Genomic DNA, 144179 nt, shown 5'->3' with positions numbered 1-144179 from the left:
TCAAAGAATGCGCTTATCCATAAAGTTGCGCGATAAAAAAAAGATATCGACAAGCATAGGTCGGCAAAAAATGTGGAGCTCACTCACATTCACTCATGAAATATAGTTTGTCCTTAGAGCTCACTCGGACTCATACTCACCAAAACTTCCCTCTACCGGACTCACTCGGACTCAGGCTCATTAAAATTTCTCTCAGACTCAGGGTTCGATCTGAGTCGACAAGTACAAACGAATACACTGAAACCTGCCATAGTTATATTTCGTTGCTTCACTAGTGATTACTATAATCTATTGTGTAATTACCTTACTTAACCTTTTTTATGGAAACATGTTTCTCAACTATGACATCGCCTAGCTGTCTCAGTGCAGCATTTACCTTAATCCCAGCCATTGCTTTAATATCCGCAATGGAAAGAAATAAAGAAATGAAGAAATGAATGAATAAAATACATACGAAAGGCAGCATGGACGCAACAAGAATTCAAAACGATTAAGTATGGACTGTGTAAGCGATCTCCACGTGCATCATAGCGCAAACGTAATTTCCAAACGAGTTTCGAAAATGCCAGACAACTGCGCCTTTATGGGTTGCACAAAACGGTACTTACGTAACCCCCCGTATCACATGAGAATAGCGACTAATCATAATCCTATATTCATATAAGTGCAGTTGAGTAGACTCCGCATACGTTCTTGCTCCGAGTCGGAGAGAGATCCTCCTTTGAAACAAAAGAAAAAGGAGAAATAAATATGAGAAACAATTTCTGTAATTCTAACCAGGGCCATGCGATATGCACTCAGCGTTGATCCAATTTCGAAAAAACTAATTTCTTTGACCTATGAGACCTCTCATTCCATTTTGTTGTATGCGTATTTACTTACGTCTGAAAAGGAATAACATGATATTCAGTGCGACGTAAAACCATGTAGCGGGAGACCAAAAAGAAGGTGATTCTTTCGGTGTTATATCTGGGTTGTGGCGCAGCCGACAGCACCACTAAAACGGCGCGGGAGATAGGACAGGCGCACTGGAGGCATATATTAAGCTTTCACTCAAGCACGGTTTGGATGGGGATTTTTGACTTGTGCGAGTGGAATGGGGGAAGCAAGAAGTGGAAGGTGTCCGTAGCGGCATGAAACTGATGGATCATATCTCTGGGGCAGCCAGAGATATTTCATTTCTCCTTGCATGTGCAGCGAGCGGTGGGCTGTGTTTTTGCTTTACGCTGGAGACCTCGCGTATAAAGAAGCCCAGACTTCGGATTAGATGGCCGTGCGCACTTACATTAGCCTTCAAGCATTAAGGGATCGCTCTGAAGCGAAACACTATGTGGAGCGAATAGTGAAGTGCGCTTCTGGTATTGAAGAGAAGACCTCTTACAAAAAGAGGTCGAGAGTATTATAACACTGAAATGGAGCAGCAACAAAGAGTGATGTAAAACTCTGCTCCGAAGTTCTCGTACTATGCTGGCAGACCAGACTGGATGATCTCGATTTTGATAGCTGCTGCTGGGGCCTCCTTAATGTTTAATTGAACATTTCAATGCAGATTTTGGTCTGCCTTATTTAATATTTGAGACATGCATTTAATTCCATTAAATAACACCTGGGTTATGAAACTCTAGGTTGAATTCGAAAACAACAGAATTCTCAGTGAGCAAACTCTCCAAGAAAGACTGAGATATGAGAATATCAAGTTGAAGTTTGTGAGGCCAATCAGACACATGCAAGCGCTGACATTTCGGAGATGGCTCTCGAAAAGACAAGCTCACTTTCATCCACAGATATTTAATATTCTCCACGAGATGTCTCGTCTAGCAAGCATATTTCGATGCAATGTAGAATACGTTTCCATGGAGATTACTTAGACTACTTCAAAGAGTATTTAAAAAGTATATTTTTGGTGCATGCGCATAATGCAGTTGACAACGGACGTCCAGGAAAGGGTGGAGGTCATGATTTACAAGCAGCTGCTCGCATTAAAATTTTTCTGTCTGTCTGTCTGTCTGTCTGTCTTTCTGTCTGTCTGTCTGTCTGTCTGTCTGTCTGTCTGTCTGTCTGTCTGTCTGTCTGTCTGTCTGTCTGTCTGTCTGTCTGTCTGTCTGTCTGTCTCATTTATCTTGTATGTAATGAGATTCATGGTACTTAAACAGACAGCAGTATGGCACAGCCTGCACCTAAGTATATAGTGCTAAGTTCAAGCCGATAAGTGTGATACTAGACTATCATGCATACGTATTTTTAAGGGGTGTAGACAAGATGTTACCGTCCAAATGATAAACTCTATTTCCTAATTGTGACCACTATGTCCTACTACACGACTTATCTACCCATGCGGTTCCCCGGGAACTAGGTCATCTGCGCCACGATCGTAGATCTTGTACAGCGAAATTCATTGGCATCGCCCTACATTTGCATAGGCCCCTTTCATTCGAACCGAAGCAAACATTCGTCTATTCCAATATCCACAATTCTCGAATTAAACTGAAGTGCAGCGCAAAGAACATTTAAATAGCGTTCGTAATATGAACTTTTGTGCACTCATTTCTTCGCACACTCACCACAGCCCTACTTCAAGGCTCGTCGCCGCTGCCCCTTTATCATCTCCGCAACAAGAGCACTCTGAAGTGCAAATTAGTTTCGTGATCCAGCTCGGCGAATACAATACTAAAAGTGTATGGAGAGCCTGTTTTCCGAGTGAGCAGAACAGAATTGCTAATCTCAGCCTAAATTGCGTCAAGAATAATGCTCTCATGCAAATGATGGCGTAACAAGATGTGATAAAGTGGAAACAATGCACATTTTTAAAAATCCCATGCTCATTAGCACTTCAAAGAACCTGAGCGTGAATTTTTTACCGGTATGGCCTTCCTGTAATGCCTCAAGCTATCTAGGCACCCATTATCACCTCAACTAACGTGTCCTTTGATAGTATTTTTCTCAAGTTGATAGCTTCGTGAACTCAGCTATAGTTGCCGCCAGCTCACTGGTGAAAAGAGGTTCGATCTCTTAGAAGGTAAGCTGTTATGTGCTCACAATAGCCTATTTAGGAAGCGTCGATCGCTGTCCGCCGCCGCCGCCGCCGGTGTCCGTCACAGCTATCACGCACTCTCAGTAAAATACAATGGTTCGAGGTGGATTCTATTTTTTTATTGCGACGTAGACTTGACTTTAAGGCATAATACTTTGTACATATGTATTAGATGTGAGTCGTAAGACCGGTGTTGTGTATGAAGTGAACCCGTTTCTTGTGGAATCTGTTATATCTCCAGCGGCCACAGCTGGTCGTACGTGTCAATGTAGCGAAGGCCGGCTTGCAGTAGTAGACGAGAGAGTTACGATTGCAACCCTTGACATGCCCATACAAGATGGTACGAATCTGCGGAGTCGAACGTAGGCTTTCTGTGTGGCAAGCAAGTGCTCTACCATAGAACCACGCCAGTGCTTGACTCTTTTTCAGGAAAGAACTCGATACAAGCGTTATGTATGGCGATAAGACGCGTTAACAGCTGTAATATTGCGTGACTGGAAAGTAGAAGCACACCCAGGCGTCTGACCATGATAATTGCGTAACGAGCGGGTAGTTTAAAGTTTCCCATCCATTGAAAGGGGCTTAGACATGATTCGTCATCCTCGCCATCTTCCACCAGGCTCACGAAGCGTCACTGCGACCAATGGTCAAGCGCGAAACGCACTGAAAGCATCGCACGGAGAAAACTGATATTCTGGGCTTTTACAGCGAAAGATGTGAGACAACAACAGCTGATTTTGGTGGCGTAGTTGCCCGCCGCCGCCGGTGTCCGTAACAGCTATTGCGCACAATGAGCGAAAAAAAAAAACGGGGTTCGAGCGGGATTTGAACGCAGGCACTCTGCGTTGCAGTCGAGTATTCCCCTACAGAGCCACGCCTGTGCTTGAAACTTCTTCGCAAAAAGACACTATACAGGCGTCATGTCGGGCCATGAATAACGTTAACAGACGTAATATAGCGTGGTAGAAGAGTAAAATAATAAGCAGGCGTCACACAATGCGAATTTCGTAACGAGTGGGTGATTTAAAGCTTCCCACCCATTACAAAAGGCTCAGTCATAACTCTTCGTCGTTATCAGCCACAGCATCGGCAAAGTGCACATAATTCCTTAGAGACGCGTAGTGCGTACCTCGCTTCTGCGCAGAAGGATGAATGATGGTATAGTGGATAGATCCCTATTTCGCAAAATTATGATAATTTACAACAGCCTCTAAAAGGGAAGCTCGTCCAGATTCCGCTTTGACTGTGCTGCGAGTTCCACGCAGGACTGGCGTTCTTTAAATGCGAAGCATTTCTTAGCGAACTTCTGCGACCTTGAACGTATCTATCTATCTATCTATCTATCTATCTATCTATCTATCTATCTATCTATCTATCTATCTATCTATCTATCTATCTATCTATCTATCTATCTATCTATCTATCTATCTATCTATCTATCTATCTATCTATCTATCTATCTATCTATCTATCTATCTATCTATCTATCTATCTATCTATCTATCTATCTATCTATCTATCTATCTATCTATCTATCTATCTATCTATCTATCTATCTATCTATCTAGCCGCCTACGACTTTGTGCTCTCCTGGCCTTTTCGTTAATGGGATGTATACCAAAATTGGTACGACATGACATGACTGTAACGAACCTAAATGACAGGTCATAACATGAAAATCATGACATGCACATGCTTTACATGCAATGGTCCTGGTGTTCTTGCGGCCGCTACATTAATTTGATACGTACCAAAATTGGTATGTCATGACAAGAGTGTATGCGAACATAACTGACAGGTCCTAACGGGCAAATCACGACACGCATACATGTTCACGGGGAACACACGGCCATTAAATTAAATGTATATATGCTAAAACAGGTATGACAAGACATTTCTGTATGACGAACATAACTGGCAGGTGGTAACAGGAAATCATGACATGCATGTCATGTGCGGCATGACTTACATGCCACGCTCATGGTGCGCTCGCGGCCGTTTGCTAGACTGATATACACCAGCATTGGTATTGTGTGACACGACTGTATGAACATAAATAACAGGGGTAACATATTAATAATGATATGCATGTCATACATGGCATGACTTACATGCCACGCTCATAGTGCGCTCGCGGCCTTTCGCTAGCTTGACATATACCAAATTTGGCATTGCGTGACATAACTGTATGAATAACATAATGAGAGATGGTAACATGAAAATAATGAGATGCATGTCCTGTACGACATGATTTACATGACACTGTCTTGGTGCGCTTCCGGTCATTTTGTTAACTAGATATATACCGAAATTGGTATGGCATGACATAAGTTCGTCACAAACATAAACGACAGGTCATGCATTGTGTATACCAGAACATACGCTTCATTATTATGGTATATACCAAATAATGCATGCATGCATGGTAAACATGCGATATATAGAGAACTAGATGTCATGACACGGACATTTGCCTCAAAGACAAACAAGGCGATGTATGCAGATCTTTGCTGGCTGCTTCCCGTTACATCGATTCCCACAGTGTGTGGAATCTGCCGGATTTTTTCTTCTGTATCTCAAGAGAGGAATAAAGATTTCATTTCATCTCATTTTGAAACAGCGACATTATTACGAGGAACTCTGTAGTGAGGGACTCCGGAATGCACGGCACGCAGCCCTTTTTACATTTCGTTCCCACCAAACGCAGCCGCCGCTGCCGGAATTTCGAATCGAGCGCCGGAGAGGGCATGCAATATTCATATTCGTTGTGGCTCATCCCAGGCATATTAGTTATTCACGGAGTTCCGCGCAGTAATTCACCGGGGTCAGCAAGCCATTCATTTGACTATGTATTCCATCTTTGATCGTTTTGGCATACATTATAGAATAGAATATTTTAATCAAAATAGCAGAGGTATAAACAGAAAGTTATGGAAAATAAGTCACAAGATACCTAGCTCAAGAACGGTTTCAGACTCGTCGTTTCTGACTGTTCATATATATATGCAGTTGTGGCATGACAGAGTTAGGTTTAGGAGTTTTAACAGTGAAGCAGTTTAGCAAATCGTTCCTCGTTCACCCCATACCAAAAAACTATCATCCTCATAAACGGCTATGCGCCACAGAAATTGGGTAAGCCCCACTAATCACCACGGGTGCAATAAAACTGAAGAAGAAAACTATTGTCATCAAACGGGTATGTGGCACTGTGTGACCTATCAGAAAGCTATCACAATCATACGGGTATGTGCCACAGAAATGGTGTAAATTGCACTGCACACAACTTCCACTGAAAAGGAAAAAGGCAACAGTTATCCCAAGAAATGGCTGCGAAGCGAAGGCGGCGAGCCGAAGACCCCGAGTACGTACAAGGAGAAAATGCTAGGTGACAGGAAAGGAAACAGTGGCTGCGAGAAGACCCCGATGCGATGGAGGGCCTACGCCAATGACGATGTGCCCGTTCATCTATGAGAGGTGCGAACGATTGGTTTCAGCGCGAGGTTCTGTCTCTGGAGTTTGGACATCCATGTCGTGTATGTGATTGTCTTGGGTTTAACTCGAACCTCTCTGCGCTGAGAATCAACGTAGAAACCTAGCATCAACTAGCTAAGGCCTAGAAACAAACTAGAAGCAACCGGATTAGTCTCCAGAATCGTCCAGTTTCTCTGTTTCAAGCCTTGGCTTTCAGGCCTTAGCTAGGTGATAAGGGTTCTTTCAATTCTAGGTTGCTTCTCGGTCGTTGCTAGGCTTTGTCGAGGTGATGCTAGGTAGTTTCTACGTTGATTCTCAGCGCAGAGAGGTTCGAGTTAAACCACAGACAGTCACAGTCACGACACGGATGTCCAAACTCCAGAAACAGAATCTCGCGCCGAAACCAAGCATTCGCAGCTCTCATAGATCTACCGGCATGTCGTCGTTGGCGTAAGCCTTTTATCGCTTCGAGGTCTTCTCGCAGCCGTCATTCCCTTCGTGTTCCCTCGTGTTGTGCTAACTCTTGCCTTTTTCCTTTTTAGTGGACCAGTGGTGAGTAGACTTACCCAATTTCTGTGGCACATACTAAATTATGATGATTTATTATAGTTTTCTAATGTTCCGCACAAATTTCTGTGGCACATACTAAATTATGATGATTTATTGTAGTTTTCTAATGTTCCGTACAAATTTCTGTGGCACATATAGTAAATTATGATGATTTATTGTAGTTTTCTAATGTTCCGCACAAATTTCTGTGGCACATACTAAATTATGATGATTTATTGTAGTTTTCTAATGTTCCGCACAAATTTCTGTGGCACATAATAAATTATGATGATTTATTGTAGTTTTCTAATGTTCCGCACAAATTTCTGTGGACATAATAATGATGATTTATTGTAGTTTTCTAATATTCCGCACAAATTTCTGTGGCACATACTAAATTATGATGATTTATTATAGTTTTCTAATGTTCCGCACAAATTTCTGTGGCACATACTAAATTATGATGATGTATTGTAGTTTTCGAATGTTCGGCACAAATTTCTGTGGCACATAATAAATTATGATGACTTATTATAGTTTTCTAATGTTCCGCACAAATTTCTGTGGCACATACTAAATTATGATGATTTATTGTAGTTTTCTAATGTTCCGCACAAATTTCTGTGGCACATAATAAATTATGATGATTTATTGTAGTTTTCTAATGTTCCGCACAAATTTCTGTGGCACATACTAAATTATGATGATTTATTATAGTTTTCTAATCTTCCGCACAAATTTCTGTGGCACATACTAAATTATGATGATTTATTGTAGTTTTCTAATGTTCCGCACAAATTTCTGTGGCACATACTAAATTATGATGATTTATTATAGTTTTCTAATCTTCCGCACAAATTTCTGTGGCACATAATAAATTATGATGATTTATTGTAGTTTTCTAATGTTCCGCACAAATTTCTGTGGCACATACTAAATTATGATGATTTATTGTAGTTTTCTAATGTTCCGCACAAATTTCTGTGGCACATACCCGTTTGTTCGGCTAACTGTTGCCCTCTTCCTTTTTAGTGGACCAGTGGTGAGTAGTGGTGCATACCAAATTCCTGTGGCACATAACTGATAGGCCACACAGGGCACACCACACAGGATAGGCAGCTCAAATTACGGCTGCCCTAAAGAGCTTCGCTATTAAAAAAGAAAGCACTGTGACTACGTAATTCCTTCTTTGAATCTTCCGTCTTGCCGTAAAAAAAAAGGAGACCCACTGAGCACTTAGTCCCCCTTTTTTTTTACTTTTGTTTCGCCTTAATCATCAAAGCAGCCATCGCACTTTTTTTAATTAAACATAAAGCTCCATTGACTACTTCATTGCTTCTTTAAAGCGTTCGCTTTTTTCTTAATGAAGAAGTCAGGGTGACCACACTTCATATTTCTTCTTTGAAACATTGCTTTATTACGACAAAGGAAGAACTCATCGACAACTTTCATTCTTGCCGCCACTTCATCTCCGTACGCAAAATTCTCCCCGAACTCCCTCTTCAAAAAATTGAATTCTGCTGCTTTGTGCGCGGAAACTACGATGTGATTGATTACGAGGCACGGAGTGGAGGCGTGGAGGCGGACTCGGAAATTATTTTTGACCACCTGTGGTTCTTTAATGTGCATCTAAATTCAAGTAAAGAAGTGTTCTTGCATTTCGTTCCCATCTTGAACTCTGTCTTCGAAGATTTAGAATTTATCATCGCTCGCAGCCGAAACAATTTCACACAGTCATAAGGCAAGCCGCATAGGCATGCGCAGGATTCACCATTAGGAGGATGGGAGGGGGGAGGCAAATTTTACCGCAGCCCCCCCCCCCCCCCCCCGTCGTTGGTCGAGTCCGAGAGAAAACGACCTCGGCAATGGATGAATGGATGGATGGAAACATTATCAGGCAAACCTTGCACTCAGCCGCGCAAGGCTTGAACGAGCGAAACACGGCGATTCTGAAGACTCATGTGGTTGCTTGTAGGTTGTTTCTACGCATTAGCTAGGCGATGGCAGGTTGTTTCTAGGTTGCTTCTGGGCCATAGCTAGGCTTTAGCTAGGTGATACTAGGTTATTTCTACGTTGATTTTCAGCGCAGAGAGGTTCGAGTTGCACCACAGACAGAGAGACGACACGGACGTCCAAACTCCAGTGCGGGATGTCACCTCTAAGCTGCCTGCAATGAAGCAACTTGACGTATTCACTGAATCTTTAGGGGCTATCCAGGAACTCAAGAAAGCTCACAAGGCGATGGAAATCTGCGAGGCGATACATAAGATGAACCGTAATACAGCCACTTGCGTCAGGGTACACTGGATTCAAGGCCATGCTGCGGACCCTCACAATATTGCTGCTGACCAACAGGCACACTGCCCTCCTAATACAGACATCCCATCTATTCACCTTCCACCGTAAAGTTTCCTAAAATTAACTAGAAGGGACTCTGGCGCTGCGATCGTTCAGCCACCATGGGAATGATGGGTAGTACACGGATTTGCCTAATCTTCGTGCTTACGGCTTCGAACGCACTTACGGCTTTGTTTATTGCTGTGTTCCGGCGTTCGTTTCAGATAAAATAGACCGTTGTGAACTCCGTGAACATATTTGAATTGGCGAATTGGCGAGTGGTGAAGTGGAACTGCTGACGTTTGCTGAACTTCGTTTTGCGACAAAGCGGATGCAGGTGACGCGGAGCCAAGCGGAGCCAAAAGAACGAAGTTTAGACAAATCCGTGTACTACTCATCATCCCCATGCTGGCTCAAGCGCCATGCGTTGCAGCTCCCATAGACACTAGCGCCAGTGTTCCCTCTAGTAAGTGTTGTAGGAAACTCTATGTCTTCCACCTTAACCCGAGACACTCCGTGGCCGTAAAAATGTTCTTCGGCAGGATACACGCGCTCTTATCCCACCGTGTGTCATCTCTCTCCCCCTTCAGCTTACTATAGAACGGAAGAAGTCGTGCTTAGGAGGCTTCGGGCAGGGGTGGCCCGTACCCGGCTGTTATCTCGACATGTAACTGTACGCATTTACCAGTGGGTGCTACATGCCCGTACTGCTCTGTTCCGGTGATGCAAGCAGATGCCTACCATCTTATATGGACATGCCAAGGGTTACAGTCGGAACGCGCCCGTCATCTCCTGCAAGCTGGCCTTCGCTACAGTGACACAAGCAGTGTATTCATCGGGTATGACCGATGAATACATGACAACATTTTCCACAATACACTTCTTCACTTCATACGTCACCGGCCTAACGGCGCACATTTAATACAAAATATACACAACAAATATTATGCCTTAAGGGCAAGTCCCTGTCGCAAAAACAAGAAAAAACTCCGGAGACAGAGCCTCGCGCTGAAACGAAGCGTCCGCACCTCTCATAGATCTATGGGCACGTCGTCGTCCACGTAGGCCTTCCATCGCTTCAGGGTCTTCTCACAACCACCGGTGCCTTTCCCGTTCTCGTATTCTCTCGTTGTACGTACTCGGCGTCTTCAGCTCAGCGCCGTCGCTTCGCAGTCATTTGTTGGTATAGCTGTTGCCTTCTTACTTTTCAGTTGAAGTTGCGTGTAGTGGGATTTATCCAATTTCTGCGGCGCATACCCGTTTTTGATGATAATAATGTTTTGGTAAGGGGTGAACAAGGAATGATCTGCTAAACAGCTTGGCTGTTAAGTTTTTATAATAGTCCCTCAGAACGCGCTCTAGCACGTTGCACAATAGGAGCAGATGGGGGAGGAGGGCGTCGCCCCCCCCCCCCCCGCTCCTTTCGTGCGCACGCCCATGGCAACCCGCACGGCACTCCAAAGGTTCACTAAAGGCTTTGACGTCCCGACATAGGAAACCTGAGCCCGGACCGGTAATCTGCCAGACAATCAATAAAGTTTTTTCCATCCATTCAACAAGCTATGAATTTGTACGGGTTGCGGCTCTGGTGAAATTTCTTTTTGCTACATGCTGCTTGATATATCCTGTACTTTTGTCTGCCATTAGTTTTTTTATTTTCGGCACCTTTCTTAATGTTGTTCGCTAAGTTTTGACATTTTTGCTGATTACTTCATTTCTCGGTGTACGCCCATATCTCCTTGCGGATGTGTCCATTGTCAAGACGAAGACGAAGCTTTTGGACAGGGAAGCCGGCCACTGTGCGCATTCTGTGGTGAGCTGGAAACAATTGATCATTTCTTTCTGACCTGCAGGCGATATACTACAGCACGAAAAACCCATTTGGAAAGGCCTTTACGGGCTATTGGAATGAATTTATCTGTGCCTGTGCTTTTGTCTTTTGGAGCCTCTATTTCTGGGTTCTCCAATGCGAAGGTTTGCGTGGCTGTGAGGGATTACCTCAATGAAACCAATCGGCTAACTAGATAATCTATATTACTATTCTTCTGTGTCAACTCATGTATATAGTTAAAATATTCGGGCATTGATTTATTTTATTTCATTATTGTTATTTCTTTATTTATTTTTCATATTTGATCAAGTGTCAAAATTTCCTATCAAATTTATAATTTTTCTATTTTGTAACCTCCCCTCTAAAGAATTATAACATTTATAAAACCACTCAAGTCTTGGCCAATCCCCCACAGTGGGTGTGAGCCAAAGTTGCAGGTGAACAAGAACAAGAACAAGAACAAGAAGCCGGCCTTCGTAAGCTGCCTTATCTTTCTCACTAATTTGCAACTTTTGAGCCCCGCATTATTTCGCGTTTTACTAAAATACTTCTAGGTTGTGACGAACGGCAATTTTGACACAGATAAAACAATGCTGTCGCGGGCCTTTTCTTACGAATTATCAATGCGGCCGTGCACTGTGCTCACTCCATTTGTTCGGCGAATCGGATCGAGAGAAAAATTACGCTCTTTCTGACTTTTCTTCGCGACCTGTACAATTCAACTGTAATACTTCCTCAGCTCCTTGTACCTATGTCTGTGGCGTTGGGAGCGGCCATTCCTCACCCACATAACGTGTACGTGTGGACTCAGGTCACCCTAAATTAACTCACCATTATTAGGAAGCAAACCAAATTAGAGGCAGCGGGAAATCTGGCTTGCGAGCAAGATTCGGGAGAGACGGGTTGCTCTGCTCGATCAGGCCCAGCGACCCGCACAGGCCAGTGGGGCCCTGGACTTGGGGACCCACCCACTCTTGCCCTAATACCGTAAAGTGAACTAAGATTTCTACTACTACTACTACTGCTACTACTTGGTGAAACTAACTCGCGACTTCCTCCATAGTCGACACAACGTGCATATTTATTGTTTCGTCAATTAACACGCAGTTTCCACAAGGGTATAACGAGGCTTTCACCAAGTGGACGCTGACGTGACACTGTTCTACCAGCACGCAGAAGCAACGAACCATGACCGGAGAAATGTACGTGTTTTTTTTTTCCTTTATAAAATATCCCCATCAGGAAAAATTATGATCGACTGTCTGCAAACGTGTCAAATTCACCCAACATAGCTCTAAACACTCGACATTACATTCCAATAAAGAAAATGAAGTAATATGTTGTTTTTTGCGAGTCCTTGTAGTTAATTAGCGTGTAATTAAATATTTTATAAGTCTACAGTCAGTCATACTTCATTTTTACATAAAAAGAATCGAATTGTAGGCTCCAAATGCATGTGGAATTTGTTCTTGGTCGTATTCATTTGGAGAAAAGAAAGATATTACATTTGACGTTGGTCTTGCAACGTGGGACGTCGACCGAAGCGTCGAACATCGCAGTGCCTTCACCAAAGCGGTCGGCTGCAGTTATGCGCAGCACACTGAGGTCAAGAAAGACACGGTGCAGAACGTTCAACTCATACTGCGCGATGCATCTCGCTCTGTCTTTGTCACTAGTCCAAAGAATTGCCAAAAACACACCATCTCCCGCTAAAGGGGACCATGAGGCGATGCGAAGCAGTGTTTCGGCATGTCGAGCCCGTGTTTCAGAGGGGGAAGGGGAGAGGGATAATGGGGAGTGAAAGTGGAAAGGGGAGGGGAGAGGGTGAGGAGAGGGGGTGGAGAGGGAAGTGGAGAGAGGAGTAGAGAGGGGAGTGGAGAGGAAATATGAAAGTGGAGAGGGTGGGGGAGGGGAAGTGAAGATGGGGAAATGGAGAGGGGAAAGGGAGAGAAGTGGAAAGGGGAAAGGGGAGTTGAGAGGGGAAGTGGAGAGGGGACAGGGGGAAAGGAGGTGTGGGGAGAGGGTTCACGCAGGCGCAGTAAGAGTGGTCACGCCGCACACCCCCACCACGGGATTGAACTCCGCCATAAGATGCTTCACATCTTAAAAAAGTAGCGTCCACGCATGTGGACGTTGATCCTGAAGTAGATAAGTGGATAAGTTCGGATAAGTGTAAAAATTCGATTCGGCCTTCGAAGGAAATTTCCATTATTCGCATTATTTATTGAATACATGATTCGAACATTGTAAGCCTTCAACGACGGGCGATGAAACGAAATATATACTGGAGCAAATGTTCAACTAATAAACCTCGAGAAGTAACGTAATGGTGCAAGTTATGTGTCCACTGTGGAGTCAAACATTTTCGGCTGAACCACCTCCGCTCGCACTCACCGGAAAGTACTGATGTTGAGAAAGAACTTGGTATTTTTTCATAACGCTTTGTTTTTCTTTTTTTACTATTCCTGACTTACACTATAATGACAGAGGCTTGCTAACGCGGTCGCTATACTATGATGTTAACGTCATTTGTATTCTACTGGTAATAGCGGCTGCAGTTTGTTCGAGAACTGTGGGAAGCGTAGTCGTTGTTCACTTTGATTCGCTTCTCACACTATTCGATTCGCAGTCCAGTCGGTTACGCATCCCGATCCGTGGTTGCGGAAAAGGTTTTGGCGACTATTGTGCTGATTACACCATCCGCAACGTTCATCTATAGACAGTTCTGCATACGCCACTAGTACAACCGTTGCAGACATCCTGCGTGTACTCAGACAATATTTGTCGACAGGAAGCACGTTAGGGACAACCCGCAATCCTTTTTTTTTTCTCATCGTAAGTGGCACTAAGCATGGGAGATAGCACGAGCATTCAGGACGCTGGGCACCGCAAAATAAAACCAGGCTTTAGTAAAGACGAGACATACGCCCCTGAAAGGCAACCCAAGTGACGCTATCTCATCTGCGATTGATATTGAGAAAATGCGGACGCGAGGAATGATGATGCGCGAGAGTGACGCTTAAGGCTTTAAGCTAAACAGGTATAATTTAGCAAGCCTTCCACAGGCAGCAAGAAAAAAAAATGACAGTAATGAGCGCATCTATTCCCCCACATGGGATGTGCGTCAATTTGAGCGGCAGCATTTCTTGCGTGCAATACAGAATATGCAACCGAAAACTGTTTCATCCGCTCGATAGGCTGTTGTGCGGCGCTGCTATTACGGTTGAAAACTTTATCGCTACTGCCTAGTACGGTATCTTGTAACCTGTCTTTTCTTCATTGTTTTATTTGCGGCATTCTCGAACGAATACAAAAAATTACACCATCTCCCGCTAAAAGGGACCATAAGGCGATGCGAAGCAGCTTTTCGGCATGTCGAGCCCGCGTTTCATCCGTACCAGTTTTCCACCGACGTTGCCGTTTGCGCTGGGCTCCCCCAGGAGAGGGGGAGTTAGGGAGAGGAGGAATGGAGAGGGAGAGTGGGAGTGGAGAGGGAGAGTGGGCGTGGAGAGGGGGAGTGGGATTGGAGGGGGAGAGGGGGAGTGGAGAGCAGGTGTGGGGAGAGGAGGTGTGTGGATAGGGTTTGCGCATGCGCAGTAAGGGTGGTCACGCCGCACACCATCACCGGTTTGAACTCCGCCATAAGCTGCTTCGCATTTAAAAAAAAGGCGGATAGTGCAAATACAGCCAAGTCTTAGATACCGTCGCAGTTCTGTGTCACGTCTACTAAGGGAATTGCATTCGCGTTGTCTGGTTCCTCTGATTATGAAGGCCAAGAAGATCCCTAAGGGTCCACGCCGAAGAGAGTGCCAGGGATGTCGCGAGGAAGGCACACGACGTCGCCAACACCGTGCAGCAGATGTCCTCAACGTCTCTCCTGTCCCGCTCTAAGTAAGGACACATCGGGTCAAACCATTACTGTGAATTGTTCAGTCTAAAAAAGATTCAGTGGTACTCTGCAGTAGCTGCGTTTACATACATGCATGCCACAATAGCGCATCGCACTTTCTAGTGCGTCAGTGTAAAATAACTCACAAGGCCCCTTTTGTATTCGCCTAAGACGACTCCAAGGCGAAAGTTATATTCTTTTCCTTCTCAGTCGATTTATTGATCCCATCACCCCTCTGAAAGCTTTCTGTACAACAATCGTTGTTTTTGCACTGCCTCGAGGATCGGAGATATTGGAAGCTTTCTGCAACTCACCTGGTTTTGCACTGTCTCAGTGATCGGCCAACCTGTAAAAAAAAGCGACTATGTGATGTGAAACTCAATCGTGTGTTGTCATAATAACGTCATGATGACTCATCTCAAAAAGGTGCGCTAAATGAACACATATACAGCACAGAATGAAGAAGCACAGGATGCTCGACGTCGTTTGTCCTGCATTTGTTCGTTCTGAGCTGTGTCTGTGTTCACTATAGCACGCCTTTTTAGACGAATGAACACCAACTAGCCCACCTTACAGCTCTTCTCAACGTCATGATGACGCCACAAATTTTTGCGATCTTTGATGTCATGGTGGCATCATGTGGTGACGTCATCACATGATTTTTTGCATCACTCGCGTTACGCCAACGCCGCCGACGGTCAAATCTCGCGTTTGATGAAGCATCTAAGGCTTTCGCCTTAATTTTACGCAGCAACGTGTATATGTTTCCAACACACTGTCGTCTGAGACAAACAGGAACCCGTTTACGGCTCATGATTGGCACCGATGATTCGGGGAGGGCACAGGCGCGTCCAGCCACCTAAGCTTTTCCCTTTCCTATGTGCGACGTGCCAGCGTTTCAATGCACCGCGCAAGTCGGTATTACCCGTCTCGATCAACGCTCTCCTGGTGCACTGATACGATTCGCCTTCCTAACGAACTACTGCTGCATACGCGTATGCGACACGCCAGAAATACGACACGATGCGTCACTTGTCGTTTAATAGTATACGTTGCTGGGCTAGTTGGTTCATAATCTTCAAAATTGGCTAGCGCGAAATCGACGACGACTACGAAGGAACACAGATGTACAGGACAGGCGCTACTCGCAACTTAGTTGCGAGTAGCGCCCGTCCTGTACACATCTGTGTACCTTCGTAGTCCTTGTCGATGTCGCGCTAGCCAATTTTGAAGGTCACTTGTCGTTTTCACGTAAAAGAGGCTAGTGTTCATTTAATTTCTTTCTACATCACCCCGATTGAAAACTAAAAAATGCGGGAAATTTGCACTAAGTGGCGCAAGGCTTGGCACATCGAAGCCGGTTGATTCTCAGCTCGTCGTGCTGCAGCACGAGAATCACAACGCCGGCGGCGATTGGATCCAGCGTGCTTGGCCAAAGAAGCGGCAGCCAAGAAATGGCGACGGACGGATCCGGAATACGCGCAAAGCTTGCCACTCTGAATTTGTTGAAATCGCTCTCCCCGAGCCACGGTGTAATTTTAACTGCGGCGGTTACTATGGCGACGGCTCGGCGGCGTCAGCTTGGCTACTTTTAGCAGAGAAGACGAAGGGGTTTTTGTTAACGGACGTCTTACTGCCAGCTCTAACAGCTTCGGTGTTAAAAAAGGTTTTGGGATGTAGACGAGCATTTTCGGAAGCGTATATTTTCGGATTTACGCAGGGCGAACGTCCTGCAGTTGGAAGCCAAGAGCTTGCAGAACCTGCTGGACAAAAAGTCGTACCAGTCGGCCCAAGACGACGTTAAGGCCCGGCAGCTTCTGAGGGACATCACTACGCTTCGTGACAATCTAGAGGTGAGGAACGCGCGTAGAGCCGCCGCCGCCGCCGGCGAAGAGGAGGACAGGGCCCCGGATGCGGACCAGTGGCAGCCTCACCAAGCCGCCTCATTCGATGACGCTGGTTCCCGAGAGTGAGCATTCTTCTGTGCAACCACGTTTTGCATTGTTATTAAGGTGACAGTCTTACATATATCTCATGAGTCGGGAGAATTTGCGAGATTTGGCGAGACCGGGCGACACTTCGCGAGATCTCGTCAGCGTCGAACAAGAACGATACGAAAAATTCAAAGCCAGTACCACCCCAAGTGAAAGCTGTACGAACTGCGGAGCATTGATTCGTCTGTGTTTCCCTTGTGATTATATTGTATTAATCTGCTCTTTCCTTTTTTTCGTGTGATTATCTTATTTGTTTTGCGATTATCTATTTTCTGTTCTATGGTCTCCTTTCTACCGTTTTTCTACTGTTTGCTGAATCGAGCATGGTGCGTCTACCACCCAGCGCTGGCGTTTCGCTATCGCTTCGCTGGTTCGGACGAGATAGGCGTTGCTCGGACAGGCGAATTAGCCCTTCGCGGACGCTAGCGTTCAAGGGCAGGCAAGCGCCTGCTTTCTAAACCTGCAGCCTGCTCGGTTGATGCGTATGAAACGTGACGCCAACGCAAGACATGAGACGACGACAGGGAGATCGCTTCAACTGCTCCGCATTTAAAAGTATCGCGTAATAACATGACGTCACGATGACGCTTGACGAGGTTGCAGATCTTCAGAATTTGTGACGTCATCACGTGACGTCATGTGACGACGTCATCAAACGATATCGACGCTTGGCAGAAGGTGAGCCGATCCCGGAGGTACACCTCCGGATGCACATCACGGGCCGATCCCGGTGTTGCACCTAACGTGGCGTTGCATTGCATCGGAGATCGGCCCACCTTTGGCCAAACAACGACGTCATGTGATGTCAGAAACTTCGCCAATCCGAGATGTCGAAACAAGCGGTTCCCTCTCCACACGCCGCTAGCTCGGAAAAGGTCCCGTGGGTTTTTGTACTACTTTATCGCCTGCCGTATTTTGCTCAAGGTCAACGCGCAGCCACTGCCTCAAGGCTTTAACCTTAATAATGCGAAACTATAGTTTCACCCTCGCCCTTCTGTTCAACGAGTTGATAAAGGGCGAAGAGAGTCGCGCCCTGCTACACCGCGCCAGTATCTACTCGCAAAACAACGGTCCGGCCGTGCCGACGCTGGACGCCGACATCGCGGTCATCGTCGCAAAGAGTGTAGAACAGAAAGCGAACGGCGCCGTGTCGACGCCTCGCCGGTGGGAGAATTGTAACAACGCTTAAGATAGCATACGCTAGCGGGCCGCTCTGCTGGAAATGCCCGGGGCACTTCGGGACGAACGTAATTTGGCTTAGATATTGCCGCAGGTCCACCCAGGAAGCTCAGATTTCGCTTTCTTTGTGCTCCGAGCCGAACACACGACGCGCTGGGGACCTTGCGAACTTATGGCGAAATTCCAAATTGAGCCGCCTTAGAGCTTTCAGTCGTTAAGAGACGGTCCTACCGACACTGTGAACCGAATACAGTAACTGACAAGGCGGCGCATTCAGCGATTCATTTCGCGTGTGTCCTCAGTACACGGAAGACCGAATGCTGGTAGATGCACTTGCCTGACTCGAGAGTCAACCGCTGTCAGATATACATTAAATATATTGGTTTTAGACCCATATATTCTGGCTTCATTTGACTTAGGCTTGTGTAAGGGCTCGATACATGCCGTGTACACGCAACAGGAAAAGTTTGCGGTACGTGAAATTTTCGAAAAAGCGATAATCCCGCTTTTTCTGGGAACGTATAGCCTTCAATAGTGTAAGCCGTATACAGTTTAGATTACAAGCATTCTGCACTAACAGAGAAAAAATTCGCATCTCCAGTGGCCTCCACGTCCTGTAAACTTTTGCTGCCGGGTGTACGTCCTTAAGTCGCCTCTTTCTTGCGTTGTCATTGCCACCCCCTTTTCCGCCAGCGCATATTAGCTGCTGGTTTTACAGGAACGCATCTGAGAGACGTAGTACCTCATTTCCCGAAGAAAACAAGCGCACAACAAAACGTATACAAGAAAGAGAGAGAACACACACAGCGCTGCATTGTGTCTTCCCTCTTTTTCATGTCTACGTTTCTTTGGGCAGTTTTTCTTCAGGAAATGAATACGCACCAACTAGACCAACTTGCCATTTTGTTACGTAGTACCCCTCTGTCATTCTGGTCCTTGTCTGTGCAAATTTGTGCAAGCGTTATGTCTTCCAGGAGTCCCATGGCGTCCAGGGAAGCCATCGGCCATCCCAGTGCGGCCCGTGTTCTCGCGACGACGGGGGAAAATCCCGCCAGTTACACGTCGGCCGACACTTACCGGGACGCCGCCTGGGGTCGTCGACGCCTTGCGACAGCGCTACAGCCACGGCGGATCCCAGCGACGTCCAGAATGTCAGGGAACACCGCGGCGCCGAGGGCAAGCCCGAAGTCGTCCAAGAACACGAGTCCAACGCCGGCGCGCCGAGGTCGAACCAGCCCGACCTCGTCCAAACGCGCCATTCCAAACGCGCAGTGCAGGCAGCCGAGCCCGGTGACGTCGGCGTTAAAGGTCAAGACGGTTCCAGAAAAGCGCACCGCGGCGCTCCCCAGTTATCCGAGAATGCCGCCGTCACCGCCGTCACGGCAGTCCCCCACATCGCCTGCGTCGGCCGCGTCGCCAGCGACGCTAGCGACGGCCAAGACCGCCCACCAACAGCATCCTCCCCATCAGACCGGGCTGACGCCTTCGATGGTTCGCGAAAAGGAGGAAGTCGACAAGCTCATCAAGCATTTGCTGAAGTCGGTGGATGTGGACGCGTAAGGAGCCCTGAAGCCCGTTTGCGTAGTAGGCGCAGTACAGTCGTCAGCATGCTTAACACGAACGCTCCGCAGCGTGGCATGGACTGGTTTGACTGATGCCAGCCACGAAGTGATGGACGCTGTTGCCGAGATAATACCTCGGTATGCTTGGATAGTGTGTCGGCATGTATTGGCAAAATCTCGGCAACAGAACCCAAAGCTACGCGGCGCAGGCGTCGATCAAACACTTTCAGGCCACGCTGCAGAGCGTTCGTATAAGCGTGCTGACGGCTGCTTGTTCGTGAACAATATGAGAGGGAACACCAAATTCGTGTTTAATCACTCTGTAATGTAGCTTAACAACAAGCTATGTTTGGCTTGTCGGTGAATAGCTACTTGAAAGATGCAGCACAAGGTTACGGAAGAAAAGTAAAAAAAAGAACGTATGGCAGCTCCCTCACTGTGAAACGTGATGAAGTGCGTAGCACGGGCACCCAGCGATTCCCGTTCGTAGAGTTCCCACTGCTCCGTTTACCAAAGCGTCGATGACGTCAATGTTTGAGGCAAGCATGTGGGGTTTTCCTTGCACGAGTAGACTCTTGTTCGGAAAATTCGCAAACTCGGTGTGCGACATGTGCTCTATTTTTTGCTGCGCTTTATCGTCTTCCTGCTCGTTACGGCAGTTGAGATACGCGCCGTCTCCAGCGAGTTCCGTCAGGTTGTTTCTCGCATCAGGTGTAGCGACGCCGCGCCGGCGAAGCGCAGGGAAGAGGGACATCCGCTCGATTGGCGAGGCCGTGGTGCCCTCTCTTGCGCGGCGCCGGAGTCAACCGTATGTTTCCGAATCGTTTTAACAATTTCAAGTTAATTATTGCGATGTCTTCTTGGTTATTTCTGTTTACTATATTATTTTAGAGCTTGTTTGTTCATTTTATACCTGGTTTTGAGCATTGCTAGCCTTGTTTTAGTCCTGTATTGAGCGCTTTACTGTGAGTGTGGTCACACCACATAAGATCCACGGATGAACGACAAGCCAGCACCCTAATGTGCTCCGCACTTAAAAGAACGGACAGAAACAACGCCAGCCTATCAACCTAGCGCGGCAAGAAAGACAGGTCTCTTTTTTTGTTTTCGTTCGTAACCTTTGGCTACGTGTTTCAAGTACCGTGTAATGTCTCGATATGAATGTGACGTATTGAATTGCAAGAGATATGCTTTTTCGCGTGAGCATACGAGCAATTCTGCGCTTGCCAACTGCAATTAGCAGCTGCGACGTTTAAAATGTAATTTTATTGTACCCTCTACTACTGCTCACGGTTGTATACTATCGGTGTCAAATGAAACGCCAACAGCGGCACGCTTGAGAAATGATATAGTGCATGCCGTCCAGTCATCTCCATTGACAGCACGCCGCATGCCATAGAGTTAATATACTGACTGAGTCAATGCATTAACTCTATGCAGCGTGCACTCCTGTTTGGCAGCACTGCGCATGTCTTCGAAGGAAAAAAATAGTGAAAATTGATAACGTCATGTCGAGCTGGTGCTATAGTTTGGCATGCATACGAATTTGCGTGCAGTGAATTAACTTTCTTACGACTGTTATACTCTGTGTTTCAAGAAATGTATCCGATAATCCTCAAAAATGAGGGGAACAAAATATTTGCTCGCTGGCTTCACAATTGCTTTTTCTGTAGCGGCAGACATCTTAAAATTACTTGCGACATTAATTACGGCAGCAATTATATAAATCAAAATAATTAACATTTTTATTAGTGAATACATGCGGTTGGGTCAAACGTGAACTTTGACATTTCGAAAAAGCTAGGTCTGGTAATTATTGCGGAGTAATGAAATTCGACCAAATTCGCCGGCGAAACCGAAACCGAAGCGCAGATGAGCGTAACTAGCAGACGACCAGAATGACGTCACTGTTCGCGTCAACGTTTGCAGTGATGTTAGTTGTTACATCGTGGTTTAGCGCTAAAAAAAGAGACACATGTGAGACACATGTCTGTAAAAAAAGACAGACACATGTCTCTCACATGTGTCTGTCTTTTTTTAGCGCTAAACCACGATGTTAAGTACCCACCAACTCGCCCAACAACAAGTTCTTAAGTATAGTTCTGCATTTGTTAACGCATGTGCGCCATGCGTTCCATAATAGAAAGCAGAGACCGCACACCCACGAAGCGAAGTCGATCGATGGTTGATGTAACGGTTCTCGCTTATTAATTCTGGACGTCGCGGAAGGGAGTGGAAGTCGCACTCTTTCGCGTTTCTGGTTCGGTTTCGCTGGCGAAATTGGTCAGATTTCATCACTCTGCTAAAATTACCAGCGTCCGCTTTTTGAAAATCTCGAAGCGGCAATGAGCTCATCGCAGGAAGGGCTCCAATTCTCCCATGTGGCCCGACCGCCTGTCTCTAACCATTGAAAAGTAAATAGATTTTCTTCAATTCCTGCCGTAATTGATGTCTCTAGTCCTGTTAAGATGTGTGCCACCACAGAAAAAAAAAAGTAATTATGAAAGCAGCGAACCAACATTTCATTTCACTTATTTTTTTAGGGTTTTAGGACACATTTCTTGAAACACCCTGCATAGTTTTGAAACACCCTGTATGCGATTTTACCATGGCAACCATCTTCTGACGTAAGTTTTCCCTTTCATGTAACTTCTTACGCACTGCGGGCAACCGCAGAGCTGGTGTGATATTACTGAAAGCCCGCTGCGTAATATGCCGCCTGCACATCAAATCCCGGCGTCTTATGATCTCGAACTATATTTTCCCAGGGTAGAAGCAACTCCCGTACAGCCAGTCCTCACCGATGCCTTCGTAGCGACCGCCCTCGCGTCTGAAACAAGGTACGCACCACCGACATTTCATCGACCACAAAACCTCACTTGCCACATGTAAAACACTTGCCGTTGCCCAATGTCATTTTGCTGACATGTTTTCTCAGAGATGTGGCAGAAGCGAATCGCAAAATCCATTGTGTGTACGACCGTGTCATTAGTTTCTACTATGAAACTTCGCTCCTCCCAATGAAGAGCCCGGCGCACGCCAATGCATTTAAGAAATCCATTGGTATTGATAGCTTGCACGTGACGTCATGGACGCACAACATGGCTCCAACATGGCGCCTTAGGTGACGTCAAGGCAGTATAATCACGCGGCGATTAACCTGCTTCAGCGTCATAACGACGTCGCTGGAATGTTATTGGGCCTCTGTGCACGAGTAACGAAGAAACCAGCATGCGATGTACTGATAACACTAGCGTGACATACATCACCATGTTGTCTCCACGTTGGTGCTCCAACGTGGCTGTTTTAGTGACGTAACTGCAAGCCATCTATACCCCTGCACACATACGAAGACACGCTCTTGTTAACGGCGTTCAATATGTGGAGCGAAACTTCACCATCCTTATACTGCAAAATGCGATAGCAGTAGGCAGCTGAAGTATTGGCGTGATAAGGGCAGCAAGCCGACATAACGAAATGACGTTGTGTTTTATATTGAAGTGAGTAGGTTTATTTCGCCTCGACGTTTAACACGATTGAACCATTGACACTGATGACAAAGCAGATCAAGTACAAGAAAGGTGAAAAAAATAAGGGCCTTGGATGCCATCAATCCTTAACCTGTGTCCAAGGATATTCCTGCCCCGTGTCCTCGTATATCCACTCATCTTATACGCTAATAATGATAATAAGCGTTACTGTTTTACGTCCCAAACCACGATATGATTATGAGAGACGCCTAATGGAGGGCTCCCGAAATTGCGTCCCCCTGGGTTCCTTTAACGTTCACCTAAATCGAAGCCCACGGGCCTCTAGCATTTTGCCTCCATCGAAAAGTGTCAGCCGCGGCCGGGAATCAATTCCACAAAGTTCGGGTCAGCATTCAAGACCATCTTATGCGCTGACGCGTAGTGTCCAATACAGGGACGTTCTGTAGAACGCGAGACTTAATTAGCGCGCTAATCACTGACATTTAAAGTCGGCTAGCCTGCAGCCTTCGTTCATCACGCTTGAAATGAAGGTGTTCAAAAAGTGGTTGCAAGGTTACTCACACAGCGCGTGTCGGCGGGAACCCATGGCTTCCAAGGTCGGGAACGTATGGGAACTTATCCCCGTCCGTTTTCTGAGGCTGTCTTAACTCGCCACTTTCTTAGCCGCTACTTCAAAAGCCCCCTGAACAACCTCTGAAAATACAAACACCTAGCCCGTTATTCTCCACTGGCGTTTCCCGTCTTTTCGGCACAGTTCCTGACGCCGGCACTCTGTTCACGTGACGTCATGAGGAAATAAGATCTCGAATTGGTCCATATACGAGTGATATCAGTTGCTAATTGTCTCCTACCCTGCTTTGCCATGCAGTCACACGCCAGTTCTGCGTTATCTCGCGTGAATATATCGTGCGCGATCAACGGATTTTATTTCGTTCGGTATGCGTTTTCGACCGCGCAAGCGGAGGTAACAGCGTGTAGCCGAAGAGCGCGGCATCTTGAGAAGCTCAGCGCTCAGTACTGACATCGTCCACGTGTTTTATGAAGAAATAAATAGTGAGGAGGAGATAGCGCTTGTAGGAAGGGTACTGAAGGCAACAAAGGAACCACCCTCTGGTCTTTGAACTCGAGAGTGGTTTAGGGGCGCTTTAGTGTTTCTGCAGAATAAAATTTCGACAACCGTAGTTTATCACCGGAGCCTGACTTCTTTGTTACACAGGCAGCCTAAACCGCGGTTATGCTAACCGCGGTTACGTTAACCGCGGTTCGCTGATGTTACACGGCACACGAAACCGCGGTTATGCCGCTAAGCGCGGTTTTGAGAAACCGAGCTTGGCAACCTCGGTTAGGCAGATAACCGAGAAAATGGCGGCGCCCAGCACCGATGAGTTACAGTCAAGGAGGTTATATACTATTTCTTCTGGAGTGGAGGTGGCGCCCCCGTAAGTGAAGCCGGTCGCCGCCATATTGCAAAAGGAAAAACTCGGAAGCAGACGACGGAGTGCGCTCCGTTGCCCCGCCGTCGCAGTTGTCTTTGGGGACGGTGGCATGCTTTTGTAAAGCAGTTAAACATTTTACGAGGCCATGGCGACTTCGTGCGTCGCTTATGGCTGCACAAATCGCAATAAGAAGACGCCTGGGATCACTTTTCACGTGTAAGTGTCCTCACTTAGTTCGCTGACGATTGTCTGTTTTTCGTGCATGCTGTTAAACTGGAAACAATTTGAAAGGTGCGCATACATGTAATACATGCGTGCAGTTGTAGCGAAGAAAATTTTACGCTTTAAATGTTCGCTGACACGACGTTGTACGTGATTTTTAAGTGTATACACGAAGTGGGTGCAGTCTAGCTGGACGTACCGAGCAATATTGGTACGAGTAGGAAGTCAGAACGCCCTTAGAATTCCGAGCTTTCTGGTGTTTTCTTGCAAGTCAAGACTGACGGCGTGCATGCATATTTATCCGGTGCATGGATATCGAATTTGATGGATGTTTATCGAGGAATTGGCAAACGCAACATTCCATGACGTGATTATCCGTGTTACATGTTTCCAAAAGACTGCGCGCAGCGTTCTACCTGGGAACGTGCCGGTCGAAGAAGTGGTTAGAGAGCTAAGGACGGTTACCAGCTCGACCAGCTCTGACCACCTCTGCTCCATGTAAAACAATTTTATCTCTAAAATAAGGTGCCGCCCGTTTCATGGCCGATACCCCGCGGTGGGTTGCGCCAGGTTGCCAAGGAACAACCAACCAACCAACCAACCACCTCTGCTCTATTCACTTCGCAGAATGCTGCTTCGACAGAACGGGGCAGACGGCCTGGCACCTACAATTTGTACCTACAATTTTTCCTGCTTTCCCAGCGCATCTACAAAAGCCTGTTAGTTTCTACCTCTTTGACGTAGCTTCAACACAAATAGTTACGAAAAGAAAAAATTGCGGCAAAAGCAAGATGTAACTCTTTTGAAATCCGACCAAACCGAAATCGAAACACCGAAGGACGCGGCTGCTTTAGTTTTTTATGCGTCTAGTCTGAGAGGGCGATAGCTACCTCGTTTCGAGGCTGTGCGCGCTGCGCTTGCCGTGATGGCACACGTCGCCCACGTAGGTTAATGCTTGCGAATCCTCCTTCTGGCCAAATGTTCGCGTGATTGATGTGTGCTTATGTAAAGAGAATAAGTGCGTTCCACGTTAGCTTGTGGTTACCCCTTGAACACTGACGCCGTTACAACACAAAAACCCAGTTCCTAGTAACACATATGTAATTACAGCGCGCTCGATATACGAAGCACCCCTTTGACAACAGATTAGTCTGCAGCTGACATAATAGTATGACATAATTTGTTTCATAAACGAGAAGAGGCAACTGTTCGTGGGTTTAAAGCAGTTTCCATCTCATTTTTTGATTGTGGGACTGCAAACCAACGCGCGCGCCGCGCGTATTCCATTGCCGTCTATGGCGGTCGCGCCGCGTTTTTCCTCTAGCTACATGGCCGCCGGCGGCTTCACTTGCTCCCGTTGGCGGCGGCCGGGACTGCCACTCCAGAGGTTCTATAGAACCTCCTTGGTTACAGTACAGTTACGGTCCCTAGAATATACTGGCTAGTCTGCCGTCTCCGCGCCGTCCCCATGCAAGGCCGCGTCCGCGCAACGGATGCTTGCGCAGGGGGCGCTGTGGTCCATCGGAGCGCCTGCACGGTGCATGTCGCGCAGGAGGAATCGGTGGAGTATCGCGCCTTGCCTTTTATTTTGCGCTCCCGCATGAACTCCACGTTTTCGTTCTGTTCGTGTGGGCAGAGGCTGGAACATCTTGAACCGACCAAACGTTGCATTCAACGTCGTCTCTTGTCTGGACACTGCCGTGATCACACTAAGATCAGTGGTGGATCCAGACACTCATTTAAGAGCGCGCAGTTGCTGGAAGCAACACCAAAGGGCCAAAAATTGGCTTTCATTTTTTTTTCTTAAGAAGTTACTGTTATCACAAGACTGTCATCATTATATATATGCTGTTAAATTGTCTTTACGAAGGTACCAAACATTTCTAAGATCAGTATTTAATAAGCAAACAATTCTGAGAGTAAGAACGTTACTTCAGATATATTTAGTGTGCTAAAGTCTCGTAATCATAAAGGTTGGTTCTCGATGTGTTACGGAGACAATAAACGCAATGCAGTTCTCAGAATGGGTGAGTATATTAATTACAGATATGTTGGAGGAGATTTTTTTTTAACGATAAGCTAAGTTCATGCGATTTCGCTCAAAGTGTTATTAGATCTATTTACTGTCCTACAATATATATATATATAGACAAAACTTTATTTTTGTCCAAGCTTGCTGCGGTCCAGGGAGGCGGCAGCCGGGAGACTATATAGATATAGTGCCTAGAATATACTGTATACATTCTAGGCACTATAATATATCTCTACAATGAAGCCACAAATAAGTTGCGCCTCCAACAGGCTGAGACATTTACAGCAGAAGCTTGGCACATCAGAACCATGTGTATCAGCCGAAGAACAGACATATGGTATCTTTAAATTTCCATGAGTACCTTGCCACAAGGTTCGAAATTATAAAATGAAAGGAGTGTTGGCTTTCATAATGTGCGTTGTATTTGGTTTTTGGCTCCTCCACTGAAAATATATAGCAGGGGCGTAGCCAGAAATTTTTTTCGGGGGGGGGGGGGGGGTTCAGCCATACTTTATGTATGTTCGTGCGTGCGTTTGTATGTGTGCGTGTATATATGCGCAAGCAAAATTGAAAAATTTCGGGGGGGGGGGGGGGTTGAATTCCCCCAACCCCCCCCCCCCCTTGGCTACGCCCCTGATATATAGGTTCGTTCTTCAATGACACTGTTGCACGCCGAAATGAGCGGGAAATATGATCGAAGCGCAGCACAAGAACACATTCGCGGCACAATACTCATTCGCGGCACAAGAAATACTCAACCAGATGTGTCGTTCAATGTCAGTTTGTGGACTGCTCGCCCACCGCACATGTTTCGCGCTGCTTATTTATTTCGTTTGCTTTTTTTTTTGAGGTATAGGGATAGCTGACCGTTCTCTCGCATCGTAGTACAAGGTATTCGAAATCGGTTACATTTCCAAAACAGAGAACACACATGACAGACTCGCGCTGCTTTTCGCCTTTCGGCTATTCACGTTTAGGTTGTTCTTACATGCCCTCGTGAAAGTATCAAAATAAAAACACTATTTTTTATACCCTTTAGACCACCGAAAAAGAGCCTAAAGTGTCCCTCCAACAAGCGACGATCGAGGATTCGTCACTGTACAATGGCTTCACGTGAGAAAAGAAACAGATGGTTTCATTCCTTCCAGGCTGTCAAAGTGTGACGCTAAAGGTGATGCCAAGCATCACGAATGCTCATATCCATTCCAATGCATTTGAAAAATTAAGGATGGCACCCTTTTGAACTTTTCGGCGATGAATTAAGTCATTGGGAGTTTATTTTTGTGTTCCGACAAAGTCGAGAAAGCTTGTGGCCCCGTGGAGCCAATTCTCAAAGCTTTATTAAAAATATGAACAGGTTAATTAGAATAATGACCTCCCGAACGCCAAAAAAAAAGCCCTCTACCCAAATTCACCTAACTGTGCGCTTCTGAAAGAATTTCTGGGTTATTTAAAAGAATGTATTAATAATATTAATAATAGCTGGGGTTTAACGTCCCAAAACCACGATATGATTATGAGAGACGCCGTAGTGGAGGGCTCCGGAACTTTCGACCACCTGGGGTTCTTTAACGTGCACATAATATTTAAAAGAATGGGAGACACATATGCCACCAACACAATTGGCGGTTTCCTTTCATCGAGCACAGCAGAAGGGCTCCGTGTCACAATTGAGAGCACAGTGCAGCTGCTCGAATTCCTCAGGTCTGCTGGTTTTAGATATTTGATGACCTCAAATTTGAGCCACGACAAGCTGGCAAATATATTTGGAATTTTTCGGCAGTCTTCTGGCACAAATGATCATCACACTGCTGCTCAGTTTTTGATTACTGTAAATGCCCTTGCATTTTACAACCTCGCAAGACCACCAAAGTCGGGGAACTGTTCGCCGCAAGTCATCAGCTATCTTTTATCTGGGAATGACATAAAGTCACACACGCCTGCCACAATTGACGTCGTTGACAGCCTCATTGATGATGGAGACTTCAGTGGCGCGGAGACTGCACTAGCGTCAGGCACAGACCACAGTGCATACGTGGAAAAAAAAAAGCCACGATATGCTGACTTACTACATTGCTGGTTATGTGGCGCGTAAGACACTATAAAGAAGACACAGTGCCAGACTTGTGCAACATGTCTCGCATCAGACAGAAACACAGCTACGGGGAGTGATCAGGCCTCCCTATTCACAGCGCACTTTGATAACGGAGGCCTGATATACCCCTTCGGACCTCTCAAAGCAGCTATTGCAAAACTTGAAAATAGCTTTACCACTTATTTCAGCGTGTAAGCTGCATGAAAAGAGCATTGTGGATTTCAGCGCTTTCTTGAAAAAAAAAAAAAACAGATTTGCCTCATCTGGGATGTGAAGAACATTTAAATTTTTTCATCACAAAAAGCCTCCATGAAGTTCTGCATTTTACTTAGATTCCGCTTCTTCACGAAATCACTGAACTGCGAAAGAGAAGTAAAGCGGCAAAGAATTAAGCTGCTAAAGACGAGAAGATGCAATTAAATGACGCTGACGAAACCCATGTCAAGGAACCAATAAAGATTAAAAATTCTGATGCTCTCAATTCTGTCTCGTGAAGTGATAAGCAGGACGGATGCACTGAGGGATGGTGGTCATCACTGGGAAACTTGTGTGACGCCAGACTTCGTGCTCTTCTGCAACTTTAACTAGCGCTAAGGTATTCCTTGCTTATTTGTACTCAATATCACGTTCTGTAATAAAAGCAAACACCGCAGGCCTTCGACGTGAAAAGGTAAGCAAACGCGAGAGCGCGGTTGTAAACGGCTCCGCCAGCCCACCCGTAAGCGAGAGTCGCGGGCGGGGCGTCTGCTCAAGGAACTCCGATTGCGCGCAGCGCCACCGCCGCAGGCATCCCCGAGAGGACGCGGCGGAGAGCGGAGACGGCAGACTAGCCAGTATATTCTAGGGACCGTAGTACAGTGGCTAGAATACTAGAAGTGTGATCACCGCCAAGCGGTTGCAATGGGAGGTAGTGAAGCCGCCTTACGATGTTTCCGCTAGGTGGCGCGCGCTGTCGTATACACGTCAGGCTCTCAGGCTGAACACGTTGTTCAACGCTGCAACTCGCCGGTCAAACGTGATTCTTTTGCATGTTTACGCTGTTCTTTCGTGCTGCATTTGCTGGTCGGACAGCCTTGTCATGTTTACGTTATGTCTTTTGCGGGGTGCGTGCCACGAGCAGACGTCAGAGCCACTGTTTTGTGCCTAGATGCTCAACTGGGTAGAAATCGTGCAAGCAGAAGCATTCATTGCTTGGAGTCCCGAAAGACGACCATTTGTTCCAGCAGTGGCAGCGTAATATACCAAGAGCAGACAAGCCTTTGGAAAAGAATGCTGTCGTTCCAATCGCCAAGATCCAATCGAAAAGCTATTCGGCATAATTCGTCAGTTATCCGGGTGCAATGATCATCCCACATCGACCCAGTTCCTTACTGCCGTGAATTCCCTTAGCTTTTACAATTTGGTAAAAGCAGCAGGCACGGACAACTGTGCAGGTGACATACGTCATTAGTTGGAACTGATGAAGTGGCCATCCATGTCTACAATTTACTGGACACTGGAAACCTGGACGAATGTTCAAGTCTACTACAGGCATCGACTCTCCTTTCTGACCATGTGTATCCTATGCAAGTCAGTGACGGAAGACTGGTGTACTATTTGGCCGGCTATGTGGCACGGAGGAAAGTTACGGCAACGAAATGCCGGGACTGTTTTGAGCAGCTGCTCACATCCCTGGAGAACGCAGATAAGGATCTTGCGTCATTCACAGCGTTCTGTGATGTTGGAGGGCTTTTGTACCTGTCACCGGAACTGTTTTCATTTGTGGAGGCACTGGAGGACACATTCACATTGTGGTTCAGTTATAATAAGCTCCAAAGGGACACTATAGTTGAACTTCCTAACTCGATGCAGACCGTACCATCCGTAGGGTGCGACTTGCACAAGCAAGACCTGACGAGCAACATATAATGAAGTTTTTTGTTCTCACACGGCTTCACTTCTTCACGAAACCTCTAAACAAACAGAAAAGTTCTGCAAGAGGAAGATAAAAGCACCTCAAGCTTCGAAGAGCGATGTTATGTGCATCACCCTGTAGTGTGCTAGCTTTCTTCCTATAGTTTGATGCCTCCCACTTTAAATAAAATGTGTGAGAAGAGTGAAATGCTCTCCGATTTTCTGAGCAGTTGTTAATTGAAATATATTTCCAGTGTGAATACGCAAGAATAATTAAATCCTTAAGAACTATCTCATGCAAAACGTTAAGTATACTGTATAACAACATGAAGAAAATGAATATCAATGTCATAGTAGCATTTTTTCGTGCTTCTTGAGGTTGCGTATAACCTTGTGAAATGGCAATCCCCTCAAAATGTTAATCGGTTACATTTCTCAGCATCGAGGAATGATCACAAGCTTAGCTGGCCGCGATGTTTGCGAATGTAAAGCTTATTCACTTATGATACTGTGCGTACGGTCATACCATACGGTGATAATGTTTGATAATATCTGCCGCGAATTTCATTTTTTATGAGACACTTACGCCCAGCAATATAGTATAGTAAATTTACGGCACAAACAAAACCATATCCGCCACAAATCAGCCTTGACATGGCAGCTTCGCTGCAGCGAGCCGAGCGAGCGACGTGTAAGTAGAGTCACTACGTGGATGGATGGATGCTATGAGCGTCCCCTTTATAACGGGGCGGTGACATGTCTGCCACCAGGCTCGAAGGATAAAAAAGAAAAAAAAAGAAAAAAAACTTCCTTGTTTCATGTTGTCCTAATGCCTTATCTACATTGATTAAATCTATGTTATTATAACAAAAAATATAAATTCACAGTCCATCTCTCTGCCTCTTAAGGCAGAATAACCTTTTTTCCCCCAATTATTTATTTTTGTACTTTATCTCTAGTTTTCTGCCACCAATACTCTAACCGTCTCTTACTTATTTCTATCGCGGGCGTGTTCAGCTTTCCATTGTTGTCCCTAAAACCCAAGGCTTCATGTAGACTCGTGCCCACACGTATACCTGGGTGAATATCGCCACATTCAATCAGTACATGTTCCATCGTTTCCTTAGTTCCCCCGCAGCATGTACATAGTTCTTCTTCGTTACTGAATCTCGCTTTATAACTACGCGTTCTCAGGCAGCCCGACCTTGCTTCAAACAGTAAAGCGCTTCCCCTTGAATTATCATAAAACCTTTCCCTCCTTATTTCGTTTTTTCCTTTTCGGTAGTTACTCAGAGCCGGCTTCTTTTCCATCGCTGTCATCCAATAAGTCTTCTCCGCCTCTCTGACCTTCCGCTTAATGCTCCTTGTTGTAAGTAGGGTGCCTTGATGCCCGCGCGCTCCGCTGAGGGTGAGGACAGGCGCGTCGTCTGCTACGACGGCCGCCATTGCGAATCCCGCCGCCGCTCGGCAGCATGCGAAACGCGCTACACAAAGCGCTTGCGGTGCGCGGATACGTCCCGAAATAAGTGCACGCTAGTGAGCTTTCTCTTTTTCTTTTATTTTTTGATGCAGCTTTTATTGCTGTTTTTGCCTAAATGCTTATTAAGAAGCATGTAATTCATGTAAGCTGACGGCCTGTGCATGTATGCGCTAGAGGTAGACGTAGACTCCGTTATGTTGAAAACCAATTCTCTTCCTTACGCCGGAAACGACAGTCTAAAGCCTTACTTAATTTTCTCGTAAGCTCTGCATTCCAAATACACAAACAATCGTTTAAAGTATTTGTATACATGTCAGCAGCAGCAGCAGTATATGTATCTGAACACACACAATTTAGTGTTGCGAAGCTACCTAAGCGCGATTAAGGTGGCTCATTTTGCTAAGTTTGCAAACAATTTACTCGTTTATTATAAATGGCAGCATACATATTGTACACAGAATAAAGGGCCGAGGGGAAGTATGGTGCGATTATCCTGCTAAAATGAAAGGAAAGCTTCTTTATCATTATTGTTTCTTGCTCACAATCTGTAGCCGCTACTGTATCGGCACTCGAGTTGCACCTTGAGTCCTTATCAAAACGATGAATACGTTGTTGAGTAGTATGCCGTAAAACTTTGCATGCGCGCAGTATCAGCGCGTTTTTCCTTCTTGTATCTGCAGTTTCTTTTTTTTTGTATTTGCAGGTTTTCTCGCATGCCCAATTGCATGCACATAATATTGAGTGTTTCCAATACTGTATTACACTTTGTGCGGCAGATGCACGGCGTCGGTTATTTGTCTCTTTTATTAATAATAATATCTGGGGTTTTACTTGCCAGAACCATGATATGATTATGAGGCACACCGCAGTGGAGGGCTCCATGAATTTTGACCATCTGGTGTTCTTTAACCTGCACTGACATCGCACAGTACACGGGCCTCTAGCATTTCGCCTCGACCTAAATTCGACCACCGCGGCCGGGATCGAACCCGTGACTTTCGGGTCAGCAGCCGAGCTCCGTCACCACCATACCCCCGTGGCGGACGTATTTTTAAAGCGAAAGCCTTAAATGCCTCATCAAACGCGAAATTTGACCGTCGGCGTCCAGCTTCTACGGCGTCAGCATACCACGACGTTGAAGACGAGGGACGAAAAAATCGTCACGTGATGTCGTCACCATATGACGTCATCATGGCTTCACAAATTTTGGCGTGGCGTCATATGATACCGTTATCACATGACATCGTAGCTTGGTCAAAAGTGGGCAGATCACGGAGGCAGTGCAAAACGAGGTGAGGTGCCTCCGATCTTGGAGGCAATGTAAAACCGCGCTTTGTGCGCAAAAAACTGAGAAGAAGAAGATGGCTTTCGCTTTCGAGCCGTCTTAAGCGAACGCATAAGGGAGCCTGTGAGTTTTTATTTCATTAACTGGTTTTCCATGACGTACTCACTCTACAACTTTGTTTCTCGTATTTTTTACTGACATAGCGTGTCTACTGTACACAATGCTTCCCCGTCTTGTTGTTTTCATGCGTCTTCTTTGTATAGACGATTCGCTAGAACTGTTTGTATGCGCATTCCTGTATGAGCGTTAAGGGCTTACATTATTAATAAATAAATTATGCCTGCTGAAAGAAATAAGATACTGAATGTGTGTGTGTGTGTTTGCGTGTGTTTGTGCGTTAATATCCAGTGTACAGGCCATTTATTTGTGCGCATTAATGCTGCGTTGACAGAAGCAATTACAGAAATAAAACGCAAATTACACAATAAAACACAACTGCCACTAGTCGATTCACAGTGATCGTAAATGATTAAAAAACAGAAACTGCTTAATTATTTAAGACAGGACGAAAATGCAACCTTGAAACACAGAAACAGGGAAGGATAAAAAAACATTTAACTGGACACATACATACATGGGCATCAGACCAGCACAGAAGGCGTACTTGAAACACGGAAAGGAATATAAAAAACAAGAGCCCGCCGTGATTTTTACTATGCTGCTTGACTGGTGACCCGAAGGTTACGGGATCGAATCCCGGCCGCAGCGGCCCCATTTCGATGGAGGTGAAGTGACAGAGGCCCGCGTACTTAGATTTAGGCGCACGTTAAAGAACAACAGATGGTCAAAATTTCGGGAGCCTTTTAGTATATACGGCGCCTCTCATAATCATATCGGGGTTTTTGGGACGTAAATTCTCACAAATAATTATTAGCAGGAAAAAAGAAGGATCTGATCTGCAGACAAACACGCACAATATATTCCATGATACATTTCAAATCACAAAAATAGCGAAAGCAAAAATCAAAGGCAGATACAGGACCAACCAAGTGCAGTAAAGAATGTCTGGGAAGAAAAATGCAGGATTCATGCACACGTGAACCAAAGCATTTTAAGCATGTAGCTGATATCAGTGTGTCAATTTATTACGCAAGGTTAACACCGGCAGGTTATCCTTGCATGTGCATTCGAAATACCGGCCGGAAACTTACGCTGCAAGTGCATAATGTGTTCTTCGGATGCCGCTTGTCCCGTTTGATTTTTACTGTCCAAAGAAACCTCGTATCTTCTAAAACGATACAGCTCCCAGCGTTTCTGGAATGATTGCTGCACTGCGGCACGCAACACCCGGCCATGGTGACGGTAGCGAGCGCCAGGGGCGTAGCCAGAAATTTTTTTCGGGGGGGGGGGGGTTCACCCATACTTTATGTATGTTCGTGCGTGCGTTTGTATGCGTGCGTGCATATATGCGCAAGCAAAATTGAAAAATTTCGGGGGGGGGGGGGTGAACCCCCCCAACCCCCCCCCTTGGCTACGCCCCTGGCGAGCGCATAAAACTGGAGGGAAACGAGCACCGACCTAAAAAGAGCACGCGCGCCACGCACAAGCGACCGGGCGGGGGATTCAAAATGGCGGCCACGCTGCCGCCAAGGCCGAGGAGGCGGCACCTGCCCTTTCAAAGGCTGACACCACTCTAAGCGGGGGCGCGCGCATCGAGGCACTCTAGTTGTAAGCTACAACCAGCGCCACCTAGACAGCGCCGGTCGAGGCATCGGTGGAGAGCGTCAGCGCAGGCGGCGCGGTCTTCACACTTCCCTATTCTAGCCACTGTAGTTACAGTGCATGCCGGCGAGCGCGCGTGAAAAACGATGGAACTGGACGACACGGACCACGGAAAGCCTGATAAGGTTGTGGGAAAATCATTTGCGTGATCTGCGGAGCACGTCACGCAATGCAAAGGTGTACGCGGCAATTAAAGCCGAGTTAAACGCCGAACTTCCGCCTGACGCATTGTTCCAAAGTTGTAATAGGCACACAAAAACAAAACTATCTCAAGCGATGAGGCTTTAGCGTAAAAGATGCATATATTCACATAATTATACGTTTAAAGAACATTATGCAAGAAATAAGTGGCATATTTGTAAATAGAACGTCGCTCTGTTGATTAGTGCGTCAGTTCTACGCCAGATGGCGTTAGCCACCTTAACCGAGGATGCTTTCGCGCTGTGTAACATCGGCGAACCGTGGTTGGCGCTAACCGCGGTTCAACGCGGTCAACCGTGGTTGGTCGTAACCGCGCTTGCTTTGCCTGTGTAACATGGGTATTAGAATCTACTTTCAAGGCTCCTTTCATCGACGACCAGCGCTGCAGCAAAGAGGCACTATACGGCCATTGAAGACTCCGAATAAGATATGATGATAGTGTGCCATGAGGTGCCCACGAGTACAGTACGGCATCTACAATTATTTTAGATCGGGAGCTCAGACCATCGCTTGATAACACGTGGCGTGTCCAATTCAGCTTTGTCGGTAGCACATGTGGAATCAACGGTGCGCATGCGCTCCTACATTCTGGTGCGCATGCGCACCGGGCAGATAGGCGCCGTTCGCAAGATGTGCGGTGAAATTGCTATGTAACGCAAAAATGAAGGCATAATTTTTGGGGTTTTACGTCCCAAAGCCACGATATGATTATGACAGACACCGTGGTAGAGGGCTCCGGAAATTTTGACCTCTCGAGGTTCTTTTACGTGCACCTATGTAAGAACACGGGCCACTAGCATTTTGCCTCCATCGCAAAAATGAAAGCACGTATACTATTGTGAGCAATACGAAAGGGAACACGCGAGCGCGTGGCGAATAGCCTCAAACCCGACGCAGGTCGATTCGCGGCGGAAGCTGTCGCAAACAAAGTGTAAAGGGCGCCGCGGTCCCGCTAAATGTAAGGCGGGTATGGCAAGCAATGCGCGGCGGTGTGCTGTCTACAGCTCTGCGCAATATGCCGCCTTTCCATTGACGTCAGTGTGTGCATGACATAAAATCAAGATACAGCTAAATATGATTTTAAAAAACGGCACGGCTCTTCGCTGCGCGTGAGTGCTACAACAGGCGCTGCGATATCAGGCTGTTGTTTATGTCATATATTTCGCGCATCGTAAAAGCAGACGCGTGGTGATAGTGACAACAGTTCGCGGGAAAGCATCCCTCTTTCCACTTTATTTTTGACAGCATCGGTCGAATTGGGGTTTGAGGCTATTCGCCACGCGCTTGCGTGTTCCCTTTTAATTGCTCACGATAGTACGTCTCACAAGAAACTGTTTCCTCCGCCTGCTAGTAACCTTCCACTGAAACTTTCTACAGTTGATAGCAGCGCCAGAACACATATTCTAGCGGACGGCGGGAAGACAATTGGGGGGGGGGGGGGGGCACGCTGCGCGCATTAATCGTCAAATCTCAGACTGCTTAAGAGAAGAGTTTGCAATGCCTGAAACCTTCCGAGTGCCCATGCTTCGCATGACTTGGACGCTTTAAGGGTACAAACAAATGTGTGTGAACATTGTTAAACGACAAAGCTCGTATTGTAATCTGGTGTAGTGACTGCACGAGCTATGAAGCACCCCCGATACGTTGGCCCGCGGAATATCATCTCATTTTTTTCGCTTCCATAGTGTCTGAAGTCAGTGACGCTGGCATGATAAAATGAAAACATCGTGGCGCTAAATTCTCCGCGCAAAGTGCCTTCGCAGGCTGTCTGTCTTGGAACCGCAGTTCACACGCAAAGTTTCGGAGCTGGTTGACCATAGCAACGAGCCCTCGAAAAACTATAATGACTGCGACGCCGTTGTAGTGTGCCGACCCTTCTGTTTCAAAGAAAGCACTGTCAAAAAAGGTAGAGAGGCTACTATCTCGGGCATATCGAGATCAACCATACACTCTAAGCAAAAAAAATTATCTGTTATTCTTCTTAGCGTGTCCGGCTTTACCATATGTATAAATAACTCTCTTGAAAACTCGCTTTTGGAGAATCGCTTCACGCACGCCTTTCGAAGAGGGCATAATGATATTCAAAAGAGAGTTTAAATGTATCTTAAAAGAGAGTTACATATGTAGCCAGTCAGGACTCACCAGGAAGGGTAACAAGTAATGTTACGTTTCTAAAAACGTTGGTTTCTTACAATGTATTATCAAGCTTTGTATGGCGGTATTTTAAGCGAATGGCTTAGGTCGTAGCAGCCCTCTTGGCCAATCAAAACCGACAAGATGACGAATTCGACAGTGCCAGAAGGGAAACCAAGCACTGCTAGCAGCCGTCTACTGCTCCTGTCTCTCATCTTTTGTGCATTACGCAATCGCATTAGGCCCCCAAAACTGGGGCTTTGTGTTGCTGTAGATGGCGCCACGTGACGGTCATGATTCTGTCGCGATCTTAAATGATTTGTCTATGCAGGTCGGCGGTGGACAGCGATAATTTTTACACGACACTTTGCAGGAGTGCCCGCAAAGATCCGTAAGAATCTTCCTTACTGTTGGAAATCGAAGAATAAGGGGAATCGGAGGGTATCTACCTTTTGTTAGTTCCAGCCAACGTTTTTACAATCTTTTTAAAAACGTTGGTTCCAGCGATATGAAGAAAACAGTCAGTGATGTCAGCAATATCATAGAAAAAATTTGCCGTCACTCTTCAATGAAACACAGAAATATTTTAAAGAAAAAAAATTTTATAATGGACAAATTAATTACATGCATTTGGTTTGCGCCCAACAGACATCATCCGTGTTATACGATCCGTATTCGGGCATGCCAAGCGCAACACGGACAGTGAGAATACCGAGACATATAAAGCACTTATGTCCCAGTCTTATCCTGCATATATGTTACCGCACCAAGTAACTTGAATTCAGGCCCCAGAAGACGAACCGTGTTTTGCCATTTCAGTTACCGCGGCGGTCATAGATGACTTGCTCATGATGTCACACACGCAGCCTCCTTCCATACTGGTGCTCCAGTATGGCGGCTATAGGATGATGTCAGCGTACCATATTCAATGCCACGGAACGCTGCTGGCATGCGTGCGAGACCTTACGGCATAACAACCACGTACTTAAATGTCACCGAGGCGCAATCTGAACGCCGCTGGCGTGCGTACGTACGAGAACTTGCAGCAGAAACAACGCGCCACAACGGATGCAAATTCCCGACATTCCTGGTCCTCCAGCATGGCGGCTCAGATGACGTCAGTGCATGCTATATAATGAATTAACGTTTCTATATATCGTTTAATTTTTGAGAATATGGTAGGGACACGTTATCAGAGTTAAACCTCAGCCATTATTTTTTTACAGGAACAAGTTCTGCGTGAGGACGTGCTGTTCGCTCCTGCTCCTGGGCTTGGCTGTGTTTTTCGTTGCCTTGACAGTCATGTACGGAAGTGAGTTGCTGTTCAAGTTTTCAATTCCATGCATGTGCATCGCCAAACGAATCACGCGAGCCTATAGAGAAAAGAAGCGGCATGTCTTTCTGCCACACTGGTTAAGGCATTTCTCACGCGGCGATGTTCCGCCTTTTTAAACGTGCTGCGTACACCATACAGTCGTGAGCTATATGAAAGGGAACACCGAAATTACCTGCGATGGTGACGTACACCTTTATATTGACTTCTCCTCTGAAACGAGGCTGCCACAAATAGGCGTGTAGCCTGTTGTTATTAGTCAGATGTCATTTGATCAATCTAGGGTTTTCCACGCTAGTTATCTCTTCATATTAGTTCTTTTTTTGTTACCACGAGCTTCTATTTCCATAAATGTACTGTGGCCTAACCTGCAACTAATTTGGTTCCAGTAATCAATTCCTTGCTTTTTTTATCAAACACTCCAAACGTGTGTAGCACATCTCCAAACCTCACCATTAATACTTACACTATCTGGTTTTGACTCCCAGCAGTTAGAGTACACACAGCAACTCTCAAATGGGCCTTGCAACACTTTTTTCAGTATGGTCAGAAAACACTACCGATTGGTAGTCGAGGCACCTGAAAACACGCGGGCCCAACATTATAGCGAAGCACGTACGCGACCTGTAATTTAAAATTCCCATATCAGCTAGAAATCGTTCCCTCTTCTCTCGACAAATGATTCCATAAACGAAAATAACCGTGCCGTAAACCCAAAGTTCACGGCCATTGGCTGATTTGAGCATCGTGAGCTGCATAGTTACCGTGGCCGCCGCGTGATGCCACCACGTGCCCGCGCTCGCGATCACACTGAAAGTAAGCCGCGCGTTCGAAGAAAAAAAAAAGAGTGCTCAAGGTCATGACGCGCGCTCACGAAGGGACACATCTTCTTGGCCCCTTGTTATCCCCCTTCCCGGCGTAGCTTTCAGGGCGCTCGCTAGTAAGAAAGGAGAGAGAAAGCGCTTGAAGCGTGCGACAAATCCCTGTAACTCCGCTCGTACTTGATGGATTCCAAAAAATTTTGCACCAGTCGATTCGTAAGGCAATAAGCTCTTTGAATGAAACCATCCGACGATTACTTAGAAAAGTGTTGCAGAGCCCCTTTAAGGTTACACAGCAACTATTAAATGCTTAAGACCTGCACGGCCGTACAGACGTGCCCGATCCTTACCTCGTCCAGAACTACAGCCACAAGTCTTCATAATAATGATGCAGTTATCTACTAAAATAATTGACCCCGTCACTTAAAAGCATTCCAAGGAACTATGGGTATCCCACCCGCAAATCCTTTTGGGAGGGTTATAATCAGTGCTTATGGCCTGACTATCCCCTTAAGGTGCACCCCCCCCCCCCCTGATCCACTCGCTGAGCTTATATCCGACACTTAGATGGCGGGGGGGGGGGGGGGGTATGCATGTGAATATGTATTGTTGATCACCAGGCAAGGGGCAGGGGGGTGCTGTCATATCTCGGTGGAAGGGCCCGGTGGCCCTTGTTTGAATAGCTTTAGCCGTTATTCTTACATGCATGCACGTACGTATCTACGAAGGAGGTAAAACTAGGCCCCATTTATTGCAGCCCTTTATGAAGCATGTCACTTTGCTGAAGATAGTTATATTTTCCCTCACTGCCAACGCAGGTCGGGTGCTCGCACGTTACGGTGTCGGCGGGTCGCACAAGCTAGTGGTGCAAAACCAGAACAACACACATGCCGAGTTTCCGCATATCGACGGCGATCATAGAAGTGGCAACGAAGATGACGGCTCGCACGTTTCTGTGCAGGACCTCTCAGGCCTCGGCAAGTCAACACTCCTTTGTCGACTATGGTTTGCATGTCTGCATTGTGCACTGACACCCCTCGGGCACGTCACATACATTCTTCGTACGTCTGTGATGTTACCAAAGTGAATGCTGCCCTCAACTAATGGTAGGCTTGTACCTTTGTGCTTAATTACTGCGCAGTCAACATTTTAAACTAGAGCTAGCGAGCTGACACTGCTCAACACTCAAGGTGAATTCATTCAGTCGTACCTCAAGGGTCCCACAGAGATTTTACATGAGCGCTGAAAAAGACAGCGGTTCACATTTACCATTAGTAATAGTCCTTTACAGCTGTGTTGAGCTGAGTGCAAGTTAGCATGGCGATGTGGTTGGTAAGGTTGTTCCTGTCTTGTGCCGTATGCAGAAAAAGTTTCGAAAGGTCTTTGTACAAGTGCGCTTAAGCCACATGATTTAAAATGGCAATGCGTCTTGCATATGAGCATGACGTCCAAAACTGCCCTGCCGATGTCGGAGGCCGCAGTATACCAAGCACTAGTTTAAGGATCAATTCGTGATTACATGCCAGTTTTGAACCTCCTCCCAGTGATCCCAGTAGGGAACATCACTAGCGTAGCCCCAGGGTGGGTTTGAAGGGTTCAAACTTCCCAATTTTTTCAGTTTTGCATGTGTATATATACATGCACACATACAAATGCACGCACGAACATAAAGTATGGTTGAATCCCTCCCCCCCGCGCGCGCGAAAAAAAATTCCTGGGAACGTATTGCTACCTTAGTACTTCAGAGGGCTCATGCCGCGCCCTCTGGTCTCAGATCTGACCGCCTTTTTCACGATGCCACGGCGCATGCGCCCTTTCCCTAGCGGAAAAGTCGCGAAACGCCTCTTGATCTCGGAGGCTTTCGTTCTGGCGATGCCGGTTGTACCAGCCCCAACCAAAACCCTACCTAAACGGCAGAGGGCAGCGCAGGAAAATGAAAAAGGAAGGCGGACTGTTCATAGGTAGTGCCAATGCATACGCTGGCAGGGGCGGATCCAGGCGCTTGCTTTGGGGGGGGGGCGGTTGGTTGTTGGGGGGGGGGGGGGAGGGGGGGGGGGGGCGTTGCCCAACTTTAAAACTTCACGTTAGTAACCAAATGCTCATTATTTTTGTTCTCAGTTGCATTGCTCAGTGCCATTTCATTATCTAAAATTTCGCATATTTCCGCTAAACATTGGGGAACACGTATCAGTGTTGTTGGTAAGAGGAGGGTGAAAGAGGGAACGGCAGGCCACCTGCTCGATAAATGAGTATTCCCACAACGGCGAGCTCTAGTATTCCTTGAACGTAGTTTCGGAGTAAGCCTCCCTTTGTTACCCCGCCCCCTCCTCCCCATTGCCTTTTTTTCTGGCCGGTCGTGTTGCCAGAAAATGCCCTTTCTATCTCCGCAGCCTAAGGACGGTCAAACGGAGCTTTCGGAGTCGCGCTCGATTATACCCCGCGCACGTGCTCTCGGAGGCTTGCTCGGTACTTCGGCGAATATAATTCACAGCACCACTGCCTGCCTTCCTCCTTTTTTTTTTTTTTGGACCAGCCGCTGAAGGTTGACTAAAAGGTAACTTGTTCTGCACGCTTTGTGGGACCACGGCCGGGCTAGACTGCACGTGCGCGCTCAAGCGCGCACGTGCAGTCTAGCCCGGCCGTGGTGGGACGAAAGATGCCAGTTTGAATGACACAGAACAGACTCCTGTCTCTGAGAAAAAGATGGGAGAATTTGAAGACCCCTCGCTTTGCTGAAGAGCTGATGGCCCTGGGAGTGGGGAGGAAACTTTAGCTCGCTTCCATAAAGGCAGCAGTTGCTTTAGCAAAATAGTTGAGGCTTGTGCTCGTCGGTGCCTATTTGAAAGATGCAGGACGCAGAAGAAATCTTTTCTAGAAAGCCTGTTTCGCTCTTAACAAAAGCGCTGGGCTGTGTGAGGGGTGCTTCCCTAGTCTCGGATTGGGATGGACACAGCGACCACCTGAAAAAATTCTACGTTCTGAAAAATGGCCTTCGGTGAGGTGAAAAGCGGGGGGGGGGGGGTTGGGTTGGCTTATAGTTTTGGGGGAGCGATCGCCCAATCGCCCCCCCCCCCCCCTGGATCCGCCACTGTACGCTGGGGCTCTGTCAAATCTGTGAAGCATGAAGTGAACAATGAAAAATGCCTCCCCGAGATCGGGTGGTATGTGGTCGAATCTCGGAGGGACAGTGCACAGCATGTCTCGGGGACTGGAACTCAGCAAAATGTTAAAACCGCCGCACTGCAATCACAGAAGAAATGGAAGGCAAGCACTGGAACTGACAAAACAGTAACGCAGCTGCGAGTGCTGGAGGATGCAGTCCAGATACACTGCACGAGTGCCTAACAAGACAGCGTAAATTGACTCGCCCTTCATGTAAATATATGAAGGCTGCGCTCATTCATGCATGCACACCCGTGTTCTCTTCAACATTGTATCAGACTGTACACTTACAGTGTAGGGCGAAGTTATCACCAAATGGTTATTCCACCTCGTAAATTACGGGGTATTCTAATAAATCACTATCAAAAAGGCTAGCGAAGCAGTACTGAATAGGCAATATAGTACTATGAACGTGTGGCAAGCTTGAACAATAGATTACCATCCACTTCCTTGCAGCAAAAGGCTGCAAGGGAATAAACAAAACTCCCTTTGTAGCATTGTGCTATAAAGAGTACTTTTGGTCACAACACTGACAAAAAATAGAGTATTTCGGGAGTATTTCTGCCACGCAACTATAATCGTCGTCGGGCTTGCTCGCGTTTCCTTTCTTGAAAGCCTGGCTCTCACCACTTGCCTATCAGGACTGCTATGTCGCGCTGATAGCGCGCACACCTTTCGTGACCGAGAAGTGCCGCGACCGCGTTGATAACGCCAGAAAACTTGGTATGCGAAGTAGTTGACGATTATAATCGTGTGGCAGAAATAATCTTCAAATACTCCATTTTTTCATAGTGTAATTGATAAGGACTCCCTTTTTAGCATTTCACGTGTCAGTTTTTCCCTGCTGGAGACTTTTCCTCAAACCCAAGTGGTTTTAAGCGAAAAGCTTTGCAGAGAACAAAGATGTGGGATATATTTACCATTGGAATGAATTACGCCATAAAATCTTGGTAACATTCTTACACCTTGTTTTATCTCCTGTTTTCTATTGTGCAGGTGTCCACGAAGGCACTAATGAGACTGCCGAGGCACCGTACGATGTAATACTGGACATATCGTGAATGGTTACCCACCGCACAAATGTTCAGACGCATTACTCTTACAAACGTGTAAAATGTATACTACAGCCTTACTCTTCGTGAGTGATGGCGCTTGGAATAAAGCGTATTCTGTTCAAACGAGGGCCTTAGCATCACGCTTTTTATGTGATGTGGTGAAAATCGCTTCTGATATGTGTAAATAAACAACGTGTGCATGCAACAGTCACTGCGGTTGTTGCCACAAGACTAGGGAGACCACACTTGCACGTGTGACAATACAAAGACAAAAAAAAAGTTGCAGTTTCAGCCAAACCGTGAAGCATTGAGAGTAAGAGCACAGTATCAACCTAGATACCCAAGTAAGGTTTGTATATGTCTGCATTAAACGTGCATTTGCTTGGTATTTAACAGCAGCGCAAAAGATGGGACCATGAAAGAGAAGACACAACGCCGCGTCATACGTCTTCTTTTTTTTGGTCCCGTCTTTTCCGCTGTTGTTCGAATACCATGCAATTCAACCAACTCGCCCAGTCTACTTCAGTGCAATGCGTATATTCTACAATGATACTCTCAAAATGAATTTGCCGACAAACATCACTCAGACATTCAGCAAGAGACAGAAGACTCCCATGTGACCGAAAGGTTTTTCCTTTTTGAAATATTCTAGCAATTCACTGTTTTCAATGAAATAAATCAGCTCGATTTTTCTTTAAAACATTGGCGATGGTAGACAAGATGGCTGGGACATTTGGCGTGGAATGACGCAGCCGCACATAGATTAGTATTGCGCCACCTGTAATGCACGTGAATTGCGTAAAGGGTGGGCATACAGATGTCTGTGTTAAATTCGTCGACCAACACAAGCAGCATCGAGAGGCCTTCTGTAAATCAATGTATCATGTAGGTATGTGCCACGTAGGCGTGTGTAGGATGTGCTACGTCGGTGCAAATGGTGCATGATTTTGCACCAGGTGTTGAAGCATAGAAACCGTGACATGTGCGTGCAATAAAGCTGCCCACCATTGCAGCTCAGCCTTGACTGCAGCACTTACACTGGCCTTCTATTAAGCCAGTGATCACATGTGCAGCTATGTAGGTGCAAATGTTGCAGTTGCGTTCTTTTGCGCTATGCCACAACTCATTGTCATCATAAGTGGCCTTCAACTGTGCAAGGATTCACACATGCAGCTATGCAACTGCAAACGTTGCAGGTTCACCTCGTCACACCAAGCTTGGCCATTGTCCCCTTTTGCCTATATCATGTCTGCAACGTGAACTGTGCGATTGTGTGAGTGCGATGAAGCACAGGCTATTATCAGCAGCCCGGTCACAGCTTTCTACAGCCTGGCTACCACAAGCACTTTCATAGCGTCCGACAGCAATGAACACTGTCACAATTCTTAGTTGCCATGATCTTGCGCACAGAACTCTCGAAGCAGGAGCACGCATCTGTGGCCACAGCACGTGTTGTTTTCAGCAGCCCTCTGCGCATGTGCCAGACGGTTGGTTGGAAACGCATGCTGTTGCAGGTGGTTGTGTAGAGCGTCCCATTTTCGCCCACTTCACCACCGCAACATAACCGTTTTTGGCTGGCGTGGCGCTATGCTCTGAAACACTGAAGTAGGCGCCGTTGGGCATTCTTAAACGGTATGCGATGGCCTCTCAGAAGGCCGTTCATCCAAGTTAAACCGAGTCTGTGATGCATGTTTAACGCTGTCCTGGTAATATTTCACTGAAACTTTGTTCTGGAGAACGTGCACGTAAAGCAGTGCTCCCGGCACAATGAATTGAAAACCAACTGCTACACTGTCAAAGACAACACATTGCGAGGCAGTTCCATTTTTATTACAAGAGATGAAGGCCGTGAAACGAAAAAAAAAAAAAAGAATCCCGCAACTGAAACAAAACAAATGTTCACAAAAACAAACTTCTTCGGCTCATCATTAAGTTACATGTGGTGCAGAAAAAAAAAAAAAAAAAAAAAAAAAAAAAAAAACGAGAACACCGCTTAAGCTTTTGCTCAGTGGCTCCTGTCGGGGTGACGTTCGCGGGGTGCTGCCTTGATGATGTTGTCGACTCGCAGGATCATCTCGGCAGCTTCGGCTGCACTGAGCAGGACCTGTCTTTTCACAACGAAGGCCTCTGTCACGCCAAGCTTGGCCATGTCGTCCACCTTTGCCTCTGTCATGTCTGCAAAGTCATCGTTAAAATTTGTTCAGTGCTATAGTTTTGCACGCCGAAACCACAATATGGTTGTGAAGCATGCCGTAGCGGGGCACTAGTTGATTCTGACGACCTGGTGTTCATTACCCCGTTGTGGTCAGTTGTTGACAATGCAACACGGCCGCAGAGGTCCACCATCGGGCACAGCTTGACTAGTACTTTTGTGGTTGATTCAGACGCGCGTTTCCTCACTGGAATATGCGCCGTTTCATAAACGCTGGATGCGCTTCTGATGCACCCGAGCTGTGATCTCGTTTTTTTTTTTTTTTCGAATTTATGAACGCTGCGCAACTTTCGATATTGCTTCGCCACGATCAAAGTTCCAAAACGCGGCGAAGAGTGTAGGCCCAATTCACTCCCGGCGGCTGTGGCGCGCTTCGTCTAGCTCACTTGGCGCCGTGCCAGTAAGCCACTGCAACGTGCAGTCTTTTTTGAGGATGATCAAAAACGCCTGCTCCAATTTCTAGCCAGCTTGCGCAGGTTGGAACTTTACGGACGTAAATCGACGAGAACAACAGTTATACTACGGCGACATCAACTTGCCACTTTGCATGCGCTGCAGCAGACAGTGCGGGAGGCCCGACGAATCGGAAGGCGTTATTTAGTCTCGTGGGCTCACTGTGCCAATAGGCTCACGTGGAGGGACCTTTTTTTGGCGCGGATTTTCTACGTGAATTCTGAGTGGACGGAAACAAGGGCGGTGGGATATTCAAGAAAAAGCGCAGCTCTTTCGAATGCGACCAAGATAGCTGCCGTAGGGAACGTAGAACGGCAACAGCGCAGCGCTGAATAAGCCCGTTTTTTTACGCGTTCATCGCTAAAAATTTCGCTCGCTGATGGCACATAAAATGCTGTCACGGCTAAAATACTGATCTAAGACGCATGAAAATTGACGAGGTTATGCATCAGTAGCAGCAGAATCCAAATAAAACATTTTCAAAAATTCTTTTTTTTTCTGATTTTCAGTCTCAAAGACCCGCTTCCCCTCTTAACAAGAGTTCCATTTACTGAGAGATGAACTTGGTTGCAGGATTACAAAACCAATCATATTACAGGCAAGTGATCCTTTTAAGAGATTTAAATTCCTCGCACTGTTTTTGGGGCAGCAATACTCTCCGTTTACTTCATTATCAAAGATAATTTGTTACATTGAGGTTGTACTTATAACATGTTGCTGGGCTGGTTGGTGCATTGCATTAAAGGAATATGTATCAAGCCAAAAAGGGACGAACATGGGAAATGGTGAAGACAGAAAAGCTTCCCGTCTTCTTCACCATTTCCCGTGTTCATCCTTTCTTTGGTTGTATATATATTTCCTTAATGCTCTTGTATTTTGCCCCCATTGACCTTACATGTACAGGAAAGGGTCTTACTGATGCCAGCCGTCTTCTTGCCCTCCGAGTGAGCTGCCCGCAGCTCTGAGACTAGCTGGGCACTATCAAAGCCAGCATTGTCGGCGATGATCGTCGGGATCTGAAAATAAGCCGTAATTTCGACGACATTGGTACACTTTGAGCCACTGCAAATGTTTGTATCAGAAGGAGTGACAGGGTTTCAAACCAATACTACAGCAGAATTACCTGGAAATACGAGCGCACACTAATGAAGGGCTATAAAAAGACAGACAGGTGCATGTCCTTGTCCTTTCATATTCCTCGTTTAGTTATGCGCTCGTATTTGCAAACAACATCAATCACCAATATGCCCAGTAAGCCATTTTGTCAAGAATTTCGATATTTAGAAATTTCCTAATTTCAGCTGATCGACAATTTGAAGTGCGCAGCTGGTCATGGCAAAGCTTTATGTATCCAAATAAGAAAGAACTGCCATAAATTTGAGAAAAACTAAAATAAAGAAGAAGAACTCCCATGCATAAATTTGAACTCTAAGAACTGCCCAGCGGTTAATAATAATAACATATGGGGTTTTACGTGCTAAAACAATATGATTATGAGGCACGCCATAGTGGAGGGCTCCAGAATTATCGACCATATGGTGTTAACGTGCACTGACATCGCACAGTACACGAGCCCCTAGCATTTCGCCTCCATTTAAATGCAGCCACCGTGACCGGGATCGAACCCGTAACCTTCGAGTCAGCAGTGAGCATCGTAACCACTGTTCCACCAAAGCGGACAACTGCCCAGCGGTTACTTCAAAATTTCAGCTTCTTGCTCTTACAGACCACCTTTCAGAAGAAAGTTCAATTACGTTAGCTCACATCTAACGTTGTCTCAAAACACTTCGATAACGTCACCGTCAACGCAAGGCGCCCATGACTGCCCACACTTGCCCATGACCGGTTCAACTAGAGGAGGAGACGTAATACCTACCTCTTGAAAATGATTTTAGCACAGAGTAGCTGAAAACACGGACAGATGACGGGACAAGGCACTTGTCTCTGTGTAGTTAGTCTATTGTGCGCTAAATGTTTTCAAGATGCAAATCGGCCAACTAGCACTCTGCTTCACAATCTCCCCTAATCTCCTCCAGCATTGCTGTGTGCTCACCTTGCTATAAGCTGCATACAGCACAGTGGTCTCAAAGGACTCCCGACAAAAACATTCGAGTGACACAATTTGACTGTTACACTGCATTACTGGGAACACATTAGCGTCACAATTACAATAATCAACTACAAATGCAGCCTAGAACGTGTGTATTAAAGTTCATGCAAGTGCCGAATCGGGAAGTGAGGTACCTAGCGATGTAGTTACGCGGGTACTGCTTGTAAACAACACTCAAGCGCTTTCTGCTCTCCCTGTTTTCCAGGTGCAGACAGTGGCATCCAGCAATGCATCACAAGGCCTACAATAGAATGTGGTACTTGACAGGTCATCAGGAACTAGATTCAAAGAGGCTCTCCTTAGTTCAAAACTGTTTTATTTGACCAAGGTTCCATTCTTGGAATTTCTAATACAGTAAAAGCTCGTTAATTCGGATTTCTAGGGACCGGAAAAAATGTCCGAATTAACCGAATGTCCGAATTATCGAATGGTCGAAATAAACAATAAATGCACGAGTTTTTTCAACATACCTTTACTTAACAAAGTAATCGCGGATGCGTGTCTGTTTTCGAGCAGAAATTCGCGCGGACACAATTTTTCTGAGCCTTTCAAGGTGCTCGGCAGCTCGCATGATGTCTGCAGTACCGCAAAAGTTTCACCCGTCATCCACGCTTTTCGGTTGGCACGGTAATCCACGGGAAGATTGTTGATGTTCTTAAAGCAGCGTGGCTTTTGAACCTTTCCGATAACGAGAAGCGGCAAGCGCTCTGTTCCCGTCACGTTGGCGGATAAAAGTACGGTTACTCGTTCCTTGCTTCTTGCCGCCGATTGAAGGATCCCCTTTCATCACTCTTCATCACTTCTTGTCGGGAGAGCCCGTTATTCAGAGCACGCAAAATTTCTACTTTGGTGGTGAAGTCCTTGGCCTCGTACTTGGGCCGCTTCGCCGGCGTTGCCATTGGCGGAGAGTGCGGTCGCACGAGAAGTCAGCACAAAAGCACCAGCAACGATCAAGCTAAAGGAGCTGTACTGAAACGTTCCTCGATAAATCGCGATCAACGATGCAGCACACCAACGGGAACAAAGCAACAAAACCCGCACGCGAAAAAAAGACGTTCAAACAGTCTCAATCGAAGCCAAGTCGATAATTGATGTCCATGGCGATGCTGCGTTTGAGCTTCACTTTTGTTCCGAATTGTTCTTTTTTCGTTTTCGAGCCTCGCCAGCGGCCCGAAAGTCGCCGAATTATCCGATTTGCGGTCAAATCTGTCCGAAATAACGAGCGCCCAGTCTAATAGAGTGATGCGTATATTTACAGGGACCAGATGACGTGTCCGAATTAACCGATTTTCCGAATTAACGAGAGTCCAATTAACGAGCTTTTACTGTAACAATGCTCAAATGTATGGAGGAGTCTTCGAAGGCCAATACAATCGTGACAATAGAATTTCTGAAAATGACATTTACGGGGAATCTATGGCTATTTTTGCGCTGATATGCAACGTTTCTTGATTCAATGTTCGCTGTTTTTATTCAGGTTTCACTGCATCAGACTAGATGAAACATTTAGTCAAAACACCGCTTTTCGCCACTCTCCTTGCTTGCTGCAGCAATATATTTGGGCATAAGACAACTAGAGGTACAATTTAGCATGAAGGTACATAAGCAGAAAAGGCAACGTGAATACTTTTTACTTTTAAATGTTCCTCATTATATGTATGCTAACACTGAGCTTCATTGTGTTGTAAGTTAACAAATTACAGTTCAATTTCAAATTTGCTTGCAGCACTTTATTGCTGATGCATTCTAGCTTGCGTCCACGAGATAATAACAATGTTATGCTAAATAGATATATTTATATTGTTTCATTGAACTACAAAATGTATTTACTTGTCATATTTAAACCATACACTCAAACCTCACTATAACAAAGTCACATCTGCCCCGAAAATAACTTCATTGTATCCCAAAATTCGTTATAAACGTTTACTTGTAACACTATATCTATGACTAGCCTATTCTTCATTTACTTCGTTATAACCAATATTTCGTTTATCCGTGTTCGTTATATCAAGGTGTAATTCGATATTCAATATCAGCTCAAGAAACTGAAGAAATCTGAATTTTATCAAACTAAGGCAAGATATAGATAAAAGTTACCATCAACCTCCACCTCCTCTCTTAAATTAAAAGGCACACTTTGGAAAAAGCAGCATACCTTTCTGAGCGCCCTGGCGAATGCCTCCATGGCGAGCGACTCCTTGCCAGCAGTGGACTCGGCCAGCTTGCACACCGCGGCCGACATGAGCATCTCAGAGCTGCCGCCTCCAAACACCACTCGCTTGTCCTTCACAACCTGCGGCACGAGAATGGAATGGCAATATTTCTGGCCAAATACTGGTACACATCTTCAGCTTAAAATGTACTGATGGGCTAGTTGGTGAGCCATGATTCTCGAATAGGCAGCGCAAAGGCAACGAACACGGACACAAAAAAAGACGCAAACACAAGCGCTGTACTGCAACTGGTGATTTATTGTCGAAAGACCCGGCTTATGTATGTGAACCCGCGCATGCGCCCTCACAGCAGTGGATACGATGATGACCGAGGAAACCGCACAAATAAAGGCACAACAAAAAAATCAACAGAAAAAACGTGGTTCTGATAAAAAAATTTTTTTGCCACACAGTATGTGGTTACATACAAAGATATCGGCGCGCTTTTTCAGAGAACGCAACCGAGGGGCAACTGATACACTTATCTTTCCATTTGTCAATTTCTATGGCCTCGATTACCTCTCTGGTTTCCTTCTTACGTTCCTTGCGCACAATCTCCGTACCTGTTAAAGTGGGAGCACAGCCACAATCCCTACAATGGAAGGCCAAATGCCCAGAATCTTTTGCTGCAAAGTGGCGGTTGTGTTCCGTTAGCCGTGTGTTTATGCACCTGCCCGTCTGACCAATGTACACCTTGTTACAGGTCAGAGGGATCTTATAGATCACCTCTTCTGTGCATGCGACGTAGGGGTTGCGGTGCTTGATTTCACACGATTGCGTGTGCGTCTTAGCGTCATTGACCTTTTTGCACAGGCCCGACAATCGCACTGGTGCCGAGAACACAACGTCGACACCGGCTTTCCGGCCTATCTTTCGCAGATCTGTAACAAGGTGTACATTGGTCAGACGGGCAGGTGCATAAACACACGGCTAACGGAACACAACCGCCACTTTGCAGCAAAAGATTCTGGGCATTGTAGGGATTGTGGCTGTGCTCCCACTTTAACAGGTACGGAGATTGTGCGCAAGGAACGTAAGAAGGAAACCAGAGAGGTAATCGAGGCCATAGAAATTGACAAATGGAAAGATAAATGTATCAGTTGCCCCTCGGTTGCGTTCTCTGAAAAAGCGCGCCGATATCTTTGTATGTAACCACATACTGTGTGGCAAAAAAATTTTTTTATCAGAACCACGTTTTTTCTGTTGATTTTTTTGTTGTGCCTTTATTTGTGCGGTTTCCTCGGTCATCATCGTATCCACTGCTGTGAGGGCGCATGCGCGGGTTCACATACATAAGCCGGGTCTTTCGACAATAAATCACCAGTTGCAGTACAGCGCTTGTGTTTGCGTCTTTTTTTTGTGTCCGTGTTCGTTGCCTTTGCGCTGCCTATTCGAGAATCACATCTTCAGAATCAGGCAGAGAGGCAACCCGCATTCGCCTAAGACAACTCGAAGGCGAATACATTTGCAGTGGCTATTCGCCATGCGCTTTATACAGTAGAACCTCGTTGATACGTTCCCGCCTAGTACGATTTCCCGGCTACTACGCTCGAAATCGCGAAAGTTAAAAATAACCCAGTACAGCTGTGTGTAATACGTTACGGTTAATACGTTCCCAGAAAATACTATTCCACAGCAACGTTCAGCGCCGCGGAAAACTGCGGTCATATGACACATTTTGTACTCAGAAGCTCCCAATCAGGTGTGCAAAAAGGGCCCTCTCATGTACTTGTGAAGCGCGAAGTGGCAGACACCCGCCGAAGCAGCAACGGCAGCTTCTCTGCAGTGCCTTTCCCCCCCTCTGCGCTTTCAATGCTTTGCTCAATTGTCGCCGATCAGTCAGCCACGATTCGGTACAAGACCTACGGAGACGCACATGCCGCTGCCGCTGCACAACACGCCGTGACACATGACCATAGCAACGCCGCCATTGTGCCCAGTGAACATGGCTGATAATTTCCCCCACACTTTTCTCCTGGAGCGCGTTCGTTTTCGGGTTGCTCCGCACGGCACAATTCCAGTCGGCGTTCGTTTTTCGGGTCGTCAGAAGCTGCCAGAAAAAATTTGTTTCTGGTTATCAGACGCCAAAATGAGACGATGACGCCATCTTTGTGAGGACTCAACGGATCGCAATGTGGGTGCTTGGGGACTTCACCTTCGGTTGCCATTACGACGGGCATTATGTTTTAAAGCCCGTTCCGCCGTGCAAGACGGTGCGATTACGAGTGGCGGCGAACATACCACCGCATGTCTCAAGTTAAGACAGACCGCAAACTGATCAGCGTGAGTGTGCGACGTAGTATGTGATAGCCGAGAGCAGCTGTCGCTTTCGGGGACGCTTATCACTTTCGCGAGATTTCGCATATCGTGTTGTACCGCGATTGTTACGTGCACTGCGAAGAGTTGAGCTTGTTAAGCCTTTAGCGGGGCGGCAGTTCTTTTCGTGGACTAGGCGAGTCGCGCGTGATATTGCGAACGTACGTGATTGTATCCCAAATGCATATGCTCGAGAATATCACTTCTGCTCTTCGGCAAACCTAGCCCCATATTTCCAAGCGGCAATGCAGAAAGAACCGACGCTCATGCGGCGCAAAGTTTCGTCTGCCGACACGGCGGTAGCGTTTCTTTACGTTTACGCTGGTTTTGTCCCCGAGTTCGATTTTCAACACACATGACCACGTTATTTCCGGTCAGGACCGGAAGTAGCTGGCTGACCTCTGGCTGCCAGCGAGATGTCAGGAGTTAGAAAATCGAAGAGTCCCTCCATGTTTTTTGAGAAATAGGTGTCTTTGCCCTTGCACCTCAATATGGGCTTGTCAGCCTCAATTTTTACTGGCTTCGGATCGTACGTTTATTTTCCGCATTTTTTTTTTTGGGAACGTATCAACAAGGCTCTACTGTACCACGCAACCACCGCTTTCGATATCTCTTTGTCCCGCTAACACCGCAAAAGCAAAGTACTAAACGCGCAGCACACGCACCTCGAGCCAGAAGGCATGCAGGTGGATATGAGCCTTTCTGTATCAAATGTCGGCTGTTTACTGAAGGTCACATTCGCATAGGACATCTAAGGCTTTTGCTTTGCACCTGAATGTACTGTTACCAGATCAAAAAACAAAAAAATTGGGGGACCCTTAAGCTTCGCCTTTAAGAGTTGAACGCAATAGCGAAATCCGGCCCCTAGTACGCACTTCAACCACTAAGTGCATACTTATTAATGTGTATTGTTACACACACGCACACACAGAAACAAACACGCACGCACGCGAATGGTACATACAGGTTTTTGATCTAAAGCAAGAGTCGCATGGCCTCCAAGATATACGCCGCGCGCTTGCCATCTCGGAGGCCATGAAGAGTCTCACAATGACTCACAGATGGCAGCACATTATCTAGCGTTTATTGTTTGCTTGATCAACGCCTCCTCTGGAAAGCTGGCGTTGGCTTCACATGTTTTCCGCTAGATGGACATAGTTGTCCATTTTTAGAGCTGTTTGAAAGTTCGTGTGTGCTTTTAGCGGTGATGGCTGCACTATCCCGGCCTTTTTCGACGTAGTTTGATGGCCTCCCAAATGCGCCTACAAATCGCCGAATGGGCTCGTTTCCGTCATGACATCTGTCGAACAAAATGCGTTAAGGAGACTCCTTCCACTACATGGCATTTATGTAGTGTTTTTTTCCGAAGCAGCTGCAGTGACATCGTGGCTTTGTAGTAGGATACCTGCTTGCCACGCGAACGGCCCGGGTTCGATCCTCAATGGGAAACCAACGGTGCCGACACCGACGCCGACGGCGGAATTTCAGGGACACGAGCTCTCTAACGCTATCGCATTAACAAAAACAAAGCTGAAATGCCACTATCTCGACGAAGATCCGAACATGGGAGCATCACAGTCCGGGCTGTACGACACCCACAAGAAGATTACCGTATTTACTCGAATCTAACGAGGTCAATTTTTGCAGGTTCAAAATAAAATTTCCCTGAATGTATTGTTGCCAGATTAAAAAGAAACGACATGCTGCTTTACTGACGAACATCTCACCCTGGCAGTGTTACAGTCTGTGATGAACAACTTTCACAAGAAGATTACCGTATTTACACAAATCTAATGCACGCACAAATTTAAAGTGCACCTGATTTTCGTGGATTATAAATGCACCTGCATGTATTGCTACCAGATAAAAAAAAATGACATGCTGCCATGTCGACAAAGATCTGACCCTGGGAGTGTTACAGCCTGTGCTGTATGACTCCCACCAGATATTTACCCTATTCACTTAAATCTAATGCACCCTTGAATCTAATGCACACCCAATTTACGGGGTTTGAAAATAAAAATGCACTTGAACGTATTGTTACCATATTAAAACTTACAGGGCGCTATGTTGCCGATTAGAAAAAAAGAAAGAGACGAGCACAATTCACACAACTGCCAAATGGGCACGCTGGTACAGTAAAAGCTCGTTAATTCGACTCTCGTTAATTCAGAAAATCGGTCAATTTGGACACGTCATCTGGTCCCTGTAAATACAGTGAAATCTCGGTATAATGAACTTCAGGGGACCGCAGAAAAATGTTCGTTATTCTGAAAGGTCGTTATAGTGAAAGCCTAAAAATTTATCATAATAGAATTTCAGTAACGCAAACGTCCTACCTTTGCAACGGTACGTCCTTGAACTCGTTTCTCACAACAATGCACACGTGAACGTCAGACAAGGCACGTTTATTTGAAATAGTCTGTGATCGTTTTTTGAAGGGTGCAGCACAAACTGCGTCACGAACGATTCTAGACCATCCCCATTTTTATGCGCCGCTTCGGTCGCTGTTCCGCTTCTTTCTGTGAATATGCGTAGTTTCCTGAAGTAGTCCAACGCATCTGTGATCAACACGACACATCGTCGTTTATGTCATCGCTGCAATCCTTTAAGGCCCAACTGCATGCACGCAAGTTTTGAGCGACGGCCGACAGGATTTGCTGTCGCGGAGGGCCATCCATCGCCGTCGCTTGTCGCGTCGCAGGTTTCTGGAAAGCCAGAAAACATCACTTGTCGCCCGGAAGTGAGCATGACGATATCCGGCAACATGGCAGCATCTCAGACCCTTGCTTTGGTTGAAATTTGCTCGTGATGCTTCCAATCGGCGCGTACTTCAAGGAATACAATTTATAGACTACCTTCTTTACAGCCCCATCTCACGCGGAGAGTGAGGCAGCGGCCGTATCTTGTCGTTAATTTTGATCGACGGTTCGTTTTGATGTTTCGGTGGTAGCTTGCTGCATTGGTGGTAGCTTGCTGCAATGTCAACATCGTCATCGTGTGAGGTAGCCCTTCTCCCTGCGAAGCAACGATGTGAGGCGCTGCGGCTTTTCTTAAACGTTCTATGACAGCAAGAGGAAACGTTGTCGAGATGCGCATCGTGGACTAACCCCAACATAACGCAGTTTGCAAAGTGCAACGTAGCGTAGGCAGCGTACGCTTCCGGGCGCCCCATGGGATCACAGCAGATACTACTGTCGCGGTTAAACATAAGATTGCGAAAAAAGATAGTCCCGAAACACTTTTATGGCATCCTTATCTCAAACAAGACAATAATAAATTTGGCATGTTGTCATTCATCTACAGTCGACGTCTGATTTCCCGGACCCTCAAGGGACTGCGAAAACGCCAGGAAAATCGGGCAGTCCGGAAAAACGAATGCACGTGAAAACGCACCTTTTTGGTAGGTATTTTTCGCTGACGGAGAGGGTCACGGCCGGAGTACAAGATTCCCATTGCAATTCAGCCAATGCATCGTTTAGGTGGCTCTGAAAAGAGCCGTTTATATATAAAAAAAGTACGACGTGGCCGGCACTACCTCATAGGTCAGCACTTGGGCGCAAAGAAGTCGCTTATTTTCTTTTGCACGGTCCGCTTGCCCGCGATTATGTCTGCCTCAATTTCAGTCAACGTCATGTTGCCGCTGTACACCAATGACAGTGTCATCAGTGCTCGCGTCAATCCGAGCTCGTTGGCTGTGAGGAGCTGGCTCTTCGTTCTCGGTGTGGGAGTCATCGGAATCCTCCGTAACTTGATGAATGATTTCGTCATCGGTCAACTCCGCACATAGCTCGAGGTCTTTGTCAGCGTCGGCGAAGCCCTCAAGGGTTATCTCGGCTGGAATCGACACGCCGCCAGCGCGCAGATCGTCGAAGGCAACGTCCGCGGATGGCAGTTCGTCATCGTGAGCCTACGAGGTGGCTTTGTGCGCTTCGAAGGCGCGGACGAAGACGAAGGAGCAGTCGGTGCCATTGCTGTAAACGGCGAATCCGCTCGACGAAAAGCGCAGCACGAAACAGCTAGGAACTCGGTGGATGCCGAAGGTCGGGAAACGTGATCACTGAAGGTAGCGCGCAGCAGCAAACGATTAACTGCAGACACGACCGCAGAGCTGGCACAGCTGACAAAACAACACGTGAACGAACACAGTGAGGTTTGGCTTGGCTAAGCTACGGCTGGCAACGGATTGACACGTGCGGTTTCGAGGTTACGGCAGCCGCGGCGCGATGCCGCGGTGCTGCTGGCCACACCTGCGATGCGAGTATGGTGGGTTCAAGGATATGAAAACAACCAAAATGGCGGCGTCGGTGTTGACTTTGGGTCGGCGGTTAACAGTAAAAAGTCCGGGAAATCAGATGGCGAAGGCTATAAGCGTCCGGAATTTCGGACTTTTTAATACATTGACTCTACGGGGAACTTGACGGTGCCACAGATGAGTCCGGGAAATCAGGCATGTCCGGAATTTCGGGCGTCCGGGAAATCGGATGTCGACTGTACTCTGTAATTCTTTTTCGTAATCTGCCTGCGTGCACGTAATAGTTTTCAATCGAGCAACCGTGACACTTTGTCGCGAACATGTGGGTGCCGTCGCGACAGCGCGACGGAGCCCGTTTGTCACAGTCGCCTTCACTCGAATGTCGCGTGCAATGCATGCGGTTGGGCCTTTACAAAACCTGATGCGCTGTCATCTCCGCAACAGAGGGGAAAAAAAAAAATTCTTCGCCCGCATCTTTCTCCTCCCGCACCATCTCAGGTTTTTGCGGGAGGGCGTCCGCTCTTCGCGCTGCGTCGTCTGCTACCTTACAGCTCCGACTGCCATGACCGATACACTGAAATCTAAGAATCCTCGCATTTCGGGATATAAGTTCGTAGTACTGAGGTGTTGTTAAGATTACACGAGAATTAAATAACGATCGTTATTCTGAAATGTTCGTTATTCTGAAGTTCGTAGTAGTGAAACATTTTTACATTGAAGCTATAAGCAGTCCGGCACGGGATTTCTTAAAACTTCGTTAATTTGAAATGTTAGTTATGTGGTGTTCGTTGTAACGAGGTTTGACTGTATACGCATCACTCTACGGGACCGGGCGCTCGTTATTTTGGACAGATTTGACCGCAAATCGGATAATTCGGTGATTTTCAGGCCGCTGGCGAGGCTCGAAAACAAAAAAAGAACAATTCGGAACAAAAGTGAAGCTCAAACGCAGCATCGCCATGGACATCAATTATCGACTTGGCTTGACTTGTGACTGGTTGAACGCCTTTTCTTCGTGTGTGGGTATGGCGGTGCCATTTTGTTGCTTTGTTCTCGTTGGTGTGTTGCATCATTGAACACCGTTTCATCGAGGAACGACTCAGTACGGCTCCTTTAGCTTGATCGTTGCTGGCGCTTTTGTGCTGACTTCTCGTGTGAACGCACTCTCCGCTGATGGCAACGCCGGCGAAGCGGCCCAAGTACGAGGCCAAGGACTTCACCACCAAAGTAAAAATTTTGCGTGCCCTGAGAAATGGGCTCTCCCGACAAGAAGTTGCTCCTGTGCCATGATGTCAGCAAACAATACGACGTGAGTCTTCTGAGCGCAGTTAGCATTCATGCGTATGTGTGGCAGAACACGCCTGCGCACGCCATTGCCAACTGTTTCAGGCACAGTGGCTTTGTTGTACCCGACTCCAGCAATGCCGCAGTGGTCGAAGTGTTGCTGGACGACGGTGTCGATGACTGGCAGGATTTCGGAAGTGTTATGCCTGACGCAGTGACACTCGACGATTATATCAGCATTGATGATGGCATTGCCACTGCCGGCTCTCTGACTGATGAGCAAATCGTGAAGGAAGTGATGCATGGCGACGAATCCGAGAACGAAGAGCCTGAAGAAGAGCAGCCACACCATGAGCTACATGGCCCCCTCGTACTGTGAAGGAAGTCCTCATCGTCTTTGAAGAGTTTTGTTTTGGCACTGCAGAGAGCATGCGAGCTGCTGAGCACCTTGAAGGGCTCAGAGAAATTGCGTCCGCGCGAATTTCTGCTCGAAAACAGACAAGCATCCGCAATTACTTTGTAAAGTAAAGGCATGATGAAAAAACTCTTGCATTTATTGTGTTTATTTCGAACATTCAATAATTCGGACATTCCGTTAATTCGAACATTTTTTCCGGTCCCTAGAAATTCGAATTAGCGAGCTTTTACTGTATTGGGTTTATAATGAAAAAAAGGCAACCTTTTTTCAGAGAAAATGTCTTGAAAAATCCCCATAACATCACAGATCGCCTAAATTTGTCATGCCATCATGACTTAGCCACATGATATTGCCGCTTGGTCAAAGGTGGGCTAATCCCAGACCTAGTCTGGGATTAGCCCACCTTTGACCTATGTGAGGTGCGGAAAGCTTCAGGGTAGGTCGAAGGAACAGTGCAAGCGACTGAGACCATCGTGGTAATTTAATGTCTCTCCCACACTGCGGCTTGTTATGTCTTGCAGGAAGTCAGCTTCCCAATTATATAACTTTTTGTATTACAAAGTACAGTCAAACCTCGTTAATAGTATATCCCAGTCTTAAATGTACTAACGGTTCAAACGTAGTTGCGACGAATCCCCGACCGAGTGTCACGGAGCCTAAATGCATTCGCTGACCGCTTAAGCTGTAGCGCTTCGTCCTCCGCCTACCGGTTAGTGCGTACCGCGATAACTTTTTGTGCCATAAAAGTTTAGTGCACCGCTGAACTTACCGACGCCACAATGTGGTGCAATAGGTATTCTGTCTTTTCGAGAAGTGTGGAGATCGGTCGATAGATTATTCCAACTTCTGCGCAACTGCAGCAATGCTTTTGCAGGTAAGCATCGGGAAAGAATCAAGTCGAGGTGGTGGCCACCGACGAACGTGCCGTATGGCTTTATCGCCGACTACCTTATCACAACTGCGCTCGTCTGGCGTAGTGCTACTTTAAGCCTACTGCACGCTTTTAATAGGCGGCAATCTGAACGTGATGAGCCGCCGATCGCTACCGCCTCTTTGTGCGGAATCGTGTTCAAGCGCGCAACGCTTTGCAAAAACGAAAGCAGCTCACTGTTGCGGAATTGAGCGTTGCAGGTCCCGGGTGCAGAGAAACTTCGCTGCTTTGATGCTGTCATGCTAAACGCATGCGTACGGCACAACAAGCGTAGCACTACTGTAACCATACTGCATGCTTTTATCAGGCGACAATCCAAACGTGCCTCCATCCGCTGCCAGGACCGCTAGAGTATCTTGAAGTGCGCATCAATTGCAGGAAGTTAACCCAACAAGATACTCGCTACATCTGTGCACACTCTGGAGCGGAGTGGGTACGAAGAACACTCTTATGGAAAATGCGCACGTACGGTGTAGCACGCAGCCCGAGAGTGACAGCGGGAGCTGAGTAGGGGACACGCTGCACATAACTGGCAACGTGATCGGCTCCACGCAGCTGTACCGCATTTCAATGAAAGTGCATCACTTTTCGTTTAGTAGCATATGAAGGTACAGACGCGTATACATGTACTGCGCAAAGTCGATACTGTCCGCCCTATCACTACGTCAGTTGCTGCATATCCCGGATCCTGAAATAGTTTCGAAATGCTCCTTGGTGTCGCCACCGCACGCTATCAGACGGTCGTGCAAGAGTGCCAGACTCTTTTCGAGCCTTGGCAAAAAGAAAGAAAAGGCTTTGTGGTGGGCACTTTTGGCAATATTTGCTGTGGCATTGTAGTATTTATTCTTTCGTTGGCGGCAATGGCGCATGTCAGGAGATGCAAACATTACCGTTTAGTGCGTAGTTATGCCGAGTTCCCGGCAGGTACATATTAACAAGGTTTCGCCGTATGGAGCAGGCTTTCAGCTTCAAGTGTTACCGGCAATGTAACATGCTGCTGAACTTCTTAAATTTATTTGTACAATTTTGTTTTAGTCAACATGCTTAGTCATCACTCGCGTTTTCTTCGGCTTCTCGATGTCTTCTTGTGGTTCTGCTAGATACAGATAAGCGAGGCCAAGTACCTGAGAAAGCACACAGAGGGCGTCGTGCAGCGACCGCTCGGCCTCGTCCAGGATCTGCTGGGTGGCGCCACGCAGCACCACGGTGCAGGCTTCGCCCAGGGGTACGCCCGAGAACTTGAGAAGCTTGTCCTCGCCAATCATCACCTCCTCGATGAGGTCGCACGTGCCCAGGCGCACCAGCTCGGGAGTGTTGAACGTGGACACAATCTCACCGCCTGCGCGAAAGCGCCACTATGGGTGTCATTGCGATGTGCGGCGAAATACGCAGCAGTGACCGAGCTTAGGTGCAACAGGACCCTGAAAACGTTAAGAGATTAGATTATTGTGTGAATACAGTCAACAACAGGACATTTTGTTATTATCTGTGTCATGCTGTTCCCGTAAGTAAATGAACTTATCAACCACCTGATGAATATTTCACAACAGCTATATGCATTACCTGACCGAGTACATTCTAGAAATAGATACAGTAGACCCTTGTTAAACAAAACCTGAAGGGACCAGGAAAATGTGTTCCATTTAACAGGAGTTCCGTTTACTGAGAAATGAACAGGGGTGCAGATTCCAAGTACGAAGCCAATATTAGATGCAGTTGTTCCATTTAAGCAGCAGTTCTCTTTAAAAGATTTCCATTTACCGAGTGTCTACAGTGTACAACAAGTTTCTTAAGACGTTCCAAGGCAAGAAACTTAGAAAATATTCTACAGCACTCACATCATTTCATGGTTTAGTCTAGGCCCTGAATTTCGACCGTCAACCGCTCACCTGTGACAAGGGCAAGGCGCTCAATGCCATCGAAGTCAGCATGCTCGATGGCCATGACTCCGGCGTCAGCAAACAGCTGCTCCGGGTAGTTGTAGATGAGCTGGCGGTTGATGAACACGTTGATGTTGTGCTTCAGGATTTGCTCCACCTGCCGACAAAAAAAAAAAAACATGCACTGTCTTTGACCAAGGACTGATGATACAAACAGAGTTCACGAGTTTGAAGCAACGACTCTACCAAGACCTTGCTCAATGACTAGGCCCGTGCGAATACTTGAGTGCTTCAAGTATTCCAACAAATATTACAGAATTAATTCGCTTTGACATGAATTTAATTTTCCTAAATTTCAAAGTACTCAAAACAAACAAGATATATTTGACGGCATGAATACATCGTTTCACTGTAGCATTTAGGTGCTATGTCACGAAACCACCTATTCAGGGGAAATGCACACTGTCACAGTCACACTTTAATGGTGAACACATCACCTGCACACTAATTTTTTTTTTAATTTAAAAGCGAGTTTTATGGGCTCATATGGGCTAAGTATGGCAAATTTTTTAAAGACATAACGTACCTCAACACTTATAACTTGCAACTACTAATCAAATCCGCCTATCTGAATTCGCCTCGAAATGATTAGATAATTACCATGCACTGCAACTTCAAACAAGAAAAGTGACATTCGCTTAAGCCTCCTATAAATGCAACACTGATGCCCAAGCATTTTGCATTCCCATCTCCATACATATTTGAAGGTATGGTCATAACCACTGGTAAAGCATCCATCAAAAGTTTAGCTTTAATGTGCAATGGTTTCATGTTTGTGGTAACGTGGAAGTGCCGACAAAAGTGATAAAAATTAGGACAATCAATGTGATTCACATGACACTAATGCATTATTAGCACAAGTGTTTCTCCATCCCGTTCCCCTGCGTGTCCCCGTTTTGCACATCCACAGGACGTCCTACGTGCCGGAACATCGCCTCTGCTTGCCACTAGTGATGCCTCGCTTTCATTATTTGCACTAAAATAATGCCCCATGTGGATTACAGCCAACTAGATAGGGATGGGCGAATAGTAAATTTGAGGTTCGATGCAAATAGTGATTTCGTTGAGTAGAATATATTACATATGATCAGAAAAATTAGAACTTTTGTTATGAATCAGCTAGCGTGCACAATATTTCTAAGGATTAGAACTAACTGTGTGCAAATGTCACTTTTTGGTTTGAATGTGCAGCAGCGTTGAATAGCAGCAGGATCTGAATAGTAGTAGAGGGCAAGTTGTAAGTGGCAAATTATACAGTCGATCCCGGACATATCGAACTCGGGTAAATCGAATTATTGGCTATATCGAACAGTTGAGAAATCCCTTTGAATTTCCCATGCAAAAGTATGGGGCTGGTGTGCACGTATATCGAACTCCCGCGCAGCAAAACATCCGCTATATCGAACGCTGCCCCACGCCGAAGCCCAAAAAGTGCATTTTTACTAACAACTATTGATCATTTTTCGGCCGCGTTCTTATAAGTTCCAATCCCTCGTCGCGCGCAGGTGACGAAATTGCGTTGCTCTAGTTCGTTGCGCAGCGCATGTCAGTTCACCGGTATATTTGACGCGCGGTACGCAGGTTTTAACGCATGGGCTAGTGTTTTTCAAAGAGGCTGATTGCCGAGGGCACCAAAATGAGAATTCGAAGTGACTTCGCCGTCTTGTTGTAATGTTTGCATTCCCTTCCTTGTCTCCTCGCGCACGATGGCATGCGGGCCCGCAAAGCATGGCCTTCGAGATCCGCAACCTCGTGACGTATTTTTAGTGTTTTCGGTTTTAAAACGCTGATCTCAGAGGCTACACTTTTTTTCACATTTCTCGCCAAAGTAGCAGCTGCCTTCTGCAAAGCCACAAGTGCCATTGGTATCGCCAACATGTCAACGGTGGAGAAATGTTTCTTCGTGCAGCGGTGCAGCGTTGTCTCTTGCAGAATGTGTACTGTCTGTATTTCACGCTTTGTTCTTGATAAATCGTCGTTCGGGAATCGAAGTAAACATTGTCCCGCTAGGAGCGATAAAAATGATGACCGGTGCTTGAAACGACGTCAAGCACCGTCGTACGACTTCGGGCGCGTCATGACCGCCGACTACGGCGTAAATTTTGCGACTTAGCGTTTCCGGGCGCCGTATCGGACGGGAGTACAGCGAGTGACTTCATCGATGCCGAGATCATAGCTGACGTTGCCGGTGCTGCGGAAATGGACCCGTGCGGTTTGAAGATGCCAGCCGCCACTGCCACCGCTAAACCCTTTACGGTGCTACAGAGCTCGCATCAGCGTTCAGCGTCGATCACCGCTGTTGTGGCGGAAGGTGCTGAATTTACTTATTTGGAAAGCATATATATAATTTTGACGATGACTTCATGAATTCACGGCGCGCAAGAAGCAAGACAAGTTGACGAATTTTATTCATGCGAAATAAAGTGCGCTAACTAGCAAAAGAAGTTCTCGCCTTGTTCTTTAGTATATGTGAGCAAATCGTCATGTTCGCGCTTTTTACGATTTCAGAAAACTGTGTCGAGGCCTGCAGTGCTTTAATTAAAGCTTTAAATACGCATATTTCGTATTTCGAATTATCGATATATCGAACTATTTCGCGATCCCCTTCGAGTTCGATATATCCGGGATCGACTGTATTATAATTTAAAATTTGCTATACTTAGCACATGTAGTCCATAAAACATGCTCTTAAATTTCAAAAAAAGAAAAAAATTAATGCAAGTGCAGGCAGTTTGTAGCTTTAAAGGGGTGGTGCCATCACATTTCGAGGCTATAACAAGCCTGTTGTGGGTTTCCTCTGTATGCAAGGACATTCCACACGAAGGGTTGGACACAGGAAACGTTTAGAATATATTTTAATTCACTTCCAAAGTGTACCTAAATGCCCATTCTCCCGATTGAAACCCATCGCTAGCGTGCCAACTCTGACGTAGATCTGTAGGAAGGGCAACGAAAGTTGTAGTGACGTCACACCAGATCTGCTGTAGTGACGTGAGTGACCTCCGGACCACCGCCACCTCCGCAACGTACGTACCGGCTGTAGTGAACTAGAACATATTCTAGTTCACTATAGTACCGGCAAAACATCGGTTGCTACATCACTCGCCGAGTTTCGATCGCTTCCTGGCTAAGTGCGTCACAGCCTTGTGTGGTCACGTGACCAAGCCTCCTACACTTCTACCTCACTGCCCAACCTCGGCGCCCAGAAACCGAAACCGAAAGTTGTCCACATCAAAAGGCGATATTATATTATTTAGCGAGAATACATGAATATTAGTTCGTGCATCATGCTTCCTGGAGCTATAGGAAACGCTTACAGCAAAGAACGCGCAAGCCACAAATTTGGTGGTACCACCAATTTAACTTCGAACTGTGGCTTCACGGCAGTACAGCTTTCCCCAAGAGAGGCGGTTTAACGGCATAGTGGCATCACAATGCAACGAAATCACCTGTACAGGGGAATTACATGTGGCAAAATATACATCCATTCGATCGAAATTTCAGAAATTTCAAATTTATATCGAAGTGAATTTGACTACTGTAATATTCGTTCAAATATTTGCCCATCCTTACAACTCATGTAACAGCAAGTTTATCGAAGCACACCAAATGTTAGAAGAAATGGATGCGAAAGTCCTCACCTTCTCCTTCATCTTGACCTTCTCGGCCAGCTCCATGTCGGCGATGGCCGCCAGCGACTCGACCCGCACGCGGCTGCCAAACACCTTGACCTTGTCGGCATCCATGGGGGTGTTGGCAATGAGGATGCGGGCCTTCTCCACTCTCTTTGGCTGGTGCACGCCGGGCTTCTTATCCAGCAGGAAGCCTACACGAAAGGGCACGGACGACCCACACGTGGTCACTCACTATGTTCAGCGGACCACCTTTAAGAGCCCCTAGACCACCATGAGGTCAAAATTTAGTTGTAACGTTGCAGTTGTGCACATGTTTTCAACAAACACGTAGCCACGAGAATTTTTCGAAACGGTGCTGTAATAATGGAGTTAGAAGCGTTTCACCATCCATAAGTGGCCCCCGCTCTTTTCTTCGCTACGCTCCATTCGTTGGCTAATCTCTACCTGGCCGAGTGCTCTTCTTCACCGGGCAGAGCAGCAAACGCGCGTACCTGCGAGCAGACACGTTCCTTTTGCAGATTGACTAACAGGTTCTTCTTGTGGATGACATCACCAGACATGAATAGTGACGTCATGGCTGACGCTGGGGATACCGAAAGGCCCGGAGAGGGCAAGGGTTTATTTCTTGGAATTTGTGGTGCGCCCGTGGCTTGTAGCGCTGCCACGTTTAGCATTGCTGGTCTAACTGGTGATGTTATTTATTTTCTTATAATGTCCGTTCACCAAATTATAATTCTCGATGATCAGAAGTAGTATGCAGCAAAAACATTTCACTCATATCTGTGTCTAATTTGCATTCAAAGTTTGTTGAAAAACATCAGATTAGCATCACCGGAGAGACCGGCTCTCTCGCAGACTTGCCACATACACGTTTTTGTGTTTGACAAAGCCAACTTGCCGAAATGCGCTGTAAGAAATATGCCTTTAGAAAACTAATTAGATTTAGGATCTGCAGAAAAAACTGAATAAGTTTGTTACCCAATTAATAATGAAAAAAACATGGCTGATCCCTCTGTCATTGGAATTGATATAAGACGAAAGTGAAACGTCTCTTCACAGACGTACTAGTTGACTGTTTGTTGCGCATTGTTTCACCTTAAGGGCGAATGAATGAATGCTATAGCAACAAATTGTAATGTAACACGAAGAACAGCAAGCAGCTCGACACTTGCAACGTGCTGCTCAAGCAGAAAGGATGAACGGAACGAACATATACAGGATGAGCATGAACTGTCACAGTTGTAACTTAATTGTTTGTGAGCAGTACACTTCTTCCGCAAAAGCGGCCGCTGCAGTGAGCGAAGTGACCTTCGTGCTCTCTGTAACTTCAACACAAACTTGTGGTGAGAGCACAAGACGTACGAACCACCGCCACCACGAGATGAGCGCGCGCGCACAAGCGACCATGCCCTGCAGAGGAGCGCGCTCTTCGCGCCATCTCACCAGTGATAACGAAAACACGCTGATGTATCACCGATTTCTGAGTGCCGCCACCGGAAAATGGTGTATATAAATAGCTCACCGTTAGTATGGCGAAAAATGTGCCGTATGCGGCCGAGTTGTTTTGCGTCACATGCTGCGGAGCTCAAATATGAATGGAAGGCAAAAAAGTAACATTAATTATTTTGTACGGTGAAAATATGCGCAACTATGTTGAAAGCACACATTTACTTTCTCCAGGGTAAAATACAGCTGAACCCCGCCCCCCCCCACGCCACTTCAACGAAATTTCCGCTACAACGAAAAAGTCTTCGTTCCCTGTCACCATTCGATAGGAGTCGATGCAGAAATATGCTTGCCACAACGAACACTTTTTTTTGTGCGCCATTCCGCTTCAATGAAATTTGCTGATTCAATTCCATGCTCAAAATCTTAAGGGGGGAGACATGGTACCTTGGGCTATCTTGTTGCTTTTCTGACCAGATTCAATTAAAAAGCCGATTGGAAGTGGTCCCTAGACTTTCTATATGCTTCACCTCATCAAACCCCCATATTGCGGCAAAGCTGCCTTTCAAGCTCCGCTACGGTCGAAAATGTATTAACTCAAGAAAACGCTGGTTCCAACATGGAGATGAAAGATGTGGCAGAGCTGGGGGCTCAATTAATGCTGTTTTGGACCTGAAATTTGGGCAGGAAGTCCGACAAATCGGAAGCCGAAGCTTTTCAGCATCCAAAATTTCAGATGTCTACGAGGCAGATTTGGAACTCCGGACTTGAAGGGAGCACACCCTTGTCCGCCACATCAGTTGGGCTTCCACAGAAGTTAAAAGAGGAGCAGAGGCTGAGGAAATGGCATCTTTGCCTATCACGTGTAAAGTGTTGTCGGCAACACTTTGGTTGCACCAAATCATGTACATAAATGCAATTTGGCCTCTACATTGCCTCATTCTTAATAAGACAACTATGAAACACCACCCCGCCAGCGCTTCATCAACATAGCAAAAAGAAACACTTTCATGTTGCTATCTCAAAAGAATATGTTTAGGAATCCTCTCTAACTTATTTTTTCTGCAATTTCGTTTCGAAGTATTTGAGAAACATTCTAGAAATATTCGAGAAATAGTATTAGAAAAATATTCGATTCGCGCTCACACTTCAATATTCGAATTCGCTTCGCACCCAAAATTTTGTTATTTGCGCAGCTCTAATTACAAGCAGACCTTGCAACTCTGGGAAGAGGCATGAAAGAAGCACCAGGCTTCAAACAAGGACTTCTGTAACAAACTTATAATCGCTTCTGAGGTAGAGCAGTGTGGAATGCGTTTGTTTTTATTACTTAGCAGCCCCTTTTCCCAATTTTAACAGCATGTTTGCATCATATGTTTCCCAGCAACTGCGTTTTTTTATGTCCCATGAAGAACATATTGGAGAGCTCTACTGTATACGATGATCGCGTGCAAGGTATATGAAACACTAAAATGGTGTGTGTCGAACGTTGGCAGCAGATAAGCATTCGGTTGCTCACCCTCGGCCAGGAAGGAGTCTGTGAGGCTGCTGCCCAGCTTCTTGATGATCTGGATGGCATCCAGGTTGCCAGAGCCCTTCAGCCGCATGACGGCATCTACGGCCAGCTTGGCAAAGAACTCCTTGTGCTGCGCCAGGATCTTGGAGCCCAGCGTTGTGCGCGCAATGTTCAACACGTCCTCCCGGAAACGTGCCTCATCAGCACTGTGAGCAAGAATAACAGTTCACATCAAAGCACTGCAGTAAGAGAACTTTCGTATCTAAATGATTGTAAGTCAACTTGAATGTAAGCAACCCCCCTCTATCACAAGGAAATAACAGAAGAAAAAAAAAGCAAGTGAGTATAGTTTTACAATGGAAATTTATTGCTGTGAGACAATTTGCATGCGAAGCAACAGAAAAATTGGGAGGAAACGCCGCTCAACGCAATTTAATGAAAAATCGCATTGCACAGTGTCTGTATAACATTTGACATGTGTCACATCCTGGGCCAAAAGTGTTGGCCCAACATGTGATACACCTGTCAAACTGTACGTTCAGTTAAAGCAGCACGTGCAGTTAAAAAACATATTAGGTCAACAAGCCGCATCTCAGAGGTAATGTGTTGGGAGGACAATGACGCTTCACAAGCGTTCACTTACCAAGGCAAGCTACGAGATGTAATACTTTCTCCTAGTTTATCTCTTCCTCCGTGATGTAAAACACATCACTCCCTGCACTCAAGTGGCTTGGATTCAAATTCAACTTTGGCTAGCTACCTAGCTCACGGTGGCCATTGCGATGCAGCTGTGTGTTAAAGGGGCCCTGAACAGTCCAACCAGCACTTAACAAGCATGCACGCTTTCCTTGATCTACACATGGTTACAGCCAGTGTAGCTAGCGTAATGTGTGCCTGCGAGGATAGAAGGATAGATGTCGCTTGCAATGTAGGATGCATGCTTGGGCGTTTCGACTTAGTTTCGTTTTCAAAATACGAAAACACCATGTTTGGCGCAGAATAGCAAAAATGTAGCAGGATGTGTCTTTTGGAGCAGTTTGGTGGAATCGCCGCAGCTAACACATCAGTGAGTTTGGTTGAGGCAGTTTATCGGGAGATTTATGGCTGCACTTATACGATCGGGAGAACAGGTCAGAAATTGGAGTCTCCTAGGCAAATTCGGAAAGTTGGCAGGCAAGCACAAGCACTGTTGCATCTAGACTAGGGGTGTGCGAATATTCAAAATTTCAAATAAGAATTGAATACTTTCCTTAATCAAGAATATCCGATTTGAGGAATGCCTATTCGGATTTTCCCGAATGTTCGTCCATGACCGAATACAGTAGAATCTCGGTGATACGAATCTCAAGGTAGAGCGAAAATATTCGTATCCCCCGAAATTTCGTATCACCAAAAAGCTAGCAATATGCATTTTCAAACCACAATATGTGCACAAAACATTTATTTACATTGAAAGAACTTGCTTGATGTCTTTCTGAGACACATGCAAACGGACCAATAAGGGACGATGCCAATGGCGCAGATGCCGCGAATGCGCGTGTCAAAGCTTCGCATGAGGCCGACTCAAAACGAAGTGCCAAAGTCCGCTCCATCATAGTCATAAGTGAACAACAGAAACGCTGAAACGCTTCGTGCCTTTTTACGACTTTACTGTCTGTAATCTACCGCTGCGTTAGCCGGGTACTTTCGGAGCTGCGTAGTCGCTATCGATGACTGCGTCGATAGGGATAGTGGTTTCATGCGCAACAGCTACCATAAACGGTATTTTCATTTACAATCCATGTGCGCTGTCTGCACACATGCCTTCAGGACTGAGTCAGAGAACATCGAACTGCATCGTTTGCAATAAGCAGCATCGCTTTGACTAAGTGAGCGTTGGACGCGTGTGCACTTTCGGAGTTTCGTTGTTGCCATACATGATTGTGTTCACAGGCGACCGCGGATTCATGCACTGCGGTTGTGGCAAATGATAACCACAGTTCCGACTGTGTGTGCGCTGGCGGCGCACATACTTCCGTGCTCCATCGTCGCTCGACAGTTTCGGTACCACAGTTCGTATCACCTATCATGACGTGGAAAAGTGTTCGGAACATCCAAATTTCGGCCCTTTGGACCCAATGGAATTCGGCCAGTGAATTTTACGAATCTGTATCAGACTGAAATTCGTATCAGCTGGGTTCGTATCCCCGAGATTATACCGTATGCGGCTAAAATTCGGGAAAATTCGGATACAGTTGCCAACCATTTATTCACACTCGAGGGAGAACCGTCGAAAAGTCTGAATAATCGAGAGTGCGAAAAAAAGTCAGTTTCACCGCAACGGCGAAGCAATGAATGCGATAGCAACAAATTGTAGTGTTATACGAAGTGAGGCTGGCAGCTAACTGTTTTGTACCCAATCTCGCGTAACTACAAAACGCTGGTGTAAGAGAATACGGCCGCTCCAGGGAGAGATGCTCTGTCCGCATAGTCACTTCGCAACACGTAGAAGGATATATGAGCCGCCCGCTGGAATGGCTGTCGAGATAGTGTGCATCAGCGATCGCGCCCTTGATTCAAGGTTCAAAGTTGCTGCTCGCGCATCACCATCATATATACCGTACTTACTCGATTCTACCGCACCCTCGATTGTAACGCGCACCTATTTCCGCGCACCAAAAAAAAAAAAGTAATACATCGATCGTAACGCGCACCCATTTTTTCGTGAGAGAAAAGAACAAAAAAGTCCGTAGGAGTCAAACTTCGCACATTCATAAGAACAAGTACAGTGCAGACCACTTATAACGTAACCGCATATAGTGCAGGACCGGTTATAATGCGGTCTTTTTCGACTCCCGTTTACCCTCCCATAGAACCGCATGTATACGCATACCGCTTATTGTGCAGTCCCCCAAGATGAAATACCGTTTATAATGCGGTTGCGGGAAAATATTTCTGACAAACGCGGTAACGAGTGCGGTTCTCAAAGGAGGTACGCCGCTGGGGAGGGAGTGACGAGGTCGTTACGAAGGGCGAGGGCACGCACAGTGAACGAACGAGGGGCGGAGGGAGGAAAAAGACCGCGGCAGCGCTGTGCGGGCTCGCCGAGTGGGCAAGGATGGTGGTTGCCTAGGCGACGGAGTAGCCTTTGCACCGGCGGCGGCAAGGCTCCGCGGCCGCTTGCCGGCAGCGCGTTCCGCGTGGAATGTACGATCGCGTACTCATCAAGTGCGCTTTAAAGTAAGTTTCCTGTCGGGAAAAGTGTCGTCGTTATCACACTTGCTACAGATATCGCGTTTGCTACCTCGTCCGCAAATTGAAAAGTTTTGCGGCTTCATGACGCGAGCTTTTGCCTTTTCTGCCAGTGCGCGGACTTAAACGAGCTTGGCGGCTTTTGTCGCTGTTGATCTCCCGGCCGCGAACACAAACTTCGTATCACGCGCGCTGTTCTTGGGTTAGTGCTTGAGTGCGATCTTTTCGACGTCCGATCTTCATGTTGTCTTAGACAAACTTCCCGCGACAACATGCTGAACCGCAGGCTAGGCCTAATCAGCGTTGGTTGCTTTTCGGTAGCGGTCGCGGGCGATAAAAGTTGCGGTTTGGTGCGGAATCAACGAAACTTTTTGCGATGGCTGCACTTGAAGGGAAGGGAATCATATCGTTAATGAAAACGAGGACATGGTTGGCACATGCAACTCTCGAATGGTGGTTCCGGATTCGATTGCAATGTCTTGGACATCGCGTGCGCGCCCGTGAAATCGAACGATCGGTACCGCTCAGCACGTGAAATTTCGGTCGCGATTCGACATGGTTTCTGTGTAATGCGCATACCTCGAGGTGGCCTGAAACGTAGTCGGCGAATTTCCGCGATGGCACAATGTTTTGTTTGCTTTTTTCCCCCGTGTTCATTTCGTTGGCAATGCGGGTCTTTGGCGGTTAATTTTTGAACATTCGGAGATTTAAGTGGTTGTAAGCGCCCCAAATCGCATAGGTCGATTATCGGACACGCGAGGCTACATGCTCAACACGTTTTGCGCAAGTGCAGCCTTTGAAGAAGGTTGTTTTGGTTATAGTGCGGTACCGCTTATAGTGCGGATATTCGCGACTCCGGCGACTTACGTTATAAGCGGTCTATACTTTGGGTTTTAAAGAGCTAAAGTTTCAAAAAAGTGAAACACAAAGTCAAAAAGCGGGCCTTGCCGCTAAAACTGTCACCACTACGGCGGCGATACGTGTCGCGTAATGGATCAGTCCTCGTCGCTGTCGGAAAACTCCTTGTCGCTTCAGAAAACCGGCCCTGCCTTGGTCCACTGAAACCTTTTCGTGAAGCTTTGCTGTAAAAAATCTCCTGCTTCTATTTCACCACTCTCGCACGCATGTTGCGGGAACTCAGAACGACCGCGATGTGGCCCGATTTCCGCCTGTCTCAGCACATGTAATAACTATTCTTTTAAATGCTGCAACGTGGTGCACTCGTCGAGTATTTGGAGTCGGCACTTCCATGCCATCGATGCGAAAGCAGAAAGGGATGGCAATCTCCTCAGAACACGTACGAACTGAAACAATAATGACAGAAATGGCCAAGGCGCGTAGCAGGCAGCCATTTTGAAATGTCGATGGCAATATGATAACCGAGTTTCTTTTTTTTTCGGCACTCGATTCTAACGCGCATGCGATTTTTGGACTCGTTTTACTGGAAAAAAGGTGCGCGTTAGATTCGAGTAAATACGGTAGATGTGACAACGTTGTTATATATGCATTACATACACAATGTTTATTATTTACGGTTGGATGCACTATATACATTTTGATGAAGTATATATACATTTGGATGAACTATAAACATTATATATCCACAAGAGATGTTGTTTTGCCAAGGTCAAGAAGGGCGTCCCTCGAGGAGTTCAGGGACTGGTTTCCCTTTAAAGGGGTACTGATACCTTTTTTTGAAGGCGAGTTTACTCTGCCATACCAACCTCCTGCATGCAGAGACGGCTCTGAGTAAGTGTGAAGCTCAGCAAATGCTGATAAGATATTTTAATTTGATATTAAAGTCAATTTTTCCATGGCGCACCTGCTGACATCGACACTAGCTTGACATCAGGCTACAGTACTAATTCCGGTGACTTCATGCAGCAGTCTGGCTAGTTGTGGTGACGTCAGGTACCAAAACTTCCAAGATGGCCGCTTGTGCGTCATCAAAACTTCCAAAATGGCCGCTTGTACGTCACCAACGGAGCCACGGCGCGGAGCGGCCGTGGAAACGTCACTATATGTTGTGCGAGCACGTGACGAGAAGCTCATATCGTGTTGTGACGTCAGGGTACAGTAGGGACCGAAACTAGCTTTTAAAAACATACTGTAATTACTTTTCCAGGGCGCAGTCGCGCTTAGCACTACCTTTTCTAGACTCTTGGGGGCTTGATCTTTCATTTGACGCAAAAAAACGACAACTGAAAATATTCGTGTCAGTACCCCTTTAAAGGGGGACACTGCTCTTAAAAAATTTTGCTTTATTTCTTGACCGATTTTGATGAAACTTGACTTTATGTATATTTATGTGCTGATTTCAAATATCCAATTACTTTTCTGGTATAGTGTGTAGTTTTTAAAATACAAAATATTTCACGTGCCTATTGGGGAGCAAGATTATTTCTAAGCTGAGTGCATTACAAAGTAAATCAGCATATCACAATAATCTCCTATCGGAACTGTGTGCAGTGCAACAAAAATGGATGTTCTAACCAATGCGAACAAAAGTTATGGTATGTTGAACATTTGCGAGTGAGTCAATTTTAAGCAGGAATTTCACTCGTGAATGTTGAACATACCATAACTTTTGTTCTAATGGTGTTAGAACATCCATTTTTGTTGCACTGCACACAGTTCTGATTGCAGATTATCGTGATATGCTGACTTATTTTGTAACTAACTGAGTTTAGAAAAAATCTTGCTCCCCAAGACACATGAAATATTTTGTATTTTAAAAACTATTCATCATACTAGAAAAGTAATTACATATTTGAAATTAGCACACAAATATACATAAACTCAGGAAGTTCCATCAAAATTGATCAAGAAATAAAAAACTTTTTTTCAAGTGCCATGTCCCCTCTTAAAGGACCCCTGACAGCAAAATTTTTGTTGGTGACTTTTTTACTGTAATTTGTAGCTTCGGGTCTGGTAATCTCTAAGTTAAATCGTAAATGCTCTAGCGTATCGTATAACTAATTCTAGCGTAGTTAATTGCGACCATTTTAGCGTCACTTCAAAACGCCCGCCTAAAAACCACAAGAAACTAGCGACCCGTGCGGGGAGCGTCAAAGACCACGTGCACTCAAGCTGTGGTGCCGTAGAAAGCGCGGTTTTCAAATCGGGGCCCCGCGCGCGGTAGAGATTGAAAGTATGTGGGTGCCTCGGTATGGGTTAAACCTGTATTGTGCACGTGCGCCCCGCAAACCTTCTGTGACGTCCACAATACTCGCTTTACTCGTGGAACGTCACGCGGGGCCTCTATCTACGTCATACCAGGATGTCGCAAGGTGCAGCCAACTCAAGTGAGCACTCATGCTTACTTTAAGACCAAATTAAGATATCTTAAAGGCAACGTTCGTCGCTAATAATCGGTCAGATGTGCCCCCATATACAGGAAAGTCAAACAACACAAGCATTTGGAGGTTTCAATTTTGGTGCCAGGGGTCCTTTAAAGATGATTGCTTTATGATGAATGAACTATACAGGGTGTCCCAGCTATCACGCAGCACGATTTAAAAAAAGAGGAACGGCGTTACGCGAATCAAACCTACAGCATATTGTTCCTAGTACACTAGAGTAGCCACTGCTATTTTTTTTGTTAATGAGGTTTAATTAATTAGTCATAATTATATTTCCAACTCGACAAGTAGTCGCCTAATTGTCAAAATGTCAATGAGGCGTATGTAGGCATGTTCAAATGGCATCTAACTGCGCTACTTTCAACAACGTGCTAATTGCGCGCTCATTTTTTCGGGCTGTACAAGAAGGGCGTCCCTCGATGAGCGTGGGGACTCATTTCCCTTTAAAGATGATTGCTTTACGATCAGTAAAGTATGTTGCCAAGGGATCATCGATGATGGGACGCAATGGAAAGTTCGAGAAGGCAACATCGATACAGGTGCCCCTGATGGTTGTGGGGTGTTTGCAATCGTACGATATGCATCGGAGAGCGTAACGTGACATCATGTGTTGGCTGGTTATTGGCAACGCGAGATCTTCCCAACCATGCTGCTGCCGTTCAGGCTAAGGAGCGGCAGCGAAGAGTGTTCACTTAATGAGCTCCCAGCGAAGAGAAAGGAAGCGAGCCAAACGAGAGACGCGGCCCTCGAGCAGTCACCTAACTAGCGCTTGCTTCGAGCGTGGTGTGTGCCGCCTTGAGCGGTGGCGCACCATCTAGTGAGCATTCTTGAAATCACTGGAGAGACCGCAGCTGCGCCGAGCGTGGTGTGTGCCGCCGGCGGACACGCAAGGCATGGACAAGGTGCGAGCATAAGAAGCTTGGCGAGCAAGCTCCTAAAATGGAACAGCACACTGAGGGGCGTCCGTATTTTCAGTTGTGAGGTTACATTACTTCAATGGGCTGAGTGGCGATGCTGTGAAGGTGTCTGCATTTTCAGCGGCCGAATAAATGGCCGGTGACTGTATTCAAACAAGTAATGTCTGATAAGTGTTTAGAATTAGTATTTTTGCAGTAAAACGTCGCTAATACTTGCAGACTTTCAGCAAGCATTACAGTAGAACCCCACTGATACGTTTTTGAAGGGACCGTAGGAAATAAACGTAAGAGACGGGAAACGCAAGAGCCGAAAAACAGGAAAAACAACAAAATATTTAGTGGTACAGAATTTTATTTAAATGCTTACGAGCAGCACGAAAATTGGCGCGCTCAGCCACGATCCAGTCGACGGATAGAAACGCGGAGCTGGGGACGGCCTCATCCACAGAAATGTGATCAACGTATGTGATTTTTTTAACACCAACAGCTGTAGGCATGACAGAACTAAGCACACGCAATCACGACCAGCGCAGCGAGTCCGACCGCGAACGACCATGCGAGCTCCAACCAGCTCGAACTCCTCCCGTCCTCCGACAAATAACGATGATGATGAGTCTACGCCAACGATGGCAGAAGTGAATGCCAATCTCGAAGGCTTTGCTTTCGCAAGCAATTACGTCACAGACGCCATGTTTGTGCAATACAAATCTTAAAGGCTATGCTTTTGTCAATAGTAAATGCCAATCTCGAAGGCCTTGCTTTCGCGAGCAATTACGTCACAGACGCCATCTTTGCAATACGAATCTCAAAGGCGATGCTTTTGTTTGCATCAATCGAAAGATCCTGTTGCTTGCACCTCTCATGCGGTTAATGTTACGGTCAAACCAGGCCAAGCGGCGTGAAAATGCACCAATGACCGCTCTCTTCGGTAGTCACTCGGTCGGTTCCGAGCGCACTTCGCGACATATCATACGGGAACGGTCCGACAGTTACGACGTAACAGCAGGGTTCCCAATACATTGTATCCTATGGGAGCTATGCCGGGACCGGCGGAAAACGACGTAACAGCCGGGAAAACGCAGCAGTGAGGAACGTAACAGCGGGGTTCTACTGTACATTGCATTCTGCCACCTCCTTTCTTAGAGAGAGGGCCTTTCCCACTTTGCGAAGTGTTGTTACCGCACATAAAGAATGCTTACCCTGTGAAGATGTCAAGCAGTTAATCTTTCTACAAGATTATCACCTTCAGTAACCTGCAGCCTAAGGAAATGCAGTTTCACTAACTTATTTCAAAAGAGTAATAAATGCTGATGTGACTTCCTGTTTTGCAACTCCTTCATTCGATATTTGAAAGCAGCTTTTTGTGCCCCTTATTCGTATTCAATTCATATTCAAAAATTTCAACATTCACACAGGCCTAATCTAGGCTCCTTCAAAGTGTTGCTGCTGCAGTTAGGAGCACAGTCTGCAACTTCACGCTCAGCCGTACAACACCACAGACAACTAACCGCCATGGCAGTGAGACCTGAAAAGGAGAAATCAAATGTGCCACGCCCACGCACCTGTGGTCCTCGGCGAAGGACTCCAGGGCCTGTCGGGCCACCGCGGTGGCCTGGCGCCAGCCCGCGATGATGGTCTGCGGGTGGATCTTCATGCTGACCAGCTGTTCGGCCTCCTTGAGCAGCTCGGCTGCCAGCACCGTCACGGAGGTTGTCCCGTCGCCCACCTCGTCGTCTTGCACCTTTGAGATGTCTGTGAAAAGCAAGCGACAAGGAAGCAAAGTGAAATTGCGTCACGAGCCGTCACGCTCGTGACTTATTTCTGTGTCACGAGCGTGACGAAAAAAAGAAGCTAATTCCGCCCCTCTTCCTCAGGCAGCTAAAGACAAGACACTATCAACCTTCCCTACAACATTTGTGGCATCACAGGCCATTTGTATTATTATTAAGGGGAGATGCTACTCGAAAAAGGTTTTTTTTTATTTCTTGACCTAGATCTTTGAAATTTTAGATATCAGTAGAGCTTGCATTGCTGATTTCAAAACTGTAATTATTTTTCTGATAGCTATAGTAGTTCCAGAGTTACTACAACTTTGATAAGAAAATATAGGGTTTTTTGTGCACACTTTTAAGGTTATTAAAAATTTTCGCACAGAATCCCAATATGGCTCATTTTGCTGCAAATGAGCAGTACAATACTGAAAAGTACCTCAAATGAGAGATATACTTGCTACCTTTTTTAAAAAAAATCAAGAGTGCCAAACGTATACTTTACAGCTCCCCTATCAGCATATCAAGTAATGAAACAAAAAATCTGTTACATATATTGCAACTTTATATAGATATCTGTATTCTAGAGTGGCTGATAAAGCTCTGTGCAAAATTTCATTAAGATAGGACTATTTTAAGTGCATGAAAGTTTGTGCACAACATGCGAAAATTGCCTCAAAATGGAAATTGAGAAAAACGCATTTGAAAGTTATAAATACATGTATTCTTCAATGTACAGTGCGACTTGCATGAAACTTTTTGAGAGCATAGAACAATTCACCCTTTAAACAGCCAGAGCACTTAAAAACGTCCAGCTCCATATGTTCTTCCTTCTCGCCGCTTGAGAATGTCCGATGCCTATCGCACGCGCGGCCACCACTACTTTCACATTCACGGCGAAGCTGTCACGCGAGCTGCCGCTTCGATAGCTCCGGTCTTCACTGGCACCGATGGGATGTCCTTCTGGCACAACACGCCGTGAACTATGCGCGGCGGAAAGCACTGACGCTGGGCATTCACTGTTATCGCAGTACAGCTCGAGAAACGCAGAGAGGCCCTTGCGTTTGCTTGCGGCGTCGCGGACTACGAGTCCAGTAGTGCGGCACGTTGGACAAACGGCACCGCTTACCATCGCTGTCAGAGCACCGATGTCGCAGATTACACCGCTCACAGACCCACCACCACTCATCGTCCTCTCATTTTCGAACTGTCCTATCTTTCTTTCGGATGCGCTGACGAACTTGATTGCGGCGTCGATCTCGTCGAAGTTCCCGCAAGCCCCCGTATCCACGCTGTCTTGATTAGGCCTAGCGGCCGGTGACTCGCATTCTTCTACGGTTGCTTTGCGCTTCGGCCTACGACGACGTGCTCGGTACTGGTTCTTGCTTCCGAATTTCCGAGCTCGAAAGTCGCGTTTCTTCGAGTGATCCATTGCGGACTACGAAAAACACACAAACGCACGGCAAGCGCTGATCGTCGCAAGCGCGCCGCCAGCGGGGCCGATCAGATGTAGCCAATGGCGGCCTCGGTAGCGTACCACGTGACCCCGGAGCGGCTGCAACTTGGCTGAAAACCGACTTCGAAACCGCTGTTTTTTTTATTTTCCTGCCAAAATACGAAACTAGGGGGACGCTTGTACACTAGGAGAAGGCTTGATCTACGTCACCGAACAAACCGCAATGGCGGCCGACGTCGAGTTCCCGAGAGGCGGGTTTTCAAAAATAGCCGTTGTATGCGCGAGTTTGTGATTTAGAGAGCTGCCTTGGTTGAAGCAGATCGATTTTTCACCGATTTCTCGTTCGAATTTAGCCTTGATATTTGGGGAAATGAGAGTTGAATGACCAAAAATAATTTTAGAAGGAATATCTCAAAAGTGAAAATTTCCGAAAAAATCGCTATTTTTCGACCCGCATCTCCCCTTAACCTGATTTGTTTCGTTCCTTTTCATACGAGATGTAATCTCAGTATAATTCGATATCGCAGTTAGGAGCACTGTCTGCAACTTCATGTTCAGCCGTACAATGCCACAGACAATTAGCAGCCATGGCAGTGTGCCATGAAAAGGAGAAATGAAATGTGCCACAACCACGCACCTTTTTACCTCTTAGCAAGTTCATTTAACCTAATTTGTTTTCTTTTTAATTAGTACAGGAGGTCAACTTGCAGCCTAGAGTTTTGGGACCTCCTTCTGTATATTATGTTGCTACGTAACATTTCCTGATTGAATGAATAAAATTCCTCTTCTGGTGAATGTGTGGGGACTGTTACCACTTCCATTTCACCCCTACCAACCCATTATACAGTTGAAAATTTTGAACTCAAGAGGTCTTGTTTTTATTGAAACTGTGCGTGAATTTGCAACGTCTTTCCCTCGGGGAGGGCCATGGTAGCCAGAGACCATCTACATCATACCTGCCAAGTTTGGAGAAACGGAATCCGGGAGATTTACTCAACGGGAGGGGGGGGGGGTATAAAGTACAGTAAAACCTCGTTAATTCGAAGGCCTCGGGACCGAGAAAAATATCCCAATTAAGCGGGATTCCCAATTATCCGGAACAACGCGAAATCAAAGAAATCAGCCAGAAAACGTGATGTACGGAAGTCACACCTTTATTGTGGCAAGTCAGCCTACTTGGAGAAAAATTCCTCCATGCGTGACTGACGCGTTCGGTAGTTTCCAGCACTGAAAGTCATATTTTCCAGCCTGTCAATGAGGCGCAGCATCTCAGCCTCGCCGCCGTTGCACTCGACGAAGCTGCGCACAACACTCAAGGCATCGATGACATCCGCCAAAGGGGGTGCTCGGGAGGGCTCGTCATCGCTGTCATCATTAGAGGCCTAATCGGTGGATCTCGCAGCTATCTCGCTGTCGATGTCGGCGTAACACGTCTGCACTGTGCACTCGACATTTGCGTACTCGGAGAATCCGATTGGAGTGCACTCCTCGTCCGCGTGCAAAGCCTCATATCGAGCGCAGAGAGTCTCCCCTTCTTCATCAAACGGGCAAGTGACAGCGGTGACAGCAAACTCAGCGGAGGTTGCCTCTTCTTTCACAAAACCGGCGTGCTCAAAACACCGTCGAATAACGGTGGCCTCCACCTGCCTCCATGCGTGAACAATGAGGCAAATACCACCGAGGAGGTCAATGTTATACTCCTTTCCGTTGTCATAGCAAAGGAGCATTCGCTTCAACAGATTGTAGCGATATATTTTCCTGGTATGGTGTATGACGCCCTGGTCCATCGGCTGCGATAGCGACGTCGTGTTCGGGGGTAGAAAGACCAGCCTGATTGCCTGCAGGTTCTGAATGTCGCCGTGAGCTGGGCAATTATCGACGACGAACAAAACGCTGTGCCCTGCGGCCGCAAACTTGCGGTCAAGGTGCCGCACGTATTCTTCAAAGAGTGCAGCCGTCATCCAAGCTTTCTTGTTGTTTTTATAGATCAGGTCATCCTTGGATGGCAGTCGTGCATTTTTGAAACAACGAGGCTTTTCTGTCTTCCCAATAACAAGCAGTGGCAGCTTGTGCTCACCGCACATGCTTGCACCAAACAAAACAGTGATTCTATCTTTGTTCTGTTTCCGCCCCTTAATGTCTGCCTCCTTCAAACCGAACGTCTTCGTAGGCAACATTTTGTAGAACAGAGCAGCTTCATCAAGGTTGTAAACATCTGCTGCTTCGTACTTGGCGAGTAGTGGAGCCAAGGTGTGCTGCTTCCAGCCGTCGACAACAGACTGATCCGCGCTGCCACTCTCGCCACAAACAGTCACGAATGTCAGGTTGTTGCGCTCCTTAAATCGGCAAAACCATCCATTGCTGCATTTAAACTCAGAATGTCCAAGTTGCAGCGCCAGCTGGTTGGCCTTCTCACGCAATATGGTCCCATTCACAGGAAGGTGTGCTGCGTTGGCTTTCTGCAGCCAGTCGATCAGAGCTGCTTCAACGTCGGCGTACGTAGGCGGGCTTACTCGTGTACGCTTTGACGAGTGCGTCTTGCTGTAAGCATCGAGAATTTTCTCCTATTCTTGATGATGTTGCACAGCATTGACAGAGGCACGTGGTGCTTTTCGGCGAGAGCCGTTTTCGACGCCGTCGACTTGCTGGCCTCTTCAATTAAGCACACCTTTTCGTGCAGGGACAAGCTCTTGTACTTCGGCATCTTCCTTCCAAGCACACCTCAATCAACTAATTCACAGGGAAGACACTCAAGCGGAGACAGGAGACAAATGGAGCAGTCGCACCGAATCGCACAATGCTCGCCAGCCGACATCCAAATGGCACAAAGACTCCACAAAACATTCACTTCGCTAGAGTGGCTAACATCGCTGTTGAGATGATGATGATCATGATCGCAACCGCACGCATCGCCGCCTGGCAATTGCTAAAACATGGCGTCTACGACGTATTTCCGGTAAAAAAAAACATGGCCTTCGCGATCCGTACATCAAAAAAAAAAAATGCATGTTTTAGTTACAGCCTCCGAGATTCGCAACACCCTTTGCATATCTTGGAAGTCGCGGCCAAGTGTGCCAATTAACCGGGAAGTCACAGACTGGCCGCACCAATTATCCGGTTAAATTTAAATGTAAAAATTTGGGACCGCGCAAATAATACAAATTATCCGGGATTCCCAATTAACCGAGTACAAATTACCGAGGTTTTACTGTATGCCGACCGCGGGGGGGGGGGGGGGGGGGGGGGGGGGGGTACTGCGACAGCAATTATACGAACATTAGGCAGTTTTAGAATAGCGTGCGCAAAGCTTTGCCTTGTTGGCTTCTCGCGCAATTGCGCATGCGTCGTGCGCTAACCGCTTGCGGGCTCCCGTTAAGTGACGGAAATAGCGGGCCGCAAACGCTAACTTAGCGTACGCTATTCTAAAACTGCCCACTGCGGGATTTTGCGGTCGCCGCTGATCTGTACAGAGTCCAAACCGATAACATCGCTTACGCATCGTCTGTTTCACGTGCGAGTAAAAGCGCGCTAGCGCTAGGGACGAACGACGAACGCGGTGGAAGCAGAGATGAAACGACCGGGCCGTCACCGTCGCGCGAAGGGCACATGCGATAACATCGCTCCGTGTGCGAGGCCTGTCGTCGCTTGCTTACCAGTTATTTCGTCGGGCAAGGGACCATAAGGGGTGCCGTTGAGACGGGGACGGTCGCGAGCGCTGGCGAACGTGCTATCTCGACAGACATCGGTAACGGCTACCCTTTTAAGTGTTGGGCTCTCCACTTAAAGCAGTAGTGACACAAAATTCTGAAGGCGAGATAACTTGTGGGATAGATTTGTGTGTATAAAAACGCATCATCTACGAAATATTAACGGCTGATATAACCTATAAAACATTTAGGATCAATTTTTAAATTGCGTGTTGTGCATCTGTACGCGGAACGTACCACCTCGCGTCACGACATCAAACAACAGCTACCTGCATCACGAGCTTGTGTTGGCGCCATAATTCTTGCGAGCGCTCTCTCCTAGCGAAAACAGAGCGCACCTTTTTTTATGTACTTATATGTACGCATCACAGGCAAGACGCGGCTGCAGCGCTATGACACGTTTGCGTTGGCAGCACTGCGGCACAAAGTGCACAGCTATTTCATGCGCAATGAAACTGAGTTGAACCTTTCTACCATCGTTAAAAAAAAAAGAAGAAGAATCCTTTCGTCCTTTCTACTACATGGCCAGACAAAGCACTGGACGCACGGGGCAAAACTGAATTTCCGGAAGATTTTCCTATGACCCGTACAACCGGGAGAAACGTTCAAAATCCGGGAGTCTCCCGGGTAATCCGGGAGACTTGGCAGGTATGCTACATTATCTTAAAAATGCTGGCTGCAATTCTTCGATCATTTCTTCATTATTATGCTAACCCCATTTAAGCAACATAATGAACATGGTGTACAGTAAAAGCTCGTTAATTTGGATTTCACGGGACCGGAAAAAATGTCCGAATTAACCGAATGCCGAATTAACGAATGAACAGGAAAAACAACATTAAAATCAAGTTGGAGAAGCATACCTTTATTTGCTGAAGTATTTTGTAATGGTCGTCTGCGTTTTCACGCAGATTCTGGCTTACATTACAATTTTTCTTAACTTTTCCAAATGGCCAACAGCACGCAAACTGTCGGAAGTGCTCAGGCAAACGCCCTCTAATATCAAAAGCGCCTCCGAGACTTCCCGTGAGGTGCGATGAGGTCGCGACATCATTAATAATTTCTTGATCGGGCAGGAGACCAGTCGTGGCGACACAATCATCAATCGCGATGTAGTCCTGAAGGGTCATATCTGTGGGAAGGACAGCATCGAAGGTCGGGCAGTCACCGTCGGTTGACTCGGCTGACACCTCGTCGATGCCACCGTCGGCTACTGCCGCATGCTCGGGCCTCACATGTAAATACGGTCACAACGGGAAAAAGCAAGAACTCCGCAAGAAGAGACGGTGCCGACACAACACAAGGGAAAATGGCGTCGGAGGCGCAGTGGAGCGAAGAAAGAAGACGCCGACGTTCGGTGACGCCGCGATCGCCCCCACTAGTTGATAACGATGGCGATGTCACTCAAGTTTCGGTTTCGCCCCAGTGGTGCCAGCGCTGCTTTACCACACATTTGTGTAGCGGCAGCCGTCAGAATTTGTCCGAATTAAGCGGTGCGGAGCCCAATTCTGACGAATTAACGAAGGTTTGGTCCCATAGATTAACATGCACTTTGGCCGGGACCAATAGAGCCGTCCGAATTATCCGAATTAACGGGTGTCGAATTAACGAGCTTTTACTGTATAAGGCAATAAAGCGAAGTGATATGCTTAGGAGGATGTGGTCTGATGGACGCATTCTTGCGCATGCAAGCTAAGCCAGTCCTGGCCCGCATGTTGACACTTCATCATTTAACTTTCTGTGCCCTGTGCCCACAAGCGCCCACTGTAATTTAAATGGAGTTGGACTTACCAACGAGGATCTTGGCAGCAGGGTTGTCAACGCCCACTGCCTTGAGAATGGTGGCACCATCATTGGTCACCTCAACCTTTCCCTCCTGGCGACCCTGGCACATCAGGATCTTGTCCTGGACAACAGGAAGGACACGATGAGTACATACTATACAGGATGGTTTTCCAAAAAACTGCCAAAAATTCTTAAGTTAGGGTTTCAGATGAAAAAAGAAAATTTTGTCAAATGTTGAAATCACACTAATTAGTAGCTAATCAGCTTCACTGCATAATTTATTCACAGCACATGTTACGAGTGACGAATTGCTGCCAGTGAGATCGCAAGGCATCTACACTTGGAATGCAATTTGGACAGTGGTGTGGATTTGAAGCCATGCACCATCAAAGTTAAAGAGCATGTCTCCCAGAAGTAGCATGGCATCTGTCATGTCAAAGCCAGTGTAATTCAGAACTGAACTTTGCTACAGTGCACAGTGCAGCTAGGCAAAAGCATGAGATTTGTTACAAGTCATATATACAATATTTTTTACACAAAAGACACTATTTCAAACATTCGAAGTGTATTGCACTGCATGAACTATGGCGCAAAGAGTACACATTTCGCAGTCGAATGAGTTCCTGTTCCGGCAAACACATTAGGTAGCGAATGGCAGTAAGGCAAATTACATCAAATTTAAGGCGTTAGCAGGTTAATGCCATTTTCTACGCCCATTTTGCACAGGTACCAGTTTGCAGGCACTGACAAATGTGGCCATACTGTTAGCTTAGCTCAACAAAAAAAAATTATGGATTGGTCCAATAATGCAGGTCTACGGCAGCCTCATAGAATTCAAAGGCCACGTCCATAACATCACCAGAACACTTCCTGCAACTATAATATTGCCGATTCATCTAAATTCAACATGACTGTCTCACCATGCCCTTTGGTCCCAGTGTGCTCTTCATGAGGTCGCCGATCGCGATCGCACCCACGAATGACGAGAGCCGAGCGGTCTCCGCCTTCTCCTCTTCGGCTTCGCCTTTGAGGATCCGAACGGCGTTCAAGCTGCCCATCTGTGCCATGGCTAGTCTACAAAAGCAAAAAATCGTCAAATGAGAAAAGGAAATTGCATTAGCTTATACTCTGCTTGCAAGACTGTTGAAGACACTCAAACAGGTGCTTTTTGTCGTTTTTTGCCTTTCTTAACTCCTTTTCAATGAATACCAGCCCTCAGTAGACTCAAGCCAGAGTCGATTGCATTAGAATATAAGATTGAGCGAGTTGGTAGGGGGTCATACTTGTAAATGTGTGTGCTTCACAATGTCTGGACAATAGACAAAAGTAGATGGAACAGGCATCTGTCCGGTCTGCTTCTTTCGTCTATCATCCAAACATCGTGAAGCACACACACAAGTATCAAGGCAGAGTACTTGTCATTCACCAGCTATGAAAGGGTCAGGAGTCAAAGCTCATCAGAAGGGTATGGTCACAGGAGTTTCGCTTTGGGTGTTTCTCAGTTAATCTTTGTTTAACTTGCGTTACTTTCTGTGGAATAGCTACTGATATATAAGAATAATGCTTTTAGAATCAAGTCCATTACTATTTGTACACCTTTTCAATACTAGATGAAACACACTACATTTTGCTCACAAGCACTACACAGAAATGCGTCACAGAAATGTGTAACTCGCCCCGTATGCTGGTAAATACGTTCAGATCTGTGATGGCCCTAACAAAAATCTCCAGCATGCCGTGCAACATGAAAGTACAAGACACGCCTTAGTGCTGAATCTAACTAAATGACACACACCTATCCTGCATGCTTGACGCACTGTTATTTGGTGGCAAATGTGTGCAATGAGAACAGTGAAAAATGATGACATCACATTTCCTGCTGCGCAGAGAACGCTGCAGGAACTACACAATGTGATAGCCACTCAGGTTCAGCGTGGAGACAAGCTCATTGGTTGACTGATTGATTAGCGGTGTGAACATCCCAAGAGCAACGCCCGCATTAACACAGCACACTGTAGCGGAATGTTCCGTAATAACTTTGGTCACCAGGTTTTCCTTAACATATAACGTGAGCGTGTTTAGCGTTACGCTTTGAATGGAATCGAACCCGCGACGTAGCATCACATGGCGAATGCACGACTCCTTTATTAGGCCAATCAGCGAAGTCAGCGATACCGAGACGAGGCAAAAATAAGTGATCGGTTTAACAACAGCAAAGCGATTAGCAACAAGTTACAGCAATAAAATGTTCACTAACGAAGTGCCATACCTGCTGATACGCAGCTAGCGAGTTCCTAATCTCTTTCTCACAAGGGTGTCACTTTTGAAGCTCACGTTGTGGGTGTACCGACACAATCTGAAACTGTTTCCGTTACTTTCGCTACACGAAGGCTTGTAGTGAGGTTCGAAAACGCAAATGTCGAACATGAATGCCTGAAAAACTTCCGAACATTGACAGAACGGCCATGAAAACCATGCCCATAAAAGGAATCGCCGCTACCTTTCGGGACGGGTCAAACCGCCCACGAAGAAGTTACAACGCCGCGCTGTCGTTCTGCTGTTGGTGTTACAATTGGAAGCATTGCAACAGTTACATTTACTGGCACGGAAATTGTAGACCACGTACGCAAAACTTGCGACAGTTTAGCGTTAGCGAAAGTTCTGGAAGAACTGACACACTAGCATGAATCAAGTTCGCACACCGGCTTACCACTACGATCGCGATGCACGCAACTCAATTCACGCTTAAGCAGTTAGGAATGCGTTAGAATCGAAATGTCAAAATCTAAACTAATCGCCACGGACACGCGAATTAGCGCTAACTGTTAGGTGAAACACAGGGCGTTCACGTCGATTCAGACCTGAGAGAATCACACGTGCTTCGTTCAGAACAAAAGCTACCGTCGCCATCCATGACGACACCGCGAGAAGTTTCGGGATGGAGTATTCGAAACACGCAGTTTACGCCGATTTCGCGGCTCGATACTTCGTTTTCTTCGTTTATGAAAAAGAAGAAGAAAAACTTACCGGCGATTAGGGTAACAGAGCACGTTAATTCAACGAGGGAAGCACCACCACAAAGCGCACGCTCACTCGCCAATGACAGCCGTCTCAGTTTCGTACTCTTGTTATGACAATACCCTTTCTTAACTATAAATTTATTAACTTGAAATCAAAAAGTAGAATACATTTATTGCGCTTTTTGCCAAAAAGTGATTTACATGACGTATAATTTAATTTGCGTACGAAACTGCGGCTAAGAGCTTATTTTTTAGATCTTGCCGATATAAACAAACATGGCGTCTGCTTCAGCGGATGCGCGAACGGCGGAACGGAGAAAACAGGTAATATACCGCTTTTTTTCCCATCATCGAGGTTTTTTAACGTACCGATAAGGGTCCCTACTTCGTGACTGCAGTTCGGATCGCGTCTCGACCACTTTTCGTACGTCTAACGACGTCCCAGCAGTTTGGGTTTCAGCCGCCGTACGGTAGATAGCTTCGTGATGTCATCGGCCCCGCGATCACATGTCTCCACCGAAGAAAAAAAAGTTTATTTGCGTCTTTCCGCCAAGATGTTTCTTTCTGCAGACCGCGAAAAAATACCCCGTTCGGCGCGTGAACTTCGATCATTTTTTGAACGACCTCGTTGATCCCATTTGCTGAGCGGTGTGCGTCACCGTTTCCGCTGCGGCGTCGTACTACTCAAATTGGTCGCATACACCTACGCTATTATAGAAACGCATGCGTCACTCCGCGACTGTCAGTGGTGACTGCGACGCAACACTTTTATGGACATGATCTTCATCCCCTTCATCTTTCCGATCGGCGGCTGTACGTCGGTACGTCGCTTGTGGCCCTACGCCGAGCGGACCCGGATTACGCGATATGACGTCTACCACTTCCCGCAAAACGCGGTACGTTATGAGTTTAACGCTTGGAGTAAGACACGGGAATACCGATCATGTGTGTTGTGTATAACGCGTGTGGCTATGAGCCAAGAGAAACAGCCGGTAGTGTCAGCTGTTTCGTTTCGTCCTAAAGAGTCTTGACGCAGTAATCGAGACAAGTTATTACTGTAGCCGTCTTGATGACCATTGTTGCGAGCGCATTGGCTTTCTTTTTGTCTTGTTTTAGACGCCGCCCCGTAGTTTTCACGACGGTTTGCGTAACTCGCCCCGTCTGATCCCCTCTCGACGCCTGCGCTGATCGTTTGTTCTAGAAAACTGTTTTTCTTTTTCGTTTTTTTTTTTTTTACTGTCTCGCCGCGCTGTTGTCAACGCGAGCAAAGAGTGTGCGCCTTTCTTTCGAAGGACGCGAAGCCAGTTGCGACGTGTGTGTGCGCTGCGGTGGCGCGCAAATTTGCCACGGCTATCGCGCAAGACAATCAGGGCGTCGCTGCATTGGCAATGACAAATCGTCGATGAAGGCCTCACTCGCTCGTACTGTCGTTGGGCCAATTAATAAGCCGTCGACTGAGCGGCAATTCGTGCCTCGTAGCTCGTTCTTGCGTTTTCAACAAGTTCTCGTTGTGGTGTAAATCATTTAATCGCGCCCTACATATACACAGCCTCGTTAATCGTTCAATCGTTTCGCTATATCCGGGACTTCGAAATATCCCGTTATGCGGCGAAAAGCCACGCGGTACGCTCTCCGCGGCCTGCGCAGAAGTCCAAACACACGCCGTCTGCGCAGGTCCGATTTATCGAAAGTTTTTAATACGTAACTGATGGGCGGCTAGTTGTTCAGCCATGATAATCGGTAGTTTTTGCGCAGTGGTGGCGAACGCAAAGCTTTGCGTTTGCCACCACTGCGCATGTGTCGTACGCTAGCCTCTTGCGTACCCGCGTTAAGTGACGTTGAAAGCGTACGTACACGCGACGAGCGCTATATTTGCGTACCCTATTCTAAAACTGCCTATTGATGAAGCAGCGCTTAAGGAACAATCACGGGCACAAAAAAATGACGCAAACACCGGCGCTTGTGTTTGCGTCGTTTTTACGTGTGCGTAATTGTGGATGGTGTCCTTCGCGCGCTGCTTCATCGTTATCGAAAGTTGTTGAATAAAGTGTATGTCTTAGGGTTTCGTCATCAGTTTCGAGTGGAGCTTATGCGCGGGTATGTGCGGTACGTGCGCGGCAGCTGCGTGGGAAGCGAGATAACAGAGCAGGAAAGGAAAACAACGAAGCAAAAAAAAAAAAAAAAACGCTGTCTGTGCGCGTGCTGTCATTCATCGAGCAACCCTCTTCTGCACCGCCCGCGCGTAGCACTAAACTCGCGCCTCATCCTAGGTCACGTGAATGGTCACGTGCCCGCCACGCGCGTGTCAGAGCTCTTTTATTTCGGTTTCGCGGTCTCTTATCGGTGTCGGCCACGAGACGCGTCTCTTGTATCGTTGATGTCCCCGTGAAACCTTGCACTCCGTTCCGGCCGCCGAGATAGCGCACCCCGGTACACACGCGGATTTTGGGTGTGCACGTGTGTGTGTTGCCGGAGACGACCCTGTTTGCGAACTGCGCGTTTTCTATGTATAATGCCAGTGCGTATGTGATAAGTGGCGAGGTCGTCGAATTCACGTGCAGGCGAGCGTTATCGCTGGCAACTCGTGTCCAAGGGGGAGGTGTCAGTCGGCTTACGCCGCTGTAAATATTTGAACAAGGGTGTACCTCTCAAGCGATGACTCGAGTATTTTTGCAGAGAAGCGTAACGGAGCTATAGAAAACGTTTTGATCCTGGACTCTAACGAACATTGCAACGGCCGAGAGATGAAGCAAAGTTTATGTTAATTCAGTTGGTGAAAAATTGCAGGTTATTTGCATTTAAAAAAATATTTTACATGTGTTACGTCAGTGCCACCAGGTTCAGCATGTTCATAGCAAAATTAGTCTGAAATTAAAGTATCTCATGTATTTTCAAGCCTCCACACTTGCCCTGCGTCAATTTTTGTTTTTGTGGGAGAGGTATGCGGTACAGTTTCTGTGCCTTAAAAATGTGCAGTGTACTTACGTTATATCGAAATCACTTCTCTCCAAAGTTTGTTGCGATTCCAGCTCAGCACACGCATTTCGAACGGGGTTATCTTAAAAATGTGCAGTGTACTTTCGTTATATCGAAATCACTTCTCTCCGAAGTTTGTTGCTATTCCAAGCTCAGCACACACATTTCGGACGGGGTTATCTCGGATACATTTTCAGTTCCTGCCATTCTTGTGTGGGTAGCATTTGCCGGTAGTGACTTTAGTGCATGTAGTCATATTCCTATTTTCTGAAGTTAATAATAATAATAATAATATCCGGGATTTAACGTCCCAAAACCACGATATTATTATGAGAGACGCCATAGTGGAGGGCTTCGGAAATTTCGACCACCTGGGGTTCTTTAACGTTCACCTAAACCTAAGTACACGGGCCTCAAACATTTTCGCCTCCATCGAAAATGTAGCCGCCGCGGCCAGGATGTATATCACTATATATACACAAAAAAATGGCAGGAAAACGGAAGATGGAAGCTTGCGACGAAAAAATCTGTAAACATGGGGTGGGTGCTCCAGCCGACGTTTCGACAAGTGGACTTGGGTTCCAGCCTTGAGAAAGACAAGTCCACTTGTCAAAACGTCGGCTTGAGCACCCACCCTTTTTTAATGGATTTTTTTATATATACACAACTGGCATATGCACTCTAAATACAGATAAAGGGTCTAAAGAGTATTAAGGGTCTCTTTTTGTCCCACAGCAATAATCGTCATCTGGCTTGCTTGCGTTTCCTTTCTTGAACGCTTCGCCACTTTCCTGTCAAGAATGCTATGTCATACTGATAACACGCATGCTGTTCGTGACCAGATCATGCGTAATGTTTGTGACCGATGCAGTGTGTAGAACAGATCATCAATGATCCTTTGAAACTAAGAAACACATTAACGGGAACTAAACACAGCCACGTAATCCATGCTTCGGCACTTGGTATAGAAAAATTGCGTGCGACGTTTATGGCTAGGCGATATTGTAGCGGATATCAAAAGGACGAAGTGGTGTTGGAACGAGCCATGCAGTGTGTAGAACAGATAATTTATGAGCCTTTGGAGCTACAGAACATATTAGCAGGAACAAAACACAGTGATGTTATCTATGCCTGTGTGCTTGACGGAAAAAGATTGCACATGGCGTTTTGTTGACATTTACGTCTAGACGATATTGTTGTAGATATTAAGAGAACTAAATTAGTACTGAGCAAGCCGCACAGGGCATTGGACAAACAATTGATAAGCCTGTGGAGCTACAGACCATATTAGCGGAAGCAAAACACTGCAGTGTTATCCATGCCAAAGCAGTTGACATAGAAGGGTTGCGTATAACATTCTATCTATATTTACGGCTAGGTGACGCTGTCGTGGATACTAAGAGAACGAGCTGAGATTGGGTGAGCTGTGCAGTTTTTGGAACAGGCAATCAATCCATCCGTTGAGAGTTGCAACATGAGTTACTGAGAAAATGAAAACATGCCTATACCATTGCACTTGGAATGGAAAGACTACACATGAAAGTTTAGTGATGCTTGACCTTAACTCACAGAGAACCTAGCGAAGATGTTTATTTAGTATTTATTTACAAATACTTCACAGGCTTCACCGAGGCATTGTGTAAGAGGGGTCAGATACAAAAGTAAGAATAACGTAGGTTAATATAAAAGAAGGCAAGCACACAAAAGAACAAAGTAGGCTAACATAAAAAAAGCGGCAACTACAGCCAGTAAGATTATGCGACTTACTAACGTCAAAGCTTCATACTTGTGATGATATAGATGGTGACACAACAAAAATGCCATGCTATTTGTTTACATTACAGTTCGTAGCTGAGGTATGTTCTCTAGAAACTATTTGGACAAACTGGGAGATCATGAGGCTCCAAAAAAGGTTTGAAATGCTCAAGGATAGAGTGTCTGTTTTCCCCCTCTGTCTATAAAACAAAGATTGTTAGAATATGCAGTTGGCAATGGTTTTAAGTGATTCTGTCTCCTAGATGAGTTTTGACAGGTGATAGTCATGGCAGCTTCGTTCCATATCTAAGACAGGTCTTGTAAACAGTATTTAAATGAAGAGTACAAAGCATCTGTGTGAAGTTTTGAGACATCTGTTAATTTGCTCTATCCTCGCAAATGAAAGAAGACCTGCCAAATTTATGATCTATAGAAGAATGCTTCTCAAACAAACTCTACACCAAGAAATTTGCCAGGTTCTGAGTATTACAGCTTATCAAAACGTGCTTTTATCATTATATGGTGCACTTGAAAAAATTCAGCCCTCGTTCCATGACTACAGAATCGATTGTTACCTAACAGAGCGAGAAAAGCGGGACGAAAATCACTTGAAAGCGATGTTTCAGTAACGTGCCCACCACCAAGCTATTCTAAGCTGTTTTGAGTTAACCAAAAACATTTTAAAATCTATTTTCATTCATAGATTTTTCTTTCTTGTTCAGAGTAGATTGTGAATAATGATGAGCCTAGAAAGGAGAAAAGAGCATTGTTTCTATTGCAGCTTGGCCGCTCTCCAAGTATACGTCAGTGGCAACGGGTGACGCAGTTGGGACGCAGGAACTGGAAATTTGCCTGCGCAGCTAGACAATGAGAAGCGTTCACAGTTGTGTGAGCAGATTCAAAGCGCGTCTGGGTGAACCTCGATATGCTGGATGGACTGCCCGATGTTCATATCATTTTAGGCATTTATGTAGGTGGTTATCTACCAACAAAAGAAAACGTTTCCTAATGGAACCATTGCGAAACACGGTATGTGTTGTTTGCCGGGATATAATTGCTCTTATTTTGATGTTGGGAAGAAATCAATTCGTTCTTCGCGAAGAGAATATGCTAACCATTGTACTTAGTGACACAAGGTTGGCTCATGACTATATTTGTGGAAGTCACTGGGCTGCATCAAGCTTTCTTTCTTTTCATACTAATTTGAGCCAGTAGAACTTACGACATACACTTCATAGTAATTTAAACATGTTATATAGAGTGTGTGGCTACCAGCACTTTCTGTGTCTCCTATATATGCATCCTTGTGATATTGATGCAGTACGTTATGGTATACAGTGAAGACAAGAGTCTTCATGACACATTGTGACTACATTTGGTCACCTAGTAACTTCCCAGTGCTGACTGGTGATGCAACAAGTGCCAGCTTTCAAGCTCTTCAATCGCTGAGCTGTGCACTTACTTGAAGCACTGTGCATGACTTGTATGTTTTACTGAATGAAGGAAAATGGATCGAGGGGCTCTTTTTTGTTAGACACAAGTTACACAACAGAACAAAGCCAGCGCATAATGAGCGCAAGGGAAGCATAAGGTGTGTTACTTGTAGTGTCAAATGAAGTTAGTAATTACAAGATTAAGGGAAAGCGGATTAAAGTGGACAAAAATAAGAGCTCACAGTCAGTGGCGGACCAAACCCGTAGCCTTCGCGTTACACCTGTGATCGCACGCATAATCATTCCCATGATTGATTGGTCTACATTTTATGCACACTGTAGAAAAAGATGAAGTTGAATAAACACGACCAGCCAGTGAAGGCGGAAAAGAAGACGTTGGAACACCTTCATGTTTACGCCATGGTTTCTGGCTGAGTATCTTGATATCTTAGCATCTACACGCACTAAGTCTTATGTTACGGCCAGTTTGTGTGGTAACTTCAGGGTGGTGTTGCCACCTGCATTCTCTTTTCGTGCATTTTCTTGCTTACCAAGTGCCTTCTCGCAACAACAGATGCACTTTTGGCATTGTGGAAATGTAATTTACTAATACAAGAAAAAATGTTTTTCTCCTTTGTGTCCCTTTAAAATGTAACTTTTAAATTGTCTGTTGTAGCTCCTGGTTGGTGAGCTTCCCGGTGACTTCCTACGTGTGGACACGACGCCCGCCACTGGCACGCAAAGCCAGATCTCGGTCGATGAGCAGACGGCCATCGCGCTGCAGCAGCAGCTGTCGGGAGCAGCGTTCACCACTGCCCAGGCTGTCGGACGACTCAGCATCTCTGTCATACAGGTGAGGCCGCTGCAGGGAGTAGTAGACCTTTTGGAGTAGTCACAGTGAGTAAGCTATGCTTGCCAAGGATGCTGTGTAGACAGGTGATATGTGATGCTTAATCACGGAAAGGCCAGTTGGAAAAAAGAGTGCTAGTATACAATATGTAATGCCAATGCAATGGTGTGATCAATGATGATCGGTAGTGTGATGATTGGTAGGTGTAGTGGCTGCTTAGGGGCCTGAATTCCTGCACACTAAACATGCATGAAATAGATATAAATTATAATGAATATAAGAGCAGTATTACGAAGGAACCATATACTAAGAAGGAGCAGTGATAACAATCACTACGTCTTCAGTAATACCCTTGAAAGCAAAGGCCTTGATGTGCAGTTGTACAGTACTCGGGGACTGAAACACGAAAATCTAGGGCTAAGTAAGGCATATACTTAAGTTTCCAGTGCCTACAGTTCATGTCATATCAACATAATTTTGAGTCAAATACTTACCTCAAAGCCAGATTGGCAGCAACATGATGCAGTTATCATGGGCATTTCATAGCAGTTGTTATACTAAAGAAAACGATGTCACGTTTCAATCCGTGAGTTATTGTGCACATCAAGATAGCATCCACAAATTCAAAGCACTGATCAAAATAATGATGATGTCAGCACTGTTTCGCAGGCAGCACTTCTGAGTCTTACGATGAGTTCTGAGCCTGAGCTCTTGCATTGTTCCTGCAGGCAAAGCTGGTGAAGAACTATGGAGTCACACGGATGGACCCTTACGTGCGGATCCGCATTGGCCACAATGTGTACGAGACGCACACAGACTACAATGGTGCCAAGAACCCTCACTGGAACAAGTTGTTTCACTGGTAAGCCCTTTTAAAACAACAGCTGGTGTTTCGGTTTGGTTTGGGGGCATCAGCCAAAGTGCAGGAAATTGTGACCAATCGAAAAGTGTGTGTTTACTTACTAGCACATGTGAACATGTTAATGTGGATTTAAGGACCCTGTGATTTTATGCCTTTTGAGTACTCGCTTCAACTGAACTTCTTTTCCTGTGCATTTCTTCCTTTATTTACACATAGTAAAAACAAGCTTTTTTCAGGGCAGGCATTGAATCAGGAAGGCTGCTTTAAGAAGTATAGTTGCCCTAGTAGCATACATTGTTGCCATAACGTTGAAGCAACATTAAAGGGCCCCTAAGCCCCTTCTGATAATTTGCTCGAGTTCAGAGTGCCGTCACGATCAACGATGCCAAATGCGGCAGCGCTACGAACTGCGGACACATAGCAAATTCCAAGAAACAATCCCTTGTCCTCTCAGGGCCTTTCGGTATCCCCAGCGTTGGCCGTGACATCACCATTTGTGTCTGGTCATGTCATCCACCAAAAGAACTTGTTTGTCTGCTCACAGATACACGCGCTTGCCGCTCTTCCTCCACGTGTGCGGGGAGGAGCACTCAGCCAGGAGGAGAGACGAGCCGATGAATTGAGTGTAGCAAAGGAAAGAGTGAAGCGAGCAAGGGCCGCTTTGGATGATCAAATGCATATAACTCCACTATTACGACACAGTTTCGAGACGTTCTCACTGCTACATGTTTGTTGAAGTCTCATGCACAACTGCAGCTCCAGAACTAAATTTCTACCTCTGGGTGGTTTACAGGCCCTTTAAGGCAACATTCATGACATTGTGGCAACGTTGCGCCAGCAAGTGGCGGTACAAGAGACATAGGCTCGATATATTGTAGCTGAAAGGGATCGTAGAGTAGTATGATATATTTGTAATTTGCTATTAGAGCTTTAGATAGTGTGGTTCACTGCTTCCTTATTTTATTAGTACACTTCAGAACATTACCTGACCGTGTTGAAGTTAAGAAAACTAAAGCAAGTCTGTCATTGTGGAGTATGAAGAAGACATCAGTTGTGTGAGGTATTCTTATTTTGAGGGCATACATCTTGCTAATTTTTTCTGTACGGCATGTGATTCCCTTTGGTTATGTTCATTGCCTTTCTTGACAGCATCTGCCTAAACTGCACAGTTTCATCAGTGGAAATATTTCCATTGACGTGAGGTACAATCACAGTACTGTTAGCAAAAGCACACTTGCAGGGAGGAAACGGATCCAGTGTTTGGTGTAATGTTGGTGAATGTTTTTTTTTTTTTATAAATGTTGCGCAGTTTTACGCTTTTGCATGTAGTTTTAAACGGGATGTTGCAGTTCTTCTATATAAACAATGATTTGATATACCCACATTTAATATTCTACAGGTCTGACTGTATTAATTGCAAAAATCGTGCGGTAATGATTAAACCTGTTAAGTAGCTAGGAGGCGGTGGTTTGGCGATTGCACTGACATAAAGGTATAGAAGAAGGTCTTCATGCACGTTTTGGTGATCTGATAAATATGAAACTTGCAGAATACAGAGCAGAAAACTAGCTTTTGGTGACATTAGAAGAACGTAAGCAAAACAGCGTGCCAGTTCTTGTCGACATTTGCAAAGATCTCACATTTTCTTCGGTCGTGAAGGTCACGTGTGCTTTGACTTCTGAGTAGAAGATCGAAGGGCAAAAAAGGATCGTCAGGGTATAAAAATGCTGGTTGAGATGACTACGCGTTTCAGAGAAATACACGATTATTTATTTAAGAGAAATACACAAGGCTAACAGATTATAGATGTCTCGTGATGCTTGCGAGTAATCTGTTGCTCACTTTAAACAGCAACTGATGATAACCTGTGTTGTGGAGTGAGAGTTGCTGCACTCTTCTGAGCTTGTGCACGAAGTTGAAAAATGTTATCATCTCTTGCAGCTTCCTCTCACCGGGCGTTACGGCATTCCTTGTAGAAATTTACGATGAGGTAAGCATACAGTGGTTTTATTTCAAACACTTTTTCTAGCAATGCTAATTACATGTGCACTATTTCTCTTATTATGAGCTTCTTATTAAGTGCACTCAAACCTTATTATAACAAAGTTACATCTTACATGAAAATAACTTCGTTATATTAGAAAATTCGTTATAAATGTATATTCCTAACACTGTACATATTGCAAGACTATTCTTCATTTACTTCGTTATAACCGATATTTCGTTATATCTGTGTTCGTTATATCGAGGTACCAGTGTAGTCGTCAGGGGCTTGTGTTAAAGCAGTCTTCATTTCTTTCTTTGACGAATAGCTGGCAGCCTATTGATTAAAGTAAAAAATAATTGTGACGAGGAAGTTTTTATCATGCAACATGGCCACTATCACCACTGATTTCTGTGACGTAGCCTATGAGGTGCTCTAAGCCTGATGCCAGCATTGGATTTGACCCCAATTTTGAAGAAATAATGCAATTTGTCGTTTGTTCCATGTTCAGCAAAGGATGCTTGATTTACCTGTGTTGGCAGTTATCTCTTGAAGCAACAAATGATGACAATTTTGTGCCAAGAGTGGCTGTGCATGGAAGCAATAGACTCTTCGGCCATGTTCCTGCTTGGGTGATTTAGTTCAAAGCTTTTTTGGCAGTTTTTAAGTTGCTTTCTTAGAGTGGAATGGTACTGTTATTGATGCAGACATGTTGTTGCCGTGAGGTTGGCGATGACAGCATATCGAGACCTATGATCGGTATACTACCTAGGAGTTGATTGGAACATAGCAGAAAAACAACGCATTCAAGTTGTTGCTTCTAGAGCTGTTGAACAATTTGTAAAGGACCCACTTTCATGTGCCACTTTTATCAAACATTTAGAGTGCTTTGTAGATTTGCATCAGCCATGGTACATGCACCGTTTTGTATCTGTGTGACACATTCATTTTTATCGCGACAACCTTAATGAAAATCTTATGCTTGCCGCAGCTTTGTTCATGCTCGGGCTCTGCTAGGTAAAAATTTTTGTTTTTCCGTATCATTCATCAAAGCAGGTCACATTTAAGAATGCCAGGCACATACACAAATAATAAAATCTTAAATGCCCATCTTGCTGGAGAAATGAAATGCTGCGTTGATGTGAAGCTCATCTCCTTTTTGTTGGTTGCTGAAATTCCTTATAATCTAGGAAAATTACAGTGTCACTTAAATGTTTATGAATTGATGAGACAAATAAATGTTCCATAATTTCAGTGAGAGCAAAGCAGTTGTAAAAGGGAGGTCTTTTTCCAGTGTCATCGTAAAGCGCAGGTTGCTGTCCTTTTGAGTGAGCGTTGAGAACACTGCAATAAACTGATTAATCTCAGCATATGTGTTTTGGTTGTGCAGTGTGCGTTCACGGTGAACGAAAAGATAGCTTGGGCACATGTGGTCATCCCCGAGGCAGTCTTCTCCGGCCAGACTGTCGACATTTGGCACCCACTGTCAGGTCGCCAAGGTGAATCCAAGGAAGGCAACATTAACCTCGTCCTCTCCTATCAGGTGCGTGTAACAATAAGAGCTTTCATGTGTGGTTTTGTTCCGCCATCTTGTAATAAAACTTTGGGTGGAACGAAACAAAAGAACATTTTTCACATTTAAGTGCTTGAAGCTGATACACTCAAACCTCATTATAACAAAGTCACATCTGCCATGAAAATAACTTCGTTATATCTGAAAATTCGTTATAAACAGTTATATGTAATAATGTATCTGTGACAAGACTATTATTCATTTACTTCGTTATAACCGATAATTCGTTATATCTGTGTTCGTTATATCGAAGTTTGAATGTTGCATGGTCATGGCAGAAGCTTTGAAGCCCTGAGGTGCACCGTTTGTCATGCACCCCATGATGTATAGGACTGCATTGTCGTGCTGTCACATTCACTGTAAGATCGCCACGCACTCTGTCACACAGTTGTGTGCCCTGTGTAATATGCACTGTACACTATCACATCACAAAGCATGTTGTTACAGTTTTCACATACCGTATTTACTCGATTCTACCGCGCCCTCGATTGTAACGCGCACCCGTTTTCCGCGACCAAAAAAAAAAAGTAATACATCGATTGTAACGCGCACCCATTTTTCGTGAGAGAAAAGAACAAAAAAAGTCAGTAGGAGTCAAACTTCGCCCATTTAGAAGAACAAGTATTTGGGTTTTAAAGAACTGAAGTTTCAAAAAAGTAAAACACAAAGTCAAAAAGCGGGCCTTGCCGCTAAAACTGTCACCACTACGGCGGCGATACGAGTCGCGTAATGGATCAGTCCTCGTCGCTGTCGGACAACTCCTTGTCGCTGTCAACACTCATCGATTTCGGGAAACCGGTCCTGCTTTGGTCCACTGAAACCTTTTCGTGAAGCTTTGCTGTAAAAAATCTTCTGCTTCTGTTTGCGCCAGTCTCGCACGCACGTTTCGGGAACTCCGAACTATATCCGAACGACCACGATGCGGCCCGATTTCCGTCCGTCTCTCTGCACATGTAATTACTATTCTTTTAAATGCGGCATCGTGGTACACTCGTCGAGTATTTGGAGTCGGCACTTCGATGCCGTCGATGCGAACGCAGAACGGGATGACAATCTCCTCGGCACACGTACGAACTGAAAAAATGGCAGAACTCGTCAGAAATGGCCAAGGCGCGTAGGAGGTGGCCATTTTGAAATGTCGATGGCAATACGATAACCGAGTTTTTTTTTTTTTTCGGTACTCGATTCTAACGCGCATGCGATTTTTGGACTCGTTTTTCCGGAAAAAAGGTGCGCGTTAGATTCGAGTAAATACGGTACACTCACACATTTATGTACACAGTCACACCATGTCCAGTGATGTCGCATGTGCTTTCATACAGCCATACAGCCATGCACACAACGTTGTGCATTGTCACATGTGCTTTCGTACAGCAAAACACTGTCACACCATGTCATGCTTTGTCACATGTGCTTTCGCATAGTGAAGCACTGTCACACCATCAAGCATATTGTCAGAGTTTTCACATGCACTGTCACACGGTGGTGTGCAAAGTAACAGCTTGTCGTGCATTGTCCCATGTGCTTTGACTCAGCCGTGCATTGTCACACCATCAAGCACATTGCCACAGTTTTCATATACATGTCACACACTTATGTAGACAGTCACACTGTCCAGTACATGGCCATGTATGCCTTCATGCAGCCAGGTACTGTCACTAGTGATGCAGAACTATCGATGGTACTATCGATACTATCGATAGCTGACTCACTATCGAACTATCGATGGTGAAAAATACTATCGATAGCGCTACCGATAGTAAAAAATTCGATGGTACTATCGATAGTATAAAATCAACAGCGCGGACTCACTGCAGAATAAACTCGCTTCCCCGCACGCGTGGTACATAGTGCAGCCGGAGGAGCAGGCTGAAGGGCAAGAAAGTTGACATGACTGTGTTCTTCGCCAGAGTGCTTTACTGACACATGATCATAAAGTCAAACTGTTCAGCTTTAGCGGAAAGGAAGCCTTCACATGTGGTGGGACTGCGCGGCTTCAAATTGACATTGCATTTTATGATTTCAAAATAAAAAAATATCAAGAAGGTTATTGTAAGGTGTAACTGGTTGCTTTCGGATACGAATTTATTGATGAATATTTTCCGCCATTTTCACGGCGGAAATAATTATTCATCTGCCAAAAAATGCTCATAAATTAAGCGATGCTGATAGTAGGCTATCGCAACTATTTTGGCAATATAGCCGGCCAGCAACCGCATCATTATTCACACCACTATCGATAGTATTGTCACGTGGTTGTGATGGTGAAAAATACTGCAGCAAGACTGGGAAATAAGGAAATCTTTATTTGGGCGAACTTGTGCCCAGAAAATCAAAACTCAAAATACAAGCGATACATGCTGCGCACTGATAGCGGCGGGAGCAGTTGTCAGCCGTTGAGTAATCTGATCATCGATTGAACGCGTTGTCCTTTATACATCAGTCGTCAAACCTTCCAGCGCTATCGGTGGTGCTCGCGTAAGCTCTTGAATAAACTTGACTATTCGCGTCCGGCGCGTAATCTTAACAGAATGATCTTAAGCAATTGTGAAACTTCTCAAAGATTACGAAGTGGTCTGCGTCAAACGTTGCTAACAGTCTTTGTGGGTGAAACCCGAATACGTCAAAACAAAGCAATGAACACGCGTGGCAGTAATATCGCTATAGTAATATTAACGATGGTACTACCGATTGCACTATCGATAGTTTGTTTACACTATCGATAGTTTCAAAGAAACTATCGATACTATCAATTTACCGATAGTTCTGCATCACTAACTGTCACACCCACAAGCACATTGTCACATGTCCTGTCGCACTGCATGCACCGTCACACTATCTTCATCATATACAGTAGAAGCTCGTTATAACGAAGCGGGATATAACGAACTAATGGATATAACGAAGCAATCGTAATTCCCCTTGAAATTCCCATAGACGCCCATGTATTTAAAACCTCGTTTTAACGAAGCTAAAATTTCCTCGCAATGGATATAACGAACCTTTTTTTCCCCCACCGAGCATTTACTGATCATTTTGGTAGCCGGCAAGTCAATGTCTTATAGCGCGCGACGGTTTACGTCCCATCACGGATGCGGCAATTCAAAACTCGCGCCTCGCGCTGCCGAGGAGCCGCCTGCCAACACGTGCGAGGGTGCGCGTCTGCCTGCCTCCATGCTGCCTCCTCTTTCTACTGAAACTCGTGGACCCACCCGCGCACGTCACCCGGCCTCCCCTTGTTGTTGCTTGTCGTTCGCTGCGTGTGCATCAGAACAGCGTCTCTCTCGGTTCCCGCCGCTAGACAGGAGATGGACGACGGAACGGCAAACGAAAGCGCAAAATGATTACAATCGAGCAGAAGGTGGCTATGTTGAAAGCCGTTGAGTCCGGCGTCAAGAAAAAAGTTGCCCAAGATTTCGGCGTAGCGTTGAGCACGGTACCGCAAGCGTGTAATCGACCGAATTCTACTCAATATGAGCATGAAGCGCGAGACTACAATCGACCTCTACTGCCTCTACATGGCGATCGAGATGCTACAGGCTGCTTAGATGTCTGTAACAGCAAGCACGATCGCCAACAGCTTCCGGCATGCCTCATTTGGCGTAAACAGCGGCGGCGACAGCGAAGATATCTGTGCTGCCGCCAATGAGGGTGCCGTGGGTGACCGAGACCTGGCGTCGTGGGACGTTCTCCTTGACGCCGGAGTTGTGCTCGACTGCGACACCTTCTGCACGTACATGTACGTCAGTGCCGATGCTGACGCGGTGACAACCGAAGAGCTCACAGAGGCTGAAATTGTGCGCGCGGTGACAGGGGTGGTGAATGACGACTGTGACGAATGTGTCGACGACAGCCCGGAGTTGGCGAACCCATTGTTCCGACGTCCGCACAAACGCTGGATGCGACAGACCTGCTGCGCCGCTTCTTCGGCGCTCACGATAACGGCGCGGACGGACTCGACATAGCGGCAGCGGCCGAAAAAGCCGTCATCCGCCTGAGGAAGACACGGCAGAGGTCTATTAAGGACTTTTTTTCTGCTAAGTGAGTCGCCAGCTGGCGTGCCGAGTTTGGCGTGAATAAAGTAGGAATTCTTTGCAGTTTTTTCTTTTACTAGTTTTTCTCCGTGCGGACGGCGTTTTTCGTTTGCGTGGCGGGCTGCTGTGAGATTCGGTGGTGAGTACATCCTCTAATTGTCGGTAGAAATGAATATTGGCTATAACGAACTAATGGTTATAACGAAATAATTACGACTCCCCCTTCAACTTCGTTATAACGAGGTTTTACTGTACTGTACTTTCTCACCTATGACCCGCCTCGGCATATTAACTGCACCCCCAATTACAATTTGTCGAAAAAAAATGGTAAAAAGATGCCCACGTATTGCAGTGAAGCCACCTTGGGCACCAATTCTCGTATAAACCACACCCCGAATTTAGCGCCAGATTTCCTGTAATTTTTACGCGGGTAAATGCGAGAAAATATGGTGCACTATTGTACTTCCATGCACACTGGAAATGTCAAAAGGAAAATGATCCCCATAAGTTTATTTATTCTGATTTGTCTTTTCTCCAGGCTTGATATAACCAGCTTTGTAGTGAAATTAGTATCACTTCTTCAGTGCCTATGTCGAAAATTTGGCGCGAAAGTAAATAAAGTGTGTTAGGGTACACGTGTCTAAGGGCAACTTGTATTTTTAATGCTTAGCAGTTTCTTGCTTCATTTTCCGAACATGAAGCTCACTTAAAACTCTTGGAAAACGTATAGCGTGTTTAGCTTAGAGTTGGATGCCTTGCAAATGACTCCTACGTTCGCACTGTCTCCATGTTGTATGCATTGTGTTTATAGCTCATAGTATCTTTGCTGCTTTTCTTGCCTTTCAGCGTTATGGTGGATGTCCTCTTGTAAGTTTTTCAATAGCGATTTGGGACACTGTATTTGATATGACACGTTAAAGTCTCCATGACAGGGCATTGCATGTTGAAGGCCTGACACCATTTGGTGATCTCATCTCTGTAATAAATAACAATCACTGACAGGGCAGTCATGTGAAAAAGGGCAGTTTCTCAGCGGAAATGTAGATTGAAAATACGCGATTAAAATTGGGAAAAAGGGCTGCGAAATAAATAGGTGCATTGCACACAGCTCCACCTCAAAAGAATTTATTCATCAGTTTATGGCTTGAAGATGTTCTTAAGGGGAGACGTGGGTCTTAAAAAATGGTTTTTTAAAAGTTGGGTGAATGGCATGAAATTTAATACACTTATTCAACTTTTTTCTGCAGATTCAAAACCTCTAAGTAGATTTTTAATAGCTGCATTAGAACAAAAGATAGGCAATTTCTAACACATATTTAAGCATATTTCTTACGGGGATTTTTGGCAACTCTGCTTTTTCAAACACAAAAACAAAGTATGTGGCAAGATTGCCAGGAAGCTGGTCTAGCCGGTGATGCTATTTATTTTCTTATAATGTTGTTCACCAAATTATAATTCTCGATTATCAGAAATAGTATGCAGCAAAAAAAATTTCACTCACATTTACGTCTATTTATTTTGCATTCAAAGTTTGTTGAAGACAATCGGATTAGCATCACCGGCTAAACCAGCTCTCTGGCAGCCTTGCCACATACTTTGTTTCTGTGTTTGACAAAGCAAAGTTGCCAAAAATTCCCGTAAGAAATATGCTTTTAGAGATTGCACATCTTTTGTACTAATGTAGCTACCAAAAATCTAATTAGAGATTTGGAATCTGCAGAAAAAATGGGATAAGTTTGTTAAATTTTGTTCAGTTCACCCAGCTAATAAAAGAAATAAAAAAAGGACCCACGTCTCCCCTTAATGGAAGTCTTGTGTATCATGCCTCTGTTATAGCCAGACCCTTTTCGAGCACTTGGATGGTCTTGTGGAGGTGCACATCGCCAAACTCATTCATGTAACGCCTCAGCACATCTGATGCAGTGACTAGGGGTGTGCAAATATTTGAAATTTCGAATATTTTTCCTATAGTGTTTGCTATTCGATTCGATTCGTACTGGAATTTTACTCTTCGAACTTCCCAAAAACAAATACAGTCAACGTCTGACTGAAAGTGCCGCCTTCAGATTTTCAATATGCTTCACCTCATCGCACCCCGGCATTGTGGCAAAGCTGCCTTTTAAGCTCCGCTACGGTCGCAAGTGTATTAACTCGAGAAAACGCTGGTTCCAACATGGAGATGGAAGGTGTGGCAGAGATGGGGGCTCAATTAATGCTGTTTTGGACCTGAAATTTGGGCAGGAAGTCCAAAAAATTGGACGCCGAAGCTTTTTAGCATCCAAAATTTCAGGTGTTACCGTATTTACTCGATTCTACCGCGCCCTCGATTGTAACGCGCACCCGTTTTCCGCGACCAAAAAAAAAAAGTAATACAGCGATTGTAACGCGCACCCATTTTTCGTGAGAGAAAAGAACAAAAAAAGTCCGTAGGAGTCAAACTTCGCACATTCAGAAGAACAAGTATTTGGGTTTTAAAGAACTGAAGGTTCAAAAAAGTAAAACACAGTCAAAAAGCGGGCCTTGCCGCTAAAACTGTCACCACTACGGCGGCGATACGAGTCGCGTAATGGATCAGTCCTCGTCGCTGTCCGACGACTCCTTGTCTCTGTCAACACTCTTCGATTTCGGGAAACCGGCCCTGCTTTGGTCCACTGAGACCTTTTCGTGAAGCTTTGCTGTAAAAAATCTTCTGCTTCTGTTTGCGCCAGTCTCGCACGCACGTTTCGGGAACTCCGAACTATATCCGAACGACCGCGATGCGGCCCGATTTCCGTCCGTCTCTCTGCACATGTAATAACTATTCTTTTAAATGCGGCATCGTGGTATACTCGTCGAGTATTTGGAGTCGCCACTTCCATGCCGTCGATGTGAACGCAGAACGGGATGACAATCTCCTCGGCACACGTACGAACTGAAAAAATGGCAGAAATGGCCAAGGCGCGTAGGAGGCGGCCATTTTGAAATGTCGATGGCAATACGATAACCGAGTTTCTTTTTTTTTTTCGGTACTCGATTCTAACGCGCATGCGATTTTTGGACTCGTTTTTCCGGAAAAAAGGTGCGCGTTAGATTCGAGTAAATACGGTATTATATATCGACGTCTACAAGGCAGATTTGGAACTCCGGACTTGAAGGGAGCACACCCTTGTCTGCCACATCACTTGGGCTTCCACAGAGGTTCAGAGGAGGAGAGGCTGAGGAAATGGCATCTTTGCCTACCACATGTAAAGTGTTGTTGGCAACACTTTGGTTGCACCAAGTCATGTACATAAATACAATTCGGCCTATGCATTGCGCTTCAACCTAGCGAAAAGCATATTACCTGGGGCATGTTTGCTATGTCAAATCCCCAAGAGTATATCAGACTGCACTGTTATCCCCATGAGGTCTGATATATCTCGGTTTGACTCTAACTTTGCACGTCCTGCAACAGTGCCGTTTGGCATGTCAATATCATTCTGAAAATGGGGCTTGTCTGGGTAGTCACGTCTCAGTGGGTCCATTTTTTTTTTTTTTGTGTCCCACTTTTTCAGGCAATTCCTCCAGGTTCCCTTGCCGCGCCGCCTGTGGTTCTGGTCAACACACCCTACATGATGCCGGGTGTGGTGCAGTACCCTGCCGCTGCTGGTATGTGGTGCAGACCTGTAAACTTTCAAGCTGTTCAAAGAAAAGAAACGAATAGTGAAATTTAAATATAAAAGTGTTCTTGAATTGCTTTGAAAACAAAACATGTCACAAAGCGTGTAATCAGGAATAGAAAAACCGACACAAATATACTTTCAATGTAAGCATTTATTTGTCAAATGCTGATATTGGTAAGAAATCTTTTTAACCTAGCTCGTTACATGAAATAATTTATGTCATTGTTTCGTGTATCAAAGTTTAAATGGAACCTAAGGGGAGCACGAATATGCATTCCATTCAGTAGGAGTTTCACTTGCTGTGTGATATATGTAGAGGTATGCCACTCATATACTGAACCAACCAAATTAGATGCTGTTGTGCCATATAAACGATTTCTATTTAGCAAATTTCTGTATTACTTTTTACTCTAAATGAGTTTAGCCCAAGCGAAATTTCATTGCGGTTGGTCGATAACAAATTTTTTTTTTAACGTGCGAGTACCAGCTTTATGTTTCTTGTCATTGTTTCAGGCTACGTGTATCCTCCATACACCGTCCCCGTCGCACGACCCGGTATGGTGGCGGCTGGCCCCGGCTTCAATCCGGCTCTGCAGCCAGCGGCTCAGCAGCAGCCGGCACCTGTCCCGATCACCGAAGACGACGTGAAGCAGGCGAGTAATAAAAAGCGCTTTCCCACTGGGGCTCTTCGATTTTCCACTTCTGGCTACCCGCGGGCTCCCAGAGCCAGCCAGAGCGCGCTCGTTTTTCTCGGGTTGCTCCGACCCCCCCGCGGTGCACTTCCGGTTGGCGTTCGTTTTTCTCGGGTTGGACGGTTCTGGCGACCCGCGGGGAGCCCGAGGGTCGCCAGAACCTTCCAGGACAATTTAGTCGTGGAAGCTCTCTGGAAGGTTTCGGGCTAGCAGATGCCGAAAAGAGACGATACGCGCTCACCGCCATCTTTGTGAGGACTCGACGGATTGCAATGCGGGCGCTTGCAGACTACACCTTTGCTTGTCCTACGCTCGGGCCACTCGGCGCCGTTCCGCCATGCGAGATGGCGCGATTACGAGTGGCTGCGAGCATTTGGAGCTAATATGTTTATTGCTTTTCTTATGTGTCCCGTGAAGTTTCCTTCCGTGAACAACGCGGCGAACTGTCGCGTTCTAACCATTCTAACTGCGTCGTGCACATGTACCAAAAGTTATGTACACGTTCGTACAAACACATGGAGACCCCTTTCGAGTTTATTTTTTCGTAGTAGTATTCGATTGTGGTGTCATGTGTGCTTTATGTCCATTTAGCTGAGACGATTGTGATCGATATATTTCGCTCCGTCGTATGTTTGCGTGCTTGAACCCCGTCAGGACTTAACTATTTTAACTAGGTCTTCGATGTTGATAAAATGCACAGATCGAATAAAAGCGATCGCGACGTTGTTTTTTGTGTGATGCTCGTTGGTCGCAAACGGCGTGCGAGCGTACTTCGATCTGTGGGCCAGTACATGAGGTATGGTATAATGTTATGCTACGACGCGTCGATGTGAAGAAACGAAGATGAATTCAGAAATGTATACATCCTTTTATTGCTTATTTCATCGTCGGCTCCGTCTTTTTCCACCTCTTAGTAATAATTCCATGCAGTATGTACGCGGTTATCACCTAGTAGCTCAAATAAAAGCTGAGCTAGTACATGAGATTTTAGGAGTGCCAATTAGGACTGGAAAAGAGACTCAGGCAACATCTGCCAAAACGAGTCCAAGACGCGTCACACGGAAGTTTATTTTAGATATAACACGCACTCGTGGTACCCATACCGCCGCACGTCTCAAGTTATGACAAAACGCAAGCTGGTCAACGCGTGTGTGCGATGTAGTACGCGATAGATCCTCGAGCTCTATTGGGGACACGATCACTTTCGCGAGATTTTCGCGTCGTGTTGTGCAGCGACTGTTACACGTACTAAGCAGACGTGAGCTGGTTAAGCCGTTAGCGGCGCGGCAGCTCACCTTGCATCGCTTTCGTGGTGCCGTGCGCCAGCTGGCTGTTTTGTTCGCGGACGGGGCGAGTTGCGCACGATTTTGCGAACGTACGTGATCGTATCCCAAATCCGTATGCTCGAGAATGTCACTTCAGCTCTTCAGCAAACCTAGCCACATATTTTCAAGCGGGCAATGCAGAAAAACCAACGCGCACGCGGCGCAAAGTTTCGTTTGTTGCCACGGCGGTAACGTTTGTTTACGTTTAGGCTGGCTGTCCCAGCGTTTGATTTTGTAATCTTGGGACAGCTTCGGGTTGTCTCGGGCTTCCCACACACGCGACCAAGACGCTGTTTCCTGTCCCGACCGGAACTAGCTGGCTGACCCTCTGGCTATCTCTGGCTGCCAGAAAGCTGCCAGAAGTCCGAAAATCGAAGAGCCCCACTGACACCCTTATTATCAGCCAAGCTTGCCATGTTTAGCAGAGTTTTATTTTGTCGTCCATCTAACATCTCATACTCTTAAAAAATTGTTTACATCTGTCGTGGTGCATTTTGTGCCTGAGCAATAATCACAAGTCCTGTGTGCACTTTCTTTCTGGAAAAACTCGGCGGCTGCTGCTGCTTTTCTCTCGAGGGTGCTGCATCATGCGTGTTGACGATGCACATGCCATTTGTGATACGGCATATACCGTATTTACTCGATTCTAAGCATCCCCTTTTTTTCACGATCGCGATATTAAATGTTAGGGGGGGTGCTTAGATTCGAAAAATCGAAAAATGACCGCACAGCCCCACCCCCTTTTGCGACAACATATCAACGAGGCTGACGCGAGAAATCTTATTTTAATTCAAAAACAATGAAAAGAAAAATAGGTTCACACAGTGAACCCACCACTTGTGTGTCAGGTCAGTCACTACAGTCGACTCCCAATAATTCGAAGTCGCTTAATTGGAATTGTCGGTTAATTGGAAGTGGAGTGGGGGTCCCGTCAGTTTTGCATGCAGTTCAACAGGAAGAAATTCTCGGTAATTGGAAGCTAGAGGTCTGAAATTTCGGTTAATTCGAATTTATTTTCAATCGAATTCCCGGAGGAAATCGTAATGTTTGTTAAATTTCCTATTTTTGAAGTGCTAAACAACAATGCGTGTGCGACCGGTACCCAAGGGCATCGCAATTGACCACAGCGCCGCAGCTCAAAGCGTCAGCTGATGGCATCGCAGTTGCATGCAGCGCCCCAGATCACGAAGCGGCTGCTCCGGCGGTTCCGGTTCCTGGCCTCATTGTTGATTTCGTTACGGTCGTGTGCGGACTCAGCGTTTCCACGTGCGTCGAAGCTCCACGTGCATTTTAGGTGCAGTCGCGACTATGGCAACTCGCGGGCCTTATCGGACGCTTGACTTGGCGACGAAAGTCAAAATTTTGAAAGAAGTTGAACAAGGAGGCACCGCCAAGCAAGATATTGCACAGAAATACGGCATCAAGCCTAATAGCCTGTCTAACATCCTGAAGAACAAGCGCTCGGTACTGGACGCATTCGAAAATGACCAGTTCAAGATGTCTCGCAAGAGAATGCGCACCGGCGCCCACCCGGAGTTAGAGCAAGCGCTGCTCATCTGGATTCGGGAGGCTCGAAGCAACAGACTTCCTCTCAGCGGCGATATCGTTGCAGCGAAAGCGTCATCGCTTGCGATTATGCTAGGCATCGAGAACTTTGCTTCGTCCGATGGGTGGCTCACACGCTTTAAGCAACGCCACGACATGGTGTTTAAGGGGAGATGCGGGTCGAAAAACGCGAGTTTTCTAAAAAATTATCGATTTTTTGTTTTCAGCTGTTTTGTTAAGATTAGTACCTCTACTGTTCTGAAAAAAAAAAAAAAATCAATGTCGAGACTCAACTGGAAATGCTTTAAAATTGCGTCTAAAGAGCACAAGGTGGCTGTCAAAAGGCCGAAAGTGTGTCATCTTCGAGCACCTTGCCGCTGATAATGCGCCGCCGCTCGCCATTGTCGACCGCATGAGGCGAAGAGCCGAGCCTCACTCTTCAAATGACGGTTTCCCGCGCTGCTGCAGCACAAGAAATAATAAAGAGAAGCACGCTTTTGCCGCCTTTTTCGAGCGCCGCGACTGGCTTTAAATCACGTGGTACGGATCGGGAGCCGCCATTGGCCGCTGCACGCCCGTGTGTGCTGTGAAGCCTACTTGCAGGATCCGTGTCTTGTCGAGCAGCGCAGCTGAACAACGCTTTTCTCGAGTGCTTATCCGTTATGGATGAAGAAAGCCGTAGGAAGCGCGGTCACCGGCCTGTGAAGTTTCACGCGGCGCACAAATTTCGAGGACGCCGGCGCAAATCAAAGCCGAACACTCAAACCACGAAAAGATCGTCTGCTGCCGCAAGGCGTAGTGGCAGTGACGCCGATGCATCCGACGAGTTTGCTGCAGCATTCGAATATGTGAGTGCCTCCCAGAAAAAGATCGGACTCTTCGAAGACGAAGAAAAATCACAGAGCGACGAGTCTTCATTGATTGCTGATATGACAGCACTGAACGTGTTGGTTTAGTCGAGGGCACTCCAGTTTTGAACGTGTTCTGGAAGAGCTTGGCGTGCTACCGCCTCATGATCTGGTTGCTCTTGGCTCATCACGGGACAGCACACGCCAGAAAAAAATGTCTCAAAAACTAACAGGAGAAGCAAGGGCTCGTCGGTGTGCGCTGAAGAAAAAATCTCTTGTCGAGGAGTCAGCTCGAAAGAGCCGTGAGGGCCAAACCTATGGTGCTGGCGCATTTTAATGGCAGTGGCCACTGCAAGGAGGATTGTTCTTTCTTGTGTACAAATTTCGTCGCATTCAATGACACCTTTGATAAATAAACATGCAATTTTGACTTTAAAACTCGTTTTTCTCAAAACACAAATTTTGCCATTTTTGTCAATGTGCCCCTCCTTTTTCGGGTACTTCTGGTGCTCAGATCTGCATGAAATTTTTCCCAGATTTTTTCCAATGTACGAGAAATGCAATTATCTTGTTTAAGTTTCAATATTCTTATTATATAATAAAAAAAGGTTATGTAAACTTTTACTAGGGTAGGAGAAATATGAACTTCCCACATTAAAATTTTTCACGTCTAGTACATATTTTGTATGGACTTCCTAATTAGTTATTTGCATTCCACACTTTATTTGAAACATTATGAACTATCAATTGTAAAAAATTATTGAAGTTTAGGTCTGAAAAGAGGGGGGGCAAAAGGCTTAAGTTTTTCACTTTGTCATGTTGCAGAACTAAAAGTATGCAACTTGCAAGAAAACTAATTATATATTTGAAATCAGCATAAAAAGTTCTATAAGCAGCTCAAGTTTCATTGCTCTAGGGTGAATATTAAAGAAAAAGTGTCTTCGAGTAGCATCTCCCCTTAAAAGCGTGAATGGGGAAAGGGCTGCCATCAACGCTGCAACATGTGCTACGTGGAGGGAAAATCAGCTTCGCAAATACTTGGGAGAATATCGCCCGGAGGATATCTTCAATGCCAACGAGACAGCACTTTTTTACAGAATGTTGCCCGAGAAGACGCTGACCTTTAAGGACGATGACTGTGTTGGAGGGAAGCGTAGCAAAGAAAGAGTGTCGGTGCTGATAGCGGCGAACATGACGGGCACTGAGCGATGTCGCCTGCTCGTGATAAGCAAAGCTGCTAAGCCTAGATGTTTCAAGGGCGTGAAAACGCTGCCTGTCGACTACGCGTTTAACAGGAAAGCGTGGATGACCGCAGACCTATTCAAGGATTGGCTGACAAAATTGGATGATTGGATCGCAAGTTCGCGTTATCTAAACGCAATGTATTGCTCCTTGTGGACCAATGCAGTGCACACATGAATGTGCCGCCCTTGAGTGCAATACGTGTTGCCTACCTGCCAGCAAACACTACATCGGTGTTACAACCAATGGACCAGGGGATCATCAAAAACGTGAAAGTACTGTACAGGAAGCATCTTCTTGAGTGGATGCTGTTGTGTATGGACAATGCAAGTCAGTATGAGGTGAGCCTTCTCATTGCTATCCATATGCTGGCGCGAGCGTGGGGTCGCGTAAAGGATGAAACCATTGCGAACTGCTTTAGGGCGTGCGGCTTCATTCCAAGTGGTGCAGATGATGACGCGTCTTGTACAGTGGGGGAAGAAGACACAAGTGAGCTTGACGTCGACGGTCTCCTGCCAGCTCTCGGCGACGCCCCTGTCGAGGAGTACGTTGCCACTGACAGTTCGGTAGAAACGTGCGGTGCGCTGTCGGACGCCGAGATCGTGGAGATGGTTCGGCCCCGCGAGCCTAGTCACGAAACTGAGGTTGACGACAACGACGCCGCAAGTGAGCCACTACCGCGGGCTGCTGATGTAGCCGCAGGCCTTGCCCTCGCGCAGCGGTTTTTCGCTGCTGAGAGCAACGCTGAGGAAGCACTCAGGCACATATACAGCCTGCAGGACTTGCTTTCTGCTGCAAGATTCAGCAAACAGAAGCAAACGGCAATCACAGATTTTTTCTCATAAACTGCTTTGAAATAAATGTATTTTTCGTTCATTGTGGTTAATTGGAATTCCGCTTAATTTGAAGTTTTTCGCAGTCCTCGTGAACTTCGTATTAACGAGAGTGGACCGTATCACTGCCGCTCGAGTCCGTTGCACCGCTCGAGTCCATCACACCATTCGACCCGTCACTCTCTGTGTCCCACAGCAGATCGTCTTCGGTGCCGTCCAGGTTGTTCGTGATGCAACGTTTCTTGAACGACTTTGCGACAACGTCGACTTTGATTCATTTCCACGCGTCCGAAATCCATGTTGCCACGGTGGACGGGGACGCTTTCTGCAACTTTCCCGTCGGCGTTTTTTTTCGGTCGGGGTTCCAAACCCACTCTTCGTACTCCTGTCAAAGGTGGGCCTTGAACGGTTTGTTCAGGCTCGGTCCACGCCAAATTCTGTAGCAGCACTGTGGTTGCCATTGTCCTCGTCAAACGCGATCACAGCTCGCTTAAACTTCAAGTTGTAGGATGCCCTCTTTGCACTCATTTTGACCGATGTCAGGGCTATCGAACAACTGACAAAGAAACGTGCGCACGCCACCCACCACCGCGAAGCCTGCGCAACCTGTCCGGACTTGCGGATTGGATTGGCTGCCGACTCTTGTGCAGCCATCTCTTGTGTGAACCTAGCAACATACGACATGGCGGCTTCCGAGATTAGCGACGAGAGGGCGCGCTTGGCGGCCCTGACTGCGCCGTGTTCGCAGAAAGGAAAAAAAAAAAGAAAAAAAAGAGGGGTGCTTAGATTCACAAGCAAACTTTTTTCCAAAATATTTATAGTGAAAACAGGGGGGGTGCTTAGAATCGGGGGGTGCTTAGAATCGCGTAAGTATGGTATGATTCGATATCATATGATAAATGCCGCATCATACCATACCGTACTGCGTATGCTCTATACTTCCATACCATGTCAGATATTTGATATGGTATGGAAGTGCAGGGCATACAGCGTAAAAGAAAGAAAAAGCCTGCAAATTAGTGATGCATGTCATGATGAAACTGTCATTTTCGGCACATAAAACCTCAGAATTTTAAAGTACGTGACTGCATATTCAATGCAGGTTCAAGAAATGTTTCCAGAGATGGATGCCGAAGTGGTCAAGGGTGTTCTAGAGTCCCACCGAGGCAACAAGGACGCAGCCGTAAATGCGCTGCTCGCCATGAATGATGCCAATGCTTAGACGCTGTCCTGTACATAACAAACGAGTGGAGAGAAGATTCGGCCTGCGAGGGAACCTTAACCTGAGGCAGGAAGCAGCCAAGTCTTAAAGGACCTTTCTCTTTCAGTTTCTTTTGTAAAAGGTTTTCGTGAAGAGCACTATGATATGAGCGAGGCTGGTGGTGCGTTTTGTACCTGTGCCATACGGGCGAGGTTACTGCCATTGAAAGTCTAGGACATTAAGTTTCATAATGCCTTTATGTATAAGGTTGCTGCTGCATTCACGATTTTAACGTCTATAAGCGTCGGTATAGCAATGGCTGCAGTGAATGCGGAGTGTTTTCTAATTGTAATACCATGCCACTAAAACGTTCTATATTTATGTATAGGCACATTTTATGTAGAGTTGCTCGCAGAAGTCTGTGAGCATGGATATGAAAAATTGTGGAATATAATGACATAAATAAACTTTTGGTCTTACAGTAATGACAGTGTAACAGATATACGCTTACAATTAGCATTGGATATACAGTTGCCAAATGATAATTGGGACTGGAAGGCAACTGCCACAAAATGTGAAACATTATTTACACATGGCCAAAGTATAGGGTGTACCGTATTCGTGGATTGTCACTTTCTGGGATAATGTAAATTTTGCGCAACTAGTACATGGTGCATTCGTGTCTACGGGTTAAGGCACCCTTGGCACAATTCTAAGCATGGAGCCTTATCGTATGGCATTGCCGGGAATGCTGTGGTCAGTTGACGCATTCATTGTGGGTCATGCGAAATAGTAGTGTGAAAAAAAAGTATCTTTAAAAGTGATTATCCGGGAATATCACTTATGTTTGTCAGCGCCTTGATGCGTGCACATGCGCCTAGTCACTGACATATGGCCTAAGCAGTCTTGGGCCACAATTTCCTCGCGATACATTTTCTCAAGCTACTATTTTCACGCTTTGTAACAAGTCGGAGCGATGCCTTGCCCACTTTATGTTGGATCTGTTGGCCATTAATGGTGCATTGAATAATAGTGGCACCTAGTTGAGGGGAAGGTACCTCTACAAAATTGCTGCCTGTACGTCAACCATTGCCACATTGTTGCCATGAGTAAAGCAGTCAATACATGAACCTTATCTTTTTACCTGCTAACATAAATGTCTCTGCAGTTCTGGCAATTGCTAAAACGTTTGCGTACTTCGCAACAGTCATTGTAAAACACTTCCCTTGCTACCATCATTGGATGCAGACATTAGAACACAGTTTATGACACTTGAAACAACTTTGAAGAAGTTCGTGTCACTGTGTGAAAATGAACTATTGCTAACCGCGCAAAATGAAACTCTCATGACAAATTGCAGGAACACATAGCATTTTCATGGCTTAGTTTAATGACTTGGCTTGACCTGTTCTGAGCCTTGGCCACAATTGTCAACTATCTAGATCATTTCAATATTTTGGTTTTAAAGTGGTGCAGGCAACGTATAACATTAAAACATTAATATGTGTGTTTGAATTCATAGCCAAATTAACACATGTTCGCAAAGCTGTAATCCAAGTCATTGCACAGCGCACATTTTTTTTTTTTCTGAAATTTTTGTCATTCTTACGCATTGTCTGTGGGGCCAGTGGTGTTGCCGCGGAGCTGTCCGGATTATCAGTTGGCGACTGTTACAAAGCTATTTTTATGCCAGAGGAACATTGTTATGATGACGTTTTATCATATCTGGAAATCTGTTGGCAATGTGTGTCAACAATGGCTAGCTCGGGAGGGATAATGAGCATTCAACAGAAATTAGTTTTGAAATGCTACGTGCGGCAAGTGGCATTTGATGCCATTAAGCACGCTCTTGTGGCAAGCTTGCAGTGGATCAGCCCGTGTGGCAGGCGTATTAGCCATGGGGGTTGTATTCAAAGGCTGGTGCGACGTTTGTTGAGCAGTTGAGTCTGTGTATAAGCTGTTTAATCAGTGTTAACATATTTACAGCCGGTGTTTTTAAAGAAACAGCCTTGACCTGTTTCCTGTTTTCCTGAACTTTGAGTGCAGCCTCTCGGTTTGAAGAAACAACAGTCGTTTAGTACTTCTTGGCAGTTCTTTCAATAAAGAGCTGCTTGAGAGATGTATTCTAATCTGAGGTCTTTCAGCAGAAGCTGTGGGTGCCACATTACGAGATGTTAGCTTGGGAATCGCCGAGAAGCATAGTTTGAGTCAAGTTTTGGGACAGCCCTAGAGTCGACTGGAAATGTATGGTAGCGAATGTGGCGTATGTAGAAGACGGTTCGTTTGTGCTCAAAACATTGTGCAGAGGCAGTATATTGTGGTGTGTGCCATTTAATACGATCTATGGGAAGGCATTGTCTGTTTTGCCTAGAATCCTTTTTCGTTTTGCAGCTTAAAGAGAGCAGTTGTAAAACTTACGGCACCAAAACGGTGGCACGCTCCGTCTCATAAAAAACAAAGGAATGTGCGTACAACATAGTACCATTGTGATGAAAGGTAGCGGCAGTTTCCATTCTTACAAGTTATGTCTAATAGAAGTGAATCTAGAAGCACGCCATGTTTCATCCTGTTGAACACAGGTGGCTCCACTGTTGACAGTCTTTGAAATTTTGTGTTTGTCATTCGGCATTGCTCTAGAAGATGTTGAGGCAGATGCTGTGTTTTTTGCTAATGAACACCTATGGTAGCACTGTTACTTCTTCAAAATCTGTATTTGTTGTCTGATGTCGAGCTATTCCATTTGACTACTTCTAAAGAGGCAAACAATGCAACGAACTTAAGGGGAGACGTGGGTCTTAAAAAATGGTTTTTTAAAAGTTGGGTGAATGGCATGAAATTTAATACACTTATTCAGATTTTTCTGCAGATTCAAAATCTCTAAGTAGATTTTTAATAGCTGCATTAGAACAAAAGATATGCAATTTCTAACACATATTTAAGCATATTTCTTACGGGGATTTTTGGCAACTTTGCTTTGTCAAACACAAAAACAAAGTACAGTAAAACCTCGTTAATTCAAAGTCACTGGGACTGTGAAAAACTTTCGAATTAAGCGGGTTTTCGAATTAACGAAACATACAAAAAGCGGGATACAAGGAACATTGAATTACTGAAAGTAATCAGAGGTGGTCGTTTGGCCTTCTAGTTTGCGGCTCCAAGGGTTGTTTTCTAGCAATACCCCGTCCCATTTTTGCCGCAAACCCGGGAAAACGGCAGGCCTCGCTGCTGTCAGCGAAAAAAAAAAAAAGTCTGGTGGTCAGCTGAAGTGCGTGCCTGCGGAAAAGAAGGCGTGCTTCACTGCAGCACAGTGGTGACACGCGGGCAGCATGTCACCTGCTCCTCGCAGCCTCAGTGCGTCATGATGCGACCATTCGCCCATTCTTTCTGGTAAAATAAAGGATATGATAATGGCCAGTGTGGCGGAATCGGCAATGTGTTCTGGCTGGAAAACATGATCATTGAAGTTTTCAAACTGAGTTTTCGAAGTAGGCGTTACAGGCAAGAACTCCGCCAACAGGGCAAGTGCGCAAATTGCCGGAGCAACCAATAATCGGAGGTTCGCATACATCACGAATTCCGTCAGACCGTCCTTTATTATCTTTTCTTTTCCCCAAAAGAATGGGTAAATCATGACGCGCTGACGTTGCCAGAAGCATGCGACATGCTGCCCGCGTGTCACCACTGTGTTGCAGTGAAGCACGTCTTCTTTTCCGCAGGCGCACGTTTTAGCTGACCACGAGACCGTGTTTTCTTTTTCTTTTTTTTTTTTGCGCTAGCAGCAGCGAGGCTGGGTCGCTTCAACTGTCACTCAACTGTCACTCAATGCTACACTGCATTGCCCTGTGGCTCCTAAGGGCCGTCGCTTCCGCGGACTTGCGGCGAAATCGGGATCGGGAATTGGCACATGGCACCCAAAGTTTTCGAATTAACCGGGCTGGCGCTGACCGCCGCTTCAAATTATCCACTCAGATTTACATTGCAAAATACGGGACTGCAGAAACCCTTCAAATTAAGCGGGATTTCGAAATAACCGAGTTCGAATTAATGAGGTTTTACTGTATGTGGCAAGATTGCCAGGAAGCTGGTCTAGCCGGTGATGCTATTTATTTTCTTATAATGTTGTTTACCAAATTATAATTCTCGATTATCACAAATAGTATGCAGCAAAAAAATTTCACTCACATTTACATCTATTTATTTTGCATTCAAAGTTTGTTGAAAACAATCGGATTAGCATCACCGGCTAAACCAGCTCTCTGGCAGCCTTGCCACATACTTTGTTTCTGTGTCTGACAAAGCAAAGTTGCCAAAAATTCCCGTAAGAAATATGCTTTTAGAGATTGCACATCTTTTGTTCTAATGCTGCTACCAAAAATCTAATTAGAGATTTGGAATCTGCAGAAAAAATGGGATAAGTTTGTTAAATTTCGTTCAGTTCACCCTGCTAATAAAAGAAATAAAAAAAAGACCCGCGTCTCCCCTTAAATTGCATTAACCATGAAATGCGTCTGTACAAAAATTGAGCCAAACTGAGCCAGCCTGATTGCAGAAAGAAACATTATAACCTTGTGGTCCTATGGATGGGAAAATGAGTACAGGAAATTATATTTTACATTATTTGTGTTACTATTTTTGCTGTTCTTTCTGTTCTAACGCTACATACTTCTTGTTTTGATACACGCTTTTGAAAAAAAAAAGTGTCTCGCTTTATTTTTCACTCGCTTCGTAGAGTGTTGAAGATTCACACACTGTTCACTTTTGTCGCAGTTGTGAGGATGAGACTCTCTTTTGCTACGAATGCTGTGCATTCCCTATTCACTGTTGAAGTAGCCTCTGCGGGATTTTGTCAGAACCTCATTATAATGTAACTGGATTAACAGTGTAAATGGAAAAATGTATCACTCCTATTACGGTGTAACAGGTGTGCGCTTGTAATGCACATAGAATATAACGAAGCTATTTTCTTGTCAGGTTACATTATAATGAGGTTGAAGCGTACACACATGCTTTGAGTAAGTCTTCATCGAGATGCCAATGTCCTTTATCTATGATTTATTTTGTGATCGTGACTTCCTCTTAGTGTGTTTAGTTTGCGGGCCCAGTGCATTTTGTGAAAGTTGCCGTAGAGGGCATGTGAGGTTCCGGTGCACACCTCTGTTTCATTTATATTGCTTTGCGGGCTTTTAATGCAAATTTTGAAGTTGTCTGAAAGCCGTATGTTTGTGCTTTAGCATTAACTTCGGAACGCACGAATAGAACTTCAGGCTGCTAACTTTGATATTTAATGATCACACCTGGGAGTGTGGGGTGTCTTGTATAATTTTACTGTAGACTACTACATTTGCATACCTATGATGTGTCGTCTTTTTTTGCTTAATAATTTGCCATAAATTTTGCTTATAATTGATGCTAGTGCTGTACTAGAGACCATGCTACATGTGTACATAGTGTAAGGTTAGTTATTCAAAATGACCGATGATATAATGATACGCTTGCTCTCACCAACTCTGCTATTATCTGCACACATCAACTTGTGTCTTCTATTAAAGCCTTTTACTGTAAATACCACTTGCAGCATGTAATTGCATTGGAGTCCTAACAACATACTTCATTTTCATTTTTGAAAAATGAGTATGCTTGTGCAGGCACAGAAGCACTGACTTTTCTGCAGCGAAATTAATTATGAGAAATGTTTCCTCCAGTTTGAATTGTTCAGAACCTTTGTGCAATTAGTGATTGGCACTTAGGCCCGTGCAATGGACCTTAAGAGAAGAAATGTCATAATCTGTTCTCATATGTTGCTCTAAAACTGTCGGCGTTCAAGAACCAACAAAAACGAGTTAGTTGGGCACATTGCACTTGGAGAGCTGCTGGCTTGCCACTTTCACAACTCCTTTCCAATTGGTGCTTGTCTCCTAACAGGCCCAAAACTGGTTCTCATTAAAGTTCATGAAACCTGAAAATTTAAGTAGCCTGTAAAATTGCATTGTTGTGTTTTTTTTTTTACTTTCGAGTAAAAAATTCTTCTTTACTTTCACCAATGCTGTTTACAATATTGTGAGGAAGCTGAATTTGTGCACCGATGTCATAATGCCTACCTATAAGAGGAAAGCATATGTGGAAAATGTAACCCTGAGTGCATTGTATGCTTTATTTTTCATGTGCCTCTGTTACATTTGGTGTTTCTTTTTTTCATTTCAAATGTACAGTCTTTGTGAAAAGTATCAAAGCCACATTGCCTCGGGAGCATACCTGTCTGTCGGTGAAAAAAGCTTCTTGCTTAGTAGTTTCAGATATTGATACTGAGGCTGTTGCTTATTAATAAATGCTTCCAAGAAGTAACGACCAACTTGCCCTGAAAACAGTGCTGCGATCAGGCTGCTCACAGTGTAGGTGGTTTCGAAAGTTTTGACAAAGACTTATCAGAATCTAGGCTGTCATGAATTTTGCAGTTATATGACTACCTTTGCTCTTGCTGGTTTGCTGGATAAGTTTGTGTTTTGCACCAGGGATGAAAGGAAAATTTCAAAAGTGTTCTTTCTGTGTGATGCGTTCAGAAGCGTGGCCGCTGTGAGTTGAATACCATTTTCTTGTCGATTACATATATATAAATATATATATCTTGCTCACATCATACAGGCCTGAGGTGGTTGGCAAAACATGAGCTTGAGAGGTGTTATGCACAGTTCACGTAGAGTATAAGCTGCAGTACTGTTTCATTGTCATGGAAGGACCAAGGGACACGTTGGTGAGGCTGTCTGCTTAGATACGCACTTCAAATGCCCTTCATCACTTGCCAACTTTTCAGTTAGGTACAGGGTACTCAGTTCATTGCACTACCACAATTGACTTCTTGAGAATTGTGAACATTTGTGTTGGCTGTACTCAAGGAGAGCGTGTGCGTAGTAGTGTGATTTTCCTCATATATGAGAACACAACAGCTAAATCCAAGTGTTCTCGATTACACTTTGACTGAAACATGGCACGAAAAGATACCCAGTGAATGCTTCACTAGGCACCACTGCTGAGATCTGAGGTTACCGATTAATCACTACGGCACAGCAGCGCCCCGTTAAACGAGTGGATGAAAAACTAGCTTTTGTTTTATCTAAGCCTAATTCCTCGATGCAGCTTACATTGAATGGTTGCCAGCATTCTTCGAGCAGGTACTAGTCACTGGATTTACACAAAAACCCTGTTCGAAGTTCGTAACGACCATTCTTTCCTATGATCCTGTAACGGTGTGATTTTTTTAGTTAGCTGAGTTAAATAAATTGTGTTGTGTGGGCTTTTTGTGACAGTTAAGAATGCAGCACATGTCATCCCTCAGTGGAACATAACATTTAGCTGAGCAATTGCAATAAAGCTTGTGTATTTTTTTAGAAAGCTAGTTGTTTGGCTTTTTTTTTCTCGGATTTCTTTACATAGCAGTGTTGAAATGGCTTCACTGCATAATCTTCTGATTTGTCTACAGGATCTTCCGATATTTTACAGAATGAAGGAGTTCAGTTTTCTAGAGCATTGAGCACAAAAGAGAAGTCAGACACATTCCAGTTTGCTTGCTTAAACTGCTTTAAGGCGGTTATTTCATCCAGCAGTATGCAGTTATGCTGGAAAAGACAACTTTGTTTCGCAGAAACCTATAAGACAGGCTTCTGTGAAATGGGCCCGATAGAAAAGAAGGCTAGCCGCCATTTCTGTCATGACAACCTTCAGGGCACAAACACGCGATTGTTGCCATGCCATACGCATCTCTTAGTCTCATACTGGTTATGTGGCTTGTTGCTGTTTTCTGGTTAAGCTGTTCGTTGTTGTCATGCAGAGCTAATCCGGTGCAAAGCAGGGCTGTTAAGTAAATGCCATATTTTCAAGTTCTGTTCGTAGACAAGCTGCATGTCTGAGACAGGCACAGTGAAGTAAATAAAAAAGGGAGGCTAATTTCTACATCACCCAAGAGCCGAAAATACTGCTGTTAGTCCCCGTTCACTGCTACTACAAAACCTGATAGTGCATATCGCAGCGGGTCACACGTTGCATGCCCTGCGAGATCGGCGCTCAGCAAACACACCAGCCTCTGAGATTGGCAACGTAGGTGGGACGGGTCGGGGATCTCGAGGGACACTTCGTGTTGTCATTTTTTCCCTCACCCATCTCGGAGGCTATGCGACGCGTGTTCTGCCTTTGTGGACATGGCAGCCCATACAGAGGGGCGAACAAACGCAGTGCAACGGTATGCCAAGTGACCGTAACCTAGAAACAAATGTTGGTGCAAAATGCATTTCAGCGTATTGTGTGCGACTGTGAACACACTGTGCGTGGCCATTCTGGCAAGCGTCTGAGCGGGCTTGACTGAGCTTGTTTCCTCTTGGTTTTCCTGAGGATTTGTATCAGAATGAGGTGTTGGTAGCAGTGCCATGCGATCTGTGCACTGGCTGCACAGGAGGATAATACCTCTCGTTCCTTTTGTCAGATGAGACTGTATAATTGTTACTTGTGTCTGGTCTTTTTTTTTTTCCTGTACAACTGCTGCTTGGTGGCAATGTGATAATAAAGATGTTTCTTTCATAACAGCACATTTTTTTGTATGTAGATTATTTCGTGAATTATTAGAAATTAAGCGTTTTTAGTTTGAAACAGTCCTGTGCAGCTTTTTGTTGACTATATATCTCTGTACTGTCAATGACAAACCTTCTTTTTAACGATGTAGACCTCAAATACAATGTGTCCGCCTCGGTGGAATACATTGGTGACGGTGCTTGGCTGCTGACCCGAAAGTCGCTTTCGATCCCGGCCGCGGTGGTCGCATTTCGATGGAGATGAAATGCTAGAGGTCCGAGTGTGGGATGTCAGTGCACGTTTAGAACACCACATGGTCAAAATTTTCGGAGCCCTCCACGACGGCTTGCCTCATAATCATATCGTGGTTTTGGCACGTAAGACGCCATATATTATTATTTTAATTATTATTATCATCAAATGCAGTGAGACTTGCCAGTAACCTAATTCTAAAGCTCAGTGGATTTTATATAGGCACACAACTAAGCCGTCTAGAAGAGTTTTACATAGCCTGTAATGCATTGTCAATTTTTTTACAAAAGGACAACCAAATTTAAGAACAATAAAAAATTTGAGAACCAAGTTTAAGAACAAATTTGAGAATGGTATTGGACAACCGCTTAATCATGTCTCATGAAAATAGGCTTAAGAGAACACGGTAGGATTTAGTAGCTTTTTATGCAAGGCGGGAATGGATGTGCAATGGCTGCGTACAACTGCGGTACTGCTACTTACCTAGTAGGTATAGGGAGTATGCACTGAAACTCAGTGGCAATATGGCGCGGCGGTACGCTGGGCCGGGCGCCATTTTTGAGGTTGTCACGCAGCAGACGACCCATGCTTGCCACTGTGTTTGCTGTGTTTGTCACGCAAAAATGTGTGGTTCTCGCCGAATACGCCTCTTCCCCTGCAGCAGTATCGTTGAGCGAAGGATGTAAATTTGGAATGTTTTGTTTTTGTCCAAAGCATCTGTACTTGTACAGAAAGCATGCAACGGCGACCATGATAGGCATCACCTCGGGATCTATTCATTTTACCAATCAGTTTATCATCAATGATCAGTAAATCTCATCATGTCTCATAGCGGCAGGTAAACACCTAAGATAACCACAAAAATATGGCTTACTGGTTTGTGGTGGAACAGATATTTAATTCTTCTTTGGCGGAGTGTGCAAATTCAGTCGTCATACCACGGCCGTCGTCTTGCTGCGTCACATGCTCGCTCATATTACAGGATGCTGTGAAACCATATGTAGTGCATCCTGCTTAAACGTGCATCGGTCAATCAATTAACGATTTACAGAAGCAAAAATAATGCTTGAGAGTAAGTTATTCGCTAAATGTTTTTCATACGTTGATTCCCAGAGTGTATACGATATGCGCATTTCTGCAAGCAATAAATGGGATCCCTTCTGCTGCTAGTTGGCAGTTGGCAACTTCCAGCAGAGATGCTGCCAGTAATGCTGGATAGTCAGATATTTGCAAAGTGTTTTAGGGGCGAAGCTCCTTAAGGCGGCACCCGTTCGTCCCTCGTAGTCGTAGTCGTAGTCGTAGTGCGTAACCAGTCTTACGCTTTGACCTCCAAGTGGTGCCGGTGGGAGATTTTTCCTGTGCGTTGTTGAACAATAAAAAATTCGCAGCGGTAGCTAAAAGCCGACTTCTTCTGTCTCTCATTCCCATTAGCAGCCATTCTTTACCTCCAAGGTAGTGCCTGATGAGATTTCTCCTGTGCGTGATTAAACAATAAAAATTTTGTTCAAAACGCCGTTGATTGACGAAATAAACCAACGAAAGACGCCAGGTGTTTTATAAAAGCAAAACGGAAGAACGCCAGATGTTTCTAAAGCAAAACGAAAAGACGCCAGCTGCTTAACGAAAGACGCCAGATGTTTTCTAAAGCAATGGTTTTCTAAAAAATGAAAATTCACAGCGTACATGTAAAATTAAAGTGAGCTGCAAGTCGTCATAACTCATCGAACCTTTAGTATAAACGCTCCCGACCTCACGTCGGTGATGATGTACTGGGCAGAATTCACGGAAGATTCACGGTTTACCGATGAACCTCCGCAGCTTCGCCCACTCATCATCATTCACTCCGTGGATATGCTGTGATTTTTTCATAACGTTGATTCCCAGAGTTCATAGGATCTGCGCATTTCTGTAGACATCAACTGAATCCCTCATGGTGGCAGTTGCTAACTGGCAGTTAGCAACTTCCACCAAAAGTTGCCAACATCAATTGTTGCCTGCATACTCGTAAGCCTAATAGTTATGGGGCTGCTGCGGCCAGGAATCAAACATACGACGTTTTGCTCGGTAGAAGAACTGACTGTAAGTCGCACGGCAGCTGCATCTTCTTTCCGCCCGGGGAGCATGATTTATCATGGAAAGCTCAGTTACACCCGCCTCTATGCGTATCGCGTTCTCAACTGCATGACCGTAAATAATGCGGGCAACAGCTGTGGTGAAACAATAACGCTCCGTTCTCCAATGAGAGCAGAATATTAGAAGGTGCACGCCGTCATATCGTTGCGAATAAAAAAAAATGGTACATTTATTAGGGTGCTTTAAAGATCACGAATAGTTGTATTAACAGATAGTCGGGAAATACGGCAACTGAGGTTCGGCCGTCATTTCGCGTTCAATAATGGCGACGCGCCTAGGAAGAAACATCGCCAAGAGTTTCCGGCGCACCGGAGAACGTGTTGGGAATCGCCTGTGGGATGTCCACGGCCAGTGGCTGCGAGCGTACGAAACTTACCTGATGCAGGGAACGCCGACGATCCCGAAGGTCGGCTCCCCGGACGGAGGTTTCCATCGCACCTCTCGGAGACTGAAGTCCGCCTCTTTCCCCAAAATGGGGATTGATGGAGCATCGAATTTTTGGTAGTGGGGAGACGTGGCATGCGCGCCTCTCCCCCCACAGTAACGTTATCCAAGGGAAGTTCAAAGCAATGCTCACAAAGGAAGGAGCATGCTTATCGCGACAAAGGTGATTGCTAAACTATGCACCTTTACGAGGCGCGGGGCCCAAACTACCGATACCACTTGAAGTTTGGGAATGCTGTCACAGAAATTTATGCATAAACGTTAAAGCGTTTACTGTTTCACTGGAGCTTTTTGTATGGTAGATACAAGAATAGTTTGCGGACACGAAGGAATCGCGGAGTAATGCTTATTTCCACGCGCATACTACGAACATAAAAATATGGATATTAATTAGTCACCGCGCATCTTCAGCAAATTTCTGCACAAATGGATGACGTAAGTTCTACAAGGAAATTAGTGCTATGCGTAGGTGGTGTGCACATGGGGCGGGACGGGGGGGGGGTGGCCCCTAGATACCTGAGAAGGCGGGGGGTGCAAAGTCTGCTTCCTCCATTGACTCAGTAGGGAGGGGGGCAGTGGCGTAGGCAGGAATATTTTTCGGGGTGGGGGTGGGGGAGGGCACCTCCTTGATCTGACATTGGGTCTGGGCAGATAAGTGAGGTTGAATGTCATTTTGTGCTCTTCTGTATCCCATGGGAAAATAATTTCGGGGGGGGGGGGCACGGACACGGTGTGCCCCCCCCGTGGGGGGGGGGGCTGCAATGAACCTTCAGCCCTCCTGATGAGGAACCCTGCGCACGCCTATGGTGCTATGTGTACATAAATTCACTGTTAATACGCCTCCGTAGAGGCTCGTGAGGAGCCTACCGGAATTCACTCATAAGCTGGTGGGAAAGTATGGGCAGTATAAACTTCATGATTAATTTGTTTCACATAATGAGCGCGGTGTTACGACCGGCTCTGGAATTCATCATGGCAGGTGCCATTGTGCGTGAACCTGCCAGTCTGCAGGTTCACGCACAACGTAACGATGTAACTTCGTGTGCCTCACGTGGCAATTTGCACAATTTGAATAAAAAGTGGTGGCGATAACATTGCTCAATCTTAATAACCATTAGCATACTTCATCACAAACTAATCTAAGTGTATCATGCGTATTTGCAGGTAGGTTCCGCTTTAACAAAATGTCAGTTTCGGTTTCAGGGAGGTCTACCAGTAGTTCTAAAAACAACATAACTCTCGAACAGAGCCTGATAGAGGCGTCATTTTTTATTTTTTTTTTTGCAGCAGCACAATTCTGAATGTCTGTAGATTCTTTAAACGCCAAAAATTTAAGTTCGCTATTACAAAAAAAAAAAATATATTGTCACGTGGTCGTGACGTCGACGAAGGCAGCAGTCGGCGTTTGCAGGATGAAAGTGTTTATTTGGCCGAACTTGTGGCCGGAAAATGATAACTAGAACTACAGCAATACACGCTGTACAATGATAGCGGCGAACAGGGCGTCGTCCGTCGATCAACTGACTAGTGGTGAAGCCCGTCGGCTTTTATACAGGCGCTATCGAACTTTCCAGCGATATCGCTGCTTGTTGCGCATGTTCTAGAATAAGCTCGAGCGTTCGCGTCTTGCGCGCAATCTTAACAAAACGATCTACTAATCTCGTGAAGCTTCTCGAACACTGAGGCGCGGTTCGCGCTGAGCGTCGCTGGCAGTCTTTGTGGGCGAAAACGGAATACAACAAAAGTGATAATAAGGAAAGCACGTGGCAATGCCCCCCTCTGAAAAAGCATCGTCTCGATGCTTAAAACAGAACATGGGGGGGGGGGTTATGGTCAATGCATGCAACAATAAATAGCAAAAAAAAAGAAAGTACAATAAACAAGAATCGCAAGCAAGAAAGTACAATAATAAAGGAAAAGTACAGCCTTCAGATCACTAACGCGCGTAATACGGCTTGAGGCGCACGACATGGACGACTTCAGGTCGTGCACGGCGCTGCTGAGAGTTCGTAATGCCGTCAGGGACAACCTCGTAGTCGAGTGCACCGAGGCGTCGAAGTACCCTGTACGGTCCGAAGTATCGTCGAAGAAGCTTCTCACTAAGTCCCCGTCGGCGTATTGGCGTCCATACCCACACACGGTCACCGGGTTGGTATTCCATGTGGCGTCGTCGAAGGTTGTAGCGGCGGCTGTCAGTCGTCTGCTGGTTCTTAATCCGTAGGCGGGCGAGCTGTCGTGCTTCTTCGGCGTGCTGTAGGTAGGTGGTCACGTCGATGTTTTCCTCGTCGGTCACGTTTGGTAACATGGCGTCGAGCGTCGTTGCCGGGCTCCGTCCGTAGACCAACTTGTATGGCGTCATCTGCGTCGTTTCCTGTACGGCCGTGTTGTACGCGAAGGTCACGTACGGAAGGATGGCATCCCACGTCTTGTGTTCGACGTCAACGTACATGGCCAGCATGTCGGCGATGGTCTTATTTAGACGCTCGGTGAGGCCGTTGGTCTGTGGGTGGTACGCGGTGGTCCGGCGGTGGCTTGTGTGGCTGTATTCCAAGATCGCCTGAGTTAGGTCAGCCGTAAACGCCGTACCTCTGTCGGTGATGAGAACCTCTGGGGCGCCGTGTCGAAGGACGATGCTCTCAACGAAGAACTTGGCTACCTCAGCGGCACTGCCTTTGGGCAGGGCTTTTGTTTCGGCGTAGCGGGTGAGGTAGTCGGTGGCCACGACGATCCATTTATTTCCGCAAGTCGACGTTGGGAACGGCCCCAGGAGGTCCATCCCGATCTGCTGGAATGGTCGCCGAGGAGGCTCGATCGGCTGAAGGAAGCCGGCTGGTCTTGTGGGCGGTGTCTTTCGTCGCTGACAGTCTCGGCACGTCCTTACGTAGCGAGTGACGTCGGCGGCAAGGCGTGGCCAGTAGTACTTTTCCTGTACTCGTGCGAGCGTGCGGGAAAGTCCGAGGTGTCCAGCCGTCGGGTCGTCGTGCAGGGCATGCAGAATTTCTGGTCGCAGTCCTGAAGGTACAACGACAAGGTAGCTGGCTCGGGCAGGAGAGAAGTTCTTCTTTACGAGGACGTTGTTTTTCAAGGAAAATGATGCCAACCCTCGCCTGAATACTTTTGGGACAACGATGGTCCTGCCCTCCAGGTATTCAACTAGACTCTTCAGCTCTGGGTCGGCTCGCTGTTGTTCGGCGAAGTCGTCGGTACTTATGGCTCCCAAGAAGCTGTCATCATCGTGGTCGTCGGGCGGTGGTGGGTCGACGGGGGCACGAGACAAGCAGTCGGCGTCGGAGTGTTTTTTTCCGGACTTGTAAACGACGGTAATGTCGAATTCTTGAAGTCGTAGGCTCCACCGTGCGAGCCGACCTGAAGGGTCCTTCAAGTTAGCTAGCCAACACAATGCGTGGTGGTCGCTCACAACTTTGAAGGGCCTGCCGTAGAGGTAGGGGCGAAACTTGGATGTAGCCCAGATGATCGCTAGGCACTCCTTTTCCGTTGTGGAATAGTTCGCTTCTGCCTTTGATAGCGACCGGCTAGCATAACTGATGACCCTTTCCTGCCCGGCAGTCTTCTGCACAAGGACGGCGCCGAGTCCTACGCTGCTTGCGTCGGTGTGGATTTCCGTATCGGCGTATTCATCGAAATGCGCTAGTATCGGAGGCATCTGAAGGCGTCGTTTCAGTTCTTCAAATGCTTCGATTTGCGCCGTTTCCCACTTGAATGGCACGTCGCTCTTCGTGAGGTGAGTTAGCGGCTCGGCGATTCGTGAAAATTCCTTGACGAAGCGCCTGTAGTAGGCGCACAAGCCGAGAAAACGGCGCACGGATTTGGTGTCGCTGGGTGGCGGGAAGGCAGCGATGGCAGCTGTTTTCCGCGGGTCTGGGCGAACACCATCCCTGCTGATAACGTGACCCAAAAACAAGAGCTCCTCGTACGCGAAGCGGCACTTTTCAGGCTTCAAAGTGAGGCCGGAGGTCTTGATTGTTTCAAGTACAGCTTCAAGGCGCCGGAGGTGTTCGTCGAAGCTTGAGGCAAACACAACGACGTCGTCCAAGTACACGAGGCACGTCTGCCACTTCAAGCCAGCCAGCACTGTGTCCATAACACGTTGGAATGTCGCAGGTGCCGAACAAAGACCGAAGGGCATGACCTTGAACTCGAAGAGGCCGTCTGGTGTTATAAAGGCCGTCTTTTCTCGGTCTCTCTCGTCGACTTCGATTTGCCAGTAGCCGGTCTTGAGGTCCATCGACGAAAAGTACTTCGCGTTGTGGAGTCGATCCAGGGCGTCGTCTATCCGTGGTAGAGGGTACACGTCCTTCTTCGTGATTTTGTTCAGGCGACGATAATCGACGCAGAAACGTAGGGTTCCATCCTTCTTCCTCACTAACACTACGGGAGACGCCCACGGACTCTTGGACGGCTGGATGATGTCGTCGCGTAGCATTTCGTCGACTTGCTTCTTAACGGCGTCCCTTTCTCGCGTCGAAACCCGGTAGGGACTCTGACGGAGTGGTCGAGCATTTTCTTCCGTTATGATACGGTGTTTAGCAAGGGGCGTTTGCCGGACCCGTGATGACGACGAAAAACAGTCCTTGTATTTCTTCAGAAGGCATCGGAGCTGTTGGTGTTGGCGGGCGGGAAGGCTTGGATTTACGTCGAAGGATGGCTCAGGCATTGCGGTTGTCGTTGTAGCTTCGTCAGAATCTGAAAAGGCAAACGCATCGCTGACAGCCAAGATTTCTTCGATGTACGCAATCGTCGTGCCCCTGCTCAGGTGTCTATATTCTTGGCTGAAATTCGTTAGCATCACACTTCCTTTCCCTTCACACAGCCGAGCAATGCCTCTTGCGACGCAAATGTCACGGTCTAGCAGCAAACCCTGATCGCTCTCGATGACACCTTCGATGCATTCAGCCGTTTCGGTGCCGACGGGAATTATGATGCTGGATCTAGGAGGAATGGTGACTTGATCCTCGAGCACGTTCAGGGCATGTTGACATGGGTTCGTATCCGGCGGTGTCGCTTTCTCCGACGATAGGGTTATCGACTTGGTTCTTAAGTCGATGACGGCGCCGTGGTCACTTAGGAAGTCCATTCCAAGTATCACATCCCTGGAGCAGTTTTGTAGGATTGCAAAGCTCGCAGGATAAGTCCGGTTGTTGATAGTGACTCTCGCCGTGCAGACACCAATCGGCGTTATTAGATGGCCTCCAGCGGTCCGGATCTCGGGGCCTTCCCAAGCAGTCCTAACTTTCTTCAGCTTCGCGGCGAACGGTCCACTGATGACAGAATAGTCGGCTCCGGTGTCGACGAGAGCTGTGACGCTGTGGCCGTCGATAAGGACGTCGAGGTCGCTAGTTCGTCGTCTTGCATTGCAGTTAGGTCGTGGCGTCGGGTCACGGCTACGTCGGTTTGTTCCGCTGCTTCCCCGTTGCGTTGTCAGGTCCACTTCGGTCCGCGAGGCTTCGTCGTCAGGGCTCTGTCTGGTTCGCGTCAGGTCTTCAAGGTTTCGTCGTGGCGTCGTCGTCGGCGGCGGAGGATCTTCGATGTTTCGTCGTACAGCAACCGCACCTCCATCGGTTGCTGCCCTTAGTTTTCCGGATACGGACTAGGCGACCGGCCCCGGAACGGGCCAGTGTACTGGCGGCGTTGGGGAGAGGCGTAGCGGCCTGGCGACGGCGATCGGGAAGGTCCTCGGGGGGTCCACTGCGCTCCTGCCAGATAGTCGGCGATGTCACGTGGTCGTTCACCCTGCTGTGGACGCGGCGCGTCGATGGCGAACCCGCGCAGTCCCATCCGTCGATACTGGCAGCGGCGGTAGGTGTGGCCGGCTTCTCCGCAGTGGTAGCAGAGTGGACGATGGTCGGGGGCGCGCCAAACGTCGGTCTTCCTCGGCGTGTATCGCTGGCCGGTTGGCGGGCGGTACGGCGTAGGTGGTGGCGGCGGTGGTGCCTGGCGGCGGAACTGCTGTGGCGGCGCGGCGTCTTGACGCGGGCGAGGAGGGGGCGCGTTGCGTCGGGCTGCAGCAGCATAACTCATTGCTTGGAGCTGCGGCGGTGCCGGCTGAGGAACACCCAGTGACTCTTTGATTTCCTCGCGGACAATGTCTGCGATCGAATCCACTTGAGGCTGCGGCGAAGGTAACAGCTTGCGCAACTCCTCCCGCACGATCGCTCGGATGGTTTCGCGCAAGTCGTCGGTGGCTAGTGAGTGCACTTGGGAATAGGTTGCAGACAGCGGCGAGCGGTTGTACTGTTTCGTCCGCATGTCCAGTGTCTTTTCAATTGTGGTAGCCTCGGTGAGGAATTCGGCGACCGTCGTGGGCGGGTTGCGGACAAGTCCCGCGAAAAGTTCTTGTTTGACACCCCGCATGAGCAGGCGAACTTTTTTGTCTTCCGCCATCGCAGCGTCGGCCTGACGGAAAAGTCGAGTCATCTCTTCCGTGAAGATGGTGACGTTTTCGTTTGGCAGCTGCACCCGGGTCTCCAGCAAAGCAGCGGCCTTTTCCTTGCGGACGATGCTCGCGAAGGTATTGAGGAACGTCGTCCGAAAGAGGTCCCAGGATTGAAGGCTCGATTCATGGTTTTCGAACCACGTCTTCGCGGCGTCTTCTAAGTAGAAGTAGACGTGGCGCAGCTTCTCTTCAGTGTCCCAGTGGTTGAAGGCGGCGACTCGCTCGTACGTCTCCAGCCAGCTCTCCGGGTCTTCAAGCGACGATCCACGGAAAGTTGGTGGCTCCCTTGGCTGTTGCATCACTACCGTAGGTGGCAGGGGGTCTGTCATCGTCTCGGCGGTAGATGCGACGGTCTTCGGCTGCCTGGCGTTTTCGGGAAGGAGCCCGTACTCTGGTTGTAGTCCCTTCTGCCGGCGGCTGGTTCGAGGATCCGGGTTGACCTTAGAGTCGTCTTCTTCGCGGCTTGGGCTTGGGTCAGCGCTCCGCGGTGGCGTCCGGATCATGAAGCAGCACCTCCACCAGATGTCACGTGGTCGTGACGTCGACGAAGGCAGCAGTCGGCGTTTGCAGGATGAAAGTGTTTATTTGGCCGAACTTGTGGCCGGAAAATGATAACTAGAACTACAGCAATACACGCTGTACAATGATAGCGGCGAACAGGGCGTCGTCCGTCGATCAACTGACTAGTGGTGAAGCCCGTCGGCTTTTATACAGGCGCTATCGAACTTTCCAGCGATATCGCTGCTTGTTGCGCATGTTCTAGAATAAGCTCGAGCGTTCGCGTCTTGCGCGCAATCTTAACAAAACGATCTACTAATCTCGTGAAGCTTCTCGAACACTGAGGCGCGGTTCGCGCTGAGCGTCGCTGGCAGTCTTTGTGGGCGAAAACGGAATACAACAAAAGTGATAATAAGGAAAGCACGTGGCAATATGCTGTTTTCAGGGGTGGCAACATACCTTAATAAGCACTATTCCGATGTTCTGTGCGTATATGGGGTCAGCCGGCGAATTTCCCTTGTCTGGCCACATCCTATAGTCTAGTGCATACGAGGGTGCCATTCCGGATGTCGGCGTGCGTGCTCTGCCATCCTGCCGATTTCACCATCTTGTGATCTCTTATTGGCCCACAGGTCTGCTATGTATTCTTTGATAGGCTCAAAATTCCGGCATTACAGAAAGCAGGGCTGGGCAAAGATACTTTGAAATTGTATCGCGATACGATACAAGATACTCAGGCAAGAAGTATTGGAGATACAGATACAAGATACTGCCGCAAAAATTGTATCCGATACGATACTTGGCAATTGTATCTTAAGATACTTCGATACATTCTCAAATTTGTTATTATAGATCCATATAATGTAGCAGCAAACGCCTATGCACGAAAATGTCTTTACTGTGACCTATTTTGTTTCACTTGAATGAAATGTCTGTTAGTATCTCAAACGTTTTGCCCTTCTTGCTCAAAGCATTAGTTTTTGGAAGGAAACATTAGTTTCCTTCCAAAACAACTTATCGGGGTTTGTTTTAGCTTCCTCACAGGACAACACTTTGTACACTTCGCTGACAGCGGTACTTGCTTTGCACAGCTTGCCGACCATCTAGCAGGTTGCCATGTAAAAACAATAACATCAAAAGAAGCCTTCGCACGACGGGGCAAATACCGGTGAGGACTCTTTCCATATCTGTAAAAGACAGCTTGCACGATACCGTATATCCGGACAGGTGTACAGCAGCAACGACGCTGGTAGCGACATTTTTCTTTTTTTTTTTTTGAGGGGGGGGGGTTGACGCATGGTGTATACTAGGGGTTTGAGACCTTTCGCTAACGGCCCGGCCCGCACACATGACTGTCTTCGTCTCATTTGTTTTTATTTTCTAAATAAGTATGTTCGTGAGCTGCACAGGCATGACTGGTCTCAAGCATTCCTTTCGTCAGGAACATGTGATCACCATGTACTAAAACATAACCGTGGAACAAAAACTCTATATTTGAGAATCTGCGTCCAGATATCAGTCATTCTGTACATCGGCATCGATGTTTCTCAAATCCTGACTCCAAATCCCCTTCAGAAATGACCTATATATAAGATATGGGGAAGGCTTCCTTTCAAACGTCATTTTGTTCAAACTCTCTCCCACGATCTTCACTGTCCCGGCCCTTGCAACTAAATTTCGCGACTGCGGCCCGCTGGCTATAAGCTCAGACGGAGACCCCTGGTGTATACGTAGATGACATAAAACTGCAATGAATTTTCATATTCTACTTATCTGCCGGCGTAAAGGATTCTTTGTTGATATACTCACTAACGTGCAATCTTTTAGCAATTTTTCTTCAACGAGAGAACATGTGCAACACAGAAACGTCTCAGACGTACAAAGCGTCTCAGGACACCGCCGCTATTCGCGCTATTGCCACTTGTAGCTCCCATTACGTGGCGATTAGTAATGCGAAAAATATTTGAGAAAGCCTAAAACAGGAAAACAAATATAAGTTAAATAGAGAGGTGGTTGTGTATCAAACATTCACATTGAATGAGCACAGAAACACAATGCAGACGGCCCCCTTAATAGCTATGAGCATGAAGTATTGTCATCTTAAATGTTGAGACAATAAAAAATTCAGTGCCTATAGAAAATTGCCTGAAACGGCTCGTTGGGATGCTCATGAGCAAAACAGAGCATTCAGAAAAACAAAGTTTCTCGAATCCCCTTCCTGACATCTTTAAGATGGCTCCTAATGATTTCCAATATTATATTGCAAACTCAATTTCGCTATTTTTCTAATCGGTAAGCAGAATGTTTTGTACTGTTTACTCAAGGTACGCCCACATAATTATATACTTGTTTTTAACATCGCCTTGGCAACGTGTAACTGTGGAAACAGTAGTGGAAATAAAGTAGACAGATAGAACAATAAAGCAGAGATCTTATTTTGGGAGCGCGTTACAAAAGACATACTGCAGTGACCAGACCGGAAAAACACTGCACAGACATAGGTAATGTAAGGAATGCAAAATGACAGCTAAGAAAGCACTTGTGCTAATAATAAAATTATGATTTCATAAATTCTTTGAATAAATGTAGCAAGAAGTGAAAAACACGGTACGCGAAGATATGTTCTGTTAGGTAAACACTTGCTCTTTTAGATCTAGCATCAGTACCAGTGGTGCTAACGTTGTTAGATTCTTATTTGCATATAAGTTCATTCATGGCATGCAAGTCAAACTTAGATCCACGAGATCCTTCAAATCGTTGATATGTAGAACACACGCGACGCAGAGGAACCCCATTTTTGCACGCATCACATTTAGTTACGGAGTAAGACGCAAGACGCGAGAGAATCTTCAATAACGACACTGTAGCAACATCAGAATTTGCGCGATACACGCGGCGCAGGACAGTGGCTAAGAGCAAGTGTCGCGGCACTGGCGCAACTAACAAGAAAAGAAATCGAGAAAATAAAAAGTACATGGGCTGGGCGTAGACGTCCACGTGCTTGTCTTCCTGATCTTCTGTCCTCACTGGATGACTCTGGCGTAAAAATAAAATAACGTCACTGCCCTTAGACTTGTTCAGATGGCTTAGTGGCACCAGTACCAGCTTGAGAAGCAGAGCTTGGCCAGCGATTATTGTTTCGCACGGTTGTGTAGCGATAGAAGTATCTTGTATCTTAAGATACACGATACATTATCGAATGTATCGGAAATACAGATACAGATACTCGTTTTTCGAGAAGTATCGCGATACAGATACAAGATACACATAGAGTATCTAAGATAGTATCTAAGATACATGTATCTTCGATACTGCCCAGCACTGACAGAAAGTAACAACATGGTGGAATACGATTGAAATAGTGCTCCTGGACAGAGAGCACCTACTGCTATGATACAGATATCAAGGTCATGGCTTCTTTGTACCCGCCCTCCGAAATTTTTGCATTTTGTGCGTGTATGGGGTCAGCCGGCGAATTTATATATATATATATATATATATATATATATATATATATATATATATATATATATATATATATATATATATATATATATATATATATATATATATATATATATATATATATACTAGTGTCAGAACCTCTCATTCACCAGTGCAGAGGGCGAAATCGTACAATGCGGCCATATCTCGATCAAGGAGACAATATAAGGTCCTCGTTTAGGGGCCGAATCAAACACTCGCAGTGCTAGTTTAGAGTCCGGTGAATATGCATTAATGCGCGCTTAGTTTGCACTTGGGTATCGATGCGTACGTAGACCAAAACAAGTTTCGCATGCGTGCATGATTCACATATGGGAATACATTGTTCTTTGTGAACTTCCATCCGATATGTGTGATATGGAATTATAGGATATGGGATTGTGAATCAGATAAGTTTTCAAGAGGAAATGATTGTGGTAGCTCAAAAGTTAGGGCACTGTGCCCTGAATATTGTAGGGACTTTAGAGAGAGAAATAGGTTGGAATAGTCTTTCGCAATGTGTACGTGGGATGCACCTTATAAGGATTGCTCCATTTACAGGTGCGTCGAAGAATGCACGAGATATATGGTAACACTCGCTATCTTACTAGAACGCAGTTATAGATATATATTGTATTGCGAAAGCAAGAAGTAAGAAGTTAAGAAATATTGGACGTCATTTTTATATTTGTAATTTTGTGTGTAGCGCTGTTTATTTAGGCGCATGACATTTGCAAAGAAATTCCCCTTGCCCTTGAAATATAGACGGGACGAAATTAAAAGTGTACATCAAATCCACACGTAAAATACTTCTGTATGGTTCCGAGAGGATGGAGGTGCGGGAAATAGACGGAGGGATTTCATGCTCTTGGCGGCTGTTAGACGTTTCTTCGTAAAAATGCATCTCTGTGGTATCGTAGTGGTACGGCATGTAACCTGAAATATTCGTTGTACGTTCCCACTGCAGAAATGACTATTCAATTAGAAACACAATGTCGTTTTATAGCGATAACAATTATATGGACAGTCTCGGCTGGTTTTTGCCGCCGCCGTCATGCACCGATATGTATAAGTATATATATATATATATATATATATATATATATATATATATGTAAGTCCCAAAGAAAAATATATCTGAAAAATGTTTCCGAAGCGTTGAATCGAACCAGCGACCTCTCGGTCCGCAACGCGTGGCGCTAACCACTACGCCACAAAGCGCAGATCCTTCACATAGCTAACGGCGAGCGTTATATACACACCCTTTACCGCTGGCAGGACTCAAGAGACGGCAGGTGCTTATAAGCATTTCTTCATTACCAGCGAGATGACGCGAGGAGCGCAACGGGCACATTTAAAAGTCGTCGGCCAAGCTCGCTCGCTTCTTTTATTTGCGCAGAGAGAACCTTGCCGTTCCGCTGTCTGCTCGCGCGGTAGTTGCTGCCGGGGGGTAGATGTTTCTGCAGCGTAGCAGCGCGTTCATCACGAGCCGCTTTTCTTGCTATCGCATTCATTGCTTCGCAAAGGGCGAAACTGTGACTTTTTTTTTTTTTTTTCATGTAATGTACCAATATGGAAGGGCGTCCTTTTTGATCCAACCTGTAACGGCGGACAGGTCAACGTGTGAGCAAATGAAACGTATTTAAAGCATTTCTCTGCAGTTAAGACATTAGCAAGGCAGAAGAAATGAATGTATACGAGTAGACGGGGGCCGTTAGCAGAACATCTCAGGGTAAACGTGACGCAAGAGTGAACCTTGTAAGCAGAGACATCACTGGTTCAACCGCCGCGCCCATTAAAACTACGCTTTATTTAGGCTGGGTCTTACGTAGCGTGACTCAAAGCAGCAATCGAGCCGTTTCGAGCTGTAAGCAGCACGTGAGGCTAGGTAATTGGGAAGGCTAATGTACATTTAAGCACGCAGTGGCCTTTATCGCCGTTCATTCGCGGACAGCAGAAATGGACACTGGTGACCTCGACGGAACACCAGCCCCACGGCATATTTCTAGGTGTTTTCCTAGTGAAAGCCGTAGGAAGGTACTTGAACCAGCTTAAGAGTCACGCTCCTTTGGTCACGCTTGAAGAACGGGGCATAGGACTTGGTCGAAATAAACTCGTAATAGACTAGGGGGCACCTTGAAGAACACCTGTTATTGCTATGCAAGGAAAATCGCCGAAAACCCTCTTGGTAAAATTTGTCAGCAGCAATAATTATCGGAAAAAGTTCTGTTGGGATCTGCTCCTGAACTTCGTCATCAGCGCAATATTGTCGAAGCTCTCTAAACGAACTTTTGCACGAGATTGAACTGCACAATAAACCGTAAGAAGTCTTTGGTCATTCAAGCTTTTCTTTCGTCGCCATCATCATACTCACCATCAACACCTTCTCTCTCCCTCTCTATTCCACCCCTTCCCCAACGCTGAGTAGCAGGTATGAGCATTGATTCGGGCCGAGCTCTCAGCTTTTCTACCAAAGCATATATATATATATATATATATATATATATATATATATATATATATATATATATATATATATATATATATATATATATATATATATATATATATGTACACACACACACGAGGGTTATTCGAAAAGTATGGGCCGTTTGGTCCCCCCTAAATAAATATTCGCTAGTACGGTACGGTACGGAGAACTTTATTTAAAGATCCGGAGAAGTGCCACCCCTTAGGGTGACACCGCGGGCCGCTCCCACGTGGGGACAGTTAGACCTAGCCTAACCGCCGCATCGTAGGCTCTCTGGACAGCCCAAAGTTGATGCAGATATTCCGAGCTCTTGAGGGCCGAGCTCCATTTCTGCTCTGTAAGGTCCTTATCCCCACGTAACGAGGGGCACCGCCAAAGCATGTGCTCTAAATCGCACGTTCCCCCGCAGCCAGGGCATTGCGAGCTGAAGTCACTTGGAAATAGACAGTGCATGAAAGCGAGATTCGGATAAGAATTAGTTTGCAGCATCCTAAGGGTCATCGCCTGGGGTCTCGTGAGCTTTTTGTGTGGTGGCGGAAATACTCTTCTTTCCAGATAAAAATGCTTTGTGAGTACATTAAATGTAAATAAAGTGTTAGTAAAAGTTTTCATTGGTGGGTTTAGTTTAGTACAAACCTACTTTACTTTTCTATATAATCACCGTTAACTTCTAAGCACTTCGTACCGCTGCACCAGTTTTTTTAGTCCCTCTGCATAGCAGCCGCCTGGGAATTCTTTGCTGTTTGAGTTGGTCGTCAAGCATTTTTGGTACCCACCTTGCGCACGCTTTGTGATATCCGAGCTCCTTAGTTACAATCGTGCAAATTGTAGGGCGGCTGATAGGAGGAAACTCATCCGACAGACAACTAACTGGCAGTCGATCTAATCGCAATTCCCAGTCCACTTGTTGAACGGTTTCCTTGGTGTGGATTTTGGGCCTGCCACTGCGCTCTTCGTCGTGCACATTTGTGCGGCCCTGTGTGAAGTGTCGACACCATTTTCTGACCTTTACTTCACGCATCCCTACAGGTACGTAAACTAGGCACAACTTCCCACAAATTTGAGAAGCTGATGATCTTTTTGTCTGCAAAAATCGAATTGCAGCTCGCACTTCACAACAGTCGGGAGCAACGATTTTCGCAGACATTGTCGTTTGCATTCTCCGAAACTACGAGTCAGAACAATAACTTCAGTACCTTCGCGAAGAATAAACAGATGGCTCTGCACAAATAAGCTTTATTCTGACGTGTGAATATTTAAATATTAGCAAACGATATTCGCGACGTCAACATGACGCTATAGAAACCAGTTCGAGATATCGGCTGAGAGTCCAACCAGTTTTTGTTAACCTTTCATACTGTATGTCTGCCAATAGAAGAGCTTGAATTTGAATTCCCAATCCAAATACTTCGAAGACTCAACCTAAGGCGAGAAAAGAATCAAGAAAATATCGTCTCTTGCCGTAAATATCGTCTCCTGCTACTTTAGTGGCATCGTGGCTATTTCTTTTCGCCTCGAGTTGCATGTTAAACACGCTGATTAAGCTCGAACCAGCTAGCCCCAACCACATACTTTGATATATTACGTATTAGTGATCGTATTTAGGTATGCCATTTTACCACCAAATCTTTACAAGAACTTTTTGAGAGCCAGCTGTGGAAGCTATTCGGAGTGAAATCTATGCCAAAAAAGTACAACGCCAGGCACGACTTGTGCATACAGCGGCTGACCTCAGACACGAGATAATAGAGACGAAAGCGAGACGAAGAAAACACGAGAAGAAAATACGGGCAGGGGGCGTAACGGCGAAAACATCGGGTGTCCTCGGCCTTGTGGTCGCGAGTCGGACACGCGCGCGCAGCTGTGCATGGAGCACGCAAGGTCGCCGGCGCGTGGCCTGTATAAAGAAAGAAGGCGATAAAAGGTGTCTCCGGCTTCTTTTATTTCGAGCGATCGACTTAAGGGGGAGGCCCTATAGGTTGTAACGTTATACAAGGCGGGTTATGCGAGACGCTCATTGAAGAACAGCGCAAAAAAAAAAAAGGACAAAACACCAGAGAAAGAGACACAAACAAGCACTGACCAGCAACTCTAGCTTTATTGCTAAGAACAAGCCGATGAATTAGCGCAGCTTGCACAAGGTCGCGCAAGGCTGGATAACAGGAGAGCTGGTGTGCAGGTTTCAGCATCTATTGCTAACAATCTGTACAGGAATGATTGGGCGGTCAATTGAGCGCGTGCCGGTTCACGATGATGATAATTTCCTATCTACGACACACGGCAAATATCGACCATAACAGTTCTACTATGATGAGTGAAAAGGTCATAAAACATAGAGAGACTGCGCAAGAGATGCGAGCTCCCCTGCATCTCTTTCGCAGTTTCTGTATGTTTTCTTGGCCTTTTCTCTCATATTCGATTGCTCTTAGTAATGTTCTTAGCAAAGCTTCAGTTGTTAGTCAGCGCTTGTTTGCATCTCTTTCTCGTCTCTGGTGCTTTACCATTTTTTGTACTGTTCCGCAATGAACCTTTACCAACCGGCCCAGCTTAACACGCTTATGCAAGGCGCTTTTATTTAATTTGTGATGTATTCTTGTTAATAGCTACACCGGGTCTCAAGAAACTTACCCCTTTTGATGACTGGAATAAACTCCTAGGTAGTTCGTTGTGAAACAGCGGAAGTCATCGAAACTTAAAGCTTTAACACTTGTAATGGATGTTTGGTGCTTACGCACTACAAGTGCTAGCATTCATTATTCATAAGTTATTGTGTTATGCTGTATATTCTGCTCTGTAACCCATCATGTTTTTTATTTTATGGCGAAAGCCCCGGATGTCTCATGAAACGCGAAACTTGACCGTCGGTGTAGATCGTCGTCCCGCGGCGTCAGCGTCAACACGAGTGATGATGCGAAAAAAAAAAATCATCACATGATGACGTCACCACATGATGTCATGATGAAGCCACAGATCGTCACAATATGTGACGTAATCATGATGCCATCACGACGTCACACGATGAAGTAATCACATGACGTCGTCGCATTGGTCAGATCACGGAGGCAGTGCAAAACCAGGTGAAGTGCAGAAAGCTTGCAATGCCTCCGATCCCGGAGGCAAAGCAAAACCACATTAGGTGCAGAAAGCTTTCGAATGTGGCGGGGGAGGGGCAATGTATAGAGAGTTACTGTATATGCTAAGCATATACAGTAACTCTAAATACGTCGACTGAGAAGAAAAAGAAGATGGCTTTCGCCTTCAAGTCGTCCTAGGCGAATGCATAATCATAACAGACCTTGTTTTATCATTTGTAGCTTTTAGTAATAGTTTTTAGTACGTTTCTGGTTTTATGAAGAGTTTCAGCATTATATGCTTTCTTTACGTAATGAGCAGCAGCTGCTTTTTTACAGCATAGTAAAGAAAATGGTTATGCCGCCACCGACACACAAGGCTCCACTCTGTTTTCGTTGAGAGTGCTTGCAGCAGCAACTGTGTACTCTCTTCCCTATTAAAACGAAGTGGCAATGATCACGCCTTCTATTCAAGCTGAACTCACAGAGGTGGTGAGTGAGAGAGAGAGAAAGAAAGAATGAAATCAAAGGGCCAGACACGATCTTGCGTGGAGGACAGCCAAAGAGGTCTTGTTGTGTTTGCCAGAGCGCGCGTGTCGTGGCTTTTCTAATACATACACAGTTCCGCATGGCGCTCACGCGGCGAGACCACGTGGTTGATTGTCGTCGGCCCGTTTGAGCAGGTCAGCTGCTTGTGTTGTCCGGCTCTGAAGCTTCCTGATGGTCCACAAAACCACGTGTGTGCGTTCGTACGTGACAGAGGGTGATACTGCCTACCTCGTTGAGATAAGTGCGTACAGATTATTTCATTATAGCAATAATTATGGTGTTTTACGTCCCAAAAACCACGGTGTGATATGAGGGACGTCGTAGTGGAGGGCGCCGGAAATTTTGATCACCTGGGGTTCTTTAAAGTGCACCTAAATATAAGTACACGGTCCTCTCGCATTTTTCGCCTCCATCGAAAATGCGGCCGCCGTGGCCGGGATTCGATCCCGCGACCTTCGGCTCAGCAGTCGAGCACCATAACCTCTAAAACCACCACGGCGGGTGGGTTGTTTCATTCGAAAAAGCCCAATTGAAGAAGAGTAGACATTTACGAACATGTATACCTTGTGAGTACTTCATCTCTGTTAGTGTTGCGTTGCTAAATCATCAAAATGGAGCCCTACATTCTGCTTCAGGTTAGACAAGTGTGGACAGCATCTGAGCACTGTTTTACAAGTCGGCGCGAAGTGAAGCCCTCACCACACATTCTCTTCTATCCGTACATAATCCGAGGCATAATCACTTACCATACAACACTTAATATGTACGCAGATATTATTTATATCCTTTCAGCCACTGGGTTTTGCTCACCGCAGACAGCGTACCGTTCTGCTTACCTCTTTTCGTCGCGCAGTTGTGCAGCTGAATGGCACGTGCCACCCCCCCCCCCCCCATTAATCTGTATCCGCGGGAGGAGTATCTTCACTTCTTGTACCTTAATATTCAAAATTGTTCAAACAACAAGCCCTTATGTAATGTGAGGAAATGAAAAGAGTGTTCTGGAAATTAGTAAAGGAAAGCGATCAACGTTCGAAGGATCTCCAAAAAAGGGGAAGGGACATATTTTGTGATCGCAAGGATCTCCAAAAAGGGGAAGGGACATATTTTGTGATCGCAAGGATCTCCAAAAAGGGGAAGGGACATATTTTGTGATCGCAAGGATCTCCAAAAAGGGGAAGGGACATATTTTGTGATCGCATGGGCCGAAATAC

General features: G+C 46.1%; 2 protein-coding genes and 1 non-coding gene across 4 annotated transcripts; 2 read left to right on the top strand and 1 right to left on the bottom strand.

Moving 5' to 3' along the window:
- Positions 1 to 46076: 46076 nt before the first annotated feature.
- On the bottom strand, positions 46077 to 88334 carry LOC119401660 (T-complex protein 1 subunit beta). The gene is made up of 11 exons (XM_037668575.2): positions 88251 to 88334; positions 86144 to 86297; positions 85230 to 85344; positions 78069 to 78258; positions 69000 to 69202; positions 66041 to 66225; positions 62349 to 62496; positions 61584 to 61798; positions 51198 to 51335; positions 47846 to 47945; positions 46077 to 46439 (listed from the first exon to the last, which is right to left on the bottom strand). Exons 2-11 carry the CDS (start codon positions 86288 to 86290, stop codon positions 46270 to 46272), a joined length of 1611 nt encoding a protein of 536 aa, XP_037524503.1. The 5' UTR covers positions 86291 to 86297; positions 88251 to 88334; the 3' UTR covers positions 46077 to 46269.
- Positions 88335 to 88496: 162 nt separating this feature from the next.
- Positions 88497 to 117009, top strand: LOC119401664 (toll-interacting protein). 2 transcript variants are annotated; one of them, XM_037668584.2, is made up of 8 exons: positions 88497 to 88567; positions 95084 to 95260; positions 95986 to 96119; positions 98061 to 98109; positions 99494 to 99646; positions 107244 to 107337; positions 107865 to 108004; positions 114939 to 117009. In XM_037668584.2, exons 1-8 carry the CDS (start codon positions 88520 to 88522, stop codon positions 115056 to 115058), a joined length of 915 nt encoding a protein of 304 aa, XP_037524512.1. In that variant the 5' UTR covers positions 88497 to 88519; the 3' UTR covers positions 115059 to 117009. The 2 variants fall into 2 exon arrangements, with proteins under 2 accessions (XP_037524512.1, XP_037524511.1); XM_037668583.2 differs by lacking the exon at positions 88497 to 88567 and adding an exon at positions 88905 to 89139.
- Positions 117010 to 126346: 9337 nt separating this feature from the next.
- On the top strand, positions 126347 to 126514 carry LOC119403695 (U1 spliceosomal RNA). The gene has a single exon (XR_005186108.1). It is a non-coding gene; the product is annotated as a U1 spliceosomal RNA (small nuclear RNA).
- The last annotated feature ends 17665 nt before the right edge of the window (positions 126515 to 144179 follow it).

This window comes from Rhipicephalus sanguineus, chromosome 8 (genome assembly GCF_013339695.2).
Source record: "Rhipicephalus sanguineus isolate Rsan-2018 chromosome 8, BIME_Rsan_1.4, whole genome shotgun sequence".
Taxonomy (NCBI): domain Eukaryota; kingdom Metazoa; phylum Arthropoda; class Arachnida; order Ixodida; family Ixodidae; genus Rhipicephalus; species Rhipicephalus sanguineus.
The sequence above is the reverse complement of the archived record's forward strand: the minus strand, read 5'-3'. Positions and strand labels throughout refer to the sequence as shown.

Coding starts and splice junctions, on each gene's coding strand:
- LOC119401660 (XM_037668575.2), bottom strand. CDS start 86,290: ATGGCACAGATGGGCAGCTTGAACGCCGTTCGGATCCTCAAAGGCGAA. Junction 78,259..85,229: donor TGCTGCCAAGATCCTCGTTG/GTAAGTCCAACT, acceptor TGCTTTTCACAG/ACATCTCAAAGGTGCAAGAC. Junction 46,440..47,845: donor CAAGAAGACGGCTGGCATCA/GTAAGACCCTTT, acceptor ATGACTTTGCAG/ACATGACAGAGGCAAAGGTG.
- LOC119401664 (XM_037668583.2), top strand. CDS start 89,014: ATGGACATGATCTTCATCCCCTTCATCTTTCCGATCGGCGGCTGTACG. Junction 89,140..95,083: donor ACCACTTCCCGCAAAACGCG/GTACGTTATGAG, acceptor TGTCTGTTGTAG/CTCCTGGTTGGTGAGCTTCC. Junction 99,647..107,243: donor ACCTCGTCCTCTCCTATCAG/GTGCGTGTAACA, acceptor CCACTTTTTCAG/GCAATTCCTCCAGGTTCCCT.